Raw genomic sequence first — 143,860 nt, forward strand, 5'->3', positions numbered from 1 at the left:
CCATCACATGATGAATTTGTATGTTAACAGGAAACATTTTCATTCGATCGATGTACAGATCATATGTGATGCGTAAATGCAGTTAACCAACATTGTGGCGAGGTGGCCTGGTTCAACGCACAATTCATACATTCTGAGTAACAGCATTGTTGGGAACAGACTACAAGCTGGCACTGTGCGCGATGGGTAGCTTGGTGAGTAACTTTATTCGTGTAATTGTCCTAATATTATTCCCCGTGACGCGCATTGAGTATGTGCGCCCCCAATTTCTATCTCATCTTCACAACATCATAGTCGGTGGTTAAAGTTAGTTTATTGCTGGTTAAACTTCAGCTTAAGATCTTTCTAACAAGCCCCTGATCGTCTCTGTGGGCAAAGAACAGTGCCACCCATAGTTGCCCCGACTCTCTGTTTAAACAGTCGGTCACCCCCCCACCCGCCTGTTTTGGCCACACTGCAGCGGTGGGCAGCCAGTCTCTGCTTCACATCCACCTAATGTTGGACCACTTCTTCTTCACCTCTGCTTGTGTGGCTTCTCAGACCCCCCAGCATTGACAGCATTAACAGCCTCACACTCTCCCACCCACGTTGCGTTTGCTGCTTATGCCGGAGGACAGCGTGCCAAAGAACGCATTTTTGCGGGCCTCCACATCAGAAAGTAGCACCGATATCTCGCTTTCCGTAAAGTTCTTATTTTTTCCCGTCTTATTCATTCTTTTTTCTTTATTTTCTAATCGTACACAGAGGGGAATCGCAGGTGCAGGGCTCATTTAAATATTATTTGCAAATTTAATTCGGGGCTTGGACAGGGAGGAGTTGGGTGCTCCGAAATGTGCGCTCAATTCCACGTTGATTGGGATGTACAAATGAAATGTGCTTGGATTGATGCGTGCGCACAGATTCATACATCCGACGTTGGAGGGCATTTGGGTTTGAGCGTACGCCATGTTTCAGTAGGAAATCCACACAAGTCTTTGTACATGAGGCCCCAGGTGTTGCGACATAGAAGACGGCACTGCTGCCCCACACGCACAGCACTTGGAGTCCTACAGCACAAAATGAAGACACGACACCACACAGTTTAAACCTTTAGGTGGTGTTTGACGTTTTTGTAACATTTGCAATGGTCGTACCTTCTTTTGTTTTGATGGATGGTACAGATGCCTGAAGATAAGGACCATCTCGCACACTCTTGCATTGAATCGTGTTTCTCAAACACGCCACTTGTGCCCTATGTGTGAAGTTACCAAAATCGGGAAGTGCAGAACTGGGTGCACCAGCTGCTGGGATGTCAAGCCGTTGTTCTCAAGGGCAAGAACAATGGGCCTCATGCAACAACCGTTCGTACGCACAGATTTGTTCTTAAATCGTCCATACGAGTGATTTAAGAGAATTTGCGCATTCACCAATCTTTTCGTATTTTACGTTTTCTTTCAGGTATGAACAGAATTTACGAGTGATCCAGAGCTGTCGTAGGACTTTCCTAAAACAGTCCGCTGTTATTCCAAACAAGTTTGCTTGATTAATGGATTGTATATTTAATTACTTTGAAGCAAACATAAATAAATATATACATTGTACCCCATATTGATGCTGACATTATTCTGTTTGACTTAAATTTGTGCTCTTATTGAAGTTTCATTTGAATCTGTAACAAGGTCAATGGGAAGCGTAACCAGCGGCTGTCTTGCTACTTTTGGATGCCTTAGGGCGTCCGGCTCTTGGAAGAGACCGTGTGGAGACAGACGAATGGCTGACATTGCGATTTAGATTCCCAAGGACTGTGCTGCTACAAATATGCAGCTTGCTCGAGCCACAACTCCAGAGAAAAACACGCCGATCAAACCCAATTCCACCACACGTCCAGGTCCGCACCACCCTTGGATTTTTGGCCACTGGAACCTTTCAGAGCGAGATTGGAGACAGATCGGGGGTGTCCCAGTCCTCTGTGAGTCGTGCGCTCCCCTTGGTCATCAAAGCTCTGATCAGTTTATCACACATGGTACATCAAATTCCCATACACCGCTGTCCAATAAATGCAAATTAAGAGGGACTTTCATGCCGTGGCTGGACTGCCAATCATAATTGGAGCACGAGACACATATGACAGATTTTCCTTTTTGGATCTCTGAAATCAAAACTTCAGGGCGTGGAGTATGCAAATCTACTATCCTCGTGCACATGAACTTAGATACGCACAGGTGTGATTCATCCTTTACGCAGGTCGTTTACACACTTTTTCCGAAGTTAAGAGCGCTTGTTGAATCTGACGTGGCGTGTTCGTACGAGACCTTCTTACGAAAAAAGTGAGAGAAATTTAGAATAAAAATACGAAAATGTTCTTGCATGAGGCCCATTGACCATAAACCAAACATTAGGTGCGGACCAGGTACAGGCTCAGACACTGGCAGGTAGAGATGCTTAACTCGAATCTTTTGGGCAATCCAGGCTGATTGGATCATTTCGAGGAGGGGATTCGAGTTATACGGATCACTTGAATCACTTGAGTCACTTATTAAAAAAAAAAAAAAAAAAAACCTTTCTGCCGTTTAGTGGCTATGCGCCTCGCCTTTTTTTTGTCCCATTTATCAATTCATTTTGATAAATCAAAGAGCAGCCTACGGCTACAAGTTCATTCATTTATTTTTGTCAAGTAATAATTCAATGCCATTTTATCTGAAAGCCAGACACAACAGCTAGTGTGTGCATTTACACAGCGACAAATGTGGTAGCATTAGGTGAGGCAATGCTGAGTTTAGACCTACAAGTAAACAACATGGAATGATCTTGCCCTCCCTATATCACAAAATTATTATTTTTCAACGACTGTACAAGATGCATGAAGCCACGCTAACCGAGCCTGTAGCGAGGTACAGAGGCTTCAGCAGTCAGATGGCTTGACGACAATCCTTGCTGCCTACTGGGCGCTCAAGACAGAATTCTGTCGCGTGACTTGACGAGCGAGCGCCCAGTCGGCAGCAAGGATTTTCGCTGTCGGGCCGTGAGTCACCCAGGTGGTACGAGTCAGCGGGGATTCGTCCCTCACTGTAAGTAACGGACGGATCGCAAGTCAGGACGGATCAATAGGGGGCATGGCTCACTTAACCGACAAACGGGCTCGTGACAAACGGGCTCGTGACAAACGGGCTCGTGACAAACGGGGCGGGAGTTAGGTTTCGTTTCACTCAGTGTGTGACTGTGTGTTCGTGACTGAACACCATGCTAGAGAATGACTGTAGCCTTGTAGGCAACTAAAGAGGGATATATATTCCGGTTTCATCATTTCTCTCACGACCAAGGTGCAAGAGCGCTGTAACTGCCATTTGTTGACATAATGAAATGCCGTCTGGCTCGACTTGGGCAGATCATTTTATTTATTTATTTATTTTTTTTTAAGGCGGATCAAATGCATGCCACCATCCGGTCTGCCCGGGTGACGTATTTATCCGGGTTGAAAACCGGATAACCCGGATTTTGTTACAGCTCTACTGGCAGGGCAGGGAGGGATATTGCCCTCCCTCAGAAGCATGAGGATAAGGCGTTCAAAGTTCTTGTGGTTGGCTTGCAGAGTGCAAAGGCCATGTTTTTGACCGCTCTAGGAATAGAAGCACTGAGAAATGTTGAAGCTGGAGAGCTGCACAGGAGCACTAGGCTGCTTTTAACCCTGGCAGATAAAAATGTCATGTAACTTACAGTTAACAGAAGGCACCGCTCTGGCAGTCCACAAACAGAAGAATCTAACCGAAAAAGCAAAGAAACTAAAAGAAGCAGAGAACAGAAGAAGAGCTGGTAACGAAGACAACAGAGCCGCTTAAACAGCGGTACTAAGTGTCTCACTTAATCTCTCCACATCTGCATTTGAAAAAAGGTTTGAGCATTATTTTGAATAACCACAATCATGCAAATAGTGATAAAGTACAGCTTCAGACTATCTCTCTGTGTTGAATTTGAGCACATGTAAAGATGCCGAGAGAAGGCAATGTAGCATGAAAACAGCTGCCCCGTGTGTGAACAGATTTACTTGTGTTTTGCAGTCTACCTTGATGCAGGTAAACAAAATAAAAAGATACAGGTAAAATTTCCAACCTTATCTTCTTTAGGGGCTCCACGAGCTTAAATGTGTGTATATATATGTATGTGTGTGTGTGTGTTATTGATTAAGGAGAAGGGGACCTGGCTTCCTCTGCAAAAGGTTGATAGTTGCACCTCAGATTTTGTGTCAGTATGTCCTTGAAAAAGGGTGAATATCCACACACAGACACACACAGCAGAGGTGATGGAGGAGGCTTGTTGAGCTGGTACAGATAAATCACCTGAATGCAGCAGCTCCATGCTCTTATCAAACACTCACAGAGCTTGGTTCGAGGCACTTTTCGAAGTAATTTTCTTTTCTTTTGACTTCATTACATGCCGCTTTAACTTTTTTGCAATAAATGAGAATGCCATGCTCTGAAGCTGAAACGAATGGCATTGTTAGTGTAATAGCATCCTGAGCAACAGCATCATTCTTATCTGTGGAAGGTTGTGGTATTTTTTTATGCCGACGTTTTGTAACTACTTTTCAGGCACTGGAGAAAGAAAAGTGCTATTGTGAAAGAATTTATATACTTATCTCATATACTCTATATACTCATAATTACAGGTAATGATATGTACCTATATACTCACTAATGCAGAGAATGTTATATACCCATGCTGCAGGCAATCTTATATTCATGCTCTGTGTCTGAACACACACTGAACCTTTGAACTAACAGAAACTGAACTTTTGCCCTATCAGAAACCAAACCCTTAGAACTACCGGACACTGAACCTTTAAATGCACTTTGTCCCTGCCTTGCAACAACGTGATATCGATACTTTGCAAAAACATGTCAAAGACATGTCATCAACAGTATCAATCTGCTCTGCAAACTTGCAAAATCTGCGAACATCTGCATCCTCAGCTGTCAGTTTCATGTATAGGATGCGCAAGCCTTAATTGTAAAGGAGACCCTCGTGGCCAGACAGGAAATGTCTCCCTCTTTGTAACCTTTTTGTACCACTGTATAAAGGCTTGTGTGACGCGCTGCAGCATCAGAGATCTCTCCATGTTCTGAATGAGCACGTATCAATAAATCAACTACCAGGGCACATAACGGACTTTGTTCATTTATTTGACTCGAGAAAGATTTGTTAATGCCTCCACAATAAATTCCTCGACAATATTGGTGTCAGAAGCGGGATTCCTCGTCTGCTCGTCGGGACCGGGAACCAAGGGTTGGCCACCTGAGATCCTCAAACCTCAAATAGACCTTCGAGAGACGGGGACAGGGACTCGCGGTCTCGATCAGCGGCGCAGGGATCCTCGAAACCACCCAAAATCTCCAAATTAACGGTGAGACGTACATTACCTTTCACTAAAGTGCCTTTGTGGTTGATTTCAGGTCAAATTATTTTGTTAATAATCAAGAACGGGTGTCGACATTAAAAGTACCGTGAGATTATTCAGGAAAGTACCAGGTTAAAACGTGCAAGATAAGTAAAAATTCTTTGAGCAGTTTTATCATAACCGTCAGGTTATTCAGGGTTAAAACGAGCAAGATAAGCCCAATTCTTTGAGCTGTTTTAACGTAACCGTGAGGTTACTCAGGCAAGTGCAGTCCCCGGGTCAGTAAAATGGGAGCTGGACAATGTGGACAATATAAGTCTCCGGGTCCGAGACCAGATACACCAATTATGGCGTGCATGAAAGCCAAGTTTGGACCACAGTCATGCGAGTTCTTGTCTCATTGGGAACATCTTGGTTTTCCCGAAGGAGGCTCGCTCAGTAAAGCTCAGCTGGCACAGTTGAGAGGAGCTCTAGAGAAAGAAAAAGACAAATTGTATAAAAAAAAGAAACTCATGAGTAAGGATGTTGTGAAAGCTGAACGCATGAATACATGTTTGCAAATGTGGGAATGGGAATGTGACGTGCGGGATCGAAAAAAGACTCAGAAAGAAATGACCTCTCTTAAGAATAAACCTAAAGAATCTGATAACACAAAAGGGTCTCTTTATCCATCTCTCCAGGGCTTGAGTGCGTCTCTGGCAACGGTCGATCTCCAGGACTCCTCAACCCCATCCCGTCGACAACTCCCACCCCTCGGAGGTAATCCTGCCGACCCTCCACTGTCGCCCCCTCCCTCCGCTCCCTCTGCAGAAAGATTTGTTAATGCCTCCACAATAAATTCCTCGACACTATTTGTCTTTCTGCTGGAGATAGGAAATAGAGAGTTTTTTTTTTTGTGCTGTATATAACAAATTCAAGGCGCGTATCTCTGTGAAGTCCAACTTCAGGAGTTATAACCCCCTGAAGACTCTTCTGTGAAGTTTTTTTTGCCATGAAACGTCCTTAAAATGGTTAAGGGCAGGAGTCGGCAACCTTTAACACTCAAAGAGCCTATACAACTATAGTGTGTTGCTTATGAAATCCACGAGGTGCTACAGAGAAAATTAAATTCTATTTATGTAATGAACACATTTTGAACTCTACAAAAAATAATAGTATTAAAAAAAACACGCTGAGTTGAAGGTCTCTTTCTCACCACAAATTAGGCATACTGGTGTAACCGAGTGTGAGGGCGCCTATCAGGGGCGTCGAGAGACCTGGTCATTCGGGGCTTCAGCCCCGAATCTCTCTGGACTGACATAGAGACCAATAAAAGAAGCGGGAGAGTATTTATTTTATGTTTGCATCGGTAAAGTTTAATGTTCCTGTTGCATTTGAATGCACCGCACAGTTCCTATGACCCACGTGGGAGTGCCTCAACAGCCAATCAGGGGCTACGTGACCCCTTGTAAGTCTTGCACTGTATTTTGCTTGCTTCAAAGGAAATCAAGCCATTTTTAGGATGTTTGTTTTCACAATGTATACTCAAGAGTGTGAGAATAGGGTGTGTGCCCCATGGTTGAGGGCATACCTTTTTTATCTTTATCTGTTTTTGTTTTCTTTTTAATTTCTTGTCCGTTTCCCTCAGTGGCAACAGGAAGACATGACACAGCGAGGTCAAAGTGCTGGCAGAAAGTGTGCTGTGTAAATTCAAAACAAAGGTGAACTCTTTGACACCTTGCCAGTTATGTGCCTTTGGGGGCAACAAAATACCCTGTAGCAGGAAATTTGGTAACACAAAAGCCCTAACTGTACAGAAAGTGATCTTCCCATGTGAATTACTAGAATTTTAAACCTAAAATATTGCTTCAAATGACCATAATTGACAAGATAGTTTTTGAGAGTACAGTACAAAAGACTAAAGAATTGTTTCTTGTTTGGAAGGGTTGCCTCTCTGAGAAGAACATGGTAGCACAGCTTAGGTTTCTAAAGTTACATCTGAACAAACCACAAGACTTCTGCAACAATGGCCTTATGGACACACGAGACTAAAGTGGAGATGTTTGGCCATAATGCACAGCATGTTATGATGCGTGGGTTGCGAGGCGTAAGGACACGAATGCGGACTTAAAAAAAACAAACAAGACTTGGTTTATTTTCAAAAACAGAACAAGGTTAACATAAGGCGCGACTGAGCCGGATAGCAAGAATGAAACTATGAAAACAAAACATGATCATGGAAAAACAAAAGGCTTGACTTAACTTAACTTAACTTGGTGTGAAAGGTCAATGTGCAAGGCCCAAGGATCTCATAATGACTGAGAGCAAACAGGGAACATAAGTACTGAGGGAACTGATGAGTGAATGAGTGCAGCTGATGAGAACGAGTGCAGGTGACGTGAGTGAAACTAATGACCTGAACATGGTGACTGAAGGCCGGCGCACACCTTTACGATTCCTGTACGATTTTTCGGCCTGATGACTTCGCATGGGAATCATAAAGGTGTGCGGTAGCAGCCGACAAACGATTTTGTCGTTTGTCGTTTCATCGGATCAAATCAAACATGTTTGATATTTCCGTATGGATTTTCCTTGTGCCGAATACAATCGTATGTGTGTGCGGTCTCTGTTCCGATGTCATCGCGCAGGATTATTTAAACAGCCAATGGGAATAGCGCACTTAGTCACGTTGGACGACTACGACACAAACATGGCTGCCTCCAGTTTGAAAGTCACGTGATTTGTGGCTTCCTATTTCGGTCATGTGATAACATTCGGTCAAAAACCTCGTAGGTTCGCAAGTTTGTGCGGTGGATGTGTGAGCGTGTCAAATACGATCCGAATTGTTATGCCGATCACCCGACAAACGATGCAACGATGACATCGTAAAGGTGTGCGCCGGCCTTTAGGAAAGAGAAACTGTGGGGAAAACTATGGCAACTAAAACTAAACATGAGCTAGAAAACTAAAGACTAAACACCAAAGCATGAGAAACTAAAACATGACACACAAAACTAAAACTAAAAACATGGCGCCAAACCCCCTGTTCATGACACAGCAGCACGTTTGGAGAAAATCAAACACAGAATATCAGCATAAACACATCTGTCAAGCACGGTTGTGGGGGGCTCATTATTTGGTCTTGTTTTTCCATCACAGGAACTGGAAACCTTGCATTCACTGAATGATGAAATCATATGTGAAGCCATGGGGTCATTCAATAGAACAATGGTCCCGAGCCAAGTGGCAAATCTACAAAAGAATGTCTGAAAAAGAAAATGATCAAGGTGTTGCGATGGTCCAGTCAAAGTCCAGACCTCAACCTGACTAAAATGCTATAGTGGGGCCTTAAGAGAGCTGTGCATAGTAGTGGAACAAATCCCAGCTGTCATCGGGCGAGAGGCAGGGTACATCCTGACAGGCCGCCAGTCCATCACAGGGCCACACAGAGACAAACGAGACAAACAACCACACACACGCTCACACTCACTCCTAAGGACAATTTTAGAGACACCAATTAACCTAACATGCATGTTTTTGGACATACAGAAAAATATTTCAGGTTATTGCTGCTAGAGGTGGTTTTACAAGCTGTTGTTGTCTTTAGATGAATAATGACACAGTGTCATATATGATGTCATATATCATATATCCTCATTTGAGGATGTGATCACTTGATTGAGTAATGCATAAGTTCTTGACATGGCTAAAAGCAATGGATAACCGACACTATATAAATGAGCATAGCTAGAAAAAATGTATAAAGCTGGAACTTGCCAAATTTAACTAGTATTAATGGATTCCCAAAATGTATAAAGATAAGGGATTAAAGGATGACAGATTCAATTAGATCATTAGACAGATTATTAAAACTTGCAGCCTCTGTTACTCCAGTTTTAGTGTGTTAGTGGTAGCTCTGACACAATAACACTGACACAATCAAACTGACCTCAAATCTGATATATATATATATATATTTAAACAACAGGAGTCAACTTTTGTGTCACTGATAAATATCTGGTGTGGTGCACTTTTCCATGATATTACTATTATTATTATTACCATTCTTTTTTAATTCTTTTTTTGCTATTTTTTGGGCTTTTATGCCTTCAATGGACAGGACAGTTGAAGAGAAACAGGAAGCAGCTGCAGCGAGGACTGTAGCCTCTGTACATGGGGTGCCTGCACAACCCACTACGCCACCGACCACCCCCATAAAAAGGAATTTGTTGTCATCTTAAACAGGCCACGAAAACCACAAAGAAGTGAACTGCGGTATCTCAGCCCCCGGATGCCTGGCCCGGAAGTGTACATGACGAAAGTTAATGCGCTTCAAAATGAGTCAGCAGCAAATAGTTTTAAGGTTCATAAGCTTCTCCAGTGTTGCTTTCATATCCTTTAGAGCTGTCATCCTGTTTAAAGTTCATTTCACCTACCAGGTGCTCCTGCAGCTGCGTGGGCAGCACAACCTTTTGTTCGAAAGGTTGTTACGTTTTTTTGCAAGGTTCCATTTTTTTTTCCAAAAAATCCAGCTGGCAACAGTGTAAGCACATGAGCAAGCGTGATTGTTTTTTTTTCATCGGTGCACTTATGTCAACGAAGAGGAGGATGGCTGATGTAACAAATCTCTGTCTGTTTTAAACTTGAGTGCACACGAGGTGATTAACTCCTTTTCCATTTCCTGTCGTAACACAGTTACTCTAAGTGCTCGGACTGCTACAGTGAACACAGAAGTTGAGTCATGTGCCGTAACTACTACATCCCAGTCCTTAAGCTTTGACAGCATAAGGAGATTGGCTTTACACTGTGTCCTGAAAGCTGTAGTGGACTACAATTTCTCATTAGCATGACATTCTGAAAAATGGTAACTCATCCTTTTTGACTGGACAATACATGTTAGCCCTGGATGGGGGGGACTATGAGGGAGCTGCCGGCTGACTGGCAGATGGATAAAATGAATCAACTTTGTATCGTTTTGTCTGCAAGTTTTTTGCAATCCATTTCAGTTATAGCGGGGTGTTGATGAACAGGAAGTTGCGTTCATCTGACATGCTGTCTTTTTAATCAACTTCAATGAGTTAATGTTCATAGAAATCAGAATCAGAATCGGCTTTATTGGCCAGGTTTGACTAAACAAACAAGGAATTTGACTCCGGTACAACTTCACTCACAAAGTACAACACTCAACAATAACATAAAAGAATAAAAATTAGAAATGCAGAACAGTAAGAGTGGAATTGAGTATGGGTGGTAAATAGGGATGTGTACGAGAATAATAAATACAGTATATAGTAAAAATACTTATAATACTTAAAAGTAAGCTTTTGAATCATTCAGGGATACTTTTCCGTAATATCACAGCTCAATCCATTCCAGGAGGTACCTTTCTGGGACATACTGGACTTTGTAGTTGGGGGCAAGAGTGATTTCGTGTTTAACCATTCCAAGAGCTGATAACTTACAAAGAGCCAGAAGCAGTTTTAGAAAGCTTGTCAGAACTTCCAGCCATATTTCCAGAAAAGATTTGTTTCCACCATAATTCACTGAGAAGGGAATACAGGCATGGTAGAGGAGGATAAGCTGAGGTTTATCAATATTTATGGATATAGTAGGGGGGGTCAGAGTGGGAAGGAAGTTCAATATACAAACCAGAAGAGGAAGGTGGACGGGGAAAACAGAGGAAGCAAAAAGGGAGTGGATCAACAGTGATAAATGCAGACATGTCAAATTTTTTATGAATAGTTTAAAGGGATAAGAGTAATATTTTCATTGTGTGCATGGAACTCTTGTTTGAGCTCTTCCACATGTAATCTTTTATTTGTAGCAACAGTTTTTTGTTCATGTCGCTGCGGGACCACCTAGTGGGGCTTTATCATTTACACAGGCCCTGCAGGGCACACACACTTCAACTCAAAGCCAAATGAAATAGACCTGTTTATTACTATAGCAGAGATGCCGATCTCTTCAGAAAAAAGGAGCAAAACCCAAGACAGATGGGATTTCACATGTTGATTACATTGACAAGATGCCAATGTATGTAAATCTACAAATGATTTGAAAATGAAAGAGAAATTCTAGGAGGAGACATTATTTTCCTAGGAAACATTATGCTTGATGGAATCAGTGTGAAATATTTCAAACAAAACATATCTGCACATATATCACATTGTCTATGTCACTTAGAATCTTGAGTCGCTGACCCGCTTTATATTTTTACTGGTTTGTTATTGCTGGTTTCAGTAGCATAATCTTCACATTATTCACATGCAGGAAGTGTAAATTATTTTGAAAAATCTAAAGTCCCTTATAATTATTTTTTAGAGAAATTAAATCAAATGGACAAGCTGTTATTCTAACTGAGCATGCCAAGGGCAATGAACCGTCGCAGGGCTCATCTTCTTGCCTTCATTGATCCATGGGAAGTCACGGAGAGAAAACTTGAGTTATTTGGCATGGTCTCATGACAAAAAAGTGGGTCAACATGTGGCTTTTCAGTTCATAACTAACAACAAGGTCGGCTAAACTGCCGAGTCACTAAAAATGCATCCTCACAAATGAGATTTGAACAGATTTCTGTTGCAATTTAAGTGTGTTTGTCCAATTGTAGAAGCAGTATTTCATGCACTGAAGTAGCCATCGGACCTGTAATCAAACCAGACCTGAACAATGCGAGTGTAATCACAAGCAATTTTCTGAATTTTCTACGCACTTCAAAGCAGTCTTAGATGTGATTTGAATCCAAGCATACAAACTCAACAGAAACAACAAAGTTTCTTGCTCATTTGAGTCCATCACAATAATATAAGTTAGGGACCACTGGGATAAGGTCAGTGTGGATATTATCCACCTCCAACTGCAGTTTATGTCACTATTTATATAAATTCTATACCTTGGGTACTAACTTCTGCCAAGAATAAGTTTTCATCTTTCACTCACAGCCACACATATGTTTGCGCTAAGTTGCAAAGCTCTGTTAAAATTCAGAGAGGGCAAAGCAGCCGATGGCTCAGAGCTGCGGTTTCCTCCCGTTGGAGAACATTTGCAACATTAAGACGTCACCGTGAATCCAGTCGCATCCTGCTGCTCTGAGTTAATATCAACGCTTAATGACTGAGTTATTGTGTTTTCCCGACCACCATAAAAGAGCGTGGGAATGCTGAGTTGCGCTATCATGATGTTCCACAATCAGAGAGAGGATCTAAGATAAAAATTCCCAGCTGTTTGTGGTCATCTTAAAATCAGTCTGGGACCCATAAGATATGCTAACAATGTAAGTGAGGTAAGTAAAGCTTTCTTCTTAATCCTTCAACTCCCCCATTGACACAGTTTAGCCAAAGATTTTATTGTCTAAATTTAAAGCTCTTGTCACAACGAGGACACTTCTGCTCTATTGCTGAGCACCCCAGCCTCCCCGATCCCCCCAGGAGCCCAATGAGCTCTTTGTTTGAGAGCATCTAATGAATATGACAGGCACACATTTAAGCTGATTTGTCTACATATAAAAAGTACTTGTGAGATGTACTATGTAGTGTAAATTTTGGAATGTTCAGACAGCACAATAGCTGATCTGAGTGTTGGATCTGATTAGTATAGTTTAGGTGTTTGCAGTAGGCGTTTCACTGATGTTTGCACTTGGATTAATGTCAGGTTACAGTGTTGCTTTACTGTGTACTTAGGTGTGGACATGAAGTTTCCCATGTGCCCTTGTGATGGCAAGCCACACAGGGTAAGAGCCACACCCTTCCACAATTTGGTTTCTTTAACTTACTTTGTAATCATTACTTTGAATATTATTTAATTATATACAGTAATGTGTTGTAGTTTGTTACTTTATTGCCTTGCAGGGGTGTATGGAGTGCACACACTCCATATGCACTGCAAGGTAAATTCAGTTTTATGTTGTATTAATACTTTCTTTCTTTGTTTGAGTTACCTGGGTTTGGTGTTTGGGTTCCTCTTCCTGATGGGCAAAAGGCGTGGCTACAGGCTGAGATGCATGAAGTACTGCTGATGGCCTGATTGGACTGAACCAATGCTTCATGTCAAGTGGGTAGAACTGAAGGGGGTGTTTAGGTTCATCTCAGTGGGGTTGTGTTAGTATTTATGTGGCAGCCTTTTTGTTTTCCTCTATTGTGTGTGAATGGTTTAGTTAGATAGTATTTAAGGGCCCCTATGTGTCATTTCATTAGGTCAGTTTTTTGTCTGTCTGTCTGTCTGAGTCCTGTCAGTGATGTTTTTTGACTTAGTATCTTGATTTGACCTCTTTTATTGGCATGCCGGTTCAGTTGTTTATTTTGTTAATCTTTTTTCATGTTTTGGGTAAATAAAAACCCACTTTGAGCTCAACACCTGTGTCCTCCCCTCTGTACTGCTTGGTATCCTGCACAATTGGTGTGACTTTGTTAAAGTAATCAAAAACGACACAGTGGACAATCAAATTCAAACATCTTGTCATCGTGACCATTTCATAGATCTTATTGGTGCAGAATCTGTCACGAGCTGCTCAGCCTCAGGTATGACTGATGTTTGTGGAGCTTCTTCCTCCAGCCAGCCTGTGGCTCTCTCTGTTCTCCCTGCACACAGCTGTGGTTCATCATTTCCTCAGTCCAACAGTTTATCTTCAACTGGTTGATCTCAGCTCACCTCCAGATTGTTGTACAGCGATGTGAGTCATCCTGAAGAGCTCCACCTTAATACTTCTTCCATCCGTCAACAATTTCTGAAGAGATTCCTGCTTACCTGTCCGTCACGTCGACACCACATGCCATCGGTCTGAGTTGGTGCATCAACAGAGAAGCGCCATACATCACTACAGACGCTTCAGACTCCGGACCGTGGGAGTTCGTCATACAGCTTGTCATCCTGCTTCCTCGGATCTCCGTCACCATTCTGCCCACTCACTGCTCTACGCCACCTCAGAGAAACTCACCTGTAAGCTGCTTGGGGGAAACTTACCAGGACTCAGATATTAACCTGCGTCCTCATTGTTCCTGCTCGGAGATGCTCACCTGCTGAAGGATTGCCCTGGTTTCCCTTGAACTGTCGGTCAATCCGTAAAAGAAGGAAAAGACAATTTCATTACACTATTCCTCTGTGAGCTAAAGAATCTAATCTAACTTCAGCCCTGCTTTTCAGTCTGCTCTTTGGGTCCAAAACACTTGTCTCATGACACAATCTTTCAATTCATATGGGCCTGTAGGTACCTACTAAGCATACTGGTTCATCTTGTAAATTATCATGTTGATGTGTCACCTTGGTAACCAACAAAAATGGCATGCAGTAGCGTTCCGAAAGCTGGCCAAAATAACCCAAATCGTGATATTTACCTAACCATGACCAGGAAGTTGTCCTTTTCAGTCCTAAATCTAACCTGGAGACAGGGTTGTCTAACTTTAATCAAGTATGATGTGAAGTGTAAATAGTAAGTAATAGAGTGAGAACAATCAGTGGCTACGCAGGCCACGTTCAGCCTCTCAGCTCGGAGGTGAACTGCAGGCGCGCGATTTTTACGTCATTTTCTGACCTTAACCAGAGAAGTAAAGCGCAGCTACTTGTGAAAAGGACAGAAAAAGGAGAAAAATCCCGAGTTACACTGAAAGAAAGTCAGAGCACATACCGATTGGAAGTCCGGAGACAAGTACGTCGGTAAGACGAGTCAGTTATCAAAATAAAGGCTTGTTAACGCTTACCGTCGTCCATGCTAATGCTAGCTCTGTGTCTAACAGGCTAACACTCACCTGTCACCTGCAGAGCCGCTGCAAGCTCTGTGAGAAACTTGTCTTTTTAGCTGCTCTGAGGCTATTTTTCTGTTGTTTCTCGGTGTGCTAAAGAAAGTTGTGGTGATATAAAAGTCTATGAGAGTGAACTGAGGTTGTTAGTGGTGTGATATTTTGGAATTTGTGTGTATTGAGTCTTTTATTTTATGCCGATATATATAGACATATATTTAAGGGGAAGTTGTTTTGTTTTCCTAATGCCAATTTAAAAGGAAAAAGAAAGCAATTTGATATGTCATGATGAATGTAAAAGAATATTTCGCTATAATCGTCCTGTTGATTCAAAGCCAACAAGGCTTTTTTAATTAACACCCCCTTTTTTAATTTTTTTTCCCGGGGGAGAAACCCCCGGACCCCCGTTAAAAATTATTTTCATGTCTGGGCTACAGCCCCGAATGTTTGCTCAAGCTACAGACGCCCCTGATAAGAGGGTTTGACTCTTTGCAGTGAGCGAATGGGTTTAGTTTGGTTCAGGCAATGCAGCTGAAGAGAGAAAAGTTTTTCAATTGTGTGTGTCTGTGCGGGAGAGAGGTTCCTTTTAAAGTTTGTCCCACCATCTGTGATACTGTGGCCGGAGGTTCTGCCAGTTTGCCGAGATTATTCTCCCATTTTGTTTCACAGGTCCCAACGGGGCTCACGATGACTAACAGGCAGTACTACGGTAGCACACTTCCATTCAAAAGATTCCACCCACATTGACAGCAGGGAGAAACAAAGACGCAAAAATTGGTTTGAAAAAACAGAAGTTGAACAAGGAGGAGGAAAAGAGAGTTGGAATTTCCTTAGAGCCCAGCCTTTGCAGCATTATAGACAGAAGTTGGATTCCCTCCAGAAAGTTTCTCATTGCTGTTAACAAAAACTTGTTACAGAGACACTCACCTGACTGATTGGGGCATTTTGTAACACACTGATGACTCAGGATCATTTACTACAGTTCAGATTATAGCGTGATCTTAGGATGTCTTAGGTTTTCAACTTCAAAGTATTCAATTTTTCTGTATCCATATAACTGACTGAGGAGAAAAACACAAAAATATATGAAATCCAGTTGGTTATTTGGAATAAAAAGGTGTTTTTTCAAATAACGTGACTCTGGACCCACCAAACAAAGGACATCCCTGTCAGATTGGAATTCGCAGGACACGGATGCGGACATCAGAGGTGAAAGCAAAACTTGGTTTATTATTCAAAAAACAGGGATTATCAAAAAGCACGGCTGAGCCGGATGACAAAATGAGACTGTGGGAACAAAAATATGAATATCACTGTGACAAAAAAACAAAACAAAAGACTTAACATGACATGGAAAAAGCGTTAGCTTAAGTCGTGGCGTGGCAAGGAAATGGTGAGATCGGGGAAAGAAATCACAAAACTGAAAGGGGAGCCTGGAAACTAAATAGTGAACTAAGGGTGATTGGTGAATGAGTTCAGCTGGGGACAATGAAAAACAGGTGACGTGAGTGAAACTAATAACCTGGTATGCGAAGTGAGGGGAAAAACATGATAGAACATAAAACTAAAAACATGGGGAAAACCACATGGACGTGACAATCCCTCAGATGAATTTCCAGGACTTTATTGATGTCTGTAAAAAGTTGTCTTTTGGTTTCGCTGAAGCATTCTAAATGAGATGGAAGTTGAGTGTTCAGGTAATGTCCACTTCTGGTCCACTGGACAATATTTGCTTCCTCTACCACCCATCTAGAGGGTCGTGAGGACTTTTCACGTGCACATACACAAAATCCCTCCCAATTACAATGGTTTATCAGTAGATGTGTATCAAAATACAAATGAAAAAAACTACTGTCCACAATAACTAGTGATTATAAAACGTACATTGGTCAGAAATTCACAGGGATCTGTACGGCTGAGTGGGCTCTGTGTTTGACTGTGATGGAAAATCCTAGTTTGTGCCTGGATCCCGAGAAGCTATTGTTTATCACTTAAATTTCGAGTGTCTTATCGAAAAGGGAACACGACCTTCCGAGGGGACCTTTAGAGGACACCCATGGGACGTTTTTGTCATTGGGTTGTCAAATGGCTGAAATATTCAATCTCGATTAATCGCGCGGCTGTCCCTAGTTAACTCATGATTAATCGCACGACTGTCCCTAGTTAGCTCATGATTAATTGCAATATTAACTTTTAATATGTGTTCTTAATGCACCTTGGGTATTTTGGCACGTCATATTTATTTTTGCAAAAATCCAAAACAAATTGTCCTGACAAATGTCCAGAACATTCTTTAGAATTCTCAAAAAGAAAAATATGCTAAAAAGCCTATCATGGCTAGCTCAAGCTCAACGAGCAACAACAGAAGCTCAAAAGGGCTCAAAAAGGCTAATCTTGTGTCAAAGAATGATTGATGTTAGGAGGAGTTTTGCATTGCGTAAAAATGACTGTTGCATGAGAGGAAAAACCCAAGAGGGGCATTTGGAGAGGACGTCTTCCATCCTTACTGATGCCCTATTTCACACCTTTGATTAAAGCAGTCTGGGTCGGCAATGAGGTCCTTCCTTTGCTTGTGTTCTGGGTCTCAGCCAAGTTTTTTTGCACAGCCCTGCTCTCTCACACACAAACTCTCGGAAACTACATCGTAAACAAGAGAATATGTATACAAAAGAAAATCTCAATGCTTCCTTTGATTAAGTTGATCCTAACCCTAAGTAAATTGATTATTTTTTTATGAGGTTCCAAATAGATTATAATTTTGACTTGTCTAATAGAGTTTCATGACAACTATCCTGCCTGTGAGTTCTCAGCTGTCAGAGAGAAAATATGTGTTTCATGTGTGAGCTGGTTGCTCAGCAGTGATGTAATTTCCTGTCACCTTTCTTATATACGAAGTAAAAATTGCATTGATCTCTCTTCTCTTCAGCCGACAGATTGCACCACATACAGCCTTCAGTGTCAGTGTCTTTAATAAAACGCTTCCAAACACAGCCTTTTCAAACCACCGTGACTTCAGAGGACGTGGCATTTAAAGTCAGCACCTTTTGCATTGCTTCTAAAAACCGTTACATAACGCACGTTTGTGTATAATAAAGTGAGACAAAGGCATGCGTGCTTTGGTTCCGGTCCCTTTCAACTCTAAAAACATGAAGAGCATTTGACATTTTCAGCTGGTTAGGATAAACTCTGACAGACCCGTGGAGAGCCGGATGAGTGAGTGCGGCTCTCAAAGAAGCACAGCCCGTGAGGGGAGGGTTGGACGATTGCAACAATGTTAGAGTGAAACTAAATGTGTTTAGACTTGCAACACAAGGATGAAAGACTTGGAAACTGCTTGCAGTGCACAGCTCAGACAGTGACGATTATGAAACTGTCCTGTATCTGTGATTTCTTGTAAACTGTCAAGTTTATTCTTTAAAAGGTTAATTGCTGTGGTTTGGAAGGTCTCTCAAAATTTTTCTTTGGCCATTGCCTGATTTTTCACTCATTTTCCATGCAGTCTATGTACCTGACCATTTTTGTGACTCACAGACTTCCACAAAGACGTGTTCCCATTACTTTAGTTGCAGCTATGAAAAATCCCAAAGATAATCCAGTTGACAGGCATAAAATACTATTTTTCCAATCACCAAGGTGATTCCCAAAGAGATATTAGAGGAGAATGGCTTGCACCAAGTGGAGGACAAAGGAAGAAGTGATAGCCTTGAAAAACTATCTAGAGCAGATGAAGAGTATCTGAAAGTGATGTCCTTAATAAATAAACATACGACCTGAGAAATGCATCTGGACCTTCAGTCGATCTTGTCGAACCAAATGACACAAGAAAATCAGTGGCAACAGAGTGATGAATCCTCCCCAGAGCCCGGACTTCAACATTTTTGAAGCAGTGTGGGATCATCTTGACAGAGAACGGAACAAAAGGCAGCCAACATCCAAAGAAGAGCTTTGGGATGTCCTTCAAGAAGCCTGGAGAACTATTCCTGAAGATGACTTAAAGAAACTTGTCTAGGAGGGTTCAGGCTGTGAATAATAAAAGGGGTCATATCAGATGTTGATTTTCAAGCCCATTAGAATTATACAAACTCTTTGGTCTTATATACTGCCCTTCCATTTATTTTTTTGCACACATTTCAGTGAATCACTGCACCCATTTCCCGTTTTCCTGAAACATATAAATAGCTTGAGTGACATACAAAATATTAAGTGTACAAAATACAGCAAAGGTTGATGAATACCTGTAACAAGAACAAGTGAAGGAATGATGCCTTTTTTGTTTTTTTCTAATTTGTGCGCTTACTTGGTTTTACATTGTACATTGTTGTTACCTTTGAGTAACACTTAAGATATTTTTAGCTGCAAAAACAAAAGGCACTGCTCTTGGAAAAGACTAGTCTAGACTGCTGACTTTTCACCCTCAGTTACAACACACGCACCTTTCACCCGGTCAACGCTGGCATGTGCCACTGTCTTTGCCAGGTTCTTTCAGTCACAACAACACTTCTGCATGGTAAAAAATTCAGAAACACTGTTTTTTCTTTCTGTCCCCCAGGAATGACTATCCTGGTGGAATAAGAGGATTCGTGTCCTCTGATAAAATTCCTCATTGAACAGAAAACACTGCGGTCGCTGGAGTTACTTTTTATCTACTATTGAGACAGGTTTGGTGATTTGGCCAACACATCACATTGATGGTTCCATATAGTAAGCACTTTAAGAAGAAATATCTGCCAGAAACTTGTCAAATATGAAGATAGATACAGTAAAGTGACTAATGAGTTTGCCAGGACTGATATCCATTGTGTTATCATTCTGTGAAACGTCCCAGAATATGTTATGAGCCATTTACTCAATATTTATAATGGACCCTTTTCATGCTCCAAGACAGCGTGACGTATGAAATCTGTTCTGTCAAATTTTATGCAGCAGTCAGCCATCTGGTTGAGGTGCTTGCAAAGCAGCATTCTTCAAATTAACTTCTTTTCACACATAACTCCTGACATGTCTGGACACGCGACAGCTGAACATGGTCTCCAACGCAACCAAGATCACATATACACGTAAATGCTGTTGTGAATATCTGCAAACCTCATTTCTAGATAACGTGAACCTTTATCCAACAGGCACAAGTCCAAAGAAAAGATTTTCATCGTCTCCAGTGACCAACGTTGGTCATTGTGCAAAGATGTAAAATTTGAAAAAAAAAAAAGAAGTGGTGATAAGCAAAGAAATATGCAATTTACAGCATTCTAGAAGATTCTATAATCAGCTGATTAACTGGTAACTGGTGACGGTGAGTATAAAAAAGGAACATCAACCAAAAGCTGGGTCTTTCTCGTCTTTTTCGATTTGGCCCAACGCTCTGTCAAACTTGGTCGGCAAATCATCAAAAAGTCTCAACAAAGACATTGGTCAATTCAAAATGACAAAAAAATGTTGGTCACCACGAAAGGCGCCGTCTTTTCCCAGTCCTCATTCTGCATTACATCAGCGTGGTGTGTGTGTTTGACTGGAACATCGTGAAGCACGGAGTCAGAAAAAGAACAACTGCAGACTGTCGAGGAGCTGAACTCTTGCAGTCTGCAAGAATGGACACAGGTTGCTCTGCAAAACTCCAACAATTAGTATCCTGTTCACAATTTATTTAAAGGCATTAAAAGGAAGGGTGATATCACACTTCCTCTATCCCAGCCTATTACGAGTGTGTTGCTTCTCACTAAGTAACAGATTGAAGTTTTTACTGCATATTGGAAAATTTCCCAACCTTTCTGGAAATGGGATTTTATTGCTTAGGTTTACCTGAAAATCAAGCTTCACACGTGATTCTGTGCGCTGCTGCTCTTTAGTACTTTTTTTCACTATTTCATTTTTACACCAAGGCTCATTCCCAAAAGTGGCTGTAAATCAGAAGGAGAAAAAGCTACATTTTTACGACCCCCCAGCCAAGAATAACTCTGCGTGCTCTCTCCCAAGTTTACATTGTTTTTGTTCTGTCTTTGCAACCGAGCAGCGCCGCAACGTAATATTTCAAATCTCTGCTTGACAGGACATGAAACACATTCCATCTCCCTCCCAATAGCCCACTCTGTTTTGAGGTTTTGCATCACACCTCGTGTCCGTACTCTGTGTAGAATTGAGTCAAATCTGCGGCATAACACAGTGACCCTCCCGTGAAATCCCATTCACAATTTTCATATCCAGATCTGTCAAACCCTCAAGTCCACAGTGTATCTGTCAGCTCAGAAATGCCACTTTGTCTCTGTGTTCATTTGTCCTTCAGTTCCCTCCCCACCTGCTGCTCCAGTGTCTTCTGTTGACCTTTCAGGAGGAGTTCAGTTATTGACAGAGAGCAGCAGCCAGTGGGAGCAGCTGAAACGGGCAGTTAATCGCAGGGCATCTGACAGACTTTGCCAAGGAGGAATGACCTCAACAGTGACCTTAGAGAATTAAATTGACATCTGTTGTTTGTCCAGTCGCTTGGTCGAAAGCATGTCTTGGTGAAATCTTAATGAGGAGGGGCGAGGGCGATGTGTCGGTCGTGGGACGATTCAAAAATGAACGGAAAAGGCCTTTTCAGGGATCGATTGAACAACACTCTCCGCCAGGTGGAGAGCGGAAATCAGCCGGCAGAGCGATCATCAAGCGTCAAGAGCCCCGACGTGGACACACGTCTTGATGATCGATCTGCCGGCTGATTTGCACTCTCCACCTGAGCGTCCACACCGCAGGGAGCTGAACACGGCGGGATGCGCTCCGGCTGATTTCAGGGCAACCATCCCGCGGTGTGTCCGCTCTCCGCCAGGGAGACACAGACACAAGTTCCGACCGCAGGTCTCTCTGCTTCCTCTGTCCCCGGTGGTGTGAGCTGCTGGTGCTGAGGCCAACACACGCACCCACAGCACTTCGTACATCTACTAATAAAAACTGCACTGAACCCAACGTTTTATTGCCTTCACCACTCAACAAGCATACTACAATAGCGGCAGCCAGGAAAAACCATGGCACATGTGACGTCGCACGGAAGCCCCGCCCCCAGTCTGGAATTCCAGGAAGGATTTCCAAGCGGCAAATTCAAAATCGCAAATTTCATGCGTTTATGAAATGTTTTGGTGTAGGGTCCAATGATCATTATTGTTCCTCTGTGTATGTATCATCATTATGTATTGGGTGTAGTGTCAGCTTTCTGTAGGCCTTTAAGAGGTCCTTCCTTTGCTTGTGTTCTGGGTCTCAGCCAAGTTTTTTTGCACAGCCCTGCTCTCTCACACACAAACTCTCGGAAACTACATCGTAAACAAGAGAATATGTATACAAAAGAAAATCTCAATGCTTCCTTTGATTAAGTTGATCCTAACCCTAAGTAAATTGATTATATTTTTACGAGGTTCCAAATAGATTATAATTTTGACTTGTCTAATAGAGTTTCATGACAACTATCCTGCCTGTGAGTTCTCAGCTGTCAGAGAGAAAATATGTGTTTCATGTGTGAGCTGGTTGCTCAGCAGTGATGTAATTTCCTGTCACCTTTCTTATATACGAAGTAAAAAAGTCCAACCCGGTCGTGGGACGATTAAAAAATGAACGGAAAAGGCCTTTTCAGGGATCGATTGAAGATGTGCATGTTTGTCTGAGGTCTGTTGAAACATTCCTGTTTTCCCTCATAACAGAGTGAGCTCAGACTCGATTGGTGTGCAGCCTGGTTTTTCTTGGAAATGAGGGGGAATAACCGCATGTGTGCCCACATGACTTCTGCACTCGGTGAAATGGTGAGCACAGACGTCTGTAGTTTTCTACTGACTTGCCCTAATTTCTTCCTAATTTTGGTTTTGAGTCATAAAGGGCTCTGTTGGCTATCTCACTCCAGGTTGTTGAAATGTTTGAATGTTTCACTTACACCGGGAGCAGTTTACACCATGACTGACATTGGAAAAGCCTTCACGCTATTTTAAACTATACTATGTGACTATTTGTCAATGCTATGTGTATCCATGGGCATTCGTGAATTGAGTAATCCTCCTTCTGTTTTCACTCTGAAGGCTGACCAAGGGTGGAAACCCATCTGTAGTCAATCATCCAATTCGCTGCTGTTCCCCCGTCGTCACATGTGCTTTTAGCAAATTAGCCTAACGCTCTACTGACGTGACAGCGAGCATATAGGAGAGCAGCTTTCTTTTGCAGAGGAAGTGGTTTCGTGACAAAGGGGAGGAGAGAGCAAAAAGGGAGAAGACAAAAAAAACAAACTGTCGGATTTCTCAACATTCAGTTTGACAGGAATTATGATTCATAGGCTTGTAGTTGGTGGATAGAGATGTCAGGGAATTGAACTGTCTATTCTTAAGAAGACTTTTTAATAGCCCATTTAGCCTCCACAACTTAATTGTTTGTATCATTATTATCATCAATATGCATTTATTCATTCTATATCCTCTTTTTTTTATGCATTCACTTTTTGGTGAATTCAGTTTATTTAGCTTTTAGGTGGAGTTTCATTCACTCTTATTTGGTTGGTGTCATTTCTTGAGCCCCTCTCACACTGCGACCCGCTACCTTAGCGGGTCCAAATTGCACCTTCGACCCGCGTCGAGCAATGTGAACTCTTGACTTGTTGGTGACCCGTGTCACCTGAAGCCGAGTTCAGGGGGCGTTGCCTAGTGGCAGAGCGTCACACGAAACAGATAAAATGCTGGGCGTGTACAATGACGTAGGCACAAGCCATGCGTCGGAGGTAGGGTTAAATACACCTTGAGGACTCTTTTTTGCAATTGTATATGCAGTTCATGGAGATGTTATTTTACGGGGTGTGGATGGTGTGGGATGCCGCCGAAGAACATATGCGGAGAATACAAGAGCACTATAGTCCCCGACATGTGGCGGTAAATAACGTCCTCTGCTCGGAGGCTGAGGAGCTCGCAGACCTCCTTGTCTCCCCAGTTGGCCATATTAAAAAATGTCTCGAACTTGATGTAGGCTAAAACAGAGTGAAACTTGTCCTCACCTGTCGCTGTTGTTCTGAATCAGCTGTCCATTTTGTCTTTTAAACTCCTCACGCCACGCCCACGTCCGACCCGATTGCGTTCACACCAAACTCGGCTCGGCAAAAAGACTAGGGTCCGACGCGGGTCGAAAGGCGAGTCGAGTTGACACGGCAGCCTGGGTCAGCAGTGTGAACGCAACAGTGGACACGCTAAATTCGCGTATTAAACGCGGGTTATTCGGCAGTGTGAAAGGGGCTATTGTTTCACCAACTTTCAAATGAATCTATTATTTTTTCATTTCGATTGTGGTCGTTTTCTATACTGCATTTCTATACCACTACTACTGCAAAACCAAAGATGAACACAACCATCTAGGCTGTTATCGGCAAGTCCAAAAGCCGGGCTCTTTGATGGGAAAGAGTTCTCTTTTGGCAAAGCTCATTTGCACTTATGTGATGGCAGCATTATTGTAGAAAACCTAAGAGAGATTTTAGAGCAACGTTTGCTGCCTTCAAGGCAACATCTTGTCCAGGGACGTCCATTTATTTTATTTTCAACAAGACAATGTAAAACCACTTTCTGCACTCACTACAAAGACATGACCATGACAACATACTTCTGCGCACGAGATATCTAACCATCTCAGCTCACTGCTTTCGATGCAGAGGAGCAGCTTCACCAGTCGGTATCTTCAATGCCAGAATGTCATTCCAGTATTAAGGCCTCGGTATGCTACTCCATCGCTATCCGTCAATCGACTCCATGGTCACGTAGAGGCTATTAAACCTTTCGAAGTTCTCCGTCGGAATGTCGGATACGCAAGGCAGTTCACCTCTCAATCAGTAGGCGTCGCTACGCTAGACGACCTAATCTTGCGACGTCTATCGTGAAAGTCGTTGATTGATTGTTTACCTTCCGACTCCGTTCCACTCCTCACAGTGAACGATGGCGACCGAGAGAGAAAGACTGTTGTTGGAGTTGGAGCTTATTGATATTGAAATGAAAAATTTTGACCAAATTTTGACCGGCACACGGTAAACTCTTTAAAAAATGGCGGTGTTTCTTATATTTCTGAGAGGAAGGAGCTAAACAGGAAAAGGGATTCCGTAAATTAATGATGTTGTTAGCCGACCAATCACAACCCTTGCGGTCTCTGCGAGTCTCCGTCTCCTCGACGGATAGATAGGAATTTTGGCCGAGGCACGGAAGCGTCTCCGGGAGGGTCTCTGTAGCCTTTCCCGGACGACTATAAATCAGGCTTTAGAAGGAATGAAAAGGTTACAAAGTGGTAAAACCTTTACGGTCCCTGTCATGACTGTGCTGAGGGGAAACCCTAACGCACTAAGAACAACAAGAAAACTCCCCTCTTTTCAGCTCCCCAAAAACAAAACCACCAGAAAATAAAAGGTGTAGCCTTATTTAAGTTAACTTGGAAAAATAAAGAAATAAATGCTTATTTGACATGCTTATCCTTAACAAGCCCGGGCTACACTTCAAAGAACACATCTGTTGGCACACACATGTCATTTGATCAAGAAGAATACGAATAGACTGAGGAGAGTCTGCAGTTTGTAGCTGGAAGACGCTGACCTTTTGAAACCTTACCCCGAGAGACTTGGACCAATCTGCGGCCAATCACACACAGACACACAATCGGCTAATAAGCCCAGCTCAACTGTAGCACCCAGCCATGCCCACTACAGAGAAAAATAATGGAGCGACTCAAACATACTGCTAAAGTTAAGACATTCCTTAACACAAAGGAATGAGATGCAGACCTGAAACTTGGAACTGGTTTAGGGAAATGAAAGAAAGCAAATGCAAAAATCACTTTTTGTTTTGCATTTGCTGTACAAGAGCGAAACAACACCACAGCCAAGCGTGATTGTGACATTTGCATGAGTTGTTATGGTTTTAGCGGACTCGCCTCACGTCGGGAACACGGGACTGTAAACTAAATGGAAATGAGCAAGAAACCCACGAGGAGACCAAAATGTATTGTTAGTGGAAGGAGCTTAGAGGGTTAAATCACCTGGAAGTGCTCACCCTGAAGATATTTTTAATATTTGGCCATGAAAAACAAGAAATGTCAAAAGCTCCCATTTTGTTGCAGGAGCAGAGTACAACGAATACATGTCTGCGGGCGGGGATCGTCAATTTGTGACAGAGCAGAGGATCTTTGTGAAGTTCAAGGTCAAAGATGGTGAGGCATTCCAGTGAGAAGTCTCCTCTGAAGCTGTGTGCCAATTCTATTAACTGCCAACACAAAAGGAGAAAATGGAACTAAGTATATTTTCCCTCAAAGCTCCATTTGTTTCCTCCGTCCCGCATAAATGTTGAAGGGAGGACTCATAAAAGATGCTTCTCTCAAGGTTGAAGTTGTTAATGCGAGTTAAAAACAACCAAGTGAAACACACTGATACGCTTAGACAAATTCAAATGAGAAACCCTTCAGTCAGTGATCCCTCTGCCATGACAATCTTTGCTTATTCTTGGTGACTGGAAGAAAACTAAGCTGATTTTCCCGTCATATTAACAATCTGGTTGATATCAGAGCAGCAAGATGGCCTGGGTCAAAGACTCAGATGTCCTTCAACAAGCCAGTAATTGCTAGCAGCTCCGGAGTTTCAGCTCTTAGGCACGGGAAAACATAGCTGGCCAAGAGGCATCAGCAACATCTCGTGTCATCACCTCCCACGGTGCTGCAGTTGTTAAAGCCGTGGATGGCGGTATCTGTCTCTGTGCAGCTTAACCCGGCCTTTGGCAGCAGCCTCGACGTGAGCTTCTCAGTCAATTTATATTATCAGTTCAGAACAGGAGACACAAAGCAGATGTCCAACAACTATGCGAGAAAATACCTTATGGGTAGCATTTTCAGGATCAATGAAATCAGCCTTTACTGATGCTCTGCCTGCTGTCATGGTTTGGGTTTTGCTTAAAAATATTCTGTCTCCTCTCGTTTCACTCGGCTTTTTCTCACTTCCTGTGTCAATTTTAAATTGATCTAGACCCTGCTCCTTTCTGTCACGTCTACTTCCCGTTTTTGCAGTCATCGTTCTGCTTGTAGTAAAAATGTGTGTAGAAAACTTTCCCAGATGTTTTTGCGTCCTGGTGTTGAGCTCTCCAGCTGTTGCATTCTCCCTTCACGTATGGTCTCTGCCCGACCTTGGGTTGTTTGGGGTTTTTTGCTCACTTGTTTTATCCCCTTCTTCATTCTTCACGCTGGCGTGTTTCAAATCTTTGACTGTTGTCTTGGCCTCACTTTTTTTTGTCTGATGCCAGGGTTTGAGTTTGCATCATGGAATGATTGCTTGTGCTTGTCAAACACAGAAGAAAACATGAGAGACAGCTGCCAATCTTCCCATCAAGTTCATCCCAACATCATCGACATTTCATTGATCTCTTCGGGTCATCCCCTGATATTATGATTCCCTCTAAACACTCTGCACATTCTCAAATTCAGACCCAACACATGTACAACTTCCTTCCTCTGACTTAATCAAAATATAAGAAAAGAGATCATCCAATTAACCAGACAGGGTTAATTAATCAAATAATCAATTATGTGGATTAAACTGAGTTAAGGTAATAAATTCGCCATATCTGGTCAGCTGGATGGATGATCATTGTTTAGCAATAGAACAATAATTGACAAGACCATTCATGAGACAAAGTGAATTATGGGTAATCAAAGCGGGGAAATGGCATTCCTGTCAAAACGTGTTCTCTCAGTGTGACACATAACATTTTGGTATTGATATTCCACATCAGCCACAGTTTGAATCAAGGTGCTGTGGTTTAGTAGGGAGCTGTGAAAGAGTTACACAGTTGTTATGTGTCTTAAAAGATAATAACAAAGCAACATTTCAACTGACACATCGACATCACACACTTCCCCAAAGGTCCTTTAAGCTGCTACATGCTCCACTACGTTAAGCATCCACTCCATGAGCACATTCATTTCTACAGATGAAAGAAAATGATTAAACCCGACAAAAAGGTCTCCATCGTTTGACAGCCGCGCTTTTCATTTGCCACTCATGCAGCTGCAAAACAACTTATGGGACTGTAGGCAGCACAAGCCTTATAAACCAATTAAAGACCAGGTTATAAAGATGTAGGAATTTGCCTTTAAAGTTTTTGAATGAAAAAAAACAACAGTGAAAATCCTTTACTTTATGATAGTTTTTGTTTTCACTGTCATCATAGATGCATGGTTCAACTCACGCAAAGACACTCCATCTGCGTACTCATGCAAACAAGATCTACATCTACATACTACATCTTTATTTATACATTTGGATATTATGTTGATTAAATTACACTCAAGGGCATCTGAACTATAGACCTTCTAGGCTTTAAAATACTTGGCACTTCCTACTTTGGCAACAGTTTGAACATTACAGTCATCATCAGCGCTCACGTCAGTATCTGATGCCAAGGGGACTCTTAACTCATTACTACCAGACTGAATGATGAAAGGAAGGAGGGAGGAAATGAAAGAGATTAATTAGCAAAATGGTTTTGTAGAAGAGGGAGGGGACAGATGGGAAAATGAATAGCTGGTGGCATTAAATGTCCGCAACCCTAGATCGAAAGTCTTGATGAACCGAATGATCTCGCATTCAGCGGCTGTTGGTGAGAATGGAGCTGGAAAGGTGGTAAGTGGAGAGATGAGGGAAACATAGCAAAAAGATATGTGCAGTCTAAATGGTTCGGTCCCGAAATCAGGAAAATGTGTGGCTGCAACATAGAAGCTTCATTGGAATTACCCAAATTATATTTGCAATGTTTGCTGCGGGTGTTTCGGACACGTTTCTTTTGACTGGCTCTTACTATTTTTAGTAGAAGCAGTTGCTCTAACTGGAAACAAACATCAAGGGGGTAAAGAAATTGCAGTCGGCATCTTCATGAGAAAAATGGAGAGATCTGCTTTAGAAATGACTTTAAGCTCGGGGAATATGTAGAAAGAGACAGGACATTAGAGTGAGTTTATTCGAGTGCGTTTCACATCTTTGGCCAATTTGAAAAGTTGTTTTCACCCCCACCCTTTTCCAAATGTGCAGCAAGTCTTTCTTGGAACAGGCTAAACCCATCTCAAGCAAGAATATAAAGAACTATTTGTGCATTAATGGAAGTATTTGTTTCTTTTTTTCCCCCATTCCATTTCCCCCGTTAATCATTACAGACAAAGGATATAATATTTGTTGTAATGTTTTTAAAATGGCATTTTTTCATGCAGTGAATTAAAGGTCCAAGTGCAGAGTTTATTATTTTTATTTTCCCAATCTATGGAAGCCCATTTCCGCCACTTAATAAAACATTTTTTAGAAATACTAAGAAATACTAAGTCATAATTATGAGATAGTAAATTATGAGATATTTTCACACAGCAGTTCAAGTAGCAGCTCTTTGGTGTGGGAAGATTGACACAGAAATGGATTGTGAGTACATTGAGGACTACTTTATACGTGGCTTTAAAACAAATGAAATGCTTAATTTACTTGCTGATTCACATGGGATTGTCCTAAGCAAACACACCCTTGAAAGGATTTTAAGCAAAAAACAACTCTGGCGTAGAAAGAAAAAAAACTGATGTGGCTGAGGTGGCAACTTTCATTGAACAGCAATTGCAAACATCTGGTCAGTGCCATGACTACAGGTGGATGCACCAAAAATGTTGGTTACACGCAATGCCGGTTTGGCAATGGTATTATCCGGGACCTATCCCGGCCCAAACCATCGACCTGGGCTGCTTGGCCCATGGGGAAAATAGTTGTAACTAATTTTTGTCACTTATCTTATTCTTGCATTAATATCAATTCAACTGTAGTCTGCATAAATTCACCATTGCAGCGTAGCCGCCTGCTGCATCACAGCAGATTAAATAGGTTCTACCATGTAAGGGAATTGTCTCCTCTCAAATGTTTCAGATGGTTTGGCCCATGGCTCGTCTTTTATGGCGCGAAACAGAGCGCGTCAGTGATGGAGGGTAGAAAGAGGCCAGGTGGAACAGAGAGGGCTAAGCTAAAAAAAGACAGGAGGTGGCAGCCAAATGTGCCAAATTGACAGATATCTTCTCAAGACAAGCTGGTAGGTTTCTGACAGATATGGATAATAGGCCTGGTTGTGAATTTGATCAAATAGGCTATAACGTGGCGAACGTTTGCAATGTCAACTCAACTGTCATCTGACAGCTTTTGTTGTTAAATATGTAAAATCTCACAATTTATATGATTTAGAAGTGTATTCCTATATTCAAAGAAGAACCAAACACTTTCTTTACATTCCAGTTCTGATGAACAATTAACGCTTTATCACGCTTTATCTCCTCATCAACTGTAGCCTGCATTCCCACAGGCGCGCACATGTGGTTACTAACGCAATATTAAATAGGGGCGATCACATTTGTTGTTTGATATTTGTTATTAAATGCATCTCAAACATGCAATTAAAATAAATATAATTATTTAGAAGGGCTGTATGCAAATATTGTACATGGTTTGCGTGCGCAGGGACAGGGGCAGCGCGAGCACGTTGGGGTGTTTAGTTGCCTTTTTTAATTACTGGAGAGTCTGCACGCGCGTTCTATCCGCGGGAATCAGCATCATGTTTCATGTTCAAGCCTTCCCCTCCCATTTATTATAATGTGAGCTGAGCCCGCTCACGCCCGTGCAGGGAATAGGCTGTTCTATTTTCAAGTTGCAATGAGCACTTATCCGGACACCGCGCGGGCACGACGCTTTGATGTGAAAGGAAGAATCTGTTTTCTTGTTGATTTCTATCCATTTCGGACTGAACACGAATGCAGATGCAGACCCGTGCTTGCTGTGTGTAAACGAACCAAACACTTGCTTTACATTCCAGTTTTCCAGTTTTTGACAAACAGTTTCAAATGTGCTGTCACGCTTATCTCCTCTGCAACTGTAACCTATTTCGTCTCGCCGTCATATCGTGCATTTCCACAGAGGCGCGCACACTGTGGTTATCAACTCACTATTAAATATTTTTGTTTTATTGTTATCGATTGTTTTTTGTTTGTTTTATCTTTTTTCATGGACTCAAATTCCTCCTCCATATCAGAGTGGCCTGAATTTGAATTAAATTCCCGGACTGAGAAAATGGCCCACCCCGGCCCTGGTTACACGGTCAAGAAACAGGCTGTGAAGGCGTGTTTACCACTGCTATGGTTCAAACTATGTCTGGCACATTGATGGCTACGATAAGCTGAAGCCATATGGAGTTGCAATCAGTGGATGCATCGATGAATTTTCCACAAAGATGATATGGCTGGAAGCTTACAAAACAAACAACGACTCTAAGATCATTGCTTGCTACTTTATGGATGCTGTGATCAATTCTGGTGGGTGTCCTGCCAGGCTCAGACTTGATTTAGGAACAGAAAATGGCCACATGTTAATCTAAAACGTTAATCTAACGTTTCATCCTAACACACTAAAATCAATACGATTTCATTTGGTCATTTGTACTTACCTAGAACCCCCCATGTGTCACATCAAAGTGTGGTTTTACTTTAAGACACAGACTTGCTTTGACGTAATATTTTATCATTTCTTTTAATTAAGTGGCGGAAACGGGCTTCCATACATTTCAGTGTAACTGCAGGTGATACAATTAAGTACATTTGTCAACTAATCAGGGGGAAAATCATTTAAAAGTACATAAATTTGAACACTTTATACGTTTGTTCGAGAAAAAAAAAAGGCCAAAGGCAAATTTAGAAGCTTTAACATTTTGAATTTGTAGCAAGGATTTGAGATTTGGATTCTTATTGTCCATAATGAATAATGGACAAATATTTTCCGATCAAAAGTTGGGAAACTTGCACAAAGCAGCCCGTCTTAATGAGGGAACACACTTCAAGGCCAGCATGCAGAAGGTGAAACATTACTTTAAATTGGAGATTTGCTCTTTTTCTCCACATCTGGAACCCATCTTCAAACTGTGCGTTTGCGTGTGGTCTTTTTTTTTTTTTTTTTTCCACATCTAAATTTATGGGCCCAGAAACCGGGAGTTCACTGCACTCGTGGGGTACAGTTGCATTGCGGGGACCAAAACGGTGGGCACTGCAAATTGAAGGTGTCTATTAGCGTTTAAACTTGACCGAATGGAACAGAGGTTGGTATGAAAGATTCGAGGTTATGCATTCAATTTGATGTTGTTGGTGGTGGGGAGAGGGGGTATGCATGTCAAGGGAAGGAAGCTATGAAAAAAAAGGAAAACACACGTGTGTGTATGTGAGAGTGCACGGTTACAAAACAGGCTTGACTGAATAGTTGGCTGATGAGATGTTTATTTGCATAAGACATAAAACATACACACACACACACAGTTTGCTCAGTGCATTCAACTCCATGTACAGTACTAAATTAGAGAGTACAAGACATTCAGGTAGTTAGCATTCTTGCGTCTTGTTAGAACATTCATTCACATTACATTAGCTGTCTGTCCCACATGTCCACATACACACAGACGCACGCAGGCACGCAAACACAATGCATATATAAAATGCTGTATGTATTGTAAGCACAAGCACACATAATGTCAGGTAAAAAAAAAAAAAAAAAAAAAAACATTTGAATTTTCACTGTTTCAAGAGCTAGAGCAGGAAGCAGTAGGTCGGTGTGGTTAACACTGATCATCTGGTTACCGAGCCTCAAAAAACAGAAGCAAGAAGCTGCTGTTCTCACAATACCACATCTGACTGATATCGATTCAATGTTTTTATTTCTGACATCTCTTATAAGCACCACTGACAAAAGTTTAGCTTGATGTGCTCATAGACTTTTCCGTCATTCTCACTCCACACACCTCAGGATCACACTACTGCCATTAGAAGTCCCCGCTGACGCGAAATGTGTTTTTGTTTCTTTAGGAGTGAGGGATTTATGACAGGAAATCCCACAAAAATTTATTGTAGCTCATTTTCATAGCCGGACCTTGGGCCCCCATGAGATTAGTTCCAAGGAAGAGCTGCGGGAGTTAATGTGAAAACTCAAACAAAGTGTCGTGGAATTTAGCCCCGTAGGAATCCACTACTTGTTTTGTTTTTTTACCCATATGCGAACGTGAAAAAACACAAAGTGGAGGGAACCACCTGCTTTTGCCAGGAAAACTCGATGATTAATTGTTACGTGACAATCGGTTATGTTTGTGGGCAGCTGATTGACATAAAACAAGAACCGTGTAGGATGGCTGAAACCAAACATACTCGGCCTATGGTGGAGGGGAAAGGTGTCATCAGCACTACTCAAGTCAAAACAAACGGTGACTATGAAGATTTTAGTTGACACTGCAAATCATGATGTTTTCCATTTGCGTTTTATTTATTTATTTTTTTTTTTAAGAGAAAACTTTAATAACCGTAATATTTTAAGATGTTCCCTTGTTAAACTAATGCAGTTCAAATGGCACTTTAGTTTTCATTAATTGGCCTTCTCATAGTTTTTCCAAATAACTTTCGAGCAAGTGTATTAAAGCAAGATGAAGGGTGGAAACAGTGACGGAGTTCTTTCCTCAAACAAAAACTGAGCATTTCAAAAAGGATTCTGGCTACAGTGTAAGCCTACAGCTTTTTATTTTGGCAAAGGAAAACTTGATTTCAGGCTAAAGCTCTAATAACGAACACGCAGACTACATTACGAGTATTATAGCTACATTACAACTATAATCATACTATGTTAGAATATGCTGTTCTCACTGAATAACAGTTAGTCGTCCGCAGCTTTACAATGTTCCACATTCACGCACACACAAAAACATCCACACAAAGAGCTGGTGCTGGCCCTGTCATCAGGAGCAAATTAGGATTCCCTCTCGTGTCCCTACAACTTGGCCCTGCTCCTCCGTTTTAGGCTACCTTTACACGGAAACGATCTGAAACCAAAACGCAAAAGTGGCGTTTCGTTTTCACTTTTAAATCTGCATTTAGACGAGCGTTTTAGGGTGAAAATCTGCGTGCATGCGGAAACGCAAAAGTGTGTGACGTTTCATATTTATCGATGCAGTAAACACGCCAGATGGCAAGGTGGCAACACTACCAAGACCAAGTCTTTCTACTTTCTATGTGACGAGAAACGCAGTTTTGCGTTTTCATCCTTTACACGGTGGCGCGACAGTGGAGCGTTTTCAAGAATTCCACTCTGGAGGGCGTTTTCACTTTTTTGCATTTTCATGCCCCCAAAACGCCGTTACCATCTAAACGATAAAGTGCATCCGCAAAAAGGTTTTGCGTTTTTAACCCGTTTTTGTTTCCGTGTAAAGTGCCCCTTAAAGGGGAACTGTTCCCTTTCTGTTTCAGGGATCAAGGACGAGTGGTCATATAGTTCTTTAACGAGCGCTTCGTGGGACATTTGGCCGGCAACACGGCTGCTGCTGCTTGATCCCTAAAACAAAAAGGACCATTTTAGCTGCAAAACAGCCGTGGGAGAGCCAAGTGGAAGAGTTGGAATTGGGGCTTCAGCACATGGACAGCAACAATCTGTTTTACCGCCCGAGCCGCAGCCGCCCAATACTGTATGAGAAGCAGCTTTCAAGTCGAACTATAACTACCATCTTCTGAGGAAAGTTTTCAGTAAAAATGTTTACTTCTTTTAGGCTACATACAGAATATATTAAACAAAACTGAACTGTTACAAGTGTCAACTTGAAAAGCACACACGAAGGCTTTTCTTTGTGTGTGGTCATCACTCACACCCTGAGTGAAATCCTGTACATCAGAAAGCCCCTTCAGGTTTCTTACCACATGACTTTCCAACGACAATGTGGGCGGTTAAAGTCGGCGCTTGGAAAGCTCAGGGGTGAGATCTTCTCAGGACAATGCCTAAGACCTCTGAAGAGCTCCAACTGAGCATTTAAACGAGTAGAAACTCGCCTCACACCTTGACTCACCGTTGGTATGCCACGGCCAAATTAAGATACATCTTTTTTATTGTTACTTGTCCCCTTCAAATTAACAGCAAACTTGGATTCCACACAAGTATCTTTCTACGTGAGCATCGTGACCTCTATTTCTCATTTCATTTGGTCTTATTGCATTTGTCACGTGTGACACGGCTCATCGTTTCCTGTCCCAGAAACTGCTGTTTGGAAAGCTATCTAAATAATCTGCAGCAAGGTCCTCTGTTAATGGTAATCTCTGCCTCTGCAGTCTGCTTGAAATGGAAATCAATCAATCAATTAATTCAGTCGGTTGCATTTTGCTGGACGTTGTTCAGCAAAATTTCCTGTTTGAGCTTTTTGTTTGACGTTACAATGCGAAACAAAGACTGCTGAGGATTATCTATGGTCTACTCTCACATTAGCAGCCTTTTTTCATCCACTGACATCCAACGATAGCAGCAACTGAGGCAAAATGTTGAGCTTTTAGACAAAAAATATGAATAAATAAATCAAAAAGCTCCAGAGAAGTCAGCATGTGTTTGACACTCGTAAACTCAGCTGAAATGCTAAAAGCGGGTGTGGAGCTGCTGTTTGGCGGTTCTCATCATTTAAACAGCAAGAGCTTGAAAATGGAAACACTCCGAAAACTACACATCCAGATGCAGCTCATGGGATCCCATGGGGGAGCGCATGCGTACCGATCGCGTGTCCAATAAATAGAAACACCAAATGACAACAAAGTACTGCTGCGTTCATACGCATTGCTCAGAGGGAGACAGCTCGACGTTTGGAGAATTCTCTCGAGCCAGAGCTGATTTACACACAGAACGCCTGGAGATCCACAGGGGGGAGTGGCAGAATGAGAACCAGAAGAAGTGCAGCACGCTGGGGGAGAGAAGGATGAAGACCCAAGGGTCAATGATGGAGTTGACGGAGATGAAGCGGAGGGCAATCAGGTCCGTGGGGTGAGACTCTTGACGAAGCCCGATAGAGTTGATGTAAACTCTGGCCTGTGAAAAGAGAGATTATGCATTAAATTAGCTTAAAAAATGTACAACCCAGGGCTAACATCAATCATGATAGGTGCACAAAGATGGCCACATCCTACCCGACATTAATAATCAAGCATAACTCTCTTTACAGCAGCAGCAGCAACGTATGAAAGGTGAGACCTGTTTACAGGAGCGACATGACAGTCTGACGCGTCTTAAAAATACATATTTTTCAGCTTAAGAGTTCAGATTTTTACATATTATCCAGCTTACCTTTTCCAGCACGCCTACTTAAAAATTGTTTGATGAGGTTTCAGTAAACTCTGGTTTGAAAATTCCCAAAAGTCGTTCCTAGGACATTTACTGAGATGAAGTTTGAATTCCATAGTGAATCTGTCGCTTCATTTATCTTCCATGTTAAACATCAATTATTGTTTCTCCTGTATAAACAAGCCACACACTCAGTCGTTATAGTGGATAACGACATGCTTTCATATACTTTCATGCATTAGGATCTGGGCTTCCTAAATAAAAGGAACATTTGCATGGATATGCAAATGTTCAGCTGTGATGCAGATCTGATAGGGACGGGAAAGAAAAGATATCTGAATACGTAGCGTCAGACGGCTGGTAGATCCAAACAGTTTGGTCTGTTCTGCAGTGGGATCTATTTTCATATCCCAGCAGTGCAGTACAGTTCAGACAGTTTCATTCACAACATGCTGCAATGATATTAGAACAACCTTGTGGACAAAATCTACACTGTGTTCAAATGAATCCCTTCAAAGTAATAATAGTGTCCATCAGGGGCGAGGCTAGGGTATTTTTAGTGCTGCCAAGGCACCACCATGAGTTTGCTCGGCACCCCCTGGCTCAGCACATTTTTAAAATATTACATTATGCAACAACACATTTTTCTTTGCTCAAGGATGCATTATTTTAGTGACCATTTTATTTATTTTCTAGCATTTGTTTTTGTTTTAACTCTTTACTCCCAAAATAAATGTAGAGTTATTTTCAATATTTGTCTCAGGCTCTCTGTTATCCCTGTCAAGCCACAGTCTTTTGAAATGAAGAGGTCAAAACTGAATGTTGTAGGGGAAAACACTACTCAAAGCAAAACTAATACGTCTCCAAAATTTATAAATGTACTAGTTCGCCTCAATTAGTGAGTAATAATGTGCCTCTGTGAGCACTGGGAGCTGGGCACCCCTAAAGACCAGATCCTAAAATCGCCCCTGGTGTCCATAGCTTTGAAGTGGTGTCATTTTTGCAGCATAGTTCATTATCGCAGAACTATAATTTTCCTTCAAAGATTAAGATCGACGTTAAAAAAAACTGTGGCTTTTACCGTCAACGCCAGTAAATTCGCAAGCAGAGCAGTTCAGAAAGACTGTGCAGGTCTTTTCATCGCCTTTGCATAGAGGTCACAAAATGTCACGTTCACACGTTCGACAGAAAGCTCACACAATTTGATCCTAAATGCAGATAGCACCGTCGCTCACTCCCGGTCGCATCGTCACACAGGATGTTTACAGAACACAGAGAAATGTTCTGCGTTTAGGAGAGGCAGATGTTGAATGCTGAACCAGAACCAAATTACTATTCCTATGCTGATATCCAGCCAGTTTGTTTTCACGCAGAGATACCAATTCAATGGAAAATGTGGACTGTAGTCATTATTCATTGTTTTTGTGATGCCATTTTATCTGCATCGTATATTCCTGCAGTTATGGGAAAACTGCTTTCTGTTGGCATGAACCTGAGACAACATAATAACTTGTAAAATACAGTCTACGGTTCCTCATGACCTAAATCTACATCTACAAAACAAGCTTGCTGTCATTTCCTTCATTCTTTGAGGTGGTTGTGTACGTCATCTGCAAAAAATGATACGTGTTCAAAAAGGTGCAATACACTGGTGACCAGTAGGGGCAGTACTGGGCAGTACTGGGCAAAATGGGCGTCCGCAACAATACCGCTGCTGATTTTTTTTAGCTTTGATCTTAATAATAATAATAAACTCCTCAATAGTCGTCGTATTTATTGTTAACATCCATGGAATCAGGAGGTTCCATGGATGCGCCGCGCCCCCTATTGCAATTGGCTGGTAAAAGCTAAAAGTAGTAGTTTCTATCATATTCATCCAACAGATTCAAGACACCAGTTGGTCATGGAGAGCCTGACTGTTCATAAAGTCCGTGTGACTCATAATTTTCTGTTTCTACATTCAGACAAAACGGAAGTTGTTGTCCTTGGGCCCCCAAGAGCCACAGGAAGACACCGTCTAGCATCACCTTGGCTTCCAGTCCGAACCCGAGGAACCTTGGGAGTTATTTTTAGCCAGAACCTGTCCTCTAACTCACATAGCCTTCTTTCACCTTCCCATTAAAATATTGATAAAATTAGGAACATCCTGTCTAAGACTGATGAGGAAAAAGTAGTCGATGCATTTAGTACTTCGAGATTGAACCACAGCGATTCTGAATGAATTGGCTGGTCCCAAAAGCACTTTAAAAAGCTGAAACAAAATGCTGCAGAAGGGGATCTTTGGGGAATTAGGAGGAGATATCCTATTTCTCCATCAGAGCTTCTCTTCATTGCCTCCCTACTAAATCAAGAATAGAATTAAAGATTATTCTCCTCACAAATAAAGCTCCTAATGACAAAGCTCCATCATACCTTCAAGTTCTCGTCATTCAGTATTTTCCAAACAGAATACTTCGCTCTTACGCGGTAGGTTCACTTATGGTACCACGAGTTTTTTAAAAGAAGACCGGGAGGCAGAGTCTTCGGTTAACAGGCCTTTTACTGTGGAACCAGCTGCCAGTTTGGGTTCAGAAAGCAGAAACCCTCTGGGTTGGCTCATGTGACCCTTTGCCATTCCCTTTATTTATGTTGCTGTAGGTCATCGCTGCTGGGGGACCTCCCATGATGCACCCCTCCTCACATGTAGATTATATGCCATTTTTCTTGTCATTAACTATGTGTTTTTTTTCCCCCTCTCCCAAAGCAGGTATCTTTGGCCTTGTGTTTTATTGCTTGGTGATGCCTCGTCCTGTTCTTTCATCACTTAACCGGGTCGAGGCAGATGGCTGCCCTTCCTCAGGCTGGTTCTGCAGAGGGTTTCTTCCTGTTAACCCATTGAGGCCGGGAAAGCATTGCCGCATTTCTACCTTTAAAGCCGGGGGCGCTGTTGCGTTATTCTACCTTTAAGGCCGGGAAAGCGTACACGTCTTTTTTCATGTATAAGGTTATTTTGCACCACTTATTGACCTCTGCGCCAATTAAAGGAATTATAATAGACACGTGAGAGTGTCGTCATGTTCCTCGTGTCATTGTTTTGAAGTTAAGTTATATCGAACAAGCATGGAGGACTTTCAGTGGGAAGACATTTCAGACGGGAGCGATTGTGAGGAGTTTCTTGGCTTTGATGATGCTCATGAACGTGCTGACCCAATTGATGGAGATTTATGGCTAGCACATATGTTTGAAGATGACGATAACGGCGAGGATGATTTTGAAGGGTTTGAATGTGAGTGGAAGACTGACAATTACCACCGTAATCGACGGAGAGATTTCAACCGCAGGGGTGAAAGGCGGTTTACCTGCAGATGCCACACCGTTGCAGGCATTTAATCATATTTTTACTGAGGAGCTTTGGGCGCATCTCGTTTCCGAGATAAATAGATAGTGACCAGGTACTTCAGACTCCAGCTCGAGTAAAGATGGCAAGGTGGTCACAGGTAACTGTGCCGTAGATGAAAATGTTTATTGGAATGTGTATGGGCTCCTTGTGCTGCCAGTACGAAGAGATTACTGGCGATAAAATAAATATATAAATAAATAATTTAAATATAAAATAAAATTTTCTTTTATTTTATTACTGTTTTCTAATTGAAGATAGCGCTGTTCCTGCACTTGACTTTTTATTTTATTTCATTGCTGTTTTTTTTTTATTGAAAATAGTGCTGTTCCTGCACTTTACTTTTTCATTTTCTATTTTCGTGAAAGTGTATGTAAATAAACTAAATTTCCAAAGACAGCCACAGGTGTAAGCTCTCAAATACTTTTTGAATTTTGTTTCTATCTGCTACAGAGGCTGAGAAATCAATCATTTAGTAATTGCTGAATTTCCAGAAAAACTTCAGGTTTTAGGAGGTCTTTCCGAAATCGCCCATAGGTTTTACAGGCATTCTTTTCCAGGCGTCTTAGGCCTAAATGGGTTAACAGGGAGCTCTCCTTTCCATTGACGATATTCTATGCTGTTATTTGTCTGTAAACCATGTAAAGTTCAGACTTTACAGAAATTATCATGTAAGTGGGAATTCAAACGTCATTAAGAATCAACTTGGGAGTTACAATGAATGCAAATAGGGATTTAAAATGTCCTACTTTGTTCCCACATGATTTGTCTACAACACTGATCATCCAAACCTGTTAGAAATGGAAAGTAACACCTAACTTTCCCCTTCACTGAGCCATGTTTTGCCAGTCTCACACACGGCGTTGACGTGTATTCTTGTTAATCTTTGATCAGTAATTGGTGCATTACGAAGTATTTGACCTCTTTTAAAAAATAAATTAGTTTTCTAGTGCAGCCGCTTTATTAGCATTCCTAAAGCCAAAAAAATGTCAGGCAGATTTCAGTGATTAGTTCCTTCTCTGTGGCCGACCTAAATCAGCAGCTACTGCAGTTGATGGCCACAAGGTTGGGAAACCAGCCTCTTCATACAATCCATGGAAGCAGTGACTAGTTCACAAGTTTATAAAATGCTCCTGCTGTTCTCTTGGGGCATTCGCAGAGAAACAATATACAGTTAAACATGAGAGGAAAATACTTCTTTGTAGAGCGACGACGCTGCTTCTATTATTCACTTCCTGTCTTTCGCCCAGTTTTTCTCTGAATTTCTCATCATCTACATGTGTCTCCTAGTGTTTTTCCTTTAGCCTTTCACTTTTTCCCCCTCTAATCTAACTTTGACTCATAATCTTGTTGACTGCATTCGCAGCAACATTGCGGTGGCAGTAAGCCAGTTTGCTGCTGCTCGGTGGAACAATCCAATTGCTGGAATTTGGAAGCCCGATTGTCTCTTAAACAGCTGTCAGTGTGAAGTGTGAGAAAGCTGTTAAACACTCACTTAAGACTTTATGAGGTGCTGGAAGACAACATGAACTTCAGGACGAGTTGTAACAACAAAATCTGTATAAGGTTTCGCTTTTTTTTTCCAACTTTAAGTGCAAACAGCTTCATACCGACCTTAAAGTAATATAACTACATGGCATCATAACTCTGATCAGTGACAGTCCTCGCCATGTGTGGGAGAAAAAACAGAGCATATGAAGGATCAAGCCAGCGTGTGGAGATGGATTTTTCTTTTGTTTTGCCAGTCTGAGCCATAAAATCCGACTCACACTGTGAGCCCAGTTTCCTCTGCTTTTTCAGCCCCAACAGGAAGTGTAATAAAAGCGTTAATGCAAAGAGTCTGTGAGGGTTCGCTCAGAGAGCACTGTCATCTGTTTGAGTTTGATTTTTCCGAGATGAAAATCCTGAAATGCTGGACTGTGTGCCGAGCAAACACTCGAGTCAGAGGTGATGATGATTTAATCTCCGAATCTTCTTTGCATTGTTTTATTATCCTAAATCTAAGGACCTTGGTTGGCATTAAAGGATAAGACCGGTTTTTTGACATTGGGCCCTTGATTTCACATTATAACATGATGTTCTACTCACCCCTGCTTGTTGTTGGTAATTTGGAGCTGTTCCGAAGATATTCGCGAGGCGTCTGGCTGCTCTCTTGAGATATTCGGCCATGAAACGGTTTCCTATGGGCAAGTTTATACAGGCACAAACTATGCTGTTTATAATTTATTAATTACTGTGCACTAGCACTGATAACGTGGAGGTGCATCGCTTACTTAAAAAAATCCGGGTTACTAATTTTGAATTTTAGCCGAATGAATAAATTGGCAGCAGGTCTGTGGGCTTTCTGTGGTGGTAGCACGACGAGGACGTCAGTAACACCCACTTTACGACAAAAATTCAAAATTACAGTAACCCGGATTTTTTTAAGTAAGCGACGCACCTCCACGTTATCAGTGCTAGTGTACAGTAATTAATAAATTATAAACAGCATAGTTTGTGCCTGTATAAACTTGCCCATAGGAAACCGTTTCATGGCCGAATATCTCAAGAGAGCAGCCAGACGCCTCGCGAATATCTTCGGAACAGCTCCAAATGACCAACAACAAGCAGGGGTGAGTAGAACATCATGTTATAATGTGAAATCAAGGGCCCAATGTAAAAAAAACGGTCTTATCCTTTAAGGAAGACTGACCCTGAAAAAGCATTACAAATTCCATTACTGTACTTCTCTGTGCAGGAGTGCTTCTTCTGCTCTCGGTGCAAAAGGCTACAACCTGGCCTTTTCCAATTTTTTATGCCATCAGTCATAACCGGAGGCATGTCACACCCAATGCACCATCATCAAATTGGCAGAAAATTGTAATAGGATCCAACTCTCTCTGTGTGTGTGTGTGTGTGTGTGTGTGTGTGTGTGTGTGTGTGTGTTCTTATTCATTACTTTACGGGGACCTTCCTGGTATAATCACTGACATTGTTGTGACCATCGTCCTTATTGGGACAAAAGAAAAATCCAAATGAGGCAAAAAGTCCTGGTTCAGGTTAGGGGTTAAGTGTGAAATGAGGCTAGGTATGATGGTTTGTCGTGTGTTGGTGTGTACATGTGTGTGTGTGTGGACTGTGGTGTCGCTTACTTGGGAACCCATGAGTATTCATAAAGCTTTTAATAAATTATGCATATGATGTATTATGTTTGAATGTGCAGCCAAGTGAAAGGCAAAGCAAATGTGAAATAACCTTCATAGCTTTATGAGCACGTTTTAAAACAAGAACTCTCCAGTGGAGTTTTCCATTAATTGACTTAGGCTGAAGCTACTGGGCAGAAGACCCATCGTGAATAATAGCTGATCTACAAAGAGGACACGGAGATAAAGTCGGGTATTACGGAATAGGCCACTGAGGACTTTCATAATGCCCTGCTCAGGGCAACGAGAACATTTACCGATAAAGAGCGGCCACTATCAGTAGAAAGGATTTTGTCCTCATATCGATCCTAAAGGGAGGAATGGGCAGGGAAATGTTATTTAAGGCTGGATGTACCTGTAAAAGGAGGACAAAGTCCATCTCAGCATGATCATATAATGCGAGTCTGGAATTAAATATTGTAAAAAGGTTTTCTACATCTTCCTGCAGGGCAACAGTCTGCCACTGTCAAATAGGTTCATATTGGCCATTGCTTAGACTTATGAGTCCCGGAGAAAGGAGGGGAGACACGACTTACATGCATATATGATAGGGGACCTCTAAATCTTACGATAAATGAATGTGGTCATGTTATCTGGACTATCGGGATATCTGACCACAGAAGATACGACAAATGAATAAAATCAGCAGAATAAGGACGTGTAGTGTGTAAAAATTGCCCGTTCCTATCAAACAAAACTTCTAAATCCACTTATCTACAGGAGAGAAGGGTTTTTATTAGTGTTGCACCGATACCGATACCAGTATCGAGCGGGACCCTGATCAGCATTAAAATGGTGGTATCGGTGAGTACCAACAAATTAGCCTGGGCGAAAGCCGACTGTTGACTCCGTCAAACAGTCTGGAAAAACCCAATAGGAATCTGTTTCCATGGAGGGTGGGACCTTACTCAGAAACTTAAATTCATTGGAGTTCCCTTAACCAATCAGTAATGTTTAGAAAGGACGTAGGTTATGCGCCGAGGTTCATGCTTACTCTCGCGAGGCTCTAGCTCGCGAATCACGCTTCCCACATCCGCTTTCATTATACCGGTACCATTTGATAAATCAAACTTTTCCCAAAGCCAGTTGGAAGGAGAGCTACGACATCCTTGCCACTAACAAAATTGACAAGGCATTCCTCTTGCTCTCGTTTTAATTGTATAATGCTCTCCAGAGTTGAGACAACTTCATGGATAGCTTCTAGCGTTCTTCCGTCGCCATGTTTATTTCCGCTGCGGTTGAACTACAATTATATGGACTACAATGGACTCCGCGCGTGAGTTCTGCGTCACCACTCGCAACTGTTTGCTGATTGGCAAAACACTGAGCGAACCGAGGTAGGGGGATTTGGCCAGACTATGTGCGGAGCCAAAATCTTTGGGCGGAAGTACGTAGGATGGCGTCGCCAGGCTACCAACAAATAGGGCGCCGATACTATTTCCGATACTTTTATGACACTTGAACGCAGCCCTCTCTCTCCCGCCACTCGCTACACTGTGTTGCTATGGCCTGCTCCAGACCAATGAGAGCGGGCCAATAGCCGCTCTTAACCAATGCCGGGGCAGCTTTTTCATGCGAAGGGAAAAACAAACCAGGAGAAGAAAAATGTCGGCGGTGTGGAAGTATTTCATTATAGAAACGCCGGCGAGTGCATTGGCTACATGCAAGATTTGCGACCAGAAAGTTTCGAGAGGTGGAGTTAAAACGGGCAGTTTCAATACCTCGAACCTGATAAAACATTTGAAGACGAAACATGTGAACGAACACAAAGAGTTTGAGGCTGAGGCAACTGCTAGCAGCAAGAGAAAGCGGGATGGACCGCAGCAACAAACCCTGGTCAGTATACTTCGTAGGAAGGAGCAGTGGGACGAGAAGAGTGAAGCAGCAAGACAGATGTCCGAAAAAATAACCGAAATGACTGTTCTCAGTAACTTGCCCCTTGCCTTCGTTGAAAGCGTGGGATTCCGGCTTTTTATGGATCACGCAGTACCTAAGTATAAGGTCCCAAGTCGTAAATACATCACGGAGACGACTATCCCTACACTGAAAAAAAAAGTAACGGAGCATGTTTTAAGAAAGCTGGGGAGGGCAGGGGCCATAAGTTGTTCAACTGACATCTGGAGCAGCCAAGTCTCCCCACTTTCCCTGCTAAGCTTGACAGCCCACTGGGTGGACTTACAAACATTCATTCCGGAGAGTGTTGTGCTTAATGCCATTGAATTCAAGGGGTCACACACCGGCGAAGCTATTGCAGGAGCAATAGAGAGCATGCTGCTCAACTGGAGCATCCCGAAGTCAAAGGTAACGTAAATCTTCTTGTCTAGACTTTAAAAGAAATGCCGCAGTAATTTGAGACCTGTTACAAAAGTGCCGTAGAAGTAAAGTTGTGTGTGTGTATGTGTGTGTGTGTGTGCGCGTGTGTGTGTTACGGTTGCCTCCTTTCAGAAATGAAAATAAAGGACGCCGTCATCCTGTGCTTTGTGAATGAACATTAGTGGGAATTGTTAGCTATATGCTTTTGTTTGAAAACACAGTGAGCAACAGCGTCGGCATTTCTAACTATCTGATGCACGCGCTTGTTAAGGCTAACTTTTTAAACCAAGCCAGCACCTACCAAGTGTCTCCAACGCGCCGAGACACCCAACTATCGGGTCGGTGTGTGGAAAGGGCTCGACATGATCAGACAGACACAGAGCACGGTTTCATAAAGGTACATGATAGCGCACAGAGGAGGGAGGGAGAAAAGCTGGACGATTGCTTATTTCAGGGGACAGGTGGACAACCCTGTGTGTGTGTGTGTGTGTGAGAGAGAGAGTGAGAGAGAGAGAGACTCATGCGCTGCTTGCATTTGTGCGTTGCTCTGATGATGGAGTTGAGTGATGTTACTGCTGGTGCACAGAGAGAGGGAGGCTGATGCAGAGACAGGATGCTGTGGTTAATTTTTATTATAATTACATTATTATTAATAAATAATAATATTATTATTATTATTATTATTATTATTGAAGGTCCATGCCATTCTTCGGGACAATGCAAGCAATATGAAGAAGGCGATGAGGGACCTGGGAGTCTCCAGCCTGGGATGTTTCTCGCACTTGATTCAACTCGTGGTGCACGATGGACTGCTGTCCCAGCGAAGCGTGAGCGATGCGCTGGCCAGTGGGAGAAAAATAATTGGGCACTTTAAACATTCCCCATTGGCCACATCAAGACTTGAAACTGTCCAGACGGGACTGGGAATGCCAGTCAAACGCCTGATCCAAGATGTTCCCACCCGCTGGAATAGCACCTTTTACATGACTGCGAGCCTGCTGGAGCAAAAGAGTGCCATCTCAGTCTATGCTGCAGACTACCAGCTCCCAGCAACACTGACAGGAAGTGACTGGACCTTGCTGGAGAAAGTTAACCCTCTTCTGGCTCCATTTGAAGAGATCACAAAACAGATCAGCTTCGCCACCTCCACCACCTCAGAGGTAATCCCCTCAGTTGTCGTCCTGAAGCGTCTGTTGGCCAAACATACCACAGAGGACAGCGGGATAAAAACAATGAAGGCGACACTTCTAGCAGCTATGGACTCAAGATTCCAGACCGTTGAGGAGGAGCCCTTGTACTCTGTTGCAACCATATTAGACCCCCGTTACAAAGACAGGTATGTTTAATTGTGAGCTGTGTAGTGTAAAGTTTAAACATCTTGTGTTAGTGTGTAATTAAATGCAGGACTAAATAACAGCATATATGAGCTAACAGCTATATTATGCTATTCTGTTTACTTTGTTACTGCAGATACTTCACAAGTGCAGAGAGCAGCAAGCTTGCAAGAAGTGCACTGACCCAAGAGGTGGAGAAAAATGAGGAGTCATCACTGCAGACAACCACCACTGAGGCAGCAGACCCAGCCAGTAAGACCCCACGGATGAAGGCAGAGCCCAACACAAGTAGCTGCTTTAAGGGGCTGTATGAGGAATTCCTGCAAGAGCATGATGCTGAACAAGGTGGGGCCAGCAGCACAGTTACACAGGTACAGATAGAGACATATCTGGCTGAGAAAATAATCCACCGCACAGAGAGCCCCTTCGAGTACTGGGGAAAGAATAAAGAACGACTCCCCTCCCTGGCTACTACAGCTGCAAAGTTTCTCTCCGCTCCCTCCACCAGCGTAGATAGCGAGAGGCTTTTCAGCACAGCCTCTAACATACTTGATGAGAAGAGGAATAGGCTGTCAGGAGATCATGTCGAAACACTAATCTTCCTCAAGTAAAATCTGCCAATGTACCTGAGCTTGAACCCCAAAGACTTGAATCCTCAAGAGGACTGAGTAAACACTACTAGGTGTTATGTACTCCTTAATGCAGCTATCTCTCAAATATACATCATATGTATATTATTTCTTATTTTAATATAATTTTACGTTCTTACTGTTACACTAGTATTATACATGTTATAATAATTTCATGAAAGTTGCACTATTTTGGCATTTGAGAGCCAAAACTCAGGGTTTAAAAGAGTTTATTCAATAATTAATATAATTTTAGTTTCTTACTGTTGCACTACTATACTGTTATACTGTTATAATTTCATGAATGTTGCACTATTTTGGCCTTTGAGAGCCAAAAGTTGATTCAACTGTTGTCACCCATACCAGGTAGGCAATAAAAAGTTCTAGTGGATTCACTTTGTATTACTCTTTTTCCTGTTTCACAAAGGTAGGCAGCAGCCTGACAAAGCCATGATAGCAATGATTTTACATTTAACATCCAAGTAGTATGCAGCTCTTCATACACACACATATATATATATATATATATATATATATATATATATATATATATATATATATATATATATATATATATATATATATATATACACACACACATTTTTATTATTATTTTTTTTTTCCAAACAGCGTGGTATCGGTATCGGCCGATACTGCACAGCCAAGTATCGGTATCGGGGCCAAAAAATGGTATCGGTGCAACACTAGTTTTTATAAATCTGAATTTCATCATCTGTGGTTGCCCAAAAACTTATCTTTGATCTCTGCAGCTGCCTTCTATCTTGCTGTCCTTGTGTCACCCCCACTGGGTCATAGTCATTAATTTCATTAAGCCTCCCCGAGAGCCAGCTACGAAAGCTGATCCCTGCGTCCTTCACCTGCCCACAGTGGTGTTAATCTTGTACACAATGTGTGGTGGAGGACGATTTAAAAGAAAATAAACAAGAAGCAAACAACGCGATGGGGCTTTTGGTAGTGTGTTCAACATTCTCATAATGGCGCTTCAATGCCACAGTTACCCCGTTCACACAGAGGTGTCTGCGAGAACATGTGGTCTGTGTGATACTGGCGCGATGACTGCGATTAAACTGAGCACGGTGCTGAATTTGGTTGTTACAGCATTTCCAGGCACTTTGGCCCCATTACTGCGGCCTGCTCTTAAGTGCTCGCCATCATACGCTGCTGGGAAAGTTATTGAGTTTGCAGTTGATATCCGAGGCGAAACCCAAAAACCAAACAGATTGCCAAGGAGTCTCACTGAGACAGCATAATGGGAGACGAGTCATTTGCTGGCTGAATTTGTGCTCTCACTGATTGAAGCATCCAGAGTCACTTTTCTCTTTGTAGTTAATATACAGGTCTGTGCAAATGTCTTGAGCTGCTCCTTCATTTCTTCATATTTTACTTCCAAGGATTCAGACTTCCTTGTAATCTTTTAAAATAGTCTTAGGTTAATAATCGCGTTTTTTACACCATCAAAGTGATTCCCAAAGAGATTTTAGCCCTAAACATGACAGATCTTGGCATGGTGTTCAGTGTATCCTTAAAAGAATTTGAAGAAACTGCACAAGTGGAAGACAAAAGAAGAAGTGACAGGCTTGAACAGGCCGTCGTAGAAAGAAAAAAAAACAAAAAAAAAACAGCAAAGACCAGAATTGGGACCGGACATCTGAACCTTTAGTTTGCCCATTTCTGTTCACTGAAGCCACATCAGAAATGGTCTCCAGGGATGGGTGGCTGCCAAGAAGCCATTATTAAAGGAGGGAAACAGGAAGAAAAAGGCTGACATTTGCCAAATGATTTAAGAAGTGGACTGACAATCAGTGGCAGCAGGTCTTATGGAGGGATGAATCCTCCCCAGAGCCCGGACCTCAACATTATTGAAGCAGTGTGGAATCATCTTGACAGAGAAGGGAACAAAAGGCAGCCGACATCCAAAGAAGAGCTTTGGGATGTCTTTCAAGAAGCCTGGAGAGCTATTCCTGAACATTAGTTAAAGAAATAATAATAATAATAATAATAATAATAATAATACATTTAATTTTAAAAAAGCGCCTTTCTCAATGCTCAAGGACACTTTACAACCCATTAAAAACACAATAAATAAAATAACACAAGTTAAAAAAGAGGCTAGAGGGAGAATGCAGCTTGAAATGACAAGAGAGCTCGTCTAAGAGGGTTCAGGCTGTGTTGCAAAATAAAATTGGTCATACCAAATATTGACTGTACAAACAGCATTTGCCTCATATACAGCATTTCCATGACATTTTTGCACACCTCAACTGACTGCTGCTCTTATTTCCAGTGTCCCATGTAATGTATAAAGAAACAGCAAAGTTGCCAACACCAGAAGAAAAAAAAAAAAGCCCTTGACAAATTGAGAGCGCTTGTTGATGCTGCATGAGCTATCTCTCTATACGTGCACTTGTGTAACCACTGCATAAGAGATAACACAACCCCCGAACAGCACTATGCACTAGGTTCTTGCTTCTGAATTCAACAGCCTCTAACAAACAGACTTATCAGCATCATTCAGAGTGCCCCAAAACTACAGAATGTTCATCAAGCCGTTTGAAAAAGCCACACGCCTCAGTTCTCTGCGCACACTTGGTGTTGCGTGACAACAAGAGATACTGCAAGCACATATGGTGAGACCGTTTATGTTAACACAATGCTTTATCACTCTGCAACTAAACCAACTGAATTGTCACAAGTTTATTATTATTTGTAAAGCATTTATAAAATGCTTCTGTTGGCAATTCATCAGTGTTGCAACACTGACCAACACCAGAGACGGACAGCATTATTAAAATGTCACCGCAGTCCCCTCCTTTGTGAGTCGAACAGCCACAAATGATGATTGGGTCCATTCCGAGCAGTCATCAGTCACAGAAGTTACACTTGTGTTGTTTTCATATGTGTAATTCATGATTACGATTTCAGAACCAGATACCCTTATCTTCTCACTGGAGACACTGAACAAATTGCTTCCTGATGATATTACGGACCACATCCTGGATTCTCCAGAGTTCACTAACAGTAAGACAGTGTGCAGTCTCCGGAGCCCACTGTTTGCAAGGAGGATTTTCCTCTCTGTTTGATGGTGTCTCGTACTTTTTTTTTTTTACCCCCTCTCAGTCAGAGCGTTTATTTGCCCAGTTCAGTAGAGTGGTGGTTAGACTTTCTCTGTCTCCTACAAGCTCAGGAGGGGAATCGATTTACCACTCTGCCATGATAAATAGTAATATAACCCCTTTCGGATTGTTAGTATTGGGCTTTTTCTGGCTGACCTATTATGTCACGGACCACGTCGAGTGTCACGCCGACAGCTTTCTGGCACCGTACATTTTCACATGCTGCGCTCTTTACTTTCTTTTAACGATCAAGATTCATTGAGATTATTCTATGTTGGATGCGGCTTCTTCTTTTTCTCTTACTTTTAGGTCAGAGCCCGGGACCAGAAGAATGTATACACGCAGGAGTAATTCGACACCCATCTTCATTATCGGATTTAGTACGACTTCTCACAGACTAAGCTTTTTTTTTTTTTTTTTTAAGGGGTAGTTTTGAGTCAAACATAACATCGAGGTTTTATATTTTTTCTCTCTCTCACATTATGCACATGGACTGACTGTGTAACATCAGGGGGAGTCTATTGGCCGAAATGCCATGAACTTTTTACAATATAAAATCACTTGAAAAAAAGAAACAATGCATTGTCATTGCCTTAAAACAAGTTTTTTTTGCTTCGTTTTTAAATCTACAAGTGTCCCTCCTTACCCTTCTGCTATGACAGATGTTCAAATCAGAAATGAACCCCAATTTGTTTCCCCAGCATCACATTTATTCTCCCTGCAGACACAGCAATCGCACTGCCATCCCTTTAACAAAAAGGAGTGAAATGACTGCCGTCGTTAGACTTTCAGAATTGGCACTGCGCTGAAGTCCTTTTAGATTTTGATCCTCTTTAAACCCACAAGGGTCTACAAATAAGCGTCTGAAAATAACTCGACTGAGTATTTGTCCAAGACAATGTACACTTATTACCAGAGTCATTAAATCTATATTTAAGCATCTAGTGTTTACACCTGGGCCATCAAAACGGGCAGCCACTGCTTCCTGTCTACAGCTTGGCATCAGCGCAACCCATAGTCCATTGTATCATTTTTGAATAGCTACATTTCTACAAAATACAGCGGCACAGTTACACGCATCAGACTGGACACAATAAACCATATGAGCTTTTGGGTGAGGCCGTCTCTCAGAGACAAGGCTGAAAACCGCAAAGCAGGTCTTCAGCCGACACCGGGGAGCCCAGATCCGACATAAAGAGACAGATATATTCAAATCACACAATTTACATAGCTTAGCTAGTATTAACGCTTTGCCAAAAAGCTGTTTTTTGGGTGAGTGTATCTATCTGTTGCAGTTCATCATTTTTGGTTGGCGTACAAAAAAAAACAAAAAAACAAAGTACAGTCTATTTAAATTCTAAGGTTTTACGTATGAGGACAAAAAACCTCAGACAAGCGACAACACGGGACATATAGCCCATCAGTGTTTCATAAATTAATTCAATCTAAATTTAAGGTCTGCATGCGTATGAGTTATCTGCTGTTATCTTACCACCAGGGGCAGCGTGCAGATGATGAAGATGATGGTCATAAAGACCAGCAGGATCAGGTGCTCCACCTCCTGAGCCATGGACAGAGCCCTGCGCTCGCTGTTGGACCTCACAGTTTTCATCACGGAGCCCTGCCTCTTTCGACGTTGGTACATCTTGAACAGCTGGTACACCACAAAGCCATTGCACACCACAATGCTGAGGACGAGCACCAGCATAACAGTGGCATACATGTTGGCATAGATGCGGTCCTCTTTTCCAATTGGATTCATGTCAATGAAGCACCACGTGCCAGGACAGTATTGGACATAGTTACCGAATCCCACGAAAGGAAGCATGCAGAATGAGGCAGAAAATAACATCAACAATGGAATTGTGATATATGCACATTTCTTGGTGACGTGCCGGCTATACAGGTAGGGGTACCCGATGGCAAAGCATCTCTCTAGGGCCGTGGTGAGGAGGAGCGACATGGTGGCCAGGCTAAAGAAAGTCATGCAGACGCCAAAGTAATTACACACATGAGGGTCAGACATCCTGATCAAAGTGATGTTCCATGCGTATGACAGCTGCACGAGCGGGCTGACGAAGCAGGTCCCAGCCAAATCCGTGACCACCAGCGAAGTGATGAGAATGTGAAACAACGCACAACGCCGGTCCCCCTCAGTCCGCGAGTCCCTGCGTCGTCGGAATTCCAGGATCACCAGAGCGGCAACGTTGCCAAAGATGCCCAAAGCGAACATGATGCCGCTGATTAGCGGGCTTTCGGTGGAGTCAATGTTGGTCTTGTTGTGGCATGGGTCGTATGCCGAACTACTGCTCGGGTTATTTGACAAATTCATCTCCGCTCCCAAATAAGTCTCAAAAAGGAGTCGTTCAATAGTCGTCTACAGCCATTTCTGTGAAACCAAAGGAAGAAAAACATCTGTGAGAAACAAAGTGGCAACAGTTAATCTGTTGACCCTTAAATCAATCAATCAATAAATCAATCAAGACTGCATCTGAAGCCATTTTGTTGTCATTTGTTAAAAACTTCACAAACCAATGACTTGTTTTGCACAAGAAACTCTGGGTTGGAATTGCCAATTAAAAATAAAAAAATTAAACAGATATCTGGCAGTAGCAGCTAGTTGTCACTTTGCAGCATACTTACAATGAGCAGACAGTGGCTGCAGACAGTTTATCAAACCCAGAAAGGGAAAATTCACTCTCCCAACTTTCAAATGCAAATAAGGTGACCCTTACAGACGCTCCAGGGAGAAGAAGCTCTGTGTTTTGGTGGATCTAAACTGTCCCAGAGCAGCTCTGCTACTTTTAATGTTCACAACAGGCGAGACTGCAGCCAGCCTGATCGTTAAACGATAGATGTCTGCTGCAAAAATAACTTAATCCTGCATAATGTAAGAGATTGCTTCATTTGAATGCTGTGTTCAAGGACCTCCGACGTACTGAACTCCCACTCACCGGCCACCGGTGAAGCAGTGGCATTTGTAAAGGATGTTTGTGTCCCCCAACCTTCACTCTGTGTCAACAGTGGTGACCCAAACTACTGCACTGCACTGCACCCACCCACATCCATTTTTTTTCCTTTCTCTTTATAAAAAGTATAATTTTGCTTGATCTGAAAAAAATTTCCACGCTTGAAGTCCAGCGTAAGATTTGGAGTTTTGAAACCCCAAAGTTCCTCTTCTGTCTCAGCATTTGACAGATATTAGCCAACAGCCCGAGGATTCAGTTCACATTATTGCCTACGTTTCTAGCCGTCCTGCATCCGGGAGAAAGAAAATAAATTGCGCGAAGATTATCTCGTTTCACGCGACCAGTGTGTCAGCCTGAGCCCATGTTGCCTTACACTGGAAATGTGGGATCTCTCTAGGTTTGTGAATATTCTCTGACAGTTCATTTCAGGCTCAAAATGACACATTTGTTCCCGTAATATGGCTTTATGTGAAACCACACATCCGACTCACTTTCTCTGTCCTCTCCAGGGATACTCGCTGGAGTTTGAGGCATCAGATGTCCCTGAATCGATAAAGAAAGACACACACAAAAATATATATATATAAAAAAGTTCAGGTGGATGGTTTTTTGCCTCAAATAGAGGTTGCAGCTCTGGCAGATTTGTTCAGCTGTTAGTCTGAGGTATGATGGTGGGTGGGTAGAAGCTTTCTGACAGATCTGTAACAGCATTCAAATAATGCTCGATATATTTGTAAAATTACACATACGAGGAAAGAAGATTAGTTACGTTTTACAGGTTTCTTTGTAATATTACAACGTCAAGAAAGAAAACAAAACAAAAAAAACAGGATACAGTTAATTTAATTTCTTCCATCCCATTAAAAAATGTCCAAATTAAAAGCGTTGAAAGAGATAAAAAGCCATGTAATACGTTTTTATTTTATTTTAAAAGCGTATTTTTTTTTATTATTAAAGTACGAAGTAGTTTGTGTCAAAAGAATGTGCCGAGTATAGTCTAAAAATAATGACTAATTTCAAGCTATGAGAGTAACTTAATTCCTACATACAGTACGCCCGAAAGTTTGACTGACACTTTTTTCTAAATTTAGTTTTTCTTCGAGATCTGTGGGGAGACAGCGCGAGCCCCTAACAGCGACACAAGGCACCCTAATGATGAAGTTCTCACCTGTTGTTTGAGTTGCTCCCCGAAGTGCGCGTGTTTGTTTTCGCCTTTCAGTCTCACAGACGTCGGGCTACAAAGAAAAAGGCAGCATATCCCTGTTTTTCCTTTAGTTTTCTTCTCTCTGCTTCTCGCTCAGAGCCGTTTCTTTTAGGAAGGTGAGCTGTTGACAGGGTGAGGCGCGCGGCAAGATGAGACAGGCATGAATGGGGCGAGAGTACAGGAGACGGTGAGGTGACGTCACTCGTTAGGGAACGCCCCACCCCAGCCCACAAACTGGAACTCGTCGTCTCCAGCTTGAACGCTGTGAAGCCTCAAATTACACTGGTACTCTCACAATCCCCCTTTATTAAATATGTGGACTTTATTACATTTGAGTGATAATGTGTGAAACCTTTTGAGGTCCCAGAAACAATATTTATTTGAATATACAACTGAGAATAAGTCAGCCGCTCATTAAACAGTGAAGCATATCATGTCTCCAAAAACATTATCTGGAGACTGCTTCCTATGTGCAATGTGACATTTTAGGAATATCCAACTTTCAGTGTCTGAGTGTGTGCATGCTTGTTCCAGTCATTATTACAGCTGCAGCGTGAAAGATGTGCGGTTGTTTTTCCGATATGTGTCTCTTCAATAGGCATCACATGTTATTCTCTTGCGTTTCCTCCCAAAATATCATGGATTTGAGACTCGTATTTCCCATCGGAACATAAATGACTGTTTGTGCTTCTCCCTGATATGTCCCTCATGCGAGATGTAATCAATGGCTTGGCTTCACATATTCAACTCGCTCCAGTCTCCATTCCCCTATGGCCACATCAAAGTAAAGAATGAAACAACATATTATGAAAAGATAGTAGTTGCTGTTTTTTTATCTGTTTATTTGTTTAGTTTACTTTTCAGAGCTGTGTTCTTCTTTTTCTTTTTCTGAGGTCAATACAAATGAGTTTGTGCAGTAAAGATTACATTAAAGTCCCCCCTCAATTTGAAAAAAACTTTTTCCTCATAAAGAGAATGGGGGATTTATGAACTGTTAACATGAACCCTGTCCTCCGTGTTTACTTTGATTGTGCTATGCGATGGCCTGTTCTTTGAACAATAGAGCAATTCTTGTTTCTCTCTGATAAAAAAAGGATGCTTCACTGTACAATATCACAAGAAAATGGCTACAGGCAACTATAGCTGCCTGCTCATTCAACCAACTGGCCAGTTTCACATTTCAAATGTTGTTGTCGAAAGGGACAGAAAGTGGAAACATTGTTTTATATGTTTGTGTGTTCTCGTTCACCATCGTAGCAACCATGGCTGGTAGCAGCTGCTTGGAGCAACTCGATAACTTCTCCAAAATTGGTTCCTCTAATGTTCTATATGGAACATATGTCTGGCCTCACTGTCTGAAGCTGTAGGTGTCGCTCTGCAGGTTTGCACCAGAAAGCAATATCACGGATGACTGATTTTGTTCATGATATGTCTTTAAACAAATGTGTAAAACATCACATCGACATTTTAACCAGGTTAAAAACTTGTTTTTTAATGCAGGGGAACATGAACCATTAAAGCGCAGTTCAGCATCTGCCAATCTTTAATGAAACAAATTAAAGCAGAATAAAAAGAATAAAAGCCCCATAATGCCATTGAAATGCATCACTTTGTCCATTTTAAGAACAGAATAAATGCCTCACTTGATCTGAAAACTGGATATGATGTATGCTGAAAGCCCTGAAATGACAAGAACACTTGAGTGCTTTTGTTCAGGACCATTAACAAATTCCTAATGATGATATTTTGCCATAATGCCGCTAGCTGCTTTTTTCATTGTTCTCCACTCATCTCTCTTTCTGCCCACTTCAGCTGCAGCTGACTCAGAAGCATGCTGCTCTAGTCCTCACCAAGACCAGAAAAGTGGATTGTTTCACTCCCGAGGTCTCTACCCTGGCTTCCTGAGAGTTACTGATGCTGGTTTATAAAGCTTTAAAATGTTTTAGGGCCAAAATACATTTCAGATTTTCTGGTACATAATGAATTTTCCAAGCATCTTAGGTCATCTGGAACAGGTTTGCTTTCTGTCCCAAGAGTTTGGACTAAAAATGGAAAAGCTACTTTCAGTTTTTATCTTTGGAACAAACTCCAAGAGAGCTGCAGCTCTGCAGCTTTTTAGACTCCTGTTTACCACTGTAGCTATTTGATTTATCGAATTAAACTGAAGGCTTCTTATAACTTTGCACTGCACTGTACCTTTAACTCTCATTTCTCTCTCAAAGCCTTTTTGAATCACCTTGCCCATGGAAGGCAGTAAGCTTTCATCAGAAGAACACTACGGACTCTCCTTGCCTCTACCTGGTTTTAATTTTAAAATTATCTCTTTGTGCTTCCCTTCATTTCTCAGCATCTCTGCCTCTTCTTACCTTTGCTCTGTATTTTCTCCCTCTCACAACAAGTTCCCTTTTATACGGTTCCTATTCATTTTCTGTATTTTTCCCTTCCCTTTCCTTTGTTTCTTCTTCCTTCTTCATTCAGTTGAAAACACAATGTACTGTTTCATGAAAAAAAGAAGTCGCAGCTATACCTTTAAATGCACCAGATGACTGAGAGAAACAGCTTCAAGCAAGCAGTTTGTCAAATGGATAACACTAAAAGCTACTAAAACCTTCAAAGCTACTAAGATTCTAGTTTTTTAGTCCTGTATTGAGCCCTATTGGGAATTATGACGTTGAGTTTCTTTCTTTTTCCCTTTAGCACTGTTTAATTAATCAGGGTTCTGATCGACAAATTCTGTTTTGTACTGTGGTGATAAAGAGTTTTAGTCTGAGGCTCTGCTTCAGTGTAAGTGCCGACACCAGCTGCATGCGTTTCTTTCTTGCACTCTTTCACACACAAACATCTACGCTGCAGTCAACGGTATATGTGTGCGTCTGCTAATGGTCTGTGCCTGAATCATTGATGAGTTCATTGATTTTGAATGTCGGATGTCTCGACTGCAACCTGGGCAGCCCGCATCCTGTAATTACACACGGGAAAACAGAGATTACTACTAAATATGAAAATATGATGAGACTGGATGTTCCTCACATCTTTCGAATGACTGTGGGAAGCAATCTGTTGCGTAATTACATTTATATTCCAAGTTTTGTTGAGTACAGTCATCCAAATGTGTTTTACTATTACATATTAGAAGGTTTTTAGTATATTCATACACAGAGTAAAACATTAAATAGCTTTTTCACATATCAAAGAAGCAAAACCGTATCTACAGTCTGTTTTTTCATATTTGTGTGGTTTATAATCTCAGCCTTGCCTTTGCCTCCACCTGTAGGATCCTTTATGTAAGTGCAAGCATCTATTGTGGGTATTTTTGGCTATAATAAGGTTTATATCTCAGAACATGTTTGAATCCATCTCTACAAAACCAGCGCAGCTGCTGAGAGCATAACACAAATGGTTAAGTGTTGACCTTAATTTCCCAGAGGGAACCTCCTGAGGGATCAATAAAGTTCTATCTATCTATCTATCTATGATGCACAGCCTATCATGTGCTTTTTTCTCTCTGAAGAGATTTGAGAACCTACTGGAAAGCATGCTAGTCTGACAGCATGAGGAGAAGATTATCTGGTTGGATAAAAGCAAAATCCAAGCACTTGTTATCGCCCGTGCCAACGTGGAGAGGAGCCTGAAGAAAATCAGTTGCAAAGTCTGGGCAAGCACTGACGGAGGCACAGCCAAAGGCTGGGTCAGGAGTCCAGGGAGCATCTGTGGCGAGACCTAAAGAATGCACCGCATCCAATCTGACAGTAGAAGCAAAAACATTTCAATCAAAAAATGTATGAATTCCATAAAGTGAATATAAAGGATTTGCAAGCACCCTCCATTGCATGTAATTTGCATAAGGTGTGTTCCCTTTTTTTTCTACTCTCACCGTTCACACGTAATAGTTGCATTCAGAAGTGTTGTGGTTTATTGCTCTACGACACCAATACCGCAGCCAAATGGGCATTTAGCTGAGGTCAGGTTTCTGACATGGCCAGTCAAGAACATTCCACTGAATTCTATAAATGTCAGACTTATTTGAATTTTGATATGCACAGTCTTGGAGCAGGGATCCGGGCAAGCAATTCATCACAAACTGATCTGTGCCTAATATGACTCTCCATAGTGTTATCCTCCTTTATGAACTGGAATATAAAAGTAGTGATATTCAAATTGCATACAAGCTACAAGAGCTCCATAAAAGACGGTAAATGCTCGCATTATGAAGAAAATACTACGTTTTATTCTTAATGATTTCAGGGGGCAATAAATCTTCAAATTATAAACTGTAACAATGAGACTGATTGTTTCCATGGAGACTCACTGTTTCATCATGCCACAAATGCTCCCGCAGTTTGACAGTTTTATACACCAGCAGTTAACTGCTATGACAGGGATTCTGGACAATAGAATTGAATCCAGATTACATTATTTGGTTTGAAGTGTGCATCAGGTGGGAACTTTCCAGGACTGTATATCGGAATGTGCATCAGTAAAACCATTCTGGGTTAAAACTGCAAACATCCCTAGTCACTGGTTTGGTTAACAACACTCCATTTGAGTCCAAGACATAATAAAACATCAACTGGTTCTTACCGGTTCTTAAAGTTAGCTAATTTTACAGCCTCAGATGATTAAAAACACAAATTACACAAAGCAGCAATAACTTGAAGTAATCATTTTCTGTAGGTTGTTATCAGTCTCTTATATGTTTGAGGAGGAATTTCGGGTGGAGGTTTGCAGCCTTCTTTCATGCACAGCTCTCTCAAGGCCCCTCCACAGCATTTCAGTTTACTTGAGCTCTGGATCTTGGACTGGACCACTGCAACACCTTGATTCTGTTGTAGATTTGCTGCTGTCTCTGAGATCATTGTCCTGTTGTATGACCCAATTTAGGCCAAGCTTTAGCTGTCAGACAAATGGCGTCACATTTGATTCCAGAATACTTTGGCATCCAGAGGTCAACTCAAAGACTGCAATTTGCCCAGGTCCCGTGGCTGCAAAACAAGCCCAAATCATCAGCCCTCCACCACCGTGCCAGACAGTTGGTAGGAGGTATTAGGGTGATATGCTGTGTTTGGTTTTCTCCAAACAAAACATGCTGCTGTGCATTATGATCAAACGTCTCCATTTAGGTGTCACCTGTCCAAAAGACATTGTTCCAGAAGGTTTGCGTTTTGTTCAGATGCAACTTTGTTCCAGTTACTCCAGCAGTTGCATTGTTGTGACATCCACTCCTGGGAAGATTGACAGCTGTCGAGAATGTTTTCTACTTATGAATCATCTCTATCATGGCAAAATGATCGATTCCGCAAAGTGTGGAAACGGTTTTAAAAGCCTTCCCAGGTTAATGGGCAGTGACATCTGCTTTTCTAAGATGGTTCCTGAAGTCTTTCCTCCTTGGCATTGTGTTGACACACACCTGAATGCTCCAGACCAGCAAACTGCCAAAACTTCCGCCTAAATTTAGTAGCACCTGGCTGATACTTAAGCTCTTAATTTCTATGGAAACACTAAGAAGCATTTTATTTTGATTGTCTTGTGCAGAGCTACTAGGATTATTTTTTAGCCCTAAAATACTGGGTGATTGTAACAGTTGGAACTACAGCTTATGAATCCTGTTTTGGTTAGTTGAAAGGTTATATAAAAGACAGGACTAATCCTTTGAATCTTGTTATCCGCACCCATTCCAGAAGTCAGTACTGTCTTGACTTTAAGAGTGGCTGGAAGTCTTGAATGACTTTGTATCCTACTTCCACATGTTCGGCTTGTTTCTGCTTGTCTATGTATTGTGTATCTTCGTCTTTTCCTTCCTCTGTCGTTGGGGGGGGATCTGTGCAAAGATAACGGTGGGATCGGGGGGTTGTCGAAGGGCCAACATTTGTATGTGGGGTCTGTGTTGGTCAACAATGGGTTAAAAAATGGGCCCTTTATGGTATTGTCCATGACCCCCATGTCAATTTCCTACATTAGTTATGCTCAGGTACATAGGTACTGTATAGATGGGCTAAAAATTGGAATCTCATCTGAAGACACCTGGATCAACAACATAATTGAACCAGGATGGACAACTCAAATGGAGCTAGTATGGAACCATTCTAAGAGCTGCCCTTCTGTGGCTATACATCTACATTTAAAAAAAAAAAAAGTTTAATTAACAAACGATTTTATCCCTCTTTATTACAATTATTCCTTCTTTTGTCCAACCGTCCCATGAACATACCCCTCTAAACGTGCCGCAGGTCCCTGCGAATGCTGCAGTAAGCTGTTGCAGACACTAGGTGGCAAAAGTGGTTCAGTGTGTCGGAGTTGCATCCCTTCGAGTTCATGTTTTCTCAGATTATTCAAACAAATAGAACAAACATCTTCCTATGTTTGGATGGTGACTGGACTGAAAAACTGTAACAGTAAGAACTCATCTTCAAATTTGATGATTATTGCTCGTTTCCTGGAAATAACCTGATCTCCTTTAGTCATTTCTAAATCTCTAAAATAGCCTTTTATCCGTCTTAATAGAAATGAAGAAATACATATGATAAGAAAGTAATAACATAGTTTCTCCTCCATGTGGGTCAGTGACTGTGTGTTTGTGTATGTGCGTGCGTGTGTGTGTGTGCGTATTAAAAACATGTTATAACCCCATGTGTCTTTGTCAGTGTTAAGAAACATATACAGTTACATCCGGATTAAAAATGCTCTATCTGTCTTTTCTTTAATACGAGCCAGATGTGTCTCGACACCCCCCCCCCGCCCCCCCCCCCCCCAAAAAAAAACTGTCACTCAACCCGGCTGCGACCAATCAGAGCGGGCCTCGGCTCCTCCTTCCCTCCCTGCAGAATAACAGGGTCTCGGTGGAGAGGAGTTGGTGAGTTCTCCTCCCTTCTGCTCCCCTCTCTGAGTCCAGCCGAACCTCCTTCTTTCTGCCCCGTATCGTGGCTCAGAGCTCCCCGATCAGCCCCAGCTCTACAATGGAGAGAGGGGCCATGCTGGCTGTGGGTCTGCTGTGCCTGAGCTGCAGTGTGTGTGTGGTTTCTGCCATCCACCGGGCTGATATGTTTCCTTACGGCACTTTGAGTGGGGATTTAATTTTGGCAGAGGGCGACGATGAGACGTCCAGAGTGCTCATCCTGCCTAAACCCTTATACTTCTATGACTCCCCCTTCTACCAGCTATATGTGAGTATACTTCTATTTGCTGCCTTGGACCATTTTCTGTAGTTTTAGTATTTCACAGGTGACATTGGCAGCTGCAGAGTAAATGGAGCCGCGCTGCCTTTTCCACTGCGCTCAGTTGAGTGATTTCTTGACACGTTTGAATGGGCGAAAAAACAGGAGAAGGAGGGCACTCGGTTCATTATCAACTGCTTTTGGAGTTCATCTCAGGGACCACAAATTGTCCGTTGTGTTTGCATAGGGTTTCAACACGCTGTGCTTCAAATGCTCCAATCCTAATCTCTCCCCTGTGCGTGATTATAAACACTTCTGGCATCACAAACACCCAGCAGATGTAAAAAAAACAACAATAAAGGCATGTGGTCGTTGGTAGGAAATAACTTTCAAGAAGAATTGTTACCAAAAAAAGAACAAAATGTTGTTGTTGTTTTTTTTCAATAAAAGGAGAGCACACTGTGTGGAATGGTTCAGGGCATTGCTTTTCTTCTTATTATTTTTTTTATTTGAACAATGCTGTAAGAAAAAATAAAGAAAGTGTCCTGTTTAAAAACTTAGACTAGTTCATTTGAATAGGAGCGAATTGGGTTGAACTGAACTTGTTTTATTTCTCTGTATCACATAGATTTACTTGAAATGAGATCATCTTCTCCAGTTTAAGCTCTCTTATATATTTTTGAGTGGTGTTCACTAATGTTGTGCGGAACTGGATGACACAAAATGCAAAGGGTGAAAGAGATCTTTTCCAGGTCTCAATCAGTATTCGTAGCTTTCTTGTGCCGGCAGGAGGTCTGTGAAGTTGAAAGGTTCAGAGTCTGTGGCGTGAAATGTTGTTTTCCTCACCTGAAGACGCTGCTCTTGAACTACCCATCCAGGCTTTCTTTTATCTTTTATGCGTATAATTCCTGACAAAACTTGTCCAGTTTAGTAAACCTGGCCTAACTTCACCTGGGTCAATTATAGTTGGTTGTGAATACTCACATAGACAACTTTTGCCCCCTGAGGAAACTTGTATTCGTCCTAATTATATGGTGTTTTTCCAACGCCATGTAATATTGATGTTCAGACACTGCGGAATGACTGGCGAGAGAGTCATCACGACGACAGCTCTCACATTCAGACATATACAGGATATTATATTTAATATTTGACCGTGGTTACTAAAGACCATTACTTGCTTTTTCATTCTTAGCATATCCAGCTACTAACAGCTGAAATCCACTCTTTGCTTGCTAACATCCTGGTTATCTTACCCAATTTGTGCATGATCTCCTATGTAATATGATTTGGAGTCGAGCTCCCCAATTCTTCTGTTTTTTCTTGCTGAAATCATCCATTCCAGACTTTGAGTTTGTCTCCGAACTGTGGCAAATATCTACATACCAAGAATAAAGTATGGCTCCATTAGCCAAAGTATTACCTCCATAGCCTTCCTTGCTGTGTTGTTTATCTCGTGTCAAGATGAGATTTCAGAAGTTACAGATGGTGCTGCTATGACGGTCAGTAAAATATCCTGCATCGAGGTGGTACAACTGAACATGTAATGGAAAGTGTTCATATAGAGTTCCTATATAATTAGCATTGACAGAAAGTGGTGCACTGTCCGTGTGCACAACAAATCCCATCATGGGCAAGTCAGCGTTGTGACATCAAATTGCTGGGCAAGCTGTCTTCACACCCTCTGATGACCACATATATGCCAAGCTCACCCCACCAGAACCACACACATTCATAGACACGCAAGGTTTATCAGCCCTTTCCCCCCTTCTATCAGCCCTTTCCCCCCTTCTAACATTTTTAACCCATCACGCCAGACATTTTGGGGCCTTAAAGAGACAGGATCTAAAATTTAGGCATATCAGACAGGTGTTAAAAGTTAGAGCTGTAATGTTCAGTAGAATAGAAATAATGTGTTGTTGTTTTTTTAAGAATAAAGCATATTAAACGTGTCTCTGTAGACCTCAAAACAAAAGCATGAACCTTTGAATAACCATTACATAGAACCTTTAAGATCAGATCAAGCTTTTCATAAAGTGTTCATATAAAAAGTGCATATGCAAAAAAGTTCAATTTTTTACTCTATATGATTATATCATTCTAAAAGGCCATTCATTGTGCATTATGAGTAGTTTTACTCTTTGATGCAAGTTCCAAATATTTCTACTTACTCATCCCAGCACTACTCTAAAATCATTGTTTGTAATACATTAATGTGAGCCTAATTAAAGTGTTGTGGTCAGTTTAAGAAGAGTGATAAGTAAAAGTAGAAATACCACAATGTACCTATACTTAATTACAAGTACATTTATGTGATATCAGCTAAATTTTTGTTTAGTAACAGTGTGAAGTGGCCTATAATGAGAATACTCCATTCCACCACAGCACTCCTACACTAATTACATTTGTTCCAATTGCAGACCATTTAGCAAGCATTGCTTTGTATGACATTTTGCGTCCTCAAGCATCAGAGAGTTTCATGCTTTATGATCTAGCGTAATATAGGCTATCAAGTGGAAAACTATTGCATTGTGGTTTGCATGTTTCTAAAGCATAATCAGAGTCTAAACAGGAGGATCCTTGAAGGAGTTCTAGTGGTTTATAGGGGGAAATGAAGCTGTTCATTATGCAATTTCTGGGGTCTGCGGGGGGGTTCCAGTGGCTTATAGGTTCAAGATGGTGCTTCATCCCCGAATTCTCTCTGTTTGTCGCTTTAGGTGGCCACCAATGGCATCATATCGGCCCAGGACCTGCCACTGGAAAAGCAATATGTTGACGATGGCTTCCCTACAGATTTCCCTGTTGTGGCTCCGTTCCTGGCTGATATAGACACCAGCGGAGGGCAAGGACAGATTTATTACCGAGTGACTGAAACACCCAACGTACTAAACAGAGTGACGCGGGTATGTTAAATCTACTTTGTACAATTTTAAAACGAGAAAGACTTTCAAGAACCTCACTTAACCCAAGATCTGGATTCTTCTTTTTTCAGCTCTTCATCCATTAGTTCAGTCCCTTGTGTTGTCTATTTTTTTTTATCATTTCTCCTTCTTTCCCTTCATCCCTTCGTTCATTCATCTTCCCACATAGGAGGTACATCGGGGGTTCCCAGATGCAAAATTCACACCCACACATGCTGTAGTGGCAACATGGGAGAATGTTGCAGCATATGAAGGACAAAGTCGAGACACTGGGCCATCAAACAAGGTAAGGCGCCAGCTGACGCTGGTGACTTTTGTCCAGCTTTGCACGTACGAGTACTCATCTCATCATTTTATGTGAGGAGCCCACATATCCCTCACCAGCATGTTTTGGTTCTTTTGAGACACACAAGCCCAAATTCCTGGAAGATGTGCATCACTTATAATCTGCCTGGGGTGTGGGAGTCTATTTGTAATCCTCCCCTTCCCCTCCTAATCTGCCTCTTAACCTTTTTAAAGGGTCAGAGGCCATCTTTAAATGTCATCAAAATTCACCCCACCCTTCCAAGTCATTATCCTCTCCAGCAGTTCACACACAGGTAGAAACTAACATGCCTTGACCACTCATGCATTGACCATTATTCCCCTCCTTGATTGTTAATCATTCTAAGCCAGTCTCGTATTTCACCCTGATACTCGTATTAATTTTGTGCATGGTCTACATTTCTGTGCTACACTTCCCATAGTGTAGGGACTTTTGGGGGATGTAATGAGCAAGGACAATGCTGTTACGGGGTCAGTTAGCTAGCTGTGGGCTACGGCCTGAGCCCTGTTTGTTTAGCCTGTATTTGTTATCATTTTGTAAAGCTGGCGCCATTAAAAGTTTTAGCTATTAGCAGATCCTGCTTGCGGTTACACTGTAGATGTGCAGACTGCCATTACTGGAATAATTGAATGGCTGAAGAAAAAAAAAGAAAAGAAAAAAACCTCAGGCAAGAATGGTCTTTTTAATGTAATTTTTATGTGGTTTTAATGACATCTGTTTGCAATGAACGTGGGGGACACCCTCAGGGATGGCATCAAATGTGTGTTTATTGTCTGAATGTTTAGAACTGGCATTGGAACAAAATCCTCTGGTGGGTTTTAAAGAAGAAAACGTGCCTGCGTGAGCTGTTTAGCAAAGGCTCCTGCTGTTTTAGCTGTTCTTCTAATGATAAATGACGCTCAAAGTGGGCCAAAGTACTTCCCAATGGGCACCTGTCCCTTTGCCTCATGTCTCTACCTTTTCAGTCCAAATAAACTCTCCCTTGCCATCAGGAGAAAAGCACCCCACAATTTGTAAACATTTCGTGGCCGGTTTTCACTTTATGTCCATCGCTCTGTAGGAACACCCTTGAAATTCTCCTGGACAGAAGCATGTCTTGGCCACATTTATGGTGAAATGGGGCTTACCTCTTAAACATGTGCATCTCTTGTATTTGTAATCTAAAAGAAAAAAAACCTTCCAAGGAAGTCATTCATTACTTACAAACCTCGCTTACAAAGAGTTACCTCAAGGAGCATTAAAGGCTTTGTTTAGGTTAAACCTCTGGAAACGCTCCAAGTAAAACTAGACCTACTGCAGTTATCGATCAAACAAACAGTGCTTTGTAGTTCCTGGTGTGTAGCATGTGGGATGGAGGGATGAAGGAAGTAGCAGATTTAAGAAAAAAAACCCAGGGGATCTCTTTCTGTCTTAGTGTCCCACCCTCTCTTCTGTGTTTGCTCCTTTCTTTCCTTTCATAGTCTGGTTCCTTTTAGATTTGTTCTACAGCACTGATGCAACTGGACAAAATGTCAAATGCATCATCCACGAGTTTCGAAAGTGATCTTCAAGTCTCAATCCACTGATGATTAAGTCTGAAGGAGGCTGGTGTCCACCTTATAAAGTGTGAAATGCTTGCTAAGAGGTGACTTTCTTTTTAGTCATTGAAACGGTCTAGCTGGCTTCTCATATTGGAGCTGTTTGGGTCTCGGCTAAAGATTTCCTTCAGTGGGTCTCTTTTTGGACTGATAGCATCTTCCTTTGAAGAGATTAGCCAGAGGTGCTGGGTGGGGTGGGGTGGGTTGGGGGTGGAGTGGAGTGGTATGTGCGTGTGAACTGATTAACCTGAGGTGTGTGTTTTTTGGGGTTGTGTATTTGGAGTGATGGGGTGGCGTTTTGGGGGAGGGGGGAGACTGTGTGGTGCTTTGGGGTTGGAGACAAGAAGGGCAAGAGGAAAGAAAAACACCAGAGGAGGGGAGAGATAAACCAAATGAGTGAAGGTACTTATTCTCAATAAAGGAGGCTGTGTTTTCTATAGAATTAATGTTTAAGATGCTATTAGCGTAATTGGAAAGCAATTGCCTCACTTCAAACACAAGCACACTCTGTTAAATCAACTACTTTGAGGCTCAATTTGTTGTTGGTTAGAGCAGTGGATTATTTTTTAAAAACGCATTGACTCGCCTGTGGGCCTACTTGATGCTCCATGTTACTAATCCTCCTTCGCATAAGGACATCTGGGAATGCCGCTTCACTTCAACACTAGTTGACCCAGAATCTTTATATCTACAGAGAATTACTTGCTGTCTTTATGCAAGTAATTCTTTGAGAAAAAGATGGATCCCAGTATGCGGATTAAACCAACTGACAACTGTGTTAGTTTAGGTTTAAAGTGTGGAAAACAGCTTGTGCATCGTCCAGTTTTTTTTAATGAGATATTAGAAATGAATTGTTCAGCCAAAATGTTACAATTTGACATTTTCTCTCCCTCGGACAGTAGACTTGTTGTCAGGGTCAGGATCATTAAGCTAAACAACTGCTGCATTCACACAACACTGTGATATGGTTTTGAGAACTCTGGAGCCATAATCTAATATGAATAAAACTGTTTGAACCATTACTAATTGAAGAATTGTTGTGGATATAGATATACTCACATATATTATATAGTTTCTATTTAAGGGTTTTGTGCACATCCTGATACAATGATAAGACTTAAATGGTAAATGGTCTAGCTCGACCACTCAAAGCGCTTCTAACACTACATGCCACATTCACCCATTCACTCACACTCATACAGCACGTCTCAGTCTATACAGCTACGTGCCTCCTACTACATTCACACACATTCATACACCGATGGATGTAGGCAACGTGTGGTTCAGTGTTTTGCCCAAGGACGCTTCGACAAGTGACCCGGGGAAGCCGGAGCCGAACCACCGATTCTACAGCCGCCCACTTAGCATTCCTAAGTGCTGCAGTGGAGTAGTTTTTGTTCACTTTTGCACTTTGTTCTCTCACACTCCCCTAAAAGCTCCACGGGGGAAAAAAAGGAAAAGTTGTGGGTCGATCTCGCTTCTATCTGAGACACAAAAGGAAGTGTTGTTAGCGTTACTGTTATTTGTTGTTTCTGAGGCCCCCATGTTCATTCCGCCTCAAAGCAGACTGACTGTACTTCAACTCTCAAAACCTGTTATTCTGTCCTCATGACGTGGGACAGATTCTGTTTATCACTGGACAAACAACAGGGATCCTCTGGCAGCACTGCTCTACAGTGTCCAATAAAATGACTCAAAAATATTTGAAATTGTGACAAGAATACAGCCAAAGCCTACTGGTTCGAAGTTGAGGGGAAATGTTCAGTGTCCAGTGTTCCCTGTTCGCAAACCTTTTGGGAAAAGTGGCTAAGGTTTGACACAGCATATGCTCTTGACTTGGTCAAAGGTTTTGAAACCTATTCATAAGCCTTGTAATTGTACAATTTCCTCCAGCTTTAAAAGAGCAAGGGTCTTATTGGGTAGAGCTGAAATTATAACTGGAAAGTCCCCCCTCCCACACACACACACACTCAAAATGTTGGGATGTTCATATGACAACAGTGAAATACTTCCAGGACTGCTCCTGACCACAAGCCTGGGCTGTAGTGTGTGCATGTGTTGCCAGTTCCCACGCTGCAGGGCAGTTCTGGGGAGGCTGGCAACTGGACTGCAGCTGCTGTCTGTCTCACTCTGCCTGTTTGCAGCTGCGATGCGGTCGACAAACTGAAACACCAGCAACCAACATACAAGTGTATTGCATTTATCCTGTCCTCTTTTCTGTGGTATGCTCAAGGCTAACCAGAGCGAGTTCCAGCTCCAGATAACCGTGACATGATTCAGGACATAGCTCCAGTGTGGTGACTCACACATTCAAATCCCAGATGAAATGAGAAGTTGACTGTATTATCTTGGGCCTAATGCAAGTATTTTGTAACAATTTGGTACTTTCAGGCTCTCAAACCTCTCAGTGTGCAGCAGACAATCCTAGCAAGTAGGTGAGGATGAGCCTGAAAATAGACACTTGTAGTTTCCAGGGACGATTATAGTTGGTTGCTTTGGTCTGTTGGTCTGTGTGAAAGCCGTGAGGATCCCATAAAAAAAAAAAAAGGTGTGACAGAACGCCTGCAGGGAGTTTGGCTGTGGAGATACAAGGTCTGAAAGTCTTTCATCTGTGTTGGCTGCAATTTGTTTTCTTCCAGCTGTGATTCTATAAGGGACACCAGGACTACTTTACACACACAGTGAGACGGACACAAATGCATATGGCAAATGACCACACAGACAGACACAAAGGTGGGACGGGGAGGGGCACACACAACCCGAGTGGCCCTTTTACACAACACTTTGCTACGTTTTGTCAGAATATTTAGAAAAATCGGTCTCTCTCTTGGCACTTTTTTTTATCTAGCTTTGTGTAATTTAAATCCCTCGAACGAATCCACGAAGATCACATGTTGAACGACTCCCAATGCCGAATTTCTTTTGAAAACCAGAAATGTAAGTTGATTACAATGCTTGAGGAAAGGTCATGGGGCTGACAGATGTTCTAAGATGAATCCTCTGAGGAACATGAATAACTATTAAATTAAAGAAATCCAATATGTGTAGTAATATCTTCCTCCAAGTCAAACTGGATGTCATGCACTCCAGCTCTAAAGTTACAGGAGGATATTCTTGTACTGCATGTATTCTAGACAGAGAAAAATACATTTCTGCCTTTTTTTTCCGTAAACATTCAACACGGCTGTGTTTTGGAAAATGTTACTGCTTTTTGTGAAATAATGCCTTTTTCAGAAAGCAGTATTCCACACATGGGCATTGCGAATCAAATCGTGGACAGCAAATGGTCACGTCCGTAAAGTCCTTGTACACGCCCTCTGATTGTGACGCTTGCATCACTCGTCCCTTTTCCGGAGTCTTGCTGGTCCTGGACGTGCAAGCTTTTAACACCCCTGTAAACCAGACCTTTGTCCTCTCCTCCAACCTTGACCACCCTCCTTTTATCTTTCTTCAGCCTCTTTTACACAGTCAAGTAAAAGTGGGACTATTTTTTTTTCCACAGCCCTGTTCTTTGTGAAGGGTATGGAGCAAGGGGTGGAAGGGTTTTTGTGCAAAGGAGAGCAGCCACAGCAAAAACTCCGATCTAGGCCTGATGGTATATAACAGGCCTCTGATTCTGTAACAGATGCCAACATGGCAGTCTTGAAAATGGCAAGATGTGTTCTGTTCTGGAGGGGCTGCGTGTGGGTAAATAACCATTCGCTCGGATATCTTGTAGAAATGACCGAGCTGACCCAATAATAAGAGGTCCGGAAAATCACCTTGTGAAACCGCATGTGAATGCAGCAGGTAATCCTCCGAGAATTTAAAGTGAGGGGGAGCACATGTCGAGAAGACTTGTTTCTTTATTTTCTGCCTTATTGTTGCTGACCTGTACGGAGTATTTCACTTACATGTCGATACGTTCAGATATATGCTCCCGCCAAAATACTGCCGAGACATTCCCGGGAGAAACGTGTACAAAGGTGCTTTCGAGGCAGCCCAGTAGTTCCACCTTTTGATTCTCATCCTCTTTTTTTCCTCTTCTCCTCCTCCGTCACGCATCCAAAAAAACAGCAGATGTGAAGAGAGACCTTTAGTCGACGTGTTAGGACAAACAAAAATTAGAACTCTTCTCGTTACTCACGCTTCTCATCCGCCTTCAATACAGGCAAAAAAACAAAAAGAAGAAAAAAAGACAAGGCCCCTTCGCTAATTACACTGAGTCTGGAGACTACAAAGTCCTCCCCCGCCCACAAACAAGATAGCTTAAAGATGTTGATGTAAACACTTAGGAACAGACTCACATACATTCACATGAAATGAATATAGGTTGAGGGACATCTGTGTTTGTGTGCTTGCCTGTGAGCGTATGTGTGTGTGTCTGTTTGCACCCCGTGGCTTACATTGTAAAGATGTCTGGCTTTCAAGTTGTAACATCATCGTGAAAGATGGTCCAACATATAGTAAGACAGCTGTGGAGATCCACATCTGTGCTGAGCATTATGAGTACAAGGTGTGTGTGTGTGTGTTTATGTGTGTACATACATTGGTATCGATGTGTATGTGTGTGTGTGTGTGTGTGTGTGTGTGTGTTTGTGCGTTTTTTTTCAGTTTTTTTCCGAGTTGCCAGAGTGGGCCAGTCCACCCACATGTGTGTGTAGAAGATCAGTTCTGGAAAAGAAAAAAAAGTGGCGTCATACGTCAGTCCATATGGACTTGATTTTTTTCTTCTTCACCTCATTTATGTGACATAAACGATTGGAGGCACAAATCAAGAAATGCTTGTGATCTTTGCAGAGGGGAAGCGAGGGGTGAGAAGTCTATGAAACCCAGTGGAGCAAGACATGAGAGAGGAAGGGGAGGACAAGAAAATAGGGAGGAAGGGGGAAGGGGGAAGGGGGAATGAGGCGTGAGCGGAGGTGCGAAGTTTAAACATGAGCAGCAAGTGTTTGAATGATTTGGGTGGTTGAGCAAAGACGGCTCAGTACACATAGGAGGTGACCTCATCCCTTTCACACTAACAGAGCGAGACAATATTTAAAAACCACTTAACTGGTCATTTTTTTTGTCATCAAAGGGTTGAATAAAACAACAAACAAAAGTAATGAGGAAGAAATACATTCAGAAAGCCTTGTGGTTTTTAGTCCTGGAGAGCTGCCCATAAAAAAAGTTTTAATTGAAGTATTTCATTTTCTCGAGTAATGAACCTTGCAGTTACTTATTTTTTATTATGCAGGTTTGTCAACTAGACTTTTATTTTGTGAAAAAAATTCCTGAAAAGCAGCTTTCCTAGAAGTTACTTTAAATTTTTAACTTAAGTGTTTGAATGAATTGATTCACTCTAACTTGTCTCTCTTTTATCTGTGAAGGTCAATACGTTCCAAGCAGTGATTGGCTACGATGAGACCGACTCATACGCTCTTTTCCTCTACCCTGAAGGGGGTCTGAACTTCTTCGGGACTCTGCCGAAGGTACGATGATTTGATCAGCCTGGATATATTAATTTGCAACAGTTATAGGCATTCACAGTTGGTTCTTACTTTTAATGCTGATTGCTTTAATGAGAATTGTGTTAATACTTGTATTTCTGTCTCATTCTAGGAGTCCTACAATGTTCAGATACAGCTTCCTGCCAGAGTTGGCTTCAGTAGAGGAGAAGTTACATATTTATTCTTCTCTAGAACTGAGGGACCCTATTACAGTGTCACCAGCAATGAACAGAGTGTGAAAAACCTGTACCAGTAAGTAAAAACTTGAGCCTGAATCACATCTGTCCTCACTGTACAACCAGCAGCAACAGGGTAATAAATCTAAACTGCCAGAGAAACACAAATGTGTGGGGCAATAAACTATTGGGTGTGAAAAAGTTCAGTTTTTTTTATCGTGTAGGTTTGTTTCCAAACTGAACTTGTGATATGACAACAAAAAGTGTTGTTAGATATATTTGCTTTCTGTAAATCAGCTATAGAGTGCGCCAGAGAAGCGAACCGTACACAGTAAAAACTAGAAAACTGTGGCTTGCTTATTAGTAGCTCTTTTACATTCAAATCGAATCAAATCAAATTTATTTGTATAGCACATTTCATGTACAAACAATTCAAAGTGCTTTACATAAAATAAAAGCATTGCAGCAGGAAGTGGAAGAAGCATTAAAAATACATAAAAGAATATAAAGAAAAAAAAAAGAAAATTTAAATTAATTTAAAAACAAGCAACAGTCTAGATAAGTTAAAAGATACCATGCATGTTTTTAACCTGGATTTAAAAATGTCTACATTTGGTGAAAGTGTAATCTCCATTGGCAGTTTGTTCCACTTATTTGCAGCGTAACAGCTAAATGCTGCTTCTCCATTTTTAGTCTGGACTCTGGACTGGACCAGCTGACCTGAGTCCTTGGATCTAAGAGCTCTGCTGGGTTTATATTCTCTGAACATATCACAGATGTATTTTAGGCCTAATCCGTTCCGGGATTTGTAAACCATCAGCAGGCTTTTAAAATCTATTCTGTGACTGACTGGAAGCCAGTGTAAAGATTTTAAAACTGGTGTGATGTGTTCAGATCTCTTAGTCCGGGTTAAAACTCAAGCAGCAGCGTTCTGGATGAGCTGCAGATGTTTAATGCTCTTTTTGGGAAGTCCAGTTAAAAGAGCATTACAGTAATGGAGTCTACTGGAGATGAATGCATGGATGAGTTTCTCCTGGTCTTTTTGGGAGAGGAAACCTTTAATTCTGTTGATGTTTCTGAGATGGTAAAAAGCTGCCTTGGTGACAGCTTTGATGTGACTGCTGAAAGTCAGATCTGAGTCTATCAACACTCCGAGGTTACAAACTTGGTCAGTGATTGTAAGGTCCCGAGTCTCAAGATATTTACCAACGCTGACCCTCTTCTCTTTGCTACCAAATGATCTCAGTTTTGTCTTCATTTAATTGTAGAAAATTCTCTCTCATCCAGGTGTTTACTTCCTCCAGACACTGATACAGTACGTCTGCTGGGCTGCAGTCGTCTGGTGACAGAGACACATAAAGTTGTGTATCGTCTGCATAACTGTGATAATTGATGTTAAAGTTCTGCAATATCCGACCCAAAGGGAGCATATACAGGTTAAACAGAAGAGGTCCAAGAATTGACCCCTGGGGGACTCCACAAGTCATGGCCACTCGCTCAGGGGTTGTTTACACGGAAACGAAAACGGGTTAAAAACGCAAAACCTTTTTGCGGATGCACTATATCTTGGAAACGTATGATGGAAACGGCGTTTTGGGGGCGTGAAAACGCAAAAAAGTGAAAACGCCCTCCAGAGTGGAATTCTTGAAAACGCTCCACTGTCGCGCCATCGTGTAAACGATGAAAAACGCAAAACTGCGTTTCTCGTCACATAGAAATAACGTGACAAGCATAATAAAGCGCCAGAAAACCGTGGGAAACACATCAGTAGGCTATCAACATGTCTGTCCCTGCGGACTTTCAACTCGCCTTAGGCGCGGTAATTGACGTTCAAGAGTCATTTCATCAGATAACAGCAATGATGAGCGAGAGTTGTAAAGAACAGACCAAAAATATGAACTACGTTCTCGAAATTCTTGAAGTTCATAGAGAGAGCAGGCGACCTAGACAGCTGTGGGTGAGACCTGGGAGGACTTCTCAGTGGTGGGATAACTTCATGAATGGAGTGGTAGAAAGACTTGGTCTTGGTAGTGTTGCCACCTAGCCATCTGGCGTGTTTACTGCATCGATAATAAAACGTCACACACTTTTGCGTTTCCATATGCACGCAGAGTTTCACCCTAAAACGCTCGTCTAAATGCAGATTTAAAAGTGAAAACGAAACGCCACTTTTGCGTTTTGGTTTCAGATCGTTTCCGTGTAAAGGTAGCCTCAGATTCATAGCTGCCAATTGTAACAAAATAACTCCGGCCTTCTAAGTAGGACCTGAACCAGTTAAGGACCGCTCCAGAAAGTCCAACCCAGTTTTCCAGTCTGTGCAACAGGATTCTGTGATCTACAGTATCAAACGCAGCGCTGAGGTCCAACAGGACCAGGACTGAAACATTACCAGAATCAGTATTCAACCTGATGTCGTTTAACACTTTGACCGGAGCGTCTAGAGTTCTCTTCTTTAGGAGTGGCTTAATGGCAGCTGTCTTTAGTGACTTGGGAATAATGCCCGATGCCAGTGAGCTGTTAACTATTTGTAGGAGATCACTTTCTACTGAGGTAAAAACAGTTTTTAAAAAGTCGGATGGTATTATGTCCAGAGTGCAAGTGGTTGATTTCAGATGCCGAACTGTTTCCTCTAGGATTTTTAAATCAACAATATTAAATTGTGACATAACGTGAGAGTTATTTCTAGGTTTTAGACACTGATTAGTTTTCTTGTTTGTCTGTGTTGCGTGAATGTTTTGTCTAATCGTTTTGATTTTTTGGCTAAAAAAGTTGGCAAATTCATTGCATTTCTCTGTGGAGAGGTCTGGGTTCGACTGTTTAGGGGGATTTGTGAGTTTTTCAACCATAGCAAACAGAGTTTGAGAATTGTTGACATTCTTATTAATCATTTCAGATAAATGCAGCTGTTTGGCCTTGCACAGCTCATTGTTATAAATATGCAGGCTTTGTTTGTACAGCTCATAGTGAATCTGAAGCTTTGTTTTCCTCCATTTACATTCAGCTTTCCTGCATTCTCTTTTCAGGTTTTTAACATTAACATTAACATTAACATTAACATTAACAATATGTGTTAACTGTAGTGGATAATAAATAGACATGGTGAATTTCTAAAAAAAAAAGCTAGAATTGTCTTAGAAGCACCATTATTGCTGCTTGGGCATGTTTTACTTCTTGCCATAGTAGAAAAAGCGCAGGTTGTTATTAACAACACCGACAAAAACATCAACTTCTAGTTTTAGAAGTGCTTATACTCACATTTATTTAATGTCCATGTGTATATCCGATTGGCTTTCTTCTTAGGGTTGGTAATACTGGGATTCCAGGCGTTTGGCTTTTCCACACTGGGAACCGTTACTCCTTCGGTAACATTGTTCCTGCATCCATCGGGGGTCTTGTGACCCCACCTCCTCGAGAACACGGCCTCTCGCTGGTGATTCCTTTTTCCTATTTAACTTTAGCTCTTATTCGATGCTATCGGGCAGATGGCGTACCTAACTTTTGCTCCTCTGATTCCTCCTTGGCTTCTTCTCGCAGGACACCACCACCCCCGAGTATGGTGACTTAGAGGAATATCCAGAAAATGTCTTTGAACCTGATACTGAAGTGGACGAGGACGACTACTCTCTGACAAGAAGGGACCCTGATTTCCAGCCCGCGCCCGCTGCTAGTCCTCACCCTCCATCTGCTCCTGCAGAGGACTCTGGTCGTCCGATGTTGTACAATGGCGAAGATGTGTTGTTGACCTCAGAGTCTAAGTACCGATCGGAACCGGCGGAGAGGCAGTACGCGCCCCCTGATCTTCCACACACGGTTTCACAGGGAGGTGCTCAGCAGCGTCAGGAACAGCTACCTTTGGTAAGAACAAAACATCCTTGGAAGTGAAATGAATTCATCAAATATTTGGTCCAAAAGCAACAATGATCTATTTCTACATTAAATCTTTACTACACATTCTTAATTGTGAATTGGAAGTATTTTAGAGAGGATCATACCCTCACTGGAGTCTTCCTTGATTTTTTTCAATAAACTGGCTGAACCACAAACATTGCACAACCAGCAAGACCATTGTTGTGTAAGGGCTCATGAGATCAGCCATGTGAACTGATAAAAAAAAAAACATGATTTAAAAGAATCCATTTAAACTGGCAGCGCTGTCAGTACTGGCAGAAGTTTTAGAATAATTTGAAATCGTAGATGCTTCTTTCTAAATCCTTATTTGGAGTCAGCATGATGCTGTCAGCAAAATGTTGGCAACCGAGTGCGGTACACAAGACGTAAAGACCTCCCAGAGTTTTTGTTTTTTAGCATCTGGAGGGGGGTTTAAGTTTAAGTCAGAGACAGCAGGAGAAACATGTTGGAAGTCGAGTATTGTATATTTCCAATCTTTCGCCCCCTGTAGCATCCTCAAGAGGTGGTGGATTTATACCCCCCGAGCAGAAACGAACCACCTCTGTCCCCCGGGGGCCATGTGGTCAGCGTGGACGAAGACGATGTTGATTTTGACACGGGAGGTAAGAAGCAAATCACGTTTTTATTCATTGGCCGTGTCATGTTTCGTAGGACTTTTTAGTCCTTTTTTTGCTTCATGTAATTGTTTGAAAAACAATGAATCGGGAATAGATCAGATATTTCCCCAATTGCACAAAGCTATCTCTTGGTTTCGCTGTTTTCCCATCGACATGTACATGAAATAACTTACCCACTTTTTACTTTTTTATTTTTTCGTTGTAAACTTAATTTTTTATTCGGCTAGGTTCACAGTGCAATTAGCAGGTTAGCACTTTACATTGTGTAACTCCTGTATGTGCATATATATATTTGGTCTGTAACAACCACAGTACGAGATGGTTAACTCTCAACCCTTCAATTAGGGCGACCAGATTATAGTTTGTGAAAAAAAGGGGGGTGGAGCATATGACGAGAGCGAGTGTATAATAGTAATAAGCGAGTACGGGGAGTGAAAGCAGCGCAAATCCAGTGCAAACATAATAGAGACTGAGATAGAGCAAAATCCAAGACAATTTGGACTGAATTTTTAGCTCTCAAAAAGGGGACATGTCTGCGTAAAAATCCACTCAGCATAGATTCAGATTCTCTCAGCTGGTGTGTTGCCAGATCTGCAGGGGTGCCTGCTTTTTGGCTTCATTGTTCACAATATTAGAAGTTCTTCTCGCTCTCTTTATTCCTCTGTAATCCAATTTCTCTTAATCCTGGCATCCAGGGAAGGGGTAGTTCCATGATGAAGGCAGAATTAATCACTATCCGCTTTCAGTCTCACATCATCCTGGCCTCTACATCACACCTGGAACTTCTGCTTAAATCTCTAGCTTCATTATCCTCCTGTCTAAAATGACTGTACACGGTCAGTCCTCTTTCTTTAACTGCACCCAGGCAGGTAAGCCAGATCTGTCAGCTCTTTTAGTTAAAAAAAATAGGGCTGGGCAACGATTAAAATTTTTAATCTAATTAATCACATGATTTCCCTGATTAATCACATTTGTACGCAAAATCCAAAAATGAATTCAGAAGTAGTGTATCGCTTTCAGCATTTAGTTTTATTTTAAATGTGCTGCCATATGAATGAAAGTGCCATAACATTTGTTGTGCAAACACACTTTTAACATCAGCATCTTTATGTAGTTTTTATGTAGAAGCCTCGCTCCACTGTCTGTTTCCTTGAATGACTTGCTGCTATCAGTTGTGTGTTTTGCCTTTAAGGGATATTTTAGACTAGAACTACTACGGTGATAAGACAATTCAACTTGGCAGTGTTTACAGATGACTTTGGTTCTGTCGACTCCGCCGTCTGGAAGAACTTTAAAATGAAAATAGCCGAGTAAAAGTTCCGTACCCTTCTCCATGTTTGCTGGATCCGCCAATTACTTTCTTTTCCGGTTCCGCAGCAGACAGCAACAGACTTTTACAAAATAAAAGCCTGTGAGCAACAGACTTGTACAATAATAAAATAAATAATAAAACAAGGGTGGTCCGTGGCATAGTGGGTTGAGCAGGCGCCCCATGTACAAGAGGCTATAGTCCTCGCTGCAGCTGGCCCAGGTTAGAGTTCCGCATCGGACAGCCCTGTGCTGCGTGTCGTTCCCCCTCTCTCGGCCCAAATTTTTTTTTTTTAAATTGAAAATAAAAAATATTTAAAAAGAAATAAATAAATTTTAATAAATAAATAAAACCTGTGTTAATGCGCGATAACATATTTATTGCCGTTAAATAATTAACGAGTTAACACGATAATAACGAGTTAACTCGCCCCAAAAAAATAAAAGAAAAAAAGAAAACCTGTGGACTGTGACTTGAAAGGCTCAGTTTTTCGTAACCTGCAGTATCTACATATACAAGGTGATTAAAACTGAAAACAGCTCCAATTCGCAGCTACAAAAACTTCCCTCCCACCTATTCTGTACACAGCGTTGGAACAGAGCCAGCCCCCCACGTTGGGTAAAACGAACCATCTATGGAAAAAAAGGATATTCGAGAGCGCCGCTCCGAATGGCTAATCACTCCTCTGAAGTTTGTCATTTATCTCGTATGAATGCTTTCGATCAACCAGTAACTTTTCAAGTGTACATTTCCACAAAATGTTTAGCTGTAAATGGGACAAACTGCAAGTTGCACTTCAAGCAAAATGTCAACCACCTGACTGGGTTTAGGCATTAAGATTGGCTTTAGCATCATAACTCACCTTGATATAAGACCATGTCTTGATGTCTGCCAGTTGTTAGAAACTCTAAATGTTTCTGGGTTGTCAGGTGACAATTTCTTCCCTACCTGCAAAAGAAACAAACACGGTGTCGGCATGAAGTATACTTGCAATTGAAAGACATTGACATTTGGGCTAGAACATATAAGTGTATATGTATGTATTTATATATGTCTGGATATAAGTACTTATGGAAGGATGAAAGTACAGAGACTGTTAGGAGGGTAACACTACCTCACCCCTCTGCGGCAGAGCTGCTCAGCAGCTGGCAGTACAATACTGCCGTTGTGCAGGGCAGCTCCCAGGTGTGAGTGTGTGTGTGTTTGTGTGTGTGTGTTCAGCATTCCCTCCCTCGCAACTACTCCCACGGGAGTTTGCCGTAAATAAGAATGTGTTCTCAGTCAACTTGCATAGTTACGTAAGGGTCAAGAAGTCTGTGTGTAAAAAAAAATTAGCTAATTTTGAAGGACTAATCAGGGTTTTCCTGAAGCACAAGGAGCGCTTTCCACAAGTCTGTTTGGGTTTCATGAATCGAATTTTGCTGCTCGTTGTTAGAAAAACAAGATGTTTTAAAGTTATTATTTTGGCCGTTTTGCCTTTAGTAAATCATACGGTGGGGAAGAAAATGTGAAACGTAAGGAAAAGGTAATGGCATACCTCGAAAGTCTGACCAGCCAGGAGTTGGACGGGGGACTCAGCAGCTGAAAGCATTTTTAGACAATTTCGAACATTCTCTTCAGACTTAATATATAAAGACAACAAAGGGAGAGATGGTTTTCGAACAAGTATGCATACATCAGTGGAAAATATATGCATAAGGCTAAACTGTTTGTGTGTGTGTTCAAAAAGATAAAATATTAAAAACTGTGAAAGAGCAGCAAGAAGAAAACCCAAAGCATGCAAACATTCATTTCAGGTGGTTATGGGTTTTGATGTTTATGCAGTTGAAACACCACAAAATATTGTGTAATCGAGCGCGCAGGTTGCCCTCACACAACTGCCAGAGATTTGCACCCTGTGAAAATATCACCTGCATTTGGCTTCTGCGTGCATTCACAAAAAGACAAGTAAAGAGAGAGTGAGGCACAAATACACACAGAAAGTAGAGCAAAAGCAATTTGGAAGTTATTCGAGACCTGAGTGGTGCTTGCAGTCTAGAAAACTCATCTGGCTTTGCATTTACTCAAGCTAATTACTCTTCGGGACATCCGATGGTGAATATCAGCTTAGAGTTTACATGATTTTTTTTAGAAATTGAGAAGGGTTTTGAGAAATGTGGGTTTAATCTCCCTGGGTTTTGTTTCCTTGTGGTTAGCAGCAGTGACTATCAGTTTTCAGGCTGTCTTCCTAATTTCAGGAAGAGTGTATCGCTTCCTGTTTGTCTGAGGATTTTTAAGTAATGAAGACATTCCAGCTGGTCTTCACATCCTCAAAGGACTGTTTGAGGGTTAAAAGTCTCAGTAAGGAGACTTAAAAATCCGTTTTTATTTTATCAAGTGGATTAATGAGTGCAGGAGGTAGGACTACAGCATCTGGTTTGTTTCCAAGTATTGCCTCAACATATGTTTGAGTGCATCTATATATCTCTGTCCATACATAAATGAAAACTTAATTTCATTTCCTTTCTCAGTTTGACCTTGTGTGTTCGTGCAAAGCAAACACTGGAAAGGAAGAAATAAATCTAATATTCATGCAAATACAGAAGATCCCGCATAGCCAAATCTTGGGCCAGATGCATAAATCTGCATGTTCGAACATGCCTTTGGGGTTGATTCGTAAAGCCTTGCATACATATGCTTCTCTTTTTCTTTCTTTTTTTTTTTTTACAAAATCTACAAATCTCAATTATCACGAAACTACACACACAAGCCACATTTGTATTCCTATTTTGATTGGGAACGAATGGTTGAGACACTCTGTGAAAGGTAAAAAAAACACCCAGAATGAAACGATTTGCAAATAGCATGCACCAACGTTTTATTCAGAACAGAGCACAGGAACCATATCAAATGTTGAGAGTGAGACATCTTACTCTTTCAAGAAAATAACAACTGATCTAAAAAGAGCACCTTAGAGATGCCGAGTCCCTCTGAAGTAAAGATTGGCAGAGGTTCAGCAATGTGCTTCATACCGAATCTACAAATTGATTAATTAATGTTCCATAATGTAAAATTGCAAAGGCGAATCTCCCATCATCCACCGTACATAATATCATCAAGAGTCTCGGAGAATGTAGAGACACCTCTTTGCGCAAGAGACACATCTAAAAATTGACATTGCGTGCCCGTGATATTTTGGTCCTTAGACAGCACAGCATTGAAAACAGCCATGATTTGATTTTGGAAATCACTGAGAAAACCCTTCCAGGAATCATTGTCTGTGAACACAGTTCACTGTGTTACCTATAAATAGAGGTTAAAGCTCTGTCACACCAAGAAGAAGCCATATGTGTGGGCCAAAGATCTGGAAAATGGACTGAAACAAAGTGAAAAAACTGTTCTGTGGTCAAGCAAACTGAAATTTGAAGTTTCTTTTTCAAAATCATGGACTCTCTGTCCCCTAGAATGAAGACCAGAGGGACCATTCAGCTTATATCATTCAGAGGATGTCTTTTTCAGGGAAGGCCTTGCATATTTCAGCAAGACAATGCTAAAGCACACCCTGCTTCGTTCCAACAGCGTGGCTTTGTAGAAGAGTCCGGGTGCTGGACTGGCCTGCCTGCAGTGCAGTGCAGACCTTTCACCAACTGAAAGAAACCGATATGAAACGCTAAGCGAAACAGAGAAGACCCAGGATTGTCGAAAAGCCTATTTCAGACAAGAGTGGGACAACATTCTTCTCCCAAAGGTCAATCTAGGCGCATATTAAAAAAAAAAAAAAATGTTTAGCACCAAACCAAGTAAAAGCAGCAAGAAAGAAGAAGCCGAGTTTAATCAAATGTAAAACACACATCAGGTCACACAAAGATAGCTACAGAGCTCCAGGCATAGGGCGGGCAACTTCTGATTTATCCACAACAGATGAACATACGGCCCCGCACAGTATACAGTCTTGCTTGATGATCAAAAGGCTGAAAAATATGTACTGCCGGATCATGATATGTTGGTCATGACACAGCCTTTGGAAGGCGAAAAGAGCACACGGCCAAATCTTACAGAAGAAAATCAGAACAGTCCTCCTGCCTGACCTTGATGCATAGCTGCAATTGTTTATAGAATCCACAAATAAATAAGAGAGTAACAGGGAAAAAAATCCTGAAGAAAACACACAAAAAAAGAAGTTCTGTCACTTGGGTTTCCATTTCCACTTCATTATGAATTACTCTTAAAACATATGTGTGGTGTGCATGGTCTGAAGAGTTTGTGAGGCGTGCACAGCATAGTTCATGCCTCTGGCTCCAAGTCTGGATGCTCAACGTTCTCAGTTTTTCTTTTGTCTGTTTTGACTTTTGCATGTGAGACTTTACCATACTTTGTCTTCTTGTCTTCCAACTCTCTCTTAGTGATTCAGTACACAACTGAGAATAAGGAAACGTGTGCCAGGTATGTGGAAGCTCCACGGTGCTCCGTTTAATTTAACGTCGTCCCTCACACTCTTTGCTTGTTTGCATGAGCAAGAGTTGCAAAACGAAATCTTCCAGTTTCTTAAGATTTACAAGAACAGAACACTTTTATATCTTTTTGCTTACTCTGCTTATTGTCTAGATTCCAGCGCCAGTGCTCCGAGAATGCATTTTGCATGGACTACGCCACAGGATTTTGCTGTCACTGCCGCCCTGGCTTCTATGGAAACGGTCGCCACTGTCTACCTGAGGGTTAGAGCTCAGCCATCAACCATCAGAGAGTTTCATCTTGTTTGGCTGTTTTTGACATTTCCTTGTTGTGTAATCCCCATTCTGCTCCCCCAGGTGCTCCACAACGTGTTAGTGGTAAGTTCAGCGGGACGCTGACCGTGGGAGTGACTCCCGTGGAGCTGAACGACATTCATCTTCATTCCTACATCGTGGTTGGAGACGGGAGAGCGTACACGGCCATCAGCAAGGTAGAAGCCTGACAACATGCTAGATAATTACCTCACATACATATTCCTGAGCTCACCCCAGAGTGCCATTTTTTCCATAGAAAATAAATGAAAGGATTTGACTGGCCTATCACGTAACTAACCTGACCTTTTTTAACTTTGGATGGTTGGTTAGGTCCCAGAATCAGTGGGTTGGGCCCTGATGCCAGTTGCACCAATTGGGGAACTGTTCGGATGGCTGTTCGCTCTGGAGCTGCCCAATAGCCAAGCCGGATTCAAAATCACAGGTAATCCTGTTTTTGTTTGTTTTTTTTGGTCAGTATTCCGACTTTAGCGCATATCTGAGCAGAGACGAGGGAACCCTTCTACAGCCAGCATATTCTGTGTCTCTGTCTTTGAGTGCTTTTCGGTCACCCAGCCAGCTGTATTGTCTCCAGGGACGGGATGTGATATCAGGCTTCCACCTCCCTGCTCAAATAGGAAACAGCTGCGCGCATGTGTGTGTGTGTGTGTGCCTGTATGTGTGTGTGTATGGAACCACTGCCGAGATTCCACATTTTCTAGAATGCAACCGTTGCACCATTATTCGACATGTAAACAGACAAACTTTGCTATCAGGTGCTGAGTTCGTTCGCAATGCAGAGATGCTGTTTTACCCCGGCAACCAGCGCTTGTCGATCACACAGACGGGCCGTGGCCTTGACGAAAACAACCACCTCACCGTGGATACTGTTGTCAACGGCAATGTGCCGCTCTTACCGCCTAGGGCTGAAGTCACCATGGAGCCCTTCAAGGAGACCTACCAGTACTACCCCTCTGGTAACCATAATGACCACACAGGACTCAAAGCTAAGTGCACCACTTAATGGCCTCTTTCACCTTAAATATCTCTGTCCCTCTTTCTCCTTCGCCAGTTGCCACCTCAGTTTCTGTCAGGGGGTTTTCAGTCGTTTCGAAAGAACGAGGCACAGAGTCCTACTCCTTCCAGCTCAAACAGAACGTCACCTATCGCGACTGTCGGCATGACAACAGAGGCACCGCCCCTGACACACTGCAGATTATCATGGACAGGGTGTTTGTGATGTACATCACAGAGGAGCAGATGCTGACATACGCCCTGACGAACAAGATCAGCCCTCTCGGAGGTACGTAAAGATGGCGATGGTAAGATTTGTAAGTCAACTCTTTTGTGCCAATCTCTGTCAGAGAGTCCTCAATAGGTCCCAAAGAAATATTTACATTCAGGGGGCGCGACATGAGAAGTGGTTTTGTAATTATGATCAATGAAGCCACAGGCTCAGGAGTACCTCGGAAAACTATTTTCACTCAAAAAAAAATGTCTGCTGTTGCATCCAGAAATGTAACCTGAAGCTGCATTACACAAGCAGGAGGCCAAATTCTGTCTCTGTTCATAAAACAATGTCAAGTTCTCTGGACTTGTGAGCTCATCTTCAGCTGCTTTTTGTGAAAAACCCAAAATGCCTGCTTCTACGTGCCAGATATGATAAAGACCATCCAGGCTGTTATCAGAGAGAGGAGCAAAAGCCAGTGTCTGATGGTATGGGGGTCTGTGTCCGTAGCATGGATGACTTGTATATGTATGAAGGTACCATTGATACAGAGGTGAGAATGGAACTTAGGAGAGACATGTGCTACCATGGGCTGTGGTTATCTCAGCTGGACAATGTCAGTCCTTGTTTTTGTTGTATTGTAGAAAATGTCCCAACTGTGTTATACATTCGAACGGCATCGGTAAACAGCGATGACAACATATGTATGTTTCTTGGCTTTTTCCTGTAAACCTTTTAAATTTCCTCTAATGATGTTGTTTCAGAGGCTTTCCAACCCCAAGGACAGTGAAACTATGGTGAAAGAAAGAGGACTAAACTTATTATGACCCCGAGTGGCAATTTGTTTTTCAGCCAACGGTCATTAAAATCATGTACACCAGCGAGCAAAGATTACAACACACGAAAACAAAGAGCAGGATCATAAATTTGACGGTCCGGGATACGATGCACATTAAGAACACGGGGGCTTCAAAAGGGCTGTTTTTGCATTTTTGTAACTCGTCTGAGGCATGCTGAAAGATGAGAAAAGCATGTTCGCCAGCATTATAGACTACCTTAATGTAATGTCTATTAGGCATTGTTCAATCCAGAATGTCTCTGCCAACCTTTAAGTGGGCAATCACACTGCAGGCGATGAAATTGTGAGGTTTTTCTCTCGGAGAACCCCAGCCAGAGACCAGACCAGTAATTGTTACAGTTCAGCCTCAGAAATCACAGCCAGACCACGGAGCAGTATTGGACAGCTCAGCTTTAAGCACAGATGCTGCAAGCAGGGGATGTGGATGGTTATACACAGAAACCAGACACAACAATGTTAAAATGCCCGTATAAACACCTCTGTTTCTAGGTTCACAGTCTTGTGGAGAGTGCAAGAAAGTCAGACCACCCTAAATATGATTAAAACCACCGTTTGCATCACAGCTGGTTAATGTATTTTGCCTACTTAGTTTGTCCATGTATGGGATTGGATTAACGCCCCCAAATCTGTGCTCAATTTAATATGTGAAGTTGGTCAAGCCAGCAATGTTTAAGGACAATTTAGCATTGGAAGCATTAAACCGAAACCGTGTAACTTTATAGCTTGGCAAAATTGGTTTGGTTCTGATCAGTTAGGATTTAGATATCATGTGTTTCCTCAGTGTGACAAGTGTGCGCTCAGCTTATTTACACGGAGCTTCTACAATAGCTTGGGAAACCCGCTGGGAAGAGTGGGGTAAAATGAGCCCATTCTTTCTTTTTTTGTTTTCACTGACGTGGCCCACAAGATAAGGGAAAATAAGGCATGTAAAATTTAACCAAATTTGAGTAGGTTTCCTAACAATTTCAATTATCAGAGTGTTTGGAAAATATGGCTTCTTTTAAATATGTATGTACATATACATATGTATATATATCTGTGGATCAGTTCAGGGGTAAGTTGATCCAAGTCAGCAGGTAAATCGCACCACCAAACTAAATCTGGATCAAATCTCGTGAAATTTAGATAACCTGCCCCCTTAAAAATTTACTTTTTTTCATTTCATAAATAGTCAGATTTATATTTAAGCAGAGGAGAAAAAATATATAATATATTAAACCAAATTTAAGTCACAGTTAGGTCTTTGTTTCAGCTCCTCTGACTTTTGTGACAGCCTGAATGTTTATTTGAGTTTGACTTCACTTATGACAAAGGATTTTCATCAGTCGTCTTCCAACTTCCTTGTATCGCAGCTACTTTTTTGCCACCTGCGATCTGATTGAGATCCAGACTGTTTGCTGGCCATGTCAGTGAGCTGTCATTGATGTCGTTGATCGGTCATTTGGGTTATCACGGTTATTTCCACTAATTTCTCCTTGTCTCTATGCTCCACTTTGTTACTTCCCCTTTTCCTTCTTCTTCTGTTGGCTCCAGGGTAGACTGGGCCCAACTATGACTGTTGTCCCATCTAGTGGCTAATCGTGGCATTACAGCTAAACACGTCCATCGTATCTCCGCTGCATATTGCATAGGCGCCGTTTTTCAATTCTGTCGAAAGCCGTAGCCGAGTTTCTGACGTTTTGAATTTATTTATTTATTTTTTTTAAATTGGGCACCTTTAAAGAAAAGTGGTGCTCATCACTCCTCCCCGCTACTTTTTGATTGTTCTGCAGAAAGGATGACATGACAATAAAAGTGTATAATCACCAATAGGTGCAAAGGGGACGGGTCAACCTAAGCACTGGCTCATCACACCCCATTCTATCTCGATCACAGGGACGCCAGTTCGCTTTCACATCAGTTGTTCCCATTTTGTTTGCGCCGCGTGCTCCAGTTTAAAGCTGCAGTCTGCAGGATTTGTTGTTGTCATACGTAAAGTCCTAATTTTTGGCATTTTAAGAGTTTACATGATCTATCAGAACGCTTGAAGTTGAAAACGGTGACCTCCGTAGTCGCAAAATGCAAGAAATGCTTATTTTTTAACCGAAAAATAAAAACTTATTCAACTTCCTGTCCCGCCCCATCAAAACACATGAGAACTCGTGCAGGTCTACGTGCACGCCAGATTCGCGTACACAACTCCTCATTCATCAACTCACCTGTCATTTGCGATCATGGAAGACACAGTAAGTAGACTAGCCCGTAATGAAGTTCAATAGTCTAGATAAATAAGCGTGGGGACGAGCCTACCTTGTATCGCGCGTGCACAATCGGTGATTGACAGGCAGCAGAGCCCAGCTCGTAACCTGATTGGTTACCTTTTACCGGTCCGGTCTGCAATTTTGTAAACAAACCTGCTGGCTTTGGAGGGACCTAGCGGGACATATAGGGGACCTTGAGAACTCATTTTTTTTTGTATTGGGGTATTTAATGTACTACTTTCAGAATCCCCGGACAGTTCCAGGCATTATGCTTGAAAAAGAGTTGCAGACTGCAGCTTTAAGTTAAACTTTGAGACTGTTCAGGGGAAGAATTTCAACAAATATCCACCCATCAAGTATTGTGCCAGTTACTATTTGTGGTGTTGAAGGACCTGTAATGAAAATACTACGTAGAATTGTTGTCGGCAAAATGTTCCTAAAAAAAGAAAAATGCATTGCTCGTGAAGTGAAATGCTGCCTGTGGGACATAAATGTTATCCTATATAACATGAGACTATTGTTATTTTTGATGCAGTGTATAAACATCAGTTTTTGCTAGTTTATATCGAGCTCGTTTCAACCACTTCATGTACAGCACTAGTTGCTAGGTTAGTCGAGTATTCCCCAAGACAGTTTTGGAGTGTGTGCACGGCAGGCGTAGGGATGTATCCTTTACAGTTTATGTTTTCATGGTTGTTAAATTTTTATTGCACCCAGGTGAACGGTAAATCAGTGCCTTTGACCTTAAAATCTGAGGTTTTTTTTTTATAGGCCCCAGTCAATGCTGGTAGAGCACAGGAGGAGGCGCAAAGCTATAATGCTAATTTTTTATCTTATTAGATCCAAGGGTTTTCTCATTCTCGTGTCCGTTTTCCTCCTCTATTTCATCTTTATCTCCTTCTACTTCATCTGCACTCATCCCAATTCGACATGAGTTCACATATATGGAAATACAGTTGGGTTTTTTTGGCCCTGTTCACACACAGCAGCCGTGCTTTCTTTACCAACTCGATCTGATGAGAACCAGAAGGTGATAGTTTTTGGTGGGTTTTTTTCCCGCACAGATTTTGGATGTAGACCAAGCTTCTGTCATTTAAACGTCAACACACTGATTAAAAAGGTTGGGATGACATATGTCACACATGCACATGCTCATTCGCAGAGATACACCCAGAACACAGCTGGAAGAGCTTTCGGGGATCAGGGGTTTTGTAAACATGGGTTAAGTGGTGTGTGTGTGTGTGTGTGTGTGTGTGTGTGTGTGTGTGTGTGTCTGTCAGAAAGAGCATGTGTGTGTCTGTGCATGTTCAAAGGTCTTACACTTACTGGGAAATAATATCCCAGCCAATGACAGATTTTCTAGAAGGGGGGGTTGCCGGGTAGAATAGCTGCCCTGTGAGGTCATGAGAATCAGAGATTGCAGACAGGCTTAAGGCACTAAAGGGATTGAACATTGATAGAACAAACAGAAGACAAATTAATTCTAGTTGAGTATTTTTTTTCTGGATCCTTTAGGGGCAGATTTACTAAGTGGGGCGAATCGGCGTGTGGTCGCTAACCATAGATAGTGCCTATGGGAGTCTACAGTTCCACAAATGAGTTCCTAAAACTGCATTGATTACGCAGCGTATATGGGAGTTTATCGATATCATATCCACATCACGTACTGTCTGTCCTGACTGAGGTCAGAGTGTTCTGGTGAGGTCAACGACAGAAGATGTTTGTGGAAAACGCAGGCGCAGTGGCACCGGATAGAGACCGTTTTTTGGCCGCATACGCATAGAACGTAATGAGGAAGTGTGAGGGAATTTTTTCAGCGGTATTTCATGGTGACTTGCAAGTGCAAGGCTTAGGAAATAAGTGCACCATCTAGCCAGCTATCCCCTCCCCCAAATGTTGTGCTCTGAAAGGGAAACACCCATGAATACACATGCAAGGTGTATGGAAGGTCCGTCGAGTGCAACAGAAAACTTCAGACCATCTTTTTGTACGGACTTTGACAAAGGAAGTTTTGTATCCAGAACAAATCAAATAGATTCAAGCTAATGGATCTGTGCTGCAAACCGAATATTTGGGTCCCTCGCTTTTTATTTTTATTTTTTATTTTTAAATATTTTTTGGGCCTTTTTATGCCTTTAATGGATAGACAGTTGGAGAGAGAGAGACAGGAAGCAGGGGGCAGAGAGACAGGGAAGACATGCAGCACAGGGCCTTCCGGTGCGGGACTCGAACTGGGGCCAGCTGCAACGAGGACTGTAGCCTCTATACATGGGGCGGCTGCTTAACCCACTACGCCACCGACCGCCCCAGGGTCCCTCGCTTTTTGATTATCATTATTCAAGTCCTGTATTCACCCTCATCGCCCTCTTTAGTCTGCTTTCACTGCTTGAAGCGCCACTCTTAATCTTAAATTTCAGGCTTTTTCAGCGTGCTAGTAAAAGTCAGTGATGATGGAAAGATAATATCACATGGCTCAATGGTGGGTCATTACATTTTAAAAGTGCACCCTCAGCTACTCCCCTGTAAACCCAGTCTGTTTGTGTCTGCATCTGTGTGTATGGAAGAGCTGTGTAAAAAGCAACAGGTGGGAAACTGCACTCATCACTTTGATGGCGTGCAGTGCATGTGTGGGATGTGCGTTCATCACTCCTCTCTCCTGCTCGCTGTCTTTCTCCCTCCCTGTCTCTAATTATCCTTCAGCCCTTTTTCTCCAATCCATGTGTATCTCACCCTCTCATCTGCCCTTCCTCCTGGCCACATTGGACTTTGAAGAGTCTCTCTCCCTCTCTGATAATGAGCCAAAATTGCTCTCTGGCCTCGGGAGATGCAGGCAAGCTGTGTCTGTGTGTTCTGTTTATGTTGGGAATGTCTTAGCTGTCGCTGTTCGCGGAGGATGATGCCCCGATGGTAAAAGGAAAAAAAGTCAAGCCTCGAACACCAGCACATAATTAAAAACAGACATTGAGATTATGAAACTGTTAGCGGTTGACTTTTCTTGTTCGCCATGTTCTGAAATTATGACAGAGAAGACCCCCAGACCTTTGTACCCAGCTGTTATGTTTAAAACTTGTGGCTGCGGGCAAGCATGTTTTCAGGAAACCCAAGTTCCATAGACAGCGGGACACACTGATACATCAAAACCCTGTTTTTTTGGGTTTTTTTTTACATGTTATAGGTCTGACACATAATCCTCTTTGACATTTAAGTTGAATAAGACTCGAAACAACAATAATTTACAGCCTACGAGTGGTTCAGTGGTAGAGGAGACCACCATATTAATGTACTTTTGCATAGCTTTTTTGCATTCTTGTCTAATTTCCCATGGCTGTCTCTTGTTCCCGTTTCTTTGGAAGTTAGTCAGTGGTTTGTTTTTTAAATAGTTTCGTCTGGGCCATACGGCAGCATTAGGAAACCCTGCCCAGTGTATCGAAACCTATCCATATGTTTGGAATATTGGAAACATGAATGTAATCCCCTCTTAGGAAACTGTGGCGTAGGAAGATGTCTGGAGTGGTTTTGCATGTGGGTTTGGTTAAATAAAAGATGGCTCTAATCACTGGAATGTTTTCAATGAATAATCCTGATCTCAATCTCAATCCAGAACATTTGGACTGTGGCAAAAATCTGTGCACTTGTGTTATTAATCATAATTTTCTTCCTATAACCATAGGGACCTCTGGCTGCGCAGCTATTCTGTCTCAGTCAGTTTATTTTAGGATTAGGTCTATGTATATTTGTTTTGTATGTGTTTTTTTTTTTTTTTTAAACTGATGCTGGAACCTGTCAGAGGAAGTCCATGTCAGACCTTTCATTTTAAACATCAGGCTTAGTATGTCACTATCTCAGGATTTTGACAAATTTAGGATGTTTGACTTAGTATCTCAGAGTTTCCACTTAGCAGCTGAAAATTCTGGAGAATCACGTGGTATCTTAGAATTCTGTCCTTATAGCTCAACATGTTGACTTTGTATCTCAATTTCTGATACCATTCTGAGATGCTGTCTACTGACTAAGCCCTGAAGAATTCTGACTTTGTATCAAAAGTTCTGGTTAAGTAGTTTAGAATAGAGATGTAGTCTCTCGGCATTCTGACCTGGTACATCCAAATTATCGAATCACAGTATTTTGACCTGATATCTCAAAATTCCGACTTAGTATGAAAATACTGAGATGCTATCTCGGGAATTTGACTTAGTAACTGAAATTTGCTTCCAAAAATTCAGAATTTTGATTTTAAGTTAGAAATTTTGATCTCTAATATTTTTAACTTGACTCTTTAAAGCACATCTTGGTGATTTTACTCCTCTCTGACATTGCCGTGTTGCTAAAACAAGTGATCAAACCACTTTTTATGCACTACTTCAATGGCTTCATTAAAAGAAGGCTGACTGTACCATATACCACAAACAGATTGGTCCATCGTGGATTTATCTTTTCCAGGCAGTGCTCCGTGCATGTAGAATATCCCATTTGTAAAGCTTTCTTCAACTCAAATCTTTTGCCTTTCATTCCTAGTTGAGCCCTCTGAGCCAGAAGAGGTCAACCCCTGCTACACTGGGAACCACGACTGCGACACCACCGCCAAGTGTATCCCTCTGGAGGGCCAGGCTTTTCGATGCCAGTGCGCTACTGGTTATAGAGGAGATGGACACAACTGTTACGGTAACGTCATCTGTCTAAGTTCTAAGTTATAGTGTACATACATGTCCATGTGAAGTATAACAATTCTTGTACAATGTAGAGTGCTTCGTGGTGCCTCCCCGCCTTTGCTTAGTCTAATGATGTCTCTTTCTCACACAAACACACACACACTGAGTTGAAGAAAGTTCAAGGCTATGTGTCTGTGTTTCATCAACATATGTCCATCTAGCATAGAGGGTTCAAGTACAGACTACACAAATGGAACCAGTGGTACTGTCACCCTCCTCCTCTCTTCTCTAGGTTAATTTTGCAGTTAAAAAAGACTTCCAGGACTTTAAGCTGCTGGGTGGCCTGTCATTAGGCCACCACTTGGTCTTTCTCTCCTGCTGACAGCACCAGGAAAGCCCCAGGCTCAGCCTGAGTTCCCATGGATAGGCCCTCCGTATCTTTCTCTGATTATATGACCTCTCTCTTATTTCGTCCTTCGCATTGCATGGTGCGTTTCGCAGCCAAGGAATCCAGGTGTGGGGGAACACTTTGCAGCAGCACACAGAAGCACGCACACACTGTGTGTGCTTCAAAAAGCACCAGTAATGACCCTAATTACAGCTTATAATGTCACACATGTGGCTTGCTGTGTGTGTTTTCAGACAAGGGAATCCGTTTTCCCAGACTCACGAGTTTATAGAGAGACCGTCTCATTTTCTCTCCATCTCTCCTTGATGCAGACGTAGATGAGTGCGCTGAGGGTTTGAGCTCGTGTGGCGATCGCTCTCAGTGTTTGAACCTTCCGGGTAGCCACCGCTGCCAGTGCGACAGAGGTTTTGAGTTTGGCTACGACAGGCGCACATGTGTCGGTGAGTTGCACCGAGAAATCTTCCTCTTGCATTGAATTTTGAGGTCTGCACAGATATCTGTAACTTGTCACTTGTCATTCATCTGGGAATCTAGAATGTATGTATAATATTTGTAATAAACTAGAAATGATACACCAGATGGATTCTGTATCTTTGGAAAAAAGTCAGTTCAACAAGCTTTTTTCTGCTCTATTAAGCAATGCCACCCTGTTCTATAATGTAGAACAAATATTTCTATCTTTATAACACTGCTAACCATGACGGTCTTCTATTATTTTGCCCTTATCTTGTCCTTTGCTGTGTTTGCTGGTCCCTTAAGAAATGTTTTTCCGTCAAGCCTCATATTCCAAAATGAGCTGAATATTAGGAAAAGACCCACTTTTTTGCCCTAGTTGAGGGAGGAAGATGTCCTTCACAACAGCAACGCACAGCTGCAAAAGCCAGAAACACACAGTGAGGGGAGGAGAGATGATAAATGAGAGAATGAGATGAATGTGAGAACAAGAGGGTGAGATAAGACAGGACGGGGACTAAAAAGACAAATGGAGCAATGGCACAATCTGTTTGTTGCGTTGGAATGTGTGGAGGAGCAAGGTCCTACGTATATACGTGTGTGTGTGTGTGTGTGTACTCAGATGAACTTCCTCTGAACCCTTCCTACCCCCGTCTTTGACAAATATTTTGAAAGTAATACTTTACAATATATTGACATTAATTTAATCCTATAAAACTGTCCCTGAAGTAAATTATGCCTTGTTCGTGGGGCAAAAAGAGCATTTTAAGCACAAATATTTACATTTTGGAGTGCTGATTCATTTCTCTCCCGTCTTTGATTAGATATAGATGAGTGCAGCTCCTCCCCGTGTCACATCAATGCCAGATGTATCAATGAACAAGGATCCTTCCGGTGTCAATGCCAGCCTGGGTTTTATGGAGACGGTGTCTACTGTACCCAGCAGGAAGGTTGGTGAAATTGTTACTGTAGTATTGCCTGATCGTGACAAACACGGCACTGTGACTAATACTAATCTAAATTACAATGCATGTGCAAATCATTCCTTTCGGTCATCCCAGCCTTCTTTTACAGATCACTCTCATTTGATCTCACCTTCCTAGCTCTCTACTTCATTTTCAGAAATGACACAAACGCTAATATGATTCCTTAGCGATTACTAACAAATGAACCAAACACTGCAGTGTGGAAAGAAAAGAAAAAAATGCCTCGATGTACAACAACACACTGACCTACTTGCCCATGAGTTTCAGCAACAATGTGGAAATGTCAGTAGGACAAGACAAATGTTTCCAGTGGTTTCAAAGAGATGCAAAATGATCACAAGTTAAGGGATCGAACCGAAAGAAGGCAATGCAGTAGTTCAGGACAGCTACAAATACCTTAGAGACCCACAGGCAAATGGCAACCACGAAGAGGCTACAAAGAAGTCAGACACAACCAAATACCTACAAAGTCCTTTTCAAGCACTTTTTTGAAGCAAAAAAAGGTTGTCTTTGTTAAGCTGTTTCTCTCTCTTTGGTAATTCTCATGGACCAAAAAGAAGGGGATTAGCATTGCATCAGTGTGCTTAAGCAGAGCAAACTGATGTCACTGAATCAGCTGAGTGACAAGAAAAATCTGGTCTGTTGTGCCGGCTTGACCTTATGCACATATGAGTTCAGCTTTGTGACTATATCCGCTGCCGGCTCAGATGCTTATCGGTGGCACATCAACTTCAACCCCGTATTCTGCTTTTATAGTTACACACAGGACACCGATGCACAGAAAAAGCGCATTTGCCCCGGCTTAGAAAAGGGTTTTGTGTGAAAGCGGCTGGCGTAAGGCAGATCCCGAAGAGTAGAGCCATCGATGCGTATTGAAAAAGTGGCTGATATCAAGATGTCCGACCAGTGACTAGAAGAGGCGGGTCGGAAAGACAGCACAGAGGCATTACTCATGGCAGCACAAGAGCAGTATCAGAGCTCAAGGACAACAACATAGGTTTTTTTTTCCCAAAATACATGTAGATATTAACTGTTTTATCAACTGTTTTTCCTACAGAATACACAGTTCGTCCGAAGAGCCAGTGTGAGCGGCACAGGGATAGTCTCCAGAGTGGAGAAGTTGATGGACGTCCGAGTCCCGGAGCCTTCGTCCCCCAGTGCGACTCTGATGGACATTATCGACCACTGCAGGTGGGCACTGGCTGACAGACTGGTAAAGTGCATGGCTCACTCATAAGTTAAGTGAAATGAGGCACTGACTTTGAGGATTAATGGTGTATTGCAGTGTCATGGCTCCACTGGGCATTGTTGGTGCGTGGACAGTAGGGGACAGGAGAGAGCCGGAACCAGGACTCCACCTGGCACCCCACCCAAAGACTGTGACAGAGCAGGTATTGATTATTTTCCTTGAGGTGATCGTCCATAAAAGAACGTCCAGTATTTAATTTGGCGTTACTTTACCTCCTTAGATGAACCAGAACACCCTAAGACTCAGTGTGAGCACCACAGAGACAGTGTCCAAACCACCAGTCCAGAGGGACTTCCTCTCGCAGGCGCCTATGTTCCTCTGTGCGATGCAGAAGGACAGTACGCGCCACTGCAGGTCAGCACCTGATGAGTAATTTGCAAACTGAAATACAGGGGGAACTCATTGATTTTGATTATCATCGTAGCATATCAAACTACGACTGAATGAAAAAGTGTCTCTTTAGTGTCATGGCTCCTCTGGACATTGTTGGTGTGTGGACAGCAGAGGACAGGAAAGACCAGGAACCAGGACATCGCCTGGGGCACTGCCCAAAGACTGCGACAACCCAGGTGTGGAAGACAAATACACACAAACAGAAAGGATCATTTAGCTATTTAGCCTCTTGTCCTGACTAAAGCTATGTTACTATCTGCAGTATGTGGCCCGCGTCAGCAGGTGCATTATGTCACGACTCTCCAAGGCTTTCTTGTTAAACATTGACCCGTGAACCCCTAATTCCTCAGCTCACTGACAAGTCAAACAGACAGCATGTTTATGTGAGTGTGTGTCTAAGCTTGCGAGTTGTGCACTATTGAGGTCATTGGGTCATAGTCTCGGAATGCCTGGAAAAAAAGGTGGGTATGAGTGGGTTGGGAAGTTGAAAGCACGGGATGGAAATTGAAGCTAAGAAATCTACCCTGATGCTTTTGGTGTCTTTATGGCTGCCAGTTTGTTAGTTATCTTTAAAACTGTCCCAGTTACAGACCAGCAGGGTGGAAGTTTCTGGGGTAAAACCAGTCATAAGCAATATATTCAGCGTGCGTAGTGACTGACCCAGAGAGTTACCCCATACAGCACTTAGTGACAAAAATGAACATCATAATTAATAGTTTCTGAGCCTCAGCCTGTGTTGCAGGGCAACATAAAACTAAACAGAAGGGAGTTTAAAGGGTTCCAAAGAAAGGCAAATACGAACTACACATGTCCTTGTGTATGTAGTTTGAATTTACCCAGATCTTTGCATTCTCTCATCATGAAAACCTATTTTTAAACCATCAGATGAACCACAGCATCCTAAGACTCACTGTGAGCACCACAGAGACAGCGTACAGGCCTCCGGTCCTTCACCTGGAGCCTATGTACCACAGTGTCATGAGAATGGACAGTATCTACTACAGCAGGTTAGCATCTGTTGAAACTTTTGGCATGATGTAATCACATTCTTTCATTTCACTTGAAGTCATTGTACCGTACTGTCACAGTCATTGTGCTTACCCAATCTTTCATTTCTGTGCTAGTGCCACGGCTCCTCTGGGTACTGTTGGTGTGTGGACGGTAGCGGACAGGAAAGACCAGGAACTAGGACTCCACCTGGTACACCATCTGTGGACTGCTACAGAGCAGGTGAGTCTCTTCTGTTTGGAAAAGCATTTTAGTTGGCCTGCTGTTATAATGCAACCAATTCTATGCTCTGGACCAGCAAAGGGCTGACCCTACTTTAGCACCAGTTTCCCTTGGCTGGGGCCAGTGCTTTAGCAGTCTACACAAAAGGAACTGGTTCCTTTTTTCTCCACTTTTAATAAGAATTTGGAAAAGGTTCCTGCAGTCCAAAAGCACCTCATGTTTCTTCATAAACGCTTAATGGAATTTCATTCCTTGTTCGCTGTCTGTTTTTTAGTGTCTGTGTAGACTAAGTTTTTAATATGTTTACTTCTGTTTAGATGTGATGTAGTAGTGGTTTTGTCTTGTCTCTTGTGTTTTATTGTAATGTAACTTTTTTTAAGTCGCCTTCTTGGCCAGGACTCCCTGGCAGAAGAGTTATTGTAACTCAATGGGACCATTTCCTGGTTAAAGAAAGGTTAAATAAAAAAAAAAAATTAAAAAAAAATGTGTGACCCATTTTGCTCAGATGAACCACAGCGTCCCAAGACTCACTGTGAGCACCACAGAGACAACGTACAGGCCTCCGATCCTTCACCTGGAGCCTACGTACCACAGTGTCATGAGAATGGACAGTATCTACTACAGCAGGTTAGCATCTGTTGAGACTTTTGACATAATGTTGCCATATGTCTTTATTTCACTTAAAGTCATTGTAATTTACAGTGACAGTTATTATACTTACATGATGTTTCATTTCTGTGCTAGTGCCACGGCTCCTCTGGGTACTGTTGGTGTGTGGACGGTAGCGGACAGGAAAGACCAGGAACTAGGACTGCACCTGGTACACCATCTGTGGACTGCTACAGAGCGGGTGAGTCTCTTCTGTTTGGAAAGACGAAAGATGAAGGGGATGTACGATGAATTTCAAGCATGTGTGGCAATCATTTTGCAGCTTCTGAAAGGATGTAGCCAGCAGCAGGTTGTCGGGGTGAGCTAACCCAGATGAGATGTGTGAAAAGTAACAGAAGTGTGCACCGCTCTCAACCAGGTGGAAATTTAGTGGTAAAATAAGAGTGGCATTGATGTTTTTATACCCTGAGAAGTGCAACCAGTGAGGAACAAGATGGAGTTAATTAAACCACCTAAAATCCTTGAAACAAGAGAAATTTGTAAAAGGTGTGAGTATGACTCCTTCAGCAATACGAAATCTAAAAAGTCCATCAGGAAGTGCACAAAGTGAGGCCTGTTTACCCTGAATGGTTTATATAACCTGGTGATATTAGAGCATCAAATTTCATGAAAAGGAGATGAACGCTGAGCTCTTGTCTGTCCTACTTGTTCTTGTCCTACCATTTTCCCTGGGCTGAGGCCAGTGCTTTGGAGGAACTGGTTCTTAGGTAAACACTGGCTCTGAAACCAGCACTGGAACCACTTTGGTGGAAAAGGGCATTTTAGGATTATGGGGGCTTGGGGAGCTCCCTGAAGGACAACATAAGGGCCTTTTCTCTGGTTGCATTCAAACTGCAGATGGTAAAGCTGAAGTGATGCAACGGCCAGCTGATGGGTGGTAGAAAAGTACGGCCAGCTGATGGGTGGTAGAAAAGTACAAAAAAAAAAACCCACATCTTAAGCATTTCATCATACGAAGGCTTCATGAAACCTACGCCTCTCTTGGTCACTCCATTCCTCTTTGTTTTGTTTTGTTTCATAGAGGCCAACGCTAAAAACTGTCGTTTATATGACCCCATTTTACCAATCCAAACCAGTGCTCATTCTGTGATGATGTGCATCGCAAATTCAACCAATCACCTCACACTCAAGTCACCTGCAAGTGCGGTGACTATACAGTGACCGGTCCACATACAGTTACATCATAGATGGGTCTAACGATAAGATCTTTGAAAAGGTTCCCGCAGTACAATAAACTGTGTGACCCATTTTGCCGCAGATGAACCACAGCATCCTAAGACTCACTGTGAGCACCACAGAGACACCGCACAGGCCTCCGATCCTTCACCTGGAGCCTACGTACCACAGTGTGATGAGAATGGACAGTATCTACTACAGCAGGTTAGCATCTGTTAAGACTTTTTTCACTGAAAATTAGTATGTGTGTATCATATCACTCAATGTAATTACACATTAAAATGTAAAAGTTAATGGTGTTTCATTGCTGTTCCAGTGCCATGGCTCCACTGGACATTGTTGGTGTGTAGACAGTAGCGGGCAGGAAAGACCAGGAACCAGGACTGCACCTGGTACACCACGTAGAGACTGTGATAAACCAGGTGAATCTGTTGTGCTGCTACTTTACTGACAATGATAGCAGATAAGAGGGAATGGGAGTTTCTGGGAGCGACACAATTTACGGTTCTGGATTCCAAGGGGACTTAGAATGGTTTATACATTGCACGACGAAGCCTTCAACAAGCCACTTAGCAGAGTCAAATGCAGTCCAGTTGAATGTCGTCAGCATAGTGTAACAAGAGAAGAAGCATGTTGAAGTCCAGCAGGCCAGCCTGAGCGTCATTACAGGCGTGTTGACTCAGTAAACTAATAACAATTATTATTTGAAACATCGATTGCACGAAAACCGTTTGCGAGATAACTCATGTCAACCTTTAAATGTTTCTAGATGAGCCTGAGCAGCTGAAAACCCCGTGCGAGCGTCACAGAGAGAGAGCACAGGCTACCAGTTCAGAGAGATATCCCAGAGCTGGAGCTTATGTGCCCCAATGCGATGCTGACGGAGAGTACATACGACTACAGGTTTGCATTGAACGTCCGAGAAATTTAACTCTCTTTTGCCTTGAAACGTTTAATAACTTGACAGGAGTTAAAAACGTGTGTAATGCCGACCTCATGTTTCATTTTTGTTTCAGTGCCATGACTCCACTGGACATTGTTGGTGTGTTGATGAGAGTGGACAGGAGAGAGCAGGAACCAGGACGCCACCTGGTACACAACCTAAAGACTGCAACGAACAAGGTGAGACTGCTTTAGAGCTGGGTTTTTAGATGGACATGGCTGTTACACGGTCTCATACGAGGTAATATTATAATGTCATAAAGAAAGGACACAAGAGTAAAGAGGCATGATGTCCAAACTTAATTTCCACGAATGCAACAGAGCCATTGTGGATGAAGGGTGAAGAGGGAGTTGTTGTTTGTACAAAAAAGTAAGCGCTCAGTGAGAGTTAAGTGGTGGGATTTCAGAGGCCAGGAATACGACTGAGGTTTAGTTTTCTCTCAAATGAGATTTGATGTTGTGAGGAGACAGCATGTCATGCTTGGAAGGGGATTTCTGCGTCAGAGGAAGAGAAACAGTCAGTGCGGTTACATGGCACTGAAAGGATCAGATAATTGGCTAAATTACAATAAGATTGAGTTATTAAGTGCATGTAGACACCTGAATCTGACAAGAAATTGGATCCGATCGGATTACTCGCGATCGGATTAAGACCCCGAGATAACTTGGTTGAAAGTCAAATGAAACGTGTTTGTAGACGGGTGAAGCACGTGGTGAATTAGACTTTGCGTTCTGCGCATGCTCTAGATTTTTTCCCGTGGTCGTGAACCAGAAGTCGGAAGAGACGATATTACTGTTGTTGTCAGAAAAAAACAAACAACGCGATGGAGAATGCGCCGTTGTGCATCGCGTTTGTGCAATAAGCAGCTCATCACAAACGAAATGTAGAGGGACGTACCTTCATCTTGCTCTTCATTCGCCATTTTCTCGAATGCCTGAGTTTGATTCGATTCATTCATATCATACAAATCAATATCAACAAATTCATTCCATATATCCAAGGATAATTACCCTTGCTCAACTCATTCTTATTGTAATTTAGCCAATTATCCAATCCTTTCAGTGCCATGTAACCCCACTGAGTTACATGTGAAAAAGAAAATACAAGTTGGTAAATATAACCTGAGATGAACAACTGCGCATGACATATTATACTGTGTCATTATTAAATCAACAAAAAAAAACAAGCCAAAATGCAGAAGCAGTGTGTGAAAAAACTATTTATGCTCTTACTGCTTCCATATGGTTTTAAGAGGGCAAGTAGCCGACAGGTGCTGATTATCAAACGCACTTGATGAGTTGATCATCAGAAAGTGTCTATGGAAGCAGAATTTTTGGCATTTTTCCTGCCATTTTCAAACAATTTGGAATCGATCATTTCAAAGAGAAGAGATCATTCATGTGGAAAGCATTCAAGACAGGCAAGTTCACCCCAGTGTCCAACTGTGCAATGCTCAGAGAAACTGCAAAATAAAACAAAACCCAAGAAAAGAATCAAGATGTTGCAGTGGTCCAGTCAAAGTCCAGACCTCAACCTGATTGAAATGCTGCAGTGGGCTGTGTATTAATGGATGTCTGCAAACCTCAATGAACTGAGGCAACAATGGAAGGCAGAGTGAGCCAAAATTCCTCCACAACAATGTGAGAGACTGATAACTATTGGACAGGACTGAGAAAAAGGAGGGGAGTCTTTGTAGTCTGCATCCTTAGCACGTCTAATTCAAGATCCCTGAAGAAACACACGTCAGCTTATTATAAGCGCCTGATGTTTTCAGTATAATTTTAGTTAATAGTATGTTGTATATGGGTCTGAAATAGACTTCTCTACTTGATTATTCTACATTAATTGAAGTATAGTCCACTTTTTAAGGTCTTCTTTCACTTAAATGGAACTGGGAATGTAGGAACTTTACTTACATACAACATGTATAAATTGTATATCAATACAAAGTATTTTTACACTGTAGTTTTGCTACTTTTAATGGTCCAGATGATCATGTCTGACCCAGCAAAGAATGAAATGGCATGACCACCACCTGTTTTTCATCTAAGTGGATGCACAGTGACCTCATGTGACAAATGTGTCTTCCCAATTATGACATACAGTTATATCTTAGCCATTACGAGTGATAAAAGTAATTCCTGAAGTAGGGGTCTCTCCATTTTCCTTTTGTGGATGTCCACCGCAGTTGTTGTTTCTTTTTTTTCTCCTTCCTGGAGGTTTGTTAACTGTTCTCCTGAATTACAAACACTCAACACTCCAAAGTTCTGTCTTTTTTTTTTAAAGAAAAGTAAAGCTTGAGTATAGTGATACAGCCAAATACCCCAATTAAACTGTTGTCAGTTAGATGACAGATTTCAAGACTGCCCCTCTGCTCTAATAAAATTGAATATAATCCAGATTTATAACCACAGCTGGCAAAATCACCATTCAAGTGACTTAAAGACAACATCTGTGCAGTGCATTCGGTAGTTTACATGTACAATGATCTCCTACAGAAAAAGTTAGAAGCTGTAGAATGTCTTGATCCTTTTCTCATACGGTTCGCTGCTTTGTGGAATTTGGATGCACTTTGTTTAGTAACTTAATTCAGATCCTGTACATGCATAATGGGACAAGGACGGTGGTCAAATGAACTGATGGAGTCATTGACTGTTGGGCAATCTGCATTTCAAACAAAGAAAACATCACCTCTTTTTTTTTTGCAACACAAACACACACACACTCGTGATTCTCCCTCGCCCACAGAACACAGGAGCTGTTCTATGAGTTCATTCCTTGCCGTAAATTCCATTTTTGAAGCCCTTTGCATCTGAAGTGGTAAGATTGTGGTAGGATGAGCTGCTGACTGTTGCTGCGCAACATCACCAAAACAAGTCAGACTGTCTGAGACCAGCAGAGTGACGCCCAGTGTCACACCCGCCCTGCACATCCAGCTCAGACCGAAACACGTGTATGCACGCTTGTTTTTTTTTTTTTTTAACTAAACTTAACCGATCTGATGGTTTTGTTTCATTTTCCACCTTACATTACATATTTTTTGTTCATATCTACCCAGTATAACCACAGGCCTGTTTTATTCTTATTTTGTGGCCACTGCACTGGAGCTGTTTGAAGGAATTTCTTACTAATTGTTCTTGGGTTTGGTTTGGGATTCATTTCCTGTGTAATTTAGTAGATCACCTGATGCTCAAATTAAACTCTGCTTAAAGTCAGATTGTATTTGTATACAACGGAGGTTGCACAGCTCACTGCCCACACAGTAAATCAGTCTGAGGATTCGAATCTCGTCATTTTTTTCTAAACTACTATGTTCGGTTGGCCTTTGTGGTGAAACAGTAAATAGAAGTAAAAACCAAGTGAGTCATACGACTTTTTAGTATGCCAACTGCTACAGTTATAACTGTCGTAGAGGCTAAATTGGTGTTTAATTTTTTTTCTTTTCTGTTTTTAACTTTCCGATCTCTTGCATCGGAGCAGCTCTCTTCTCACACTCCTTTTATATAAGACAGTAAGTACGACTTGTAATAACATTAGCAGAAGCCTAAAGTGGTTTGGGGTTAATTTCTAAAGCTCTTCTATAAAGTGGGTCATTAAAAGGATTTCACCACGGAAAACTGTTTTGACTAAAATAAGACGCGTGCGTGTGTGCCTCTTGAAACACAGGCCATTTACACACCATTAATAAGGCACTCCACCTATCACTGCAGTATAAACTCTGCAAGCTAGACAGCACACTCATCCTTTAGCTTATTAAATAAAGATAAATGTCAACCAAAGAGGATCAGCAAGATCATTTTTACTAGCATGCAGGAGTATTTCAAGATTTTAAATAGATTTATGATCCTCTGTAGAGCCAAGCAGTCGCCCCAAGAGCTTGTGTGAGCGGTGGAGGGACAGTTTGATCGAGCACTATGGTGGAAATCCAGACCCACAGCGGTACTTGCCACAGTGCAAGCCGGACGGAGAATTAAGGTATGCACCAAACTAGCATGTGCATGTTAAATCATACAATCATGTGAAAAACAAAAAGGTACATCCTCATTTACTGCTAAGACTTTGCACATGATCGTGTAACTCACACCCGAATGCTCCAGAGCCAAGTGACCAAACCTCTGCCTTTATAGAGGTGTGCACATCTGGCTGTTACTTACCTTTTCTGAATAATTTGTCTGATTCTGATTCTGCTGCACTCTCAGGCCACTCCAGTGTTTCGGGAACACAAATTATTGTTGGTGTGTAGACAAGGATGGACGGGAAATTTCTGGCACCCGATCATATGACGCCGTCAAACCTGCATGTAAGTAACCTGTGACCTGAAATGCATGCTGATATACCGTATCAAACCAGTGTTACTGCCATTAATCATGGCTAAATTTTTTTTTTTAAATCTTTTTCTTTCCTTTCCCGTCTTGTCTCAGGCCTGCCATCTGTGGCCCCGCCCACTGTGCGTCCATTGCCCCGCCCAGATGTGACTCCTCCGACAAACACTAACGTGACACTGCTGTATGCTCAGGGACAGAAAATAGGAGCGCTGCCTCTCAACGGGTCCAGACTAGATGCTACCCGGTCCAAAACACTGTTGACTCTACATGTAAGACCTTTAATCATAGATGGACAATTATACATTCTAGCCAATCTCAACTTCGACAAATTCAAAGCAGGTGTGATAGTAGTGATCAAAGAGTGGCCAACAGTGGCCTGATTTGGTGTCTTATACCGTTTCTGTAGTGGTACATTGCTTGTCTTTGACCCAAATCATTTGCTACTACCAGGAGGTGCCTGATACAATTTAGCCAATGTTGTCAGTATGCTAATTTAATGACGGTGGCATCATTCAAAGAAACAGTATATGTCGATTTCAAATGATAGAAAAGTCTGAATTTACAGCTAATTTATTGGATAGCTGAACTATTATTGGTTAGGTAACCTGGCTAAGGTGTTCTCGGATGGTATGCTGCTGGTATTCAAACATCACAACCTTTCAGCAACTGTTGCATCTTGAATGGTCTTCCCCTCGTCGTTACTGAGACGGTCATGTCAGTATGGTGTATTTCTTACTGTACAAATCAAGCATTTCCTGCAATTGAAAAGTTGTTTGCAACTTTTAAATGCCATTCTGGAGGAGTGGCTGTTCGCTGCAAGATTGGCAAATGCCTCTACGCGCCATCCCTGGGCAATGGAATAGCATCAGCGAGCAGTTTTTGGATCTTGAAATCTCTTGGTTGTGACCGATCAGGACCAAAATGTCCGACTTATATTCCCTGAACCCGGTACTGATGTAGCTGTTGTATTCTCTCTGTACATTTCTAGGGTTCCATAGTTGTTGGTATAGCCCATGACTGCAAAGACAATCAAGTCTATTGGACCGATCTATCCGCAAGAACCATAAACAGAGCTTCAATGGCTTCTGGAGCCGAGCCTGAGATACTCATCAACACAAGTAAGGGGGAACAGCCACTCTCCGTAGTTTCTGTAACAGATGTTGAACACTGTTTTGAATAACCTTTATGTTTTCTGTGTGGTCTCCCTGCTCCCTGTAGATCTCGTCAGTCCAGAGGGTCTGGCATTGGACGTAAAACGTAGGTTGATGTTCTGGGTCGACTCGACGCCTGACGTGATTGAAAGCGCCAACTTGGATGGCAGCGGCAGACGGATCCTGTTTGACAGAGACTTGGTCAACCCCCGGGCCATCATAGTGGTTTCGTCCACTGGGTAATCCCATTTGTCCCTCTTGTTTTGTTATAACTTAGTTAACGTACGAAAGAATGTTAAGCTGTGCCTGTTCTGAAGCACTGGAACTCTCGGGTCTGGATTCGAAGGCATGTACAAATCTCTCCCCTGAGGAAGACACAAAAGCACCCACACACACTCTTCACGGTCAAGTGGAACATCCTGGAAAAAGCTCCACTGAGACAGAATGAGTCACCCAGAGTGACTTTGCATCAGAACAACGCACACGTGGTTTTCAGTCCAGTAATAAAACCATATATTTAGTAAATAAAGTTCTCAGGCAGGCTGTGAGTCAACCAAAGTTGAGAGAAAAATCGTGTTTTCAAAGCTTGTTTTCATCAAAGAGACTTGTTGAGTCTGATGTCTAGGCTTGAGACTGTATCGTAAACATGGCTTCACTGCTGTAAGATGAAATATTGCAAGAAAATGAATGGAATTGGAGTTTTAGTGGAGTGTCCCCTTTGATAATGCATGTTTGATTATATAATTATTTTCATAATTCTGTCATATAAGGGGTTTTTAGTGCTCTTTATGTGGCCAAGCCAAGATAACTGTACATTGGTCAACTCTGCAGGAGAAACATCTGCTTTTCATCATTCCAACTAATCACATAATCAACAACTATGCAAGCGTGTGTGCGTATGTGTGTTAACATGGCTGATTTAAGTGCAGCAGCAATAACCCAGATCATAAAACTTCAAATGTATGTTTCACATTATTGCTTTGACAGCTTGGAGTATTTTTTTTTTCCCGAACTCAGCGTGTATGCTGGTAGAACTTTAAGTTTTTACAGATAATTACTGCTTTGGTCGGGCACACTTACGGCGAGTCTCTGTGATTTCTGAGCTTGCACGTGTTCCCGCTTACACAAACACATAACCCCACACGTCGAAGTTGCGCGCACGCAGCGTCTAAATGTCTCACACACAAGCATCTGTTGTGTGTGAGACTCCTGCAACCTTCGATTAAGGTTTGCTGTAAGCAACCTTAATCGAATTCATCAGCACATGGAGTGTATGCATGAGCTGATTGCTCATGTGGCGTGTATTACCTGTAGTTTCCAATGGACTGCCAACATGTACACCCTTTATCTGCAGATGAAAAGCAGCTTTCACTCACACTTGTCTGAAAGCTGCGTGGTTACCCTGCTGAGCAAATGTATTGTATTTTTTTAAATGTTCTAAACAATAAAATATGGTTTGATTCCTCACAAAAACACACCGTGAGGAAGGCAGCTGTTCATTTGAGAATATTAGCACATGTGGTCCATACTTCCTGCTATATACTGATGGAACATGACCTGTAAAATGCACTTGGATAGGAAAGGTTAAAGGTCGTACGTTGCTCAGAGTAACCTGACCATGAACTCATCAGCATGAAACAGCTGGTCCCTTGAGCTCTATGCTCCTATACAATGTGTGTGTGTGTGTTTGTGCGCATTCATGGGGTTCTCCTCGCGTCTCTTTATATTAGCCAGACAGGAGCACTCAGCGCCAGAACAGGCCGATGATTAGAGTGGTCAGCGTAATGCAAATGTAATCTAGGTTCAGTTAGCTAATTTGCAAGATTGGAAATGAGGCTCTATAACGGGCTCTATAATTTCTCTCCGCAGCACTCTGTATTGGACAGACTGGAACCGAGAGGCACCAAAGATCGAGTGTTCATCTGTAGACGCTCAAAACCGCCGAGTGGTGGTGTCTGACGGGATTGGTTTGCCAAACGCTCTAACGTACGACTCTTCCTCTGAACAAATCTGCTGGGCCGACGCAGGTAAACATATTTTAACCGCACTCCGCTGCCCTGTTCAAACCTGCAGTTACTATGTGTCTTGGGTGATCTAATCACAAGCGGACAGCTCAGAGTAATCCCGATTTACCCACTCTGTATGCAAATAACACAAAACCAACATCACAGTCTCCTGTTAGCTCAGAAGTCACCGACTTCAGCAAATCCACTGGTGTTTCCTTAAAACCTCGAGGGACTTCAACTCCTTTTTTGGATGTTTCATTTTCACCCGAGTTGCATTTATTGAAAAAATGCCTCGAAAGATTTTAGTAAGCTCAGTAATAAATCAAATGTGATAAGTGGGAAGTAAAATGAGCATAGCATACATTCAAAATAGACTGCAACTTTGGTGCACATGTAACATCATGTTGGAAAGCATTTTCCGATACCCTAACCCTAACCCACAGCAAGCACAATGAATGCCAATTCATTTTTGGGGGTAATTCTAATTATAAAGCACTGATCCAAAAAATACCTTTTTTCATAAACAAAGGTCCCAAAAGCCAAAGATAATCTATCAACAATATATTCCTGTGTAGTTGGGAGGCGCATAATGATGGCAACAATAGTCAATCAGAGTCCAAGTGGCAAGAAAGTGCAAGACCCTCTTCTGTACACCAAGTCAGGTGGAAACATGTTAGTTCAGCGCAAGGTCCATTAAAAGGGAATTCCCAAGACCAACAGGACACATCTGGAGCTCGAGCTCTTACAGTTGCCCTCTTCACTGTCGCAGCAGATTAACATTAAAGACAAGCAGCAGGTTTTCTGTGAACGATCTGCCTTGTAAGTAGGTTTTGACGTTGGTTTTTTTCTTGTTTTTTTCACCCCAAAACGTATTTTTTCCCAAAATTAGCGAGGAAATATCCGGGTGGTAACTCGCAATGCTTACACGGAGTTCCTTCCGATCACTAGGTGGTCCAGGACACATTTGTATACCACCAAACGAATGTGACAAAGATGTGATGACTGTTCAAGTGACCGACCCTTGTTTTATGTCCCAGGATTTTAGAGCTTTGAAAACAATCCTTGAAAAGTCAACAGGAGGCCTACAATACCGTTTTGTATCACATGACAGTTTAAGACAACAATGATCTGACTTCTTGTCCTCTGGGCGGCAGGTACGAAGCGTTTAGAGTGTATATCTCCAGATGGTTCAGGCCGAAGAGTGATCCACTCCAGCCTCAACTACCCCTTCAGCATGGTCTACTACGGGAACCACTTCTTTTACACTGACTGGAGGAGGTAGCCGTCCTCATCATACATTCTGCATTTGTTATTTCAAGAAACTGGTCTTTTCTTGCAGCCCTCAGTGCCTTTTTCTGTCCTCTTTTTCACAGGGACGGTGTAATTGCTGTAAGCAAAGACAGCAGTAAGTTTACTGATGAATACCTCCCTAACCAGCGCTCTCACCTGTATGGCATTGCCATAGCAACCACCCACTGTTTACCAGGTGAGATCTGTGTATTCACACAGCATTTCTAAAAATAACTCCATAACTATGGGGATGTTCTCTTGATTTAAAGGATGTACAGTATACCTTTCTTTTTCCTTTTTTTTCCAAGTTGACCTAGTTACCTGAGATCTGTACATCCCCTTTCGACTATGTCTGTTCACTTCTATCTATAATAGCCAGTTGTAGGGGGTGGAATGAGGCACCTGACTCCATTCCCGCCCCTCTGTTCCACATGGTGCGCCTCTTTTGAGAGCATTGGTACAACTTTCAACAGAAGTTACACTTGATAACCCTTGAAAAGCATTACTACTGTATGAGAGAGCATACTGAACTGGCCTCATTTGGTAAAACACCACACTTCTTGGAACGCAGAAGCAGCAGCCAGCGTGTCAATCAAAATGTTTTAATTTGTAAGCCACGTATTGATAAACTCTCGGTTACAGTGTCCCTCCATTCCTCTGTGTTTTGTTCATATGTGCCTAATGATGCTGCAGCAAATGGGAACTCTGAATTTCGTGCACGATTGGGGATAAGTCAAAGAAAACCCCATCAAGAAGTCAAATTTCCCTGTCTGACACTTGGATACGACTAACGCATTTTAAGTAACTTAATAAGCTAGCTTACCAACTAAACGTAAAGTCTTTCATTTGTTATTCCAGGTCGAAACAAACATAAACAAAGTACTGAGCGTTATTAGTTCATTTCTTTAAACCACATAAATGAATCAAGTATCAATATGAGAAATCATCAGATTAGTTTGTTACACACATTTCTTTGGATAAATAAAAATATATATTTTTTTGTTTTCTGCTGGTGTTTCATCATCCTGCAAAGAAAACAGACCTCACACAGCTGGCTTAGAACCACTACCCTACACCTATCTATGCATGTGTGTGTGTGTGTGTTTGGTGTCTGCGTCGTTTAAAATAGACAAGAAGAATGATGAGACAGCTGTGTGCAACCCTCTGTTTGTGATTTGTGTGTGTGTTTGTGTGTACATTAAACCAAAGAGCAATGATTACATAGCTGTCTGTGACCCTCTACCTGTGTTTTGGGTGCGTCATGTTTGATGTGTTGATGTCTGCAGATGGCTTTGGGTCATTTCAAAGCCTTGCGTTAAACACCTTCAAAGCACAACGCAGCCCTGGAAACACACGGTAATCCTTAAAGTAGCACCCTGGCAGATGTCACGGCCAAACGCTACACACATCTGCACAGTGCAAAATGTGCTCACAGTGGAGGGTTGTGCTTCTCACTCTCAAATTGGTCAGGGCGGTTGTCACTAGTGTGTGCTGCTTACAAGTCTCATTCTCAAACACCCCGAGAGCCTCACACCATTTAACGACAGCTTGCTTTAAAGACACGTGCGGTGCAATTCTGACCATGATGACAACTCTAAAAGCACACTTGTTAAGGGTTTGGGAGTTAGTTCTAACAGGCTTAAAAGCTGTTATTGTTGGATACACGAACACACACTTGTTCTCAAGAGAAAATTCTCTGCGGCCACATGCTCTTTAAGTGTAGGGCTTTGTGCGTTTGTTCTGTCATTAGAGCGCTGCAGCACCAAAGCTTTCATCCCGTCACATATGGATTCCCACAGGAAGGGAAGACTTCTCACTTCCACCTGGATCTTTACACTTCCTCTTTTGGGAAATTAGATATCGGGGAGATAAATTAGTGCCTTGTTTCTTTTCACAGGGAGGCACTAACGATGGACCAGCAGCCACCAGGGTCTTCTGGTGTTAAAGAGTTCTGGGGGCCGATAGGTGGACAGAAGGCAGGACCACCTCCTCCAGAGGGAAGGCCACTCAGAAGGGAGCAAGATGGCTTCCTGTAGCCAGATCCGCCATCAGAGCAAATTTACAACCTCACCATCCCACTTAAAGATATAACCCAAAATAAATGTTTTGTAAATTTGTTTTATACCTCATTTTTATTTTTTCCTACTGTATTTTTGTATTTTGTATTTTTTTTTTTTTTAAATCGATTAAAGCAACAGAACATTCAGATAAGTTTTGAATACGTTTGCAAGCGAACCGTTTCCTGTTCTTTAGAGCCAAGGAACGGTGACATTAAGCTTTTCGACGTTCTGCTTTGAATCTTAAGCATCAGGGTTTTTTGTTTTTTTTCCATTTGTCTAGTTTGGCTTTGATATTCAGATATTCATCAGTATGATTATTTAGCACTCACTGTTTTGGTCACAGTTTAAAGGTACAGTTTGACATTTCGTAAAAACATTTCTTACATGCGGTTAATAAGAAGACCATAAGGAGACAGTTATCTTAATTGCATATTGAGTGGTGGAAGCAGAGGTTGTAGCTAACGTCGCTACCTGCTTAATTCACGCTTTGTGTTGATCTGTTCTAGCTTTAGATACCAAGGTCTCAATCTGTAGTTCGCAAAGAAGCTCTGGAACACTAACTTCCAGCTATTATTTGTCACTCGTATCCCGACTGCAGATTAAGCGAACATAATACGATGGATTACATATTTGTTAACCTGTATTAATGCCGATGTCACATGAGCGAAATCAGTTTTGGAACCAAAGCACCGCAGCGGGATTATAGAGACTACGGTCGTGCCATCTTCCTCTGCACTAATCTGTACTTCTCAAACTATGAAACGCTAAACCTTTCTTTTTTTTTTTTTTTTTTTTTTTTTTAAAATGGCAAAATATTTTTTTTTACAACAATTCAAATTGTTATCTGTTGATGACATGTGATATTTATAACAATAAAATGTGATTTGATTCTTGACGGGCTTTTGGACAGTTATTGTCACTTAACATCCACCTTTGTGTGCTCTCTTGTATGAATATATGTATCTCGCAGCATTGATGTAAACCCAACTTGAAATAACCATTTATTCCACCTGCAGGAAAAAAAAAAAAACCTCTGGAATAAACACAAATACAACCTTCGTGTGCGCATCTCAGAACAGGAGATGTTCGCAGGAGAGTTTGATACGGTTCAGCCTCAGTCGCTGAAGAAACTAAACGTCTAAGCAGAAATTAGAACTACTGTCCTACTGTCCCTGTAGTTTTCAGCTTATTCATTGTGTTGTACAAAAATGAATGTCAGCATCTGAAGGCTGGGCCATGGTGGCTCAAAACAGCTCCATCTCATGCAAAAACGGAAAAAAAACAACTACCAACTCATTTATGTCCCTCAAACACAGCCAACAACAACAAAAAAAAGGCCTTTTCTCTGAAAATGAAATTAAAACCCCCTGTGGTTTATAGTCCCTCGCTTCCTCTCCATCCTCCCTCTCATCTGCCGACCTTGCCCAGCCTGTGGTCCGTCCTGGGGTCGGCTATGATGGCCTGAACGGCAACGATGGCCTCGTTGATCTTGGTCTGCAGCTCCCTCAGCTCCTCGATGTGCAGCAGTCGCAGGATCTGAGCCGCTTCGTTCAGAGTCGCATCTGGGGTGAAAAGGAGACGTTTTGGTTTACGGGACACACGCGCCGACACATCCAAACAAACATGGACTCGGCCAACCCTGTGCGGCCCCCCGATCAAAAATAAAGCGCGCTCACCTCCAGTGTCGAAACCCAAGATGTGCTTGTCTAAAGCTACGGGAATGCCCTGGGGAGAAGAAGAAAATATACAAGACTGAAACTAAAGCCCAGCAAAGAAGCATCAACGGTTCGGATGACGTGAATCCAGCCCTGAATTTTCACTTTTCCAATCAATTCAAAGCAGTTCTCAGTTCAACAACATGCACTGGACATCTCAGTTCATCAGTCTTGTTATGTGTAAACTGTGTATGCATCCGCAGTTTACCTCACTGTTCTGGCTGGCTTTAGTGATGGCCTCTGGCGAGAGTCGCTCCTGGATGAGAATACGAATAGCCTGCAAGTCCACGAGTACAGAAAGAGTCAGCCTCTAATCTTTACACTTCGCATGACATCATGACAATTCTACCTCAGTGGCATGATCTAAACTGTTGAACGTAAACTGTATGAGAGTCCCAAGTGCCAATTAAAACTTGAGAGACTTTCCACACCATCACAAGCGTTACAATTGGAGCCCATTTCGGAGGGAATTACAATAACACATGCCCGTGAAGCAAATTGGCAAAACACTCACCTTGAGCATGACCAGGTAATCGTCATGCCGCTGTACCTTGAGGATGTTGGCCAGAGCTGTAACTCCCGCTTTGAAATCTGGAGAGTCGCCTGCAAAAAACAAAGAGATATGGAAGTGAATCAAGGCAAAGACACGCAATGACCATCCGGGGCAGCGAGGCCCAGTTCACTTCTGGAATGAACGTGCGACCTGGCTGGTTCGGTCACAAGTGGACACGAGTTCACTTCTTACAGAACCTAATGTGGGAAGGGTGTGAGACGTGGGGAGACGGCGGAAGACAAAAAAAAAAGCCAGAGGAAAGGAAGACTTACTGTCGAGGTTGACGAGAGGGTCGATCGTCTTGTCGCTGTTACCAGAGGCTGCCAGCGGCTGGCAGTTCTTATACTTTTCGACTGAGGAGATATGCATGAAGCACAAAATGCATTAAATCAAATGAACCTCTTAAAAGGTTGGTTGACATGTGAGCCTAAAGAACATTACACCCTTTTGTTACACCTCCATCTACTGGCCACCGTAAGTACTGCAATGGCTGAGATTTTCCAACATATTAGCCATCAAAGCAGAGATTCCCAAGCTGACGTTACACGTGTCACCCGACAAAAGTTGCATTCATCACACCAGATGTGCTGCATCTCACCGTTATCTCCATATTCATAGCGCACAGCCAGGCCAAGTAACCAGTCTAAGGCTTCGTGCTTCTCCTGAACTGCAAACGGACAGTTCAAATCCTGAAGGTACTGCACAAAACACAAGAGAAAGCGCCAACACGACTTATTCTGATGCCAGCGGGATGTCAAAGTTTGGAAATGATAACCACAGAGGTTTCTCACATCATGCAGCCGCCTCACCTTCTGATAAGCTTTGGGCCATTCTGAGCTGGGGACGTTCCTAAGGTTGCCCCTGTCCTCTATCTTATAATGTCGAATCTTCTGGTCCTCCAGCCACACGATGCAGTTCCTATACTGTGTGTCATCTGAGCAGAGAGGAGAAGCAGGGAGAGAGAGCACAGAGCATTTTAGCTGCTACATGCAGTCACTGGCCGTAGAAATCCAGCCATCATACGCTTGGTTTCGTTCAGCAGCAAGAAGCTGCAGAACGAATCCTTGTTCTGATCAGTCATCTGCTGACTCATACAGTCATTCTGTGGCCTCAGCATAAAGGGCAGCTGGCATGTTTATTCGGCTAACTGCCTACTTATGTTCAGCAATGCAACTGCAAATACAACAGTGGGATTAATTTAACTTTTTGACACCTTTGGTCACCCTCGCCTGCTGACCTGCACACTGCTCAGAAACGTAAGCACCTTTAAAAAACAGTATTTTCTTTTAGAAATGTTAGAGAGCTAGCGTTCCCGGACAAAAACAGTGGTACATAGGGACTGTAAAAGATCCCAGCTGATGTTTCACCAAATATAAAGTGCTGCCGAAACAAACTAAAAACAAAAAGGACACGTGAAATTGCTATTTTTAGTCTGGCAGTTTGTTCGCTTCGCAGTGATGGGATATGTGCAGTGACGTTAGCCAGCGCCACAGTAAACTTGGCGATAACCGCTTTGTTTCCTGTAGTTTATTTTTTTTCCCCTTTTTCTCCTCACCTGAGCTGTCGAATCCGGCAGGCTCGTGATAATCTAGAGCAGTCAGTTTTCTACGAAACATCTCACCACGTGTCTTGTGTGCAAACCTCTGCTTTTCTTATTCCCACAGACGGCTACAGCGACGAGTTTTGTGTTAGCTGGTAGTATAGGCGACTGCGCATGCGTCACCGGAGCATGCGACTTCCTCTTCAGCTTTTCAAAAGAACAAACCTCATTACTGGAAAAATAAATATATCATTATTTGACACAAAAACAACGGGACAGTATTCGTGTAAGCCATCTTATGTTTCTTAGCCTCTAACATCTAAACCTTCGGTGCTTCAAATTAACCATAACTGCTACCGAGAAAGGGTATCGCAGGTCAACCAGCGCTGTTCTCAGTAGACCACAGGCTGTAAGGCTTACATGTTACTCTGTGTTGTGCAATTTCATCCCTGTCATGTGCATATCTCCATTTACAATGACTGGGACATTGTGGATATCAATCCTTACTTATTCCGTTGATATATATTCTGGCTGCTAAAGTGATCCGTGCCATATTGAATATGGTGTCCTATTTTTTTTACTTTTCCATAACCAATACAACACAACCTCTGCACATTCAAACATAAAAGTATGTATATTCCAATATTTTGCTGCTGTAACATTGTAAATTCACCCCACTGTGGGACTAATAAATAACTATTTTATCTTATCATAGTGCCTCCAGAAAGTCAGGCTGCAAATATGCCACCTTGCCTTCATTCATATGGTAATATAATTCTTATTTCAAATGCTGTTGACCTCAGAGAGGCTAAATATTTAATAACCATACAAGAGACAGTGCTTGCAAAAAAGAACACAACTTTATTAAACATGAAGTTTTATAAAATGAGGAAAAGCCGCTCTCGGTTACTTGAAACATAACACAAATAACTCAAATGTATCACTTTATGTTTGTATGGTGGTGTGTGTGTGTGTGTGTGTGTGTATATATTTGTGTGCGCATGCTCAGAAGGGCCGCATGCGTGTGTTGAGGGGCGGAGCTCTGTTGGGCGGTGTGATCGCTATATCCAGGTAATCTCCAATCTGGAAGCGCTGGGACTGCAACGTCATGGAGTCATCTGGACCCTTCCTGCCAGATACTGTACTGCCGATGTCCTTCAACCTGAAAGAGGAAAGCACAACATTTTAGCCGTAAGAGACATGCATGCACAAGACCATTTAGGTGAGCTTCCAAGAGTCCACTCAGTGCTGCTTATAGTGTGATACTGACTTGTACATTTTCCCTCTAGGATCAGGAAAGACGATGGCAAAGCTGAAATGTGTGCCCTTTTTCCTGGCCTCTGGATACACTTCCTTTACCAACCCAGTTAGCTCCTTCAGAGTAGCATCCATCCTGTAATAAACACAAGCAACTGCTTCAGCATCCAATTTTACATTCATATCAAACAGCACCTCTGCATAACACCAAGACGTCTGAAGTTTTACCATGTATATATTTGCAGCTCGCTGGAGGGAACGTTGCCCCGAGAAAATTCATCGACTCTGTGATGTCGGCCACTGTTGGTGGTAAATACTCGCAGCAGAAGGGGGCAAGTCTGCAGCAAAAAAAAGAAAAAAAGTGACATCTTCCAATCTAAACAAGACACTAGAAAGACAGTCAAATAAGATAGATAGATAGATAGATAGATAGATAGATAGATAGTTTATAAAATTTCAGTTCCATACAATTTCAAATGTAAATACAGTTTGAAACCAACTGGTAGAAAGCTACGGTGTCTTTTTTGTTTTATTTTGAAAATATCAAAGGAATATCCGAAATACTAATTCGTCAAAAGATGCGTTCACTGCCCTCTTGTGGCCTTACAAAGTTACTACATGTCATTATTTCTTATTCCAGTAGAGTGGACATCAGTAAAACCATTTGCAATCATTCAGTGTAAACAATCATTTTTTTCTTGTTGTGATAAGGATAATATCCACATTTTGAGAATAAATTAACCAGTTTTGTGGCCAATACAGTCCTACAAGTAATGCCTGAAAGCCACAATTCACCTCCGTAATATTGAAGGGCCAAAAAACAAAAAAAAAAAAAACAGGCTTCTTCCGCATCATGGAACTGAGCTGTCCGGGAATAGTGGAAAAAATACATAAAGTAGTGTTTTGTTTCAATTTACGTAAAGATTTTAAAGTTAGCTTGGAAGGTTTGAGAGTCACCCGTAAGAGTGCAACTTTCCCCTCATATTTTATTGCATTCTTTCACGTTAATGAAGTAAATATTTCCCGAAAATATCCGATTTCATTCTCTACATTTTTGCATTATAAATTAAATCAATAGCAACAAAACAAAACGCTGTATGGTGACTAGCTATCACGTCAGTTTTAGCACGCGACCCTGGTTTCTCTTGATTTGGCTCATTTATTTGCACTAACCTTAGAACTGTCGAAATTTAACGCAGCAAAACTCAGTCATTACTAACAACTGGCGTATTAAAAACTTTGTAATATAGTACTTTTCCAACTTTTGACCAGTTTGAAGATTGATAACTTAGCATTTAAGGTTAGCAAACCAGGTTAGCTCGGAGCTCATGGGGTAAACAAGCTAAGAGGAGTTCGGAAATAAAACAAATCCAGCTGTTCACCTTTTCCCGGTCAATGGGCTTCTCTGGCTCCTTCTTTATTTCCTCTTGTGTGATCCGCGATTCAAGGGCCATTGTTATATTTCAGTTAAATACTAATGTAGCTTGATGGCGACTTCAGGCTCGGTAAACGTCGCAACTTACAAGACGGAGAGGGGGACTCTTTCCGTTTCCGGTGATCTTCTTCTTTTGCAGTTTCGTGTTTGACGTTGCTCACTGTCGCCCCCTGGCGCTCACAAAGCCCTGTTGTCTTTCAGGCCATCTCCACAATTATACTTTTATACGTTTGCTTCAACTTCCGTCTTTTTCACGTCACTGAATTATTTCCATCCTTCCTTTCTTCTGTGCTGAGGGGACATTTGTAGATCCTCTCAAGCCCCTCCCATTTAGCTGTTCAAGGCACATCATTGTCATACCGATGTATCTATCTTGTAGTGTGCTGAGACTCGTCTTAAAATGGGTTAATTGTTTTTTTCCCCACTGGTCAACTGACATCTCTCCAACAGTAACAGTTTTGGGAGTATGTTGTTAAATTTTATACAGTAATAGACTGAATATCAAGAGTATTTAGACAGTTCCCTCGGTACTTGGTCAAAGTCATTTGGCAGTGGTGACAGATTCAAATCTTCTTGGGCATGATTCTTTAGACTTTAGACACCAATCCTTTGGAAGTTATTTGCAAAATCATCTGATTTGATGGAAACAAGTCAAACGCTACTCATGGTCCGAGTGTCCTTTAGGGTTTTTTTTGACAAACTCTCAGCATGTTGTTACGTGTCATGTTTTCATGAAAATTGACATCCATGACCTACTCTAGCTGGGTGCTGCTCTTAATGGTTTACCATCTATAGAAAATCTCCACAAAGCACAACTCATTTATGTTTATTATGGGTGCCTGTGGATAAAAAGAAGAATTTATCTAACCTATGAACTGCAGAAAGGCTAATTGCTGGTTCGTGAGACTAATGAACAGATGTGAATCTGTCAGTATAGAATAGTTTTTAAGCAAGTCCATATTAAGTGCTAACTCTTCATTTTAGTCCCGATAAAAGAGACAGAATTGTTTATAATGGCTAAAAATTGGAATGAATGATCTATTTTCTATTCAATGTGTGATAGCATTTTTATGAAAGGAAAACATAACCAACGTCAAAATCCTGAAATTCCTTAAATGTCTTGCAGTGCTTTTACAGACTTTCCCAGAGTGGCTGATCTGGGATCATTCAGCCAAGTCCACCTACGGGACTGAAACCTGCTATTTAGTCACATGCTGCGCTCCCCCTCACTCATTACACTGCGGGTGGGTGAGTGTGTGTAGGTTTCTGGGTAACATATATGTGAGTGTGTGAGTGTGTGATTGTACAGTATGTGATTGTACAGTGTGTGTGCTTCCTGACAGTGCTCCCCTCTGTTCTCTGGCCGGTTGGCTGATCAGGGACCAGGAACTACTCTAACAATCAGCTCTTGATCCCCCCCCCCCACCCCTCACGGACTAGCTTGGAACAATCCGCCGGGCTTCTCCCATCTGTTTCAGCCCTGAAAGATCAAACAGTGGCTCTTTGAGTCCGGCCCTGACACTGATACCCATTCATCGATATGCATCAGGAATAAGTGTCACTGTGATTCCCCTAATGACTCCATTAGAATAACTGACGCCCTCTCTGTCTCAGTGCAGGATGTTCTCCTTCCCTCTGAGATCATCACAGCTCAATTTGCAGCATTCTACACAGAGGAATCTAACCTTCATGTCAGCAGCTTAGAGCGGGAAAGTTTTGCCTCGTTGTTTCAGGCCATCAAATTATCCCTTTTTCTTTATTTGAGTTCAGCTTCAGCCCCAGTAAACCTTTGTCTTCAAATCTTTTCCCTAGTTTCTATCCCTGTCTCAATTTAGGAGCTGAAGCAGAAGATGTCCTTATTTTGGTATTGAGAGCGTCCACAGAGCAAGCCATGGAAGTTTCTCTTGCTCCCACACTTCAACAAACAGTGGAAAAGATCATCCGTCACAGTCATTAGTCGCACACAGAGCTTGCACTGTCCTGCAGGCTGACTGCTGCCAAGAGATGGTTTGGATATGAGAAAGTCCTTTTGACTCTCTACCTGTGTCCAGTTACAGTCACAAAGAGATCCCCCACACACAGATACTTTCACACACACCTTTGCATTACAGTGCAACTATGTTCTTTCAACTCTTTTGACTTCCAGGTTGAGTCAATGGGCTGAGTGTTGCGCAACAGATGGTGACTGTGGCCGCTGTATTGTGTTTTCTCGAACAAACACAATATTCACGGAACTCTTCCAAATATTTACAGGGGGATCATGACATAACTCATGTTAGACATGAGGATCAGTTGAACTATTCTCAGTCTGTGCAGTTGTAGAAGGTCTTGGGGTTCAGTGAAGGGAGAAATTACCTTATTGCCTCAATGCCTCGTTCAATATCAAATGACTTTTAATCCATATAAAAGATGGACATAATCATCCACTCTAAGATGTCAATGCGAAAATGGCCTCAAGTGCAATACCAACAACAGCCACTAGGCACACTCTCACGAAAAAAGCACCAAAGACTGTTATGAAAGCCCAAGTTTATAAATCTTTTACAACAAGTCATATCCGTGTTGTTAGCTTGTTTCACTCCTTCTGATCAGCGTGCTGGTGGTAATTTTTACAATAAGTCTTCTTGAATATACACCATGCTTCAAAGATATATATAATTATGTCTAATCAGATTTAAAGTGTCACTTGATACTATCGGTTCACAGCGTAATTAGCAACATTGATGTGTACATCTTTGGTATCCAATCTTTCTTTGTACGGTGTCTATGATATACCATCTTTGCCCCCTAGTGTTCAACATGAGGTGATGCATTTCTGTATGGACGGAATTAAAGTTCATGGATCCATAGGATAAAGGCTACTTGTATCAGCTTTTTTTTTTCTTGTCCAGTTTAGTGTAATAGGCACAAAGAGAATTATTGCAACATAAACAGGACCGATGATGCTTGGCAGCTTGCTAACTTGCCAAGCTTGACAGGTAGGGCTGCCAGCCACGTAGACCCCTTTGTAAGAGATGTTTCTAACTTCTCAGCACACAGCGTAGTCTATCCAAAATCCCCGGCAAAAGCTTTTTGTTTTTCTATGTACTAGAGGCAAATGTCAGACTGGATAAAAATGGAGGAAAGAGTTTTGCACCCACTTTAGAGATAACAGAAATTCCCATTACATTGAAATAAGGGATTCCCATAAGGGATGCACTAATTGGGAAATTCTGGTTCATTACTAATGCCAGTTTTAAAGATAGTAATTTGACCAAGGGCTGATAGCCTATATCAATTGTTTTTGTCAATCACTTTCCCTTTGTTGCCAGGGGGACGATAAATTATGCATTAAAAAAAATAAATAAAAGCGCAGTTCTAATAAAGTATGTCAGTCCTTCATTGCTCTATTTATGAATGAGCAAAGTCTTTCATAAAAATGTGTCCAAAGACCTTCATTACAACCTTTCCCATAAAATGATGAGCTTGTGCAACCAGTTGCAAAAATTCTAAACATCTGCATTAATAATTTGTTTAGGTGTCATACATAACAAACATGACAAACAAGCCGATAAAGAATGTTGACCCTGAGCTTGGTACCACTCTTAAACACCTGGAGCTTAAGCAAAAAAGTTGCTGGACGCAATGGACAACACTGCACATCAGGCAGAGGCTCCTCCAGGTTTGCTGCAATAACGAGGGGTACAGAGGGTCATTCCTGCCTATAATAATAGCCTCACACAATGGCTCTTTATAATGATTATTTTTTCTCATTATTTTTTATGTACCATTTACTGTGCAACAATATAATCTTAATTTGGTGATTAATAAAGTCTTATCGCAATTAATGAATGCATTTCATTAATTGTGGTTCAAATGGGATATCTGAGTTGATTTGAAATTGTTCTCTCTTCTACATTTCCTGTTTATCGTTATCTGTGTTTCACCTTTTTAATATCTGTGTTGCTTCTTCCTCCAAGAAGTTTCACCCAGCTGTGGGTTTATTTTGAAACTCATCACAGGAAGTCGTGATATTTTGTCCAGTAGACTTCACACTTGGAGGAGCATCTTTTGGGTTCATGCAGAGGACGCAAGAGCTGCGGGTTTGTGTTTTGTTAAAGATTAAGATTATTTCCAGTTAAATACGACAACATTTTATATAAGTTAAATGTTTGCTTTAAGGAAAATATTTCTTTGCGAGAAAGAACTATGAGGACTATTTTACAGCAGGTAACCTGACACACCAGACACAAGGTGAGAAAAATTTGATTTGAATTAAAGCCTGCAACTAGTATTTTGAGAATCATTTTAGAACAATGTATGTTTCTTTTATCCTGTTTTTTTTTTGTTGCACTATTTGTTGCATTTTACTTTTATAGCAATCATTTACCGTCTGGACACAAATCTTGTAAACATATCAGTGGTATCCTAGGTATTGTATCAATGCAGTAAGTATCATTTGAATAATCAATGATATATAAATCAAACATTCAGTAATTGTGAATGGTGAGTCTGGGGGGGGGGGGGTTTATACAGTGTGTTCAGTGTGTTTTTACTAGAGTGGGCTCGGTTCCGTGGGCAGAGAGGTTCATCAGTTCACATGAATGTTGGCACTGGGCCTTCTCCTATCCTCCTCTCACTTTCATTCCTTTTCATCCCCTTCTTCTTTCAAACTTGGCTTTTGTTTAGCGGCTTTCTCTGCTTTCATCTCGTGCCACGGACTTCCTTCTAAGTGTCTAGTATCTGCATCTCCCGCTGATGGGTAGCGGAAAAAAGCAGTGCAGTGAGAAGAGAAACACTGTTGGATCTACTCAACTTTTTCCCATTCCCCTCTCTCTGTCTGCACCTACAGGATGTCTTGGCCTGCTCTGTACGCTCAGCTGGTCGGCGCAAACCGTCACTCTACCTCGCTGGGTAAAGTCTGGCTGTCTGTGCTGTTTATTTTCCGGGTCATGGTGCTCATTGTTGCCGCAGAGAGCGTCTGGGGGGATGAGCAGTCTGATTTCATTTGTAACACACTACAGGTAGGGCACCCAGTCAGTGGTATCAGATGACATAACTGTTTTTTCTTGTCCTGTTACAGTATACATCGTCACGATAGGATTTTGTCTAAAAAAGGATTTTAGACATAAAACCAATAAGGCAGTGTAATTTAATATTAATTTCCCACAGCAGACAATTTGACACGTAACTGCATTTGTATGCTGAGGGTATTCCAGTAAAGCGACAAAATGTGTTCTCAGTGGCTTTCTTGATGGTGATTTTTCATTACATGGTACACTATGGTTCAGCACAGTTTGGCTTGCTTTTTCTGGTTTTGTTTTGTTTTCCATGTGTAGGTCGTGTCATTTTGGTCGTATTTTGGTACAAGCTCAGCCAAGGTTGCAAGCAAGCCATCCTATAGCATATGATGATGTAAAAACACTACAGAAAGCTGACTGGTCAGATAGAATCATCACCTGTTGACGTAAACAACTCTTTACAGATGCACAACGACTCACTTCCTTCTTTGATGAAGTTGTTTGAAAGTCCAGCAGATGATAAATGACAATACATAAATGACAGATCTAATTTGGCTGCATATTGTTAGCATGAAAAATGAATACGTAAGCATCTCTTTTAAACGCAACTATGAATTAGGAGCTTGATCTTTGTTTTTTCTGCTGACCGACTGAGCTCTGTAGTGCTCAGTTGTTATGATCTCTCCCAAAAAGTGTTCAAACCCTTCCCAACTAGAATTCATTCAGAACAATAACTACTCAACACTCATCTGGAGTCTACTTCTCACTTATAAGCTACTTTGGATGAAAGTTTCTGCCAAATCATTACAGTGTAATAAACTCACAAACACAGCAAAGTTGTGCATCTTGTCTGTGTCGCTGCAGCTTTACACAGGCTGCGATGATAAACCGCTGATCCTTCTCACCGTTAGGGATACTGTTTGTAATGTAAAACGAAGCATTGAAGAACCGTGCTGTACTCAGACCCATTAAAGTGAGTCAGGGCTTTTCTCAGTCTGTGCTGTTGTTACGCCACATTCAGCTTTATTAAGATAACATGAAAGCAAGACAATCTGATAGCGTTGGTACTGTTAGCCCATCACAATCATGCTGAGTTTCATTCAATTTGATGGCAAAGTGAAGTATTGGCAAATTTAGTTTCAATTGAACTTTGGTGTGGTTCCTGGTCACTTTCTTTAGAAGAACAAAATAGGGTACTGTCACTAATATTAGCGAAGGATGTGATCCATTTTACAAAAACTAAAAAACAGCACTGATTTGGAAAAAAAGAAAGAACTTATCTACAGTGGCTTTTTGTCTTTTCTAAAAAACAAGTGATGCACAGCATGGCTGAGGGACACATCTAATACAAATTAGTTCTGATGTATTGAAAGTTACTGACATGACTGATCACTTGATCTTCCATAAACAAAGCCAGTACTTGAAATGATAATCCTGATATGCCCCACCAAAAGAATTCCTTTCTCCATTTTCCTCCCAAATACAGCTCCACCAGTTGTGCTTGTTGCACCCATGTGTAACCTAGCCTACAACTGGTTACACACAGTCAACTACTGTTGACACGTTTCATCTGAGTTTATTCACTGCAAATTGGGTGATTGAAACAAGTCTGACGTGCATTACATGTGAGGCAACAATCTCTTTTTTTTTTTAGTTTATTTAGTTCAACAGGGACTATGCACAATAGTCATTGTTTGCAAAATCAAAAACATGGCTTGTGCCAGATTATAGCTAACAGCTAATTTCCATCTGCAGTCCCTGGGCAGGTAAAACAAAATTAAAATACACTACATATACAGATAAGAACAGTCATAGGCCACACACACACACACACACACACACACACACACACACACACACACACACACACACGCATACCCACACACACATACTTAAAAATGGCATATGGATTATGAAATGTTGATTTGAATACCATAATATTAGTGTTGACAAGACTGGTTGGTTAATATCCATTTTTTCACACCCCTAGAGAAGGCCTGATAATCAGTAATACTTTTTAGGTCCCTCGGTAGACTGTTCCAAGTTCTAAAATTTAAGATCAAAGTTTGCTTTGCAACTGGATGGAAACCTCAGGTGGTCTGGCGATACTGTTGCTGACCCTTTGAAAACTGAATGGTTCTGTGCTTTTTTTTTTTTTTTTTTCCCCTCAGCCCGGCTGTGAGAACGTTTGTTACGATCAATTCTTTCCCGTCTCCCACATTCGCCTCTGGTGTCTTCAGCTCGTCTTTGTCTCCACACCAACGCTCCTGGTTGCTATGTACGTGGCCTACCGTAACCGCAGCGATAAGAAGATGCTCCTTCAGGTGTGTGTTCTACTCAAAGCCATAGTGATGCAACAGAAACTGCCCTTTCTGATGATGATGTCACTGATAGCATGTGTTCAAGTGTCTTGAGTTAATGATGCCATGGTGCTGAGTTTTATTTGATTGTATGGGCAGAATTGTGTCATACTGAAAACACCACAAACACTGAGCCTGATAATCGAAGTGCACTTGGAAACTCACTTCTAACCTTTTCTTTTCTTTATCTGGAACCCATCTGCATCACAAGTTTAAACACATGTTCCAAACATGACATTTTCATATGCAATAATGTACTCAACAAGACACTCTACCACAGCTGTGTTAATGCTGCTATCACATAAGCGTAGATTAGATGTGTCCGTTTCCTCCAAAGAAAAACTGGAATACTGATTGGTCTGAGAATAGTACATTTTCCCAAGGCTTCTTTTTTTGCACGGTAAAGATTTAAGCGGCATTCGCTTTACATTTATACTGTAGAGCCCGACAAAAGTTTCCTCCAGAATCCCTCGGCCATGTCGTCATAGCAGCTGCTGATGAAAGGCAGTTCTTGAGACAGTGCTTTCCATGATCAGAGGTCACAGAAGTCCAACTTAGGGTTGCGGCCTTGCCTGTTACACACTGAAATCCCTCCAGATTCCTTGAACTATTTAAAGAGAATATGCACTGCAGAGGGAGAAATATGTTAATGCCATCCAATCTTTCTTTGAGGAAAACCGTTTCTTAAACATTTAAATGATTTTCTCACACATTTTTTGGCAAACTGAGGAAAGCATTGACATGGAAAGTAATTCTTCCTGCTGTCATCCGTTTTTTAAATGACGTTATTCCATTGCAATATCTGTTTGGTACGTGTTGTGTTATTTATCTTCCGTATTACCGCGCATTGCACACCGAATTCCCCCCCGGGATAATCACGACACCTTGAACCATGATCTTTGCTGACTCAGCCTTTCATGGATAATACTTGTGTACCAAAGCATGTTTACATCTACCAGTTGACATCACATTTTATTGAATTTTGTAGCCATAATCTAACATGCCATGCAACTTTTTTTTTTTTCCAAGCGTTGCAGGCAAAAAAAATGCAAAACCAAATGTCTATTCACAAATTAAATGAAGTTGACGAGACTATAAACTGAAATATCTTGGGTTCATATTGTCTGAAAAGTAAGGCAAAGGCTGCAGGTTTAAAAAAAAAAAAAAGTTTTCTGAGTAAATTCTGACATGACACCATATCTACTGGCATCCTGTTTTGTTGTAGCTTCATTTGCATGTCACGCTATGGTTGCATCTTGTTAGCTGCATGTTATCGCAACTTAATTTATTCTGTTATGTCTTGTCCTGCTATTACATGTTATTGCATCATACGTCTTGCGTTTCCATGCTGAATGTTTAATTTTTTTCCCCTTGTCGTCTCTCTTTGTGCTACTTCTTGTTTTATCTTGCCATGCCATGTCGCCCCTGTGCCACAGAGTTCTGGCAGAGCTAGTTTCCTCGGCAACAAGGACCAAGAGGAGGATTTGGAGGCTCTCAAGAAGCGGAGACTCCCGGTAACTGGTGCCCTCTGGTGGACGTACCTCTGCAGTCTGGTGGTCAGGCTGCTGTTTGAAGGGGGATTCATGTAAGACCTAAGACTCTGATTTTGTCTTAGGGTCCGGTCAAATAGTCTTTGTTGCTTAGGAACCTTCCTAACTAAGTGAAATGACCCAGAAGTATCCGAGTAGCAGCCACAACAAGAGCTGTTCGAATTCTCAAATGCCAAGGGAAGGAACTCCAATGTTTTACCTTTCATCTGCTTTAGCAAAGGATACAACGGATCATCCTTCATGGGAGAAAGGAGATAATTCCCTCTAACAAACTCCTTGCAGCCATGACTGTGAGAGAGCAATTCAATATTTTCATCCATTCATATTAACTGTGATAAATATGAGAACAGAGGTCAAGTAAGAGCAGCCTGTGATGACACTATATTCAATGTTTTTCAAATTTACTTTGATTAACTTTGACAACAAAGAAATGTTCTATGTCATCTCTAATATGATGACATATATATATATAAAGTTCTAGAGAATTTTTTTCTGCCATCTTTCCTTGTCCGCGTGCCGTTTTCCATCAAGGTCAAGGAAACAAAGCTGAGGAGAAGATGATAGAAGGTCATTTTTTGACTACTTGACTGAACTCCTAGTTTGCACACAGTAAGTTTCCCTTTCTCTCCAGGTACGCCCTGTACGTGGTGTACGACGGTTTCCAAATGCCACGGTTGGTGCAGTGTGACCAGTGGCCATGTCCTAACCTGGTGGACTGTTTCATCTCACGCCCCACTGAGAAAACCATCTTCACCGTTTTCATGGCCACTGCCTCGTCTATCTGCATGGTCCTTAATATGGCTGAACTTGCATATCTTATTGCCAAGGCAATCACTAGGTATTAATCAATCAGACAGTCAGGTGATTAATCAAAATTAATTAATTCATTATTAGATTACTTTTGTAAGTGATATGTACTCCAAATGTCTTTGAAGTTTTTAGCAGCTCATACCGTTCAACATACATTTTTTCCCCTCCCAGAAGTCTCTGTGGGCAGAAGGAGACGAAATCAACCAGCAGAGAGAAAATGTGGACAAACCAGAAGTCACTTGTGTCCACCTGAGAGCAAAGAAACAAAATGGATGATACACAAGAAAGTCATTCCAAAGACTAGTGGAACCTGTAAATGACCCACAAGTGTAAATACAATACAAATACAAATTTTCTATGATACCCAAAATACTGACAATATAACCTTTGCTGGGTGGAGAGGATGTCAACTGTTAAAACACAGGATTTTTGCATGGAATTGTTTTAGCTTGAATGTCGAAACATTGTCAAAAAAAATGTTGATAGTAGCAGTTGTACAATGAAATGAGTTAGAGAATATGTTCAAATGAAAAATAAAGAAGAATGTATCATATGGAGCCATCTACTGGACACCAATGAAACAGCACAGAAACCGTGACGATTCACTAACAGTCACACATACCGTACTATGTACACATAAATACAGAAAAGTGAAATATTTCGCCTATTTTCTTAACAATGTTTCAATATGCACTCACAATGTCTCTCCTCACTTTCAAAAATAAAGTTTCACTTACTTTTGGTTTGTCTGGGAGTTTCATTGAACAAAATACAATAATAATGCTCTTGGTTTGCGAAGATGAATACGCTCTTTATTTACATATACGGAAGGTTGACTCATTTCAAATACACCTACATTGCACAGCAAAGCAACAATCACAACAATAGTAGAGAAAACTTTACCTAACAATAAGAATTCCAATGTGTGCACAATGGTTACATGAATGCTCACTTGATTAATAAATCTTCAGATCACTTTTAACTGTAAAGCAAAGCAAACTGCATCATAAAATGTATAACCTAGGCAATTAGATGGTTTGGCTTTCCCTCACTTTTGGAAACATCTTCAGTTGTATAATACTTTAGAAAAATATTTCCTTAAGTTTGGAAAAGATTTTTGGAAATAAATGATGAAGGGGATTTAGAAGGTTGTGTTTTTGTCAGTGCTGTAAATTAAAACAACGAATAAAACATTATTCTAAAAAAGACATATTGTTAAAAACATCAATAAATTTAAAACAAAGACTGTAATGAGACAAGTATTTCTATACCATTCAATCTCTTTTCTTTTGAATGAAATTTAATAATTCAATTAAATGTTATGTAATGACTTTTTTAATGTTATTGGTGTTTTTTTTCGCCTTACTGACAAAACTTGCTCACAGCAGTAAACTGTATTTAAGTAGGCTATCAGCTAAATATTAGCTATTTCAAAATTACCCAAAGAAGGCTACTATCAAATTATCATATAATATTTAGTAAGTAAAGTAGGAAAAATATTGTTCAGTTAATATCATTTAGACATAATCAAGCAAATAAAGTAGTAACTAAATATTCAGTAAACAAATAAATTACAGGCTAAATATTCGCTATTACAGTAAAATAATTAAGCTAAATATTACATTTTCCCTGGTAAGTTTTTCTAGTTAGTACGTTTTCTCTAGGCTGCATATTGTTCAGTTGAAATTCAAATGTTCAATAAGAAAGTAAAGTAAAGAAGTAACTACATGTTATTCACTAGCCTAAGTAAAGTAGGCTACTTGCTTGTTAGCTATTGCAGTAAAGTAAACCAGCTTAATCTAAAATATTTCACAGTAAATTAAGTTGGCTAAATATTTAGTTAAAATTAAATCATTATTCAGTAAGTAACTGAACGTTATTCAATAGACAAAGTAATGTTGAACTAATTAGAAATTCAATTTTAATATATTTTATTATTTCACGATGTTATTTTATTTGACAGTCATGTCAATAATCAAAAAGCTAGAACTTTTGTCTTAATTTGAACTATTTGCAATTGTTTGTCTTTGGCTTGTCAGGAATGTGGTGTCTGTGTCGCCTCTACCCCAAAAAATCACACGCGTGTACACAGACACGTACCGTCCCCACCACCACCACCCCCTCGTGCGACCGAATTCACGGCCACACTAACGTGTGACTGTGGCGGATGGCCTTGGCCACGCGGGACGCAGCCGCTGCGCTTCGCCTTCGCGGGACGGGTTCCACACGTGCCCCTTTTTTTAGACTAGACAATCCCCGCGTCTTTTTTTGTTTTTTGTTTTTTTTAACTCTCACCATCTCTCTCACCGTATCCGTGTAATTTTGTGTGTGCGTGTGTGTGTGTCTCTCTTCCTCCCCCCCTCCTCTCTCACCTATCTCACCTACTCCTCTCTTGCTGCCTCGAGCCCACCCGTGGGACTAAAAGAAGAAAGAAGAAGGGAAGAAGTGAGGGATAAAGCGCGCTGCCGGGAGGGAGACGTGTTTCAAAGGAGAGCGGTAAGCAGGTGGATGCTGGAGAGATGGTGTTGGCAGAAGTGGGAGGGAGGAGGAGGGATTATCATCTTTCCACCTGCTGGATTATCAGCGCCTCTGATGCTGCGTTCACTCCCCTGTGGGAAAGACGGCAGAAAGGATGCCACGACAACTTTATGGTGTGGCACATCCATATGGAATCTTTTAAATGAATGCAGTGTTGTGAGGTTTTAGACTAAATGTGGATGTCACAAAGTAGTGCAATTAAGAACACATTCACAACAGACTCCTGGACAACAAACTCCGGTGTCTGTCCTCCACTGAAAGCTGCCCAAGAGACTTTGTATTCTTCAACAAGCCAAAAATCCAGAATTGCTGAAGCTTGATCATTTCTTGATATCAAAGCAGCCTATTTCGGACAAGTCTTCTATGTGAGCAACAAGTGTTTTAACAGACCAAAGCAACGCTCATCTGTAGCGCACGCATCTTGTATTTTTATCCAGATTACCTGGTTGGTGTAGGTGCTAACTGTGTTTGCTTATTCATCTACAGATGACACATTCTCTAAAGCTAGTATGCCAGGACAAAGCTTCTTACTTAGGCAAAGCTTAGGCAATATTGAGCTCATCCGCCAGCATTCGCCTTCTATTTTATGCACTTCTTTAACACAACTGTTTACTCATGCATGCTATTTTTAATTAAATTTGTGCTATTTAACGACTTTATTGCCTATTACATGTAAATATTTACATATATGCAGCCCAGTACCCGGGCACCTTTATAAGCATTTATCCTATTTTGTATTTTTTGGCAGCATTGCACGCATTTTTATATGTTTGTGCATCTTCACACACCTGATTGTAACGTGTTTTTCCCAGTTTTATCACTTTAGAAATGACCTGCGCTTTCACACACTTTGCACAGTTTTCTGTGTATCCTGTTACATGAGAGAGAAAAAAATGTACTCATTGGGGATTTTTTGAATGCATTGAGCAACCCGGCGGTTTTACATGTATAGGACAGCTTTAATCAGTGTTTTACGGACGTGTACAGTAGGATGAGATTCGATCAGCTGTCTGACTCTCTGCACTGGCAGCGGTGGCTTTCATTGTGACTGTCTGTGTATCTTCAAAAGGGTTTCAGGGTGAAAATGGCAGTCCAAGAGTTAACTGTTTGGGCTGTTTTCGCACAAAGACCTCTGATCCATCAAAAGCACACACCAACTAGGACAATGCCCATCTGGCAGCTTCTCTATTGTCAGCCCTGACAGGTGGTATTTCATCATGTCAACACATCATGCACATCGACTCAGCCCGCTGTTAGATTGGTGTATCTATAGACGGATACTGTAATTGGTCTAGTTATTTTAGCTGTGATCCAAGCGCAGGATTTTAAAGAGAAGTCGATGAATATGTGCAGGGCTGGCCTTAGTGGCGGTGCTTTGGATGTTTTATAAAAGGGAATTTGAAAGCATTACAGGCTGATTTGCCAGAGCATGCTTTAGTTATGACTATGAAATCTCCTTCATGGGAGGGTTTCCACTTCCTTTTTCAGTATGGAATTGCTTCTTATGAGGTCAAACCAGGTAAAAAGTGTTAGCCTTACATCTCAATGATGAATTGTAGGTGGCTTCACCCTGACTTGACGTTTTAGGTAGCTTTGTATAAGTGTGTGTATATGTCTGTGTGTGTTCATATAAGTGAATCCCAGCGAAACATTTGCTCCCCTCAGCATTCCTGGGATGTGATGAGTCCAGCATTCAACATGTTATCCACTCATTCACTTCCCACAGATGGCCAGACATTGTCTACTAGCCTGCTGGCCCTGCAGCGCACACACACAAACACAAACACAAACCCACACACACACACACGCAACCGTACAGACCAGAATTTGCATCGACACGTATAACTGTGCAAGAGTTGTAGGCTTGTTTTACATGTTTGGCATCTTATATCTTAATATCATCAGTCTGGCAGCACACGGTACATTCACGGTACAGTTCGTATCATGACAGCGTGGCGTCATTGAGGATTTACTTGGAGAAACAGAGGGCTCTGAGACAGAAGACTTGTAGCAAATCTAAAGGCAAACATTGTTCACTCCCATGCTGTTTTTCTTTTTACGTCCATTTTTTACTTTAGTTCATTTATTTTCGCCTAAAACTTTGGCACAGAATTGTAACTCAGTTAACAACAAGACTCTGTCCACTCCAACATGCCAAAATATCGAGAGAAGAACTTTCCACCACCAAGTTTGAAACGAGAGAGAAGCCCCCCTTTGGCTTTGTGTGCTTTGTCTTTAAGAATGACCCAAAGAGTTGAAGTGTCTTCTGTCTCTCCCTTCCAGATAAAGATTATCGTCTGATCTCTGGTCAATGGATTTATCACTGACAACACCAGAACACTTTCGTAAGTGTGCTCCCTCTGTCAGCTGTGACACGATCTAAACGGATTTTTGATTCTTGCCAAGTTCACCGACGGGAAAAAAAACAAACAAAAAAACGCAAGGAGGCTAGAGACAGTAAAAAAATCTATCATCTGAGAACGCTCCATGATCCAGTGGCTGGTGGAACCACCTCTGACATCAACTGTCTTTGAGGTTTATCTTCGAAGCAGTTGCTTACGCACAACCCTCTTAAGGCGGTCAGGACTTAAAGTGGGTCACCGGGCACCTTTTTCAGCCATCATGTTGTGGATTTACTGGCACAGTGTTCCGTTGTACGGCACATTTTCCCGTAACAAACATTTGACTCTAGAATACTTTGGTATATGGAGGAGGTCATAGTTGACTTGTTGGCTGCAAGGTGCTTAACAAGCCCGAATCATCTTGTGGTTTGTTCAGATGCAACTTTGCAAACCTAAGCTATTTTAGCCATAAAAGTAACATTCTTTATATTTTCTCTGTAAGAGTGGGCTCACGTATGTTCAAATGAACATCATACCTACAACTCCGGCCAGGAGAGCTCTGTAACCTCCATAAAAATATGTATTTCAGAAACACCTTTTTGAATTCAAAATTACTTTAACATTTGGAGCTAACCCGCAAGTAACTGCTTTCAACATTGGGTTTAATTCTTCACTTCTGTTACCCCAGAGAATAAACCTCGTTTTCGTCAATATTTCCAGGAAATGAAGTCTGCAACTGGAGGAAAAATGCAGTGATTGTTCTAAGGATTGATTTTGTATGTTTTGTGTATTGATGCATATTCCAGCTCTGCTCTGTGGTTGGTTGAGTATCGTTCCTTCCCATGTTAGATGAAGAGTACTTTCGGTTAAGAGATGTGACATCATCTGAATGCTCCTGATTCAGAGAAAGCTACAACTGTGCTGGCATTAAAAAGTTCATACATACTGGATGTTGGTCTTTCAGTTCGCTCTGTCCTTGGGTCTTTAATCTCTCTTAAAATGCTTAAAGAACCGTTTGCTTTTGCCCTCGACTTCTCTCTTGTTTTGTTTCACCTCAGTCTCTTGTCTCTGTTCAGGCTAGAAAATCAAGTGAAGCATGGGTGACTGGAGCTTTTTAGGGCGGCTGCTGGAGAATGCTCAAGAACACTCCACTGTGATTGGAAAGGTGACTGACTATTGATTAACACAGTTGTATTAAGTGTCCCTCCTTCCTGTTACACAGTTTATCAACTCATTCAATGATTCTTGTGTTATCCTAATTTCCACTGAGTACTGTGGACAGATTAAGATTAATCATGCTGCTGTTGTGGCTATAATCAGACCGATGTCACCGTGGAGAAACCTCATTAAATGCAATTGTCTCAGTGCCCCTCAAATGTAAAAAGCCAAAGATTGGCTAACTGTTGTTTTATCTAACCCCTTTCCAGGTTTGGCTGACGGTCCTCTTCATTTTCCGCATCTTGGTGCTGGGCGCAGCAGCTGAAGAGGTTTGGGGAGACGAGCAGTCGGACTTTACCTGTAACACGCAGCAGCCCGGTTGTGAGAACGTGTGCTACGACGAGGCCTTTCCCATCTCCCACATCCGTTTCTGGGTGCTGCAGATCATCTTCGTCTCCACGCCCACCCTCATCTACCTCGGCCATGTGCTACACATTGTCCGCATGGAGGAGAAGAGGAGGGAGAGAGACGACGAGCACAGAAAGGCTGGACAGCACCAGGAGGACCACGACCCTCTCTATCACAATGGAGCTGGGGATGGAGATGGAGGTGGGAAAAAGGAGAAACCCCCAATCCGCGATGAGCATGGGAAGATTAGGATCCGTGGGGCGTTACTGAGGACGTACATCTTTAACATCATCTTCAAGACTCTGTTTGAGGTGGGCTTCATCCTGGGGCAGTACTTCCTCTATGGCTTCCGCCTGAGGCCGCTCTATAAATGTAGCCGCTGGCCCTGCCCCAATACTGTGGACTGCTTCATCTCAAGGTTAGAGAGTACGCCTTTATTCCTCTGCATTATAATCGAACAAATGTTCTTTTATGGTCTGTTTTTTTAATTTCATTTTTGGTCCTACTTCTCCATACATTTCCTTAATCCTCAGCCACTGACCTATCGCTATTTCTTAAGTTACTGTAGTTCATCTATTAAACTTTCTATTGTTTAATGACATCACGATATTGTTAAAGGTGTCAGATTTACCAGTTGAAACCCCCTAAATATTCAAAAGTTGGATGGTTCCTCTCCTCTTTACCCCGTAGGATGCAACATGCAGGATTTCCCAAACTAATTTTGAATTTTGATTTGAATAAGTCCATGGAGTGATTCAGACATTCAGAGTTTTTAATGCAGGGCTTCCTCAGGGCCCGAATAACTGTGCTGTTCCATATTGGTTTTTGGCCTTGTTCTTTGCATAGATGCATCTCTGAAAAGTCAATTTCTTTGAGAAAACTCATTCTTAAATGTTTTTTTTTCCTGAATTGCGGTGTAAACCCAATATTTTAATCAGAAATAGACCCCTTCTTTGGAGCAATTTTCACATATGCCCTGCAGTCCTGAAGTATCCTAGAGATGTTGTGGAGGGGTGGTATGTGAGACAGCAAATTGTGGACGTTTTCTACCCAGCCCTCCAGTAAAATGTCTGGAAGAAAAACTAGTGAGACAATGTCCAGGAGCTTGTCTTCCAGAGCTGGGAGCTGCTGCTTCGTGCTCTACACTGCTTTCCACTTGCTCATTGAACCTGTTGACTCATTTAAATACATATTTATGATATCAAAACTATCTCAAAGTGTTGTAAAGGAAACAAGGCAGTTTCCACGCTGTACATTTGACATTATGTCCTGCCTTCTGGACAGTTTAGAAAAGGCGCTCCCCTGCACCCTTTTCCTTGTATTGAACTCTGTGAGAGCACAGCTCCAGCAGAGTTGAACATACCTGATGTTCATGTGCAAAAATGGCGTCAGATTGCAAGTTTACCTGATTAGTTGTCGTCCGACAGATTATTTTCAAATATTGCAACAGTCTTTTTTTCTCTCCGTGACAACTCTTTGAATAGACATTGATAACATTTCATTTAAAATCATCACATATTGTCTCACCAAACAACAAAGTTTCAGTTTTTGAGGTGCCTTTTTATCCCTTCTTTTAGTTTAATGTAGCTATTAAACGATTTACAGGTCACTGCGTTACAATTCCTTTCTCTTGACTTTGGCATCATATGGTGTCATTTAGTCAGGACTCTTCACATCACCTATCAACACCAAACATAGCCTTTGGTATTAGTTATTAATGTGTAAACATAGTGAATTGGTTTATTTCTTGAGTTTCTTTTGTTTTGATGTCAACTGTGCCTTGTAATCCAACCTCATGCGTTCATCTTTCGTATTGAAAGTTTTGGCAGACTACTTACTCGGCTATTATGTTATTAATCTCTGATTGTACAAATCCTGTTTGGTTAGGGATTTAGAGAACAGTCAGTGTAATTAAGCCAAAAATCAGTCTAAAAAAATTGACAAAAAAACATGTTTTATATTTTCTGTAGTATTTTATGTAGTATACTTATTCAATGTCAGATTGAATTGCATTTGAAAACTGAACCTACTGCTTTCATTTGTTATATCAGGCCCACTGAAAAGACTATCTTCATCATCTTCATGCTGGTGGTTGCATGTGTCTCTTTGCTCCTCAACCTGCTGGAGATCTACCACCTGGGCTGGAAGAAAGTCAAGCAGGGGGTCACTAATGAGTTTATTCCCAGCGCTGGGTCGTTGCTGGGTGCAGATGAGGCGGGAGACGCAGAAACGATTCCTGAACAGACCTCTCCGTCAGTGCTCAACTGCTTGCCAGTTTATGCTAATGTAAGGGGCGGAGCAGCTGAGGGAGGAGCTTACAGTTCAACTGAGACTTCCCCCACAGGGATCTCCTTAAATCCTAACGTGGCCACCGCCCCTATGCCTGCTGGACTTAAGATAGATGGCGCTGCATTCTACGCAGATGACTGCCTGTTGGAGGTGCCGCCTGCTTCTTTTTCTAGCAACAGTGAGAGAGTGAATGTTGGAAGCCACGGACACCTGGCAGAGATGGAGCAGAACTGGAGCAACATGAATCTGGAGCTTCGCAGTCTGAATGAAAAAAGCTCCTCTTCCTCATCCTATCCCCCTCCTGTACCTTCTCCCCCAATCTCTGCTTCCCCCTCTACCCAAGAGGAGATATCATCTCCACAAGAGAAGCAACACTCAATGTTCCCCACACTCCCTCGCAACACTCCTCTTTCCCCACTTGCACCAGAGGAAACAGTGGATTGGGAAAACACTGTCGCGGCATCACCTTGCATGGTCCCACATGATGACTTCACAGTGGTAACCAGGGCAGAGATGCATCAGCCGCCAGGTGTTGGGGGGACAGAGATCAGGAAGCCAAGTCGGGCCAGCAAGAGCAGCAGTGCCAGAGCTCGTCCTGATGATCTTGCAGTGTAGCCAAAATGTGCACACTCACACATTTACATTTACATGCATACAGGCCCGTCACACAAAGATCTACATCTACCTACATCTTCAGAATGCAGTTTTTTCCACATATTCCAACAGTATAATACCACACCCAACCATGTTTGGCTACACTAGACAGTTGTTAGAAGGAGCATAATGCACAACCAAGCAAACACCTCTGTAGGTAAGAAAGGAGCACATTATCATGTTTGTCTAATAACTGTGGAGCTGAAGAGTCAATTAGTTGAGTTGAGCATAAGGCTAGAAGCAAGCAAACAGCTAACCCAGCTGAATCTAAAGGTCAGATGAGTGGCAAAAGAAGCTTGAAACTTTATTACCAATAAAGAATTTTTTTATGTGTTGGAAAGACATAAAGAAATATAAAAATGAAATTGACAGGTTATTTTGATTGGGAGAGGATACTGGAATACCTGTGAAAAAACCTATAGAGGTACAGGGAGAACTCCACGCAGAAAGACCTGAGCCGAGATTTGAACCTCTGAGCTGTAAGGGGAGAGTGCTAATCACAGTACCATGATGCACTCCCAGCAGTAAAAGTGTCTTCTGTAAGATTGTCTTTTTATTACCAAAGCATTTTTGGTACTGCAGTTAAGGTGCTTCAAAATTGTGTGTTGCAGCTTTTAAAATTTTCCGCCAGTAGCACCACATGCTACTGGTGGAAAAATAGTCATCTTGAGCCTAAAAGTATCTCTATATGTGAGCTGGTTTTCAACAGGTAGTTACAGCGTGTAACTCTCCTTACAATTGATTCCCAGCTATGTTACATAGCTGAGTTTACTCATTTGGTATGTGAATCACACAAATGGGGTACAAGCTAATTAGTGAACTTCCAGGGTCATGTTATATCAAGCATTTGGTTGCTGTTTTCAGTTGGAGATATAAGTGATTTCTCACAGCTATGAAACAATATCTCCCACTTGGTCAAAAAATGTGTCAAGAAAGCAGCTGTTACATATTAACGTAAATTCAATGTGAACACCACAAAAGAAGCTAAATAAAGCTAATTTCCGAGTATTACTCCAAATATGGTAGCTGAAATAACAAGAACTCTCAGGTCAGGATAGGTTCATTTAATTTATTTTCCAGCTCTTTCCATCCTGGTACACATATTTTTGAGATCTGGTGATAAAGTAGCCACTTCTAATGTCATAGTGCTAAGCTAAGCTAATCATTTACTGATTCCATCTTTGTAGTTAATGCACACACATGTGAGTAGTATTGATCTTTTATCTAAATCTTAGCAAAAATTCTTATCAGCATGTGTTTTTCATTTTTTTAAGAAACCTACTTGGTTAGTTTTTTTTATTTTTTATTTCTCTCTCAAAAGCTGAACACTTCCAATGGGTCTGCTAGAGGATGTGTCAGCAGCTAATATACTGTAGTGGCCATTAACTTCTCTTTGGAGAGGCTGAACAGAGGAGGAATATAGGTTAACAAATATGCAAAATTACAGGAATTAGAAATATTTGCACAAACACACAGACTAAGAATATACAATTAGCCAGCACAGACTTCAGTAGGGAAGTATTGTATTGACGATTATAATGATGGTGATTGGACAAGTACGTTTCGGAACGTAGAGGCAGCAATACTATACAGTATTCTTTTGATATTCATTTTGTGTCTTTGCTGGAGACATCAGTGGAGAGATTTGCACTTTTGTTTATTTATTTATTTTTTTGTGATGGTGGAGCTGATCAGTCTGCAGGTCTTTTGAATTAGTCCATCTCCGTATTGCTCTCACCCAGCCTACAGTTTCAATGAAGAGGTGGTTGCATCAGCACTTGGACAGAGTGGGTGACCAGAGGAAAGCAATAAAGCAGTCCCACCCTGAGACATAGTCCTTTGGCTTCTCAGGCTGTGAGTGTGTGTTCAGATAAATTAAGCTTGAAATATAGTTGCTATTATCTACGCGTACACGTGTTTATCGTGGCTGCCTATCCTGCATTCGTTTGGTGGAACTTAACCCCTAATCCTAAAATGAACGTTATGTGTATGGACGCTGCAATATGTAGGTGACCTGTAGGGGGTATGTAAGGCTTACTTTTGATGTTTCACTGTTTTATATCGTCAATTTATCGCGCCGTGCTTGGTTTGCGGGGCTCCCTTACCATCTATGATACTGTCATGTTCTCTGTCGTGATCTTTAGATAAGGAAAATGCTAATCTCTTCTATTCACCCCGTGTTTGCCATTTATCAGAGTGCTTCTGATACATCCGGTAAATCTGGCAGCAGCTTCCGGTCTGAGTGATCAGGTGGGCCGCCTTGTGGAATCCTCTGGTAATAAGTGTACTACACAGGCAAGCATAGTTATGCTGAGAACGGAGATGGCTGCTTACGTGAACGCAAGGTAAAACAGCAACTGTATTTTCAGCCTAAATCTTGTTTCCATGTTGACAAAATGACATCTCTGCAGTTACATCAGGGTTAAACTATATAAACAATATAAATATGTAAATATATAATGATTGATAATATTGATATGCACAAAGAGATGTTAAAGAGAACTACCTATATTTTGAAAACGTTTGTCTCTGATCAAGCTGCAATTTAGACTTTCAATAAGAAAACCAAGAATCAAAAGTGCTTCAGCATTTTCCCACATTGGTCAAATGAGTTACTTTGAGCACATGAGAGGAGTTGAGGCCAATGGAAATAAATGAAGGAAAGCTGAAATATTTCAGTCATATACTTTCTATGCAATTTTAGCGTTGCAGCTTGAATGGAGAATAAAAACCAGTGCATCTTCTTGAATGATTGTGTTTGCAGTGTGTTACAAATCTGGTGACTTCTCCCGAGCTGTTCTGTACAGGAGGACTTTTTCTAGATGAGCTGTGGAATATATTGTAGCCTTTAGATTTGTTTTGAAAAAGAGAGAAAGCAATATGACCAAAAAAAAAGTGTTTCTCTGTGAGTTCATAAAAGACATCCCACATAGGAATGTTCATTTTTCCTGTTTTGATCATTAATTCCTGCCCAAAAAAAATTTGATTAAAAAAAACCATGAAGAAAAATATTCACACAACCTTGGTTATGTTGGATATGGTGTTAAACAGCAATTCCCAACTTCAATTTGTCCAATTTAATCTGTTTTATTATTCTGGGTTAAAAACGTCCCCTAGTACCAAAGTGACAAGGTAGTGTGGTTTGACGCATTTTTAATTTGGTAAATCCTTTCGTTCTCTCCAAGCGGGAGATTAGTTGACAATGATTTATATGCTTGTAAACTTAAATCTCTACAAAAAATCTGAATCAGAATAAAAACAATGGTAGAAGAGACCAGTCTGTGGGATTTGAATTTTTATTAAAACAGAATGTTGATTTTGTTTACATGCTAGCTTTTTCTAGCACTCTCGTGCTTGTCTTCACTTTCTGCAGTTTCAAGCAGGTTTCAAATGTTAACCATTAGATATAAATGACATTGTTACCCTTTTCAAAACAAATAATGTGTTGGGGAAAAGATGGATTAGATTTCTTACTACATCCATCTCAAAGTGCCTTTAATCATGCACACTATTTTATAAAAATATATCTGTACTAAGAGAAGGGCTCACTCTGCTGCATTCATGGCAATTTGGAATGACCATAAAGACTTACTCAGTTACTGACTTAGCACTGTAACTGTTAAAAAGCCATGGCCTGACTAGACAAAGCAAACTCAACATCAGTACCATGGCTAACTTCAAAATTTCTGGCATGAATTTAATGTTGCAGTGTTTTTTGGCACATTTTCATTTTTACAAATAATAGTAATTTCCAAAATTGCAAAACATTACCATATCTGTTTTTTTGGGAACCACAAAACTTCAACTGGCTTTCCACACTAGTGTGTGTCTTTGCTTAGCCAAAAAGCAACAGCTCCCCACAGTGGCAAATTTGTTATCATTAACAGGTCATTTTCAATCATTAATGTGAAAAATAACATTCAACAATTGATTAACTGTCAATATCTGTTGCAGTTTGTGACATTATGCATGTGACAACAAGTTACAGATTTCCCCTTTTTGCATTGAATAGAGAAAAATTAAGTCCAGGCTACAAACTTGGTATACTATTTGTATGTTCATGCATCTCTTTGAGATCTGAGATATGCACAGGGTGTCCACTGGTGGCATTGGTGTGATAAGCAGGCCATGACAGCCTGAGCAAATCTACCTTATTAACGAGAAATAAAGACTGCATTGTGAGTCAGAGAGTTGGTTGTGGGATAAACTACAATATTTTAATTTTTGAGACGCGAGTTTGAATCCTCTGTTGCTATGATGCTTTGGTTAAAGTAAAATAGGTAACACACATTGCAGCTTTGAGTCTTGGCTTCAAACACAGATTTTCACTTTAATAATTGAATCAATCAGTGTCAAAATAAATAATGGAAAAATACTCCTCACAGATTGAATCTGGATCTGATGGCAGAGCTATATCCTAGGAGGTCTCTCTACTGATTGCACTTTGCGGGGAGATGATGGTAGACATCGTCGATTTGTCTTTGTATATTATCTTATGGGGGAAGGTTGGGGACTTCAAATATGAATGGATCATGTTCAGGACCTCAATTGTGGATGCATCCTCCAAGAGGTACTGCCTCAAGGTTGTTGGTATCTGTTATGGCAGTTACCTGCTGGTGGACACCAGCAAAGAGGGAAGGCATCACACTGAAGGAGGAGGCCTGGTTTGTTGTCCCGAGGGTCACCTGAAGCAGCTGATAGGTACTGAGTGGCTAAAAGGGCCGCAGTGTTGGTGGTTGCTGAAACTAAAACTTGGGTGTGGGAGAAGTTCAGTGAGGCCACGAAGAAGGACTTTTGGTTGGCCTCACGGCTGTTCTAGCAAACCCTTCGATGACTCAAAATGGGAAAGCAGGGTGCATTCCAAGTTGCGTTTGGCCTGGGTGGAGACCTAAGGACATTGTCAGGTGGTGGAAGGAGTACTTTGAGGATCTCCTCAGTCTAGCTAGCATATCCTCCACTGAGGGGGCAGAGTCTGAGGATTTGGTAGAAGACACATCCATAGGCTTGGCAGAAGTTGCTAGGGAAGTTGAAAATCTTCCTGGCCTTAAAGCAACGGGTGTGGACGAGATTTACCCTGAGATGCAAAAGGCTCTGGACATGGTGGGACTATCTTAGCTGACATGCCTCTTCAGTGTTGTATGGAGGTCTGGGACAACGCCTGTGAAGTGGTAGACCAGGAGGTGGTTCCCATTTAAGAAAAAGGACTGGAAAGTTTGTCCCAACTGCAGAGGGATTACAATACACAGCCTCCCCGGAAAAGTTTACTCCAGGGTGTTGGAGAGGAGGCTCCGACCGATTGCCAAACCCCGGATTCAAGAGCAGCAATGTGGGTTATGCCCATGTTATGGAACAGTGGGCCAGATCTTTACCCTCACAGATTTACTGAAGTGGTCATGCAAGTTTAACTATCCAGTCCACATGTGTTTTGTGGACATGGAAAAGGCTTATGACCATGATCTGGAAAATTGCTTTTGTGAGCTATTCAGACCTTGTATAACCAAAGCAAGAGCTGTGTCCACATTCTTGGCGCTAGTTTGATTACAGTGCAGTGCCAGAGCTGCCCCTTATCACCAATCCTGTTTGGGACAGGACCTTGAAGCTTAGTCGGGGAAACGTCTGGTTTGCAAACCTCAGGGTTGCATTTCTGCTTTTTGCAGATGGTGTGGTTCTGTTAACTTCTTTAAGCCAAGAACTTCAGCATGAACTGGACTGCTTTGCGGCTGAATGTTAAGCAGCCAGGAGGAGAGTCATCTTATCCAAATACAAGGCGATGGTTCTCAACCAAAACAATGTGGAGTCACTGCCTTGGATGGAGGAGTTTAAGTATCTCGGGATCTTGTTCACAAGTGTTGGTAAGTTGGAGCAAGAGATGGACAGACTGGGGTTGGGGCTTTGTGAACAGCAATGAGGGTTCTGCTCTGATTTGTTGTGGTAAAGAGGGAGCCAAGACAAAAGGCAAAGCTTTTGATTTAATGGTCCATCTTTGTGCCAACCCTCACCTGTGGTCATGAGTTCTGGTTAGTGATCTAAGGAAAAGGGTCACAGATACAAGCGGCTGAAACGGGTTTCCTTTGAAGGGTGGCTGGGCTTAGCTTTAGAGATTTGGTCAGGAGCTCAGTTAACTCATAGTAAAGCTGCTGCTCTCCAGTTGAGGTGGTTTGGGCATCTGTTAGGATACCTCCTGGTCACATTCTTCTTAAGGTTTCTCAGGCACGTCCAACTGGGAGGAGGCTAGACCCAGAATTTGCTGCAGGGTTTATATATTCCTTCTGTCCTGGGAACTCCTTGGAATCCCCCAAGAGTAGCTGGAGAGTGTTGCTTGGGAGAGGGATGCTTGGGTTTATCTCCTGAAGCTGTTCCTCCATGACCCGACCTTGGGTAAGTGGAAGACAATGGATAGATGGAGGGACTGGTACACTGAAGAGCATAGTGCATTGTAGCATAAGAATTAGCGAGTTAGTGAGACACTGAACTTCCTTGTTCTTACCGTGTTCCCATCTAAACCCAAAGGTAAACTTTGTCTTAGACGCTACCTCATATCAGAGGGGCCCTGTCTGGCCCAAGGGTATGTGTTATTCCAATAGAACTGGCTCCTAGCCCTCAGGGGAAACCCAATAAAACCCAGATTAAGCCCCAAAAGTGACAGTGGGGGCACTATTTCCTCTGGTACACACTTACACACCCATTTTTGGCCCAATTTTATAAACAGCTTTTGTGAGCCCAGTGTGACAGCATTGTTTAAGCTGCCTGACTCTTACCCTCTATTTAGTTAGCTTTAGGCACCAAAAATACTTAGCTAGAGTTAGGAAAGAGGAACTATTCAGTTACAGTTTGATGTCAGCAGGCCTTGACAAAGCAGAAGTATGCAGTGGGGCGGATTATATTGCTATCTGACTCACTACAATGGCTTATTATCAGTATATTAATTAAACTGAGCCATTGCCAATAACGTTCACTCCACAACCAGTAACCTAGAGGTTTAAAGTCAGTGATTCCATCTTGTCATGAATGCAAATGCTAATATCCATAAACCAAAATAATACACGAGGTGACAAATAAGAAGCCATGACAGGCACTTTGGTTTTGCACATTTGCTACATTTTAGTATACAACAACTAATTTTGTAAAGGTATGGTGACATGATAACTACAGACTTAACACATGCTGTTTGTGGATTGTGTCATGTGTAGATGTCTCTGATACAGCCTATGTTGCGATGAAAACAAACAAAAAAAATAACTTCAGCAGACCAAGGCAGCTGAAGAATTTAATCTATACTCAGATAAGCAATTGTTAGCTGTGGCGTGTATTTCTACCAAACCAAATATATATGTGCCAAAGAGATCACAAAACGCTATTGACTCTTATAATCATAGCTTGAACCCATTCATGAATTCGGGAGAGGAAAATTCCTCAAAAGACATTATGTCGAACTTTGTCTGATATATTGTCGAAACAAGGTTTAATTTACTTATTTCTTTTGCTGAAATGTTCTTTCATACCCTTGTTGTTTGAAGCTGTACTTAGTACCTTTTGACATGTAGATAAAAAAATTGCACATATAGTTACAAAGGTATAATTGGAGATGAAAAATCAGAGGGTGTCTGAGACAGAATATCAGCATGTTTGTTTATTTATAGAAATTATACAAAAAAAAAAAACTTGAAATGGACAAGGCATAAATCTAAAATTATTGTTCCTTTTCTCACCTGAAAACACCCTATTCAAACACTGTGTGGTGGCATTATCATGGCGATCCCACAAATAGGTTCACACCTCATCTTTTTTTTTTTAAACAAAAGAAAAGTAAAACAACTCCTTCGATTACCCCTGCTGTAAAATGTATGTCTATAAAAAGAAGTGCCTTTTGTCTGAACCTTTTGTTGGAGAACATGTTGATGTAAATGTTAATTTACCTCAGATGTTTACAGAACTGTTACTGAATAAAACATTTTGTACAATACCTCTTGCTAGTTCTCGGTTATTTTGGGGTTCATAAAGGAAACCCATTTCAACAGTTCTCCACCGTAGGTAGGTAAAACATGCAACATAACTGACAATTGAATCTGAAATCATTTGTTTGAGATTGCACATCATTGATTTGGATAGAATTGGATTCTTAATATCCAAAATTTCACAAAAAAAAGGAGGGGACCTTTTGTGTATCTTTTGGGAATAAATCATTAAAAATCTAATAACTTGCATCCTTCTTTTTAAATATAACTGGTAAAGTTGATAAAAGGTCATTATTCATAACAATACAATTGAATTGATGAGTGAATATAAATTAATCCAGCACAATGACTGTTTACACCAATATGTTTTAATTGAGAATAGCTCGGTGTGTGTTATGAAAACAGTCTCTATACTGTCTGCCGTGCATAT

The 143,860-nt window shown here is 41.7% G+C and overlaps 6 protein-coding genes across 8 annotated transcripts; 3 read left to right on the forward strand and 3 right to left on the reverse strand.

Annotated features, from left to right (window-relative positions):
• Positions 1 to 32,351: 32,351 nt before the first annotated feature.
• On the reverse strand, positions 32,352 to 54,493 carry ptger2a (prostaglandin E receptor 2a (subtype EP2)). Of its 2 annotated transcripts, XM_075477646.1 has the most exons (4): positions 54,317 to 54,493; positions 53,640 to 53,691; positions 51,672 to 52,568; positions 32,352 to 35,959 (listed from the first exon to the last, which is right to left on the reverse strand). In XM_075477646.1, the coding sequence occupies exons 3-4, from the start codon at positions 52,509 to 52,511 to the stop codon at positions 35,702 to 35,704; spliced, it is 1,098 nt and encodes a 365-aa protein (XP_075333761.1). In that variant the 5' UTR covers positions 52,512 to 52,568; positions 53,640 to 53,691; positions 54,317 to 54,493; the 3' UTR covers positions 32,352 to 35,701. The 2 variants fall into 2 exon arrangements, with proteins under 2 accessions (XP_075333761.1, XP_075333762.1); XM_075477647.1 differs by lacking the exon at positions 53,640 to 53,691.
• Positions 54,494 to 61,201: 6,708 nt separating this feature from the next.
• On the forward strand, positions 61,202 to 110,654 carry nid2a (nidogen 2a (osteonidogen)). The gene is made up of 38 exons (XM_075477649.1): positions 61,202 to 61,512; positions 64,221 to 64,406; positions 64,594 to 64,710; positions 71,678 to 71,779; positions 71,910 to 72,049; positions 75,274 to 75,403; positions 75,508 to 75,828; positions 76,373 to 76,484; positions 82,191 to 82,230; positions 82,393 to 82,502; positions 82,596 to 82,729; positions 82,884 to 82,995; positions 83,327 to 83,527; positions 83,623 to 83,853; positions 91,393 to 91,539; positions 92,247 to 92,375; positions 93,213 to 93,338; positions 94,432 to 94,565; positions 94,660 to 94,765; positions 94,844 to 94,977; positions 95,087 to 95,192; positions 95,902 to 96,023; positions 96,141 to 96,246; positions 96,752 to 96,873; positions 96,991 to 97,096; positions 98,174 to 98,295; positions 98,408 to 98,513; positions 98,861 to 98,994; positions 99,108 to 99,213; positions 102,889 to 103,009; positions 103,234 to 103,334; positions 103,456 to 103,628; positions 104,348 to 104,477; positions 104,578 to 104,749; positions 106,380 to 106,537; positions 107,671 to 107,794; positions 107,890 to 108,002; positions 109,704 to 110,654. The coding sequence occupies exons 1-38, from the start codon at positions 61,306 to 61,308 to the stop codon at positions 109,712 to 109,714; spliced, it is 5,052 nt and encodes a 1,683-aa protein (XP_075333764.1). The 5' UTR covers positions 61,202 to 61,305; the 3' UTR covers positions 109,715 to 110,654.
• A 200-nt stretch (positions 110,655 to 110,854) lies between these two features.
• On the reverse strand, positions 110,855 to 113,866 carry rtraf (RNA transcription, translation and transport factor). Its single transcript, XM_075477650.1, has 8 exons — positions 113,690 to 113,866; positions 112,944 to 113,068; positions 112,733 to 112,832; positions 112,407 to 112,487; positions 112,096 to 112,184; positions 111,790 to 111,858; positions 111,543 to 111,591; positions 110,855 to 111,428 (listed from the first exon to the last, which is right to left on the reverse strand). The coding sequence occupies exons 1-8, from the start codon at positions 113,748 to 113,750 to the stop codon at positions 111,274 to 111,276; spliced, it is 729 nt and encodes a 242-aa protein (XP_075333765.1). The 5' UTR covers positions 113,751 to 113,866; the 3' UTR covers positions 110,855 to 111,273.
• Positions 113,867 to 114,515: 649 nt separating this feature from the next.
• Positions 114,516 to 116,489, reverse strand: sap18 (Sin3A-associated protein). Its single transcript, XM_075477129.1, has 4 exons — positions 116,314 to 116,489; positions 115,160 to 115,269; positions 114,945 to 115,067; positions 114,516 to 114,836 (listed from the first exon to the last, which is right to left on the reverse strand). The coding sequence occupies exons 1-4, from the start codon at positions 116,383 to 116,385 to the stop codon at positions 114,680 to 114,682; spliced, it is 462 nt and encodes a 153-aa protein (XP_075333244.1). The 5' UTR covers positions 116,386 to 116,489; the 3' UTR covers positions 114,516 to 114,679.
• A 4,708-nt stretch (positions 116,490 to 121,197) lies between these two features.
• LOC142391362 (gap junction beta-2 protein-like) lies at positions 121,198 to 126,589 on the forward strand. The gene is made up of 5 exons (XM_075477130.1): positions 121,198 to 121,369; positions 123,538 to 123,690; positions 125,163 to 125,311; positions 125,908 to 126,114; positions 126,258 to 126,589. Exons 1-5 carry the CDS (start codon positions 121,199 to 121,201, stop codon positions 126,337 to 126,339), a joined length of 762 nt encoding a protein of 253 aa, XP_075333245.1. The 5' UTR covers position 121,198; the 3' UTR covers positions 126,340 to 126,589.
• Positions 126,590 to 132,062: 5,473 nt separating this feature from the next.
• Positions 132,063 to 135,436, forward strand: LOC142391363 (gap junction alpha-3 protein-like). Of its 2 annotated transcripts, XM_075477132.1 has the most exons (4): positions 132,063 to 132,131; positions 132,394 to 132,950; positions 134,584 to 134,852; positions 134,934 to 135,436. In XM_075477132.1, the coding sequence occupies exons 1-4, from the start codon at positions 132,063 to 132,065 to the stop codon at positions 135,434 to 135,436; spliced, it is 1,398 nt and encodes a 465-aa protein (XP_075333247.1). The 2 variants fall into 2 exon arrangements, with proteins under 2 accessions (XP_075333247.1, XP_075333246.1); XM_075477131.1 differs by having other exon boundaries at positions 134,584 to 135,436.
• The last annotated feature ends 8,424 nt before the right edge of the window (positions 135,437 to 143,860 follow it).

Source organism: Odontesthes bonariensis, chromosome 11 (assembly GCF_027942865.1).
Source record: "Odontesthes bonariensis isolate fOdoBon6 chromosome 11, fOdoBon6.hap1, whole genome shotgun sequence".
Lineage (NCBI taxonomy): Eukaryota > Metazoa > Chordata > Actinopteri > Atheriniformes > Atherinopsidae > Odontesthes > Odontesthes bonariensis.

Bases quoted from the DNA above. Each gene is read 5' to 3' on its own strand.
- nid2a (XM_075477649.1), top strand. From the start codon at position 61,306: ATGGAGAGAGGGGCCATGCTGGCTGTGGGTCTGCTGTGCCTGAGCTGC. The intron at 103,629-104,347 runs GTAAGACCTTTA...GTACATTTCTAG, and splicing joins AAACACTGTTGACTCTACAT to GGTTCCATAGTTGTTGGTAT. The intron at 104,750-106,379 runs GTAATCCCATTT...TTCTCTCCGCAG, and splicing joins ATAGTGGTTTCGTCCACTGG to CACTCTGTATTGGACAGACT.
- rtraf (XM_075477650.1), bottom strand. From the start codon at position 113,750: ATGTTTCGTAGAAAACTGACTGCTCTAGATTATCACGAGCCTGCCGGA. The intron at 112,185-112,406 runs GTAAGTCTTCCT...TGTTTTTTGCAG, and splicing joins CCCTCTCGTCAACCTCGACA to GCGACTCTCCAGATTTCAAA. The intron at 111,592-111,789 runs GTAAACTGCGGA...TCTTCTCCCCAG, and splicing joins AAGCCAGCCAGAACAGTGAG to GGCATTCCCGTAGCTTTAGA.
- ptger2a (XM_075477647.1), bottom strand. From the start codon at position 52,511: ATGAATTTGTCAAATAACCCGAGCAGTAGTTCGGCATACGACCCATGC. The intron at 35,960-51,671 runs GTAAGATAACAG...CTCTTTTCACAG, and splicing joins TCTGCACGCTGCCCCTGGTG to GCCAGAGTTTACATCAACTC.
- LOC142391362 (XM_075477130.1), top strand. From the start codon at position 121,199: ATGTCTTGGCCTGCTCTGTACGCTCAGCTGGTCGGCGCAAACCGTCAC. The intron at 121,370-123,537 runs GTAGGGCACCCA...TTTTCCCCTCAG, and splicing joins TCATTTGTAACACACTACAG to CCCGGCTGTGAGAACGTTTG. The intron at 125,312-125,907 runs GTAAGACCTAAG...CTTTCTCTCCAG, and splicing joins CTGTTTGAAGGGGGATTCAT to GTACGCCCTGTACGTGGTGT.
- LOC142391363 (XM_075477131.1), top strand. From the start codon at position 132,063: ATGGGTGACTGGAGCTTTTTAGGGCGGCTGCTGGAGAATGCTCAAGAA. The intron at 132,132-132,393 runs GTGACTGACTAT...ACCCCTTTCCAG, and splicing joins ACTCCACTGTGATTGGAAAG to GTTTGGCTGACGGTCCTCTT. The intron at 132,951-134,583 runs GTTAGAGAGTAC...TTGTTATATCAG, and splicing joins GTGGACTGCTTCATCTCAAG to GCCCACTGAAAAGACTATCT.
- sap18 (XM_075477129.1), bottom strand. From the start codon at position 116,385: ATGGCCCTTGAATCGCGGATCACACAAGAGGAAATAAAGAAGGAGCCA. The intron at 115,270-116,313 runs GTGAACAGCTGG...TTTTTGCTGCAG, and splicing joins AGCCCATTGACCGGGAAAAG to ACTTGCCCCCTTCTGCTGCG. The intron at 114,837-114,944 runs GTCAGTATCACA...TTCCTCTTTCAG, and splicing joins CCTAGAGGGAAAATGTACAA to GTTGAAGGACATCGGCAGTA.